Source organism: Hyperolius riggenbachi, chromosome 5 (genome assembly GCF_040937935.1).
Source record: "Hyperolius riggenbachi isolate aHypRig1 chromosome 5, aHypRig1.pri, whole genome shotgun sequence".
Classification (NCBI taxonomy): Eukaryota; Metazoa; Chordata; class Amphibia; order Anura; family Hyperoliidae; genus Hyperolius; species Hyperolius riggenbachi.
Genome location: NC_090650.1, coordinates 152,394,355 through 152,538,533, shown reverse-complemented (window position 1 = coordinate 152,538,533; position 144,179 = coordinate 152,394,355). Strand labels below are relative to the sequence as shown.

The 144,179-nt window shown below is 45.5% G+C and overlaps 1 long non-coding RNA gene across 1 annotated transcript; it reads right to left on the bottom strand.

Moving 5' to 3' along the window:
* Positions 1-44,426: 44,426 nt before the first annotated feature.
* On the bottom strand, positions 44,427-142,941 carry LOC137517531 (uncharacterized). The gene is made up of 3 exons (XR_011020558.1): positions 142,846-142,941; positions 66,119-66,177; positions 44,427-44,819 (listed from the first exon to the last, which is right to left on the bottom strand). It is a non-coding gene; the product is annotated as an uncharacterized lncRNA (long non-coding RNA).
* Positions 142,942-144,179: the final 1,238 nt, after the last annotated feature.

The window sequence follows — 144,179 nt, the reverse complement described above, 5'->3', positions numbered from 1 at the left end:
ATAGGAATTCCCTCCTCCTGAGGGGCTCAGGAGATCGAAGGAACAATGGAAAAAGTAACTTGACTCTCACTTTTGACTTTACCCCGATGTCAACTAAGTTGGCCCAGATAATAAAGAAAAATTGGGGGATAGTGATGAGAGATCCAGCCCTTCAGAAGGTGTTTCCGAGCCCCCCCAATGTAGTCTTTAGGAGGGCCCCCACCCTGGGGGACACATTAACTCGAAGTGAGTACCGTTCACCCCCCATTTGGAATTGGCTATCGGGCAACCGCCCAAAGGGTAACCATAAGTGTGGCCATTGTGATTTTTGTACCAACATGTGGGAGGGTACCAATTACCGTCTGGGAGGCTTACAGTGGGAGGTGAGAGCTTTTATCACATGTCAAACCAGGTTTGTCTCCTATGTAGTGTTTTGCCCTTGCCTCTTTTACTACGTTGGGAAAACAACCCGCCCCCTCAAAGAGAGAGTGGGGGAGCATTTTAACTCGATTAAGTCAGGAAAAGGTAGCCCTAGATTGATTGAACATGTAAGGGAGGTTCATGGTGGGAGGGCAAGGTGTCTAAGATTTGCAGGTCTCCTACATGTTGCCCCATCAAGGCGAGGGGGTGACCGTGACCGAGAATTAACGAGACGAGAGTCAAGGGTCATCTTGCGCTCGGAGGCTATGGGGCCCCTGGGCCTAAATGATAGATTGGAATTGGCCTGTTTTCTTGAACCCTAGGACTCCTGGTGCCCCCCCTTCTCTTCCTGGTGGTGTATCCCGAATTCCCCTTTTTAACCCTCCTGGAAATTGTGTCTTTCTCCTGTTCTTTTTCTTTCCCTTTTGGCCGCCCTTGGAGGTGGCGTTTGAACGATCTCTTGCTGGTGGTGGGCAGGGGTCAATGCCCAGTAGGGATTGTCGGGCTGTCCGCACGGGCAGTACATGGGCACTAAACAATCATTTGGGAATAATAAAAATGAATGGCCAAAGCGATTAATTTAGTAATGCATTAAAAGGTCCCCAAAGGTGGACGATTTTTTGGACCCAGTAGGGCCCTATCAAACACAAAATGGATTTTGAACATAATGTCCTGCGGTGTAAGTGCCAGGCGGTGCCCTGTGCGGACAGCAGACAATGAAGGTGAGCCTATTCACTTCACAGTAGGTTCCTGGAGGGATTGGGTCCTATAACACCCCCTAAACCCAAAGACCAATGGTGAACATCTGTACCGGTGCACATTAGGTGGTGTAGGTTGGGGATAGGGCCCCCCCGGAGGTTGAGACGGGAGGTACCACTCCTTCGTCTTTCCCCCTCCCTCCTTCCCTCCTCTGCTCCCACCCCGCTCAACGTATAGTTTGCATTGCGTAGAGATTAGTCTATGGGAAAAAAACTCTCTATAGCAGAAATGAGATGTATGAACTCGTCCATTACTAAATTACATGGGTAACATCTCCGTAATGCAAACATACATCCGTCTCCCCTCTGCCCCTTTTTCTCCTTCCCCTCCTTCCTGTTCAGGGGGGCATGGCAGGGATAGGGTTAAATATAACCCACATAGCTTATGTACGAGTAAAGAGGTTATCAGAGTCCCGCCCAGCTCCCCCAGTTTTTTAACGGGGTTTCCTTTTTTAGGTTTAGGTTTGGGGGTCCCCAAATTTTTGGGATGTTTTTATTGGATGTTATAAAAATAAATGAAATTAATAATTTTATGATCCAAAGAGAGGATAGTTTAGCTCGATGCTACGTATATGGGTTTAAGTGCAAACAGATGATTCTGCACAGAGCACGGAGATATATCCCTTGATTTGCACAAATCACCATAGGTTAACAGAGCAATGATGTTTGTTTTCTTTATTTATTTGTATGATGTATTTCATGATTAGGAATGACACGAGCACAGCACACTTTGGTCTGGGCGTTCCGCCCCTTCTAGTTGCACTGCACAGCGACACCAAGATATCTAGCATATACCTAGATTCTTCCGTATAACGGCGGAATCCCGCCCATTCACCCCCGACCTTCCCCCGTCATAACTTCACACCAATGAGATGGCGCCGGAGGCGGAGTTAGGAGGTCCTATACAGGAAGCTCTCCGGCGCCACCAGTACACGGACACGCATGTGAGCAAGCGCCCGAGCGGCGAGAAACGGCTGTAGTGCCGTCCGAATCTTCCCCTGGTCACCTCTCCCTTCTACACCGCTGCAATACCGACACACACAGGTTTGGCACTTCTCTTTGATGTATGTCAAGGCTGACCATATATGTATGAGGAATGGAATAAATTTTTGGGACTGTTCATGATACAGGTGCACAGTATTTTTCTTCATATGTACTGTACATGTATTGGCGCTCTGCGCAGAACCACTTGCTGCACAGTTCATAACTCTCTCTGCATGTCCATTTGAAGTTGTCGGAGAAACATTTAAAGGTGTAGGTGTTACAAGCTGCAAGTAAAGTAAAGCATCCCTCAGAGCAAGGCCTGTAGCCCTCAAGTTGAAGCACAAGAGTGCCAGATCGTCAATTTTCTGCTATATTCTACATTGTATTATTATACCAGTCAGTGCATACCTTTCACTGATCCAACGCACATTGTATTATTCCTGGCAGTCAGTGCATACCTTTCACTTGAATGGATGGCTGACTTGCCCTCCATAACAGATTGTCATTAAAAGCAAGTGGTGTCATCTCTGGCACTCAGCGTTGGGTGAAGGGTCCATCTGACCACAGATGCCTGGTCTGCAAAGCATGGTCAGGGCCGGTACATTACTTATACAGCACATTGGGTCCTTCCTTGGATGTGTGGTGGTAGCCGTTTCTCAGGCTCCCACTCTGGACTGGAATCGAACCCTGATTCCCCGGCCATTACCCGTGGTCACCATGGTGCAGATTTAAAGTTTATTTGTCTAATATACAGCAGGGCCTCGAAAGAGTCCTCTTGTATTGTTATTTTTCGTCACTACCTCCCTGAGTCGGGACTTGCGTGCCGTGCCTGCTGCCTTCCTTGGAAGTGTGGTGGTAGCCTGCTCCTTTGCCCACAGCAGCAGCCAGGCAAGGAAATCTTTGAGCGGAAGAAGACAATGTCTGCCAGTCACCTCCTTGCCCGGCGTCTGACAGCTGGCTTGGAGGAACTGTTGGCTGGTGGTGGACCAGATGGTGCATTCTAAGGCCTTACGAAAATGTGTGGCCATTGGGACACAGCAGTAGAAGATACCAGGCCGCAATTATTTTTCTAAAAAGGTGATACCCAAACTGTACTGTGATGTTGAAAGGCAAGTGGTGTCATCTCTGGCACACAGCGTTGGATCAAGGGTCCATCTGACCATGGATGTCTGGTCTGCAAAGCACGGTCAGGGCAGGTACATTACTTATATGGCACATTTGGGTCCTTCCTTGGATGTGTGGTGGTAGCCATTTTCCAGGCTCCCACTCCGGACCAGAATCGAACCCTGATTCCCCGGCCATTACCCGTGGTCACCATGGTACTGAGAAAGTAATATGAAAAGTTTATCAGTCACACAATTAAATTAATGGCAGACTTGCCCTCCATAACAGATTCTCGTTAAAGGTACTGAACAGCCAGCAGAAAAGGTAATTTAAAAACAAATAAGCTTTAACAATGGTAGAGAAAGAACCATCGAAAGTTGATAAGGCAGTCAGACATTACCTGACATCACTGTGGAAGAGCAATCTCGCCATGGTGCGCAACAGTTCAGCACGGCCATCACTACACAAACAGCTGTTTGTGGTGCGTTACACAGTGAGTTTGGTCTGTCCGTGTGAAGCAGTACACTAATTACACTACCTGATTGATGTATATACATACAATATGTTTTAAAGCACTTTAGGCCTTAGCCTAAAATGTGTGGTGTGCGTAAAATATAGATTTGTCCTCTGGACTTTTGGCATGTATCCCACTCCGCCATGCCCCCCTCCAGGTGTTAGACCCCTTGAAACATCTCTTCCATTTACTTTTGTGGCCAGCATAAATGTTTGTAATTTTCAAAGTTCGCCTGCCCATTGAAGTCTATTGTGGTTCACGAAGTTCGCACGAACCCAAACTTCTTTGGAAGTTCGCGTTCGAGGTTCGCGAACCTAAAATCGGAGGTTTGAGCCATCTCTATTTACTATATTAGGCATGCAGTAAGCTGTGTTGATATATGTGTATGCATATGGAACCTCAGCTTACTACTTGTTTTTGGTGTAAACACCTTTATACTTAATGGGTTGGTGATTAATTTTCTTACATTATCATGTGTGTGCAACAGACACTTGCTGCAAATGCTAAACCATATAAAGGTTATTTCACAATGCCACGTTTTTGCCATTACTGTCTACATAATGTAACATTTTAGCAAAAATGCTATTCTCTCACAAATTTCCACAAAAGTGTGGTGGATATGCATGCAAAAACTTAAACAGTTTTTCTTATAGGCTCACAAAAATATGGGCATGCAAAACTAAAAACTGTGAGTGAAGGCTGCTGTGGGTTGTTACTAAAGGGAAATAGCCAACTTCATTACATAGCAAATTTACACTTTAGAGCAGGCTTTCTCAACCAGGGTTCCTGGAACTCCAGGGTTCCTTGAGGACTCTGCAGGGGTTCCTTGGCATTTTACCCCATCGTGGGGGAAGTATAATAGAGCACACTATAATAGGTGGTACTGTAACAAGAAGCACTAAATTGGGGGGTCAGGAGACAGTATAATGAGTGGCAGTGTAATAGGAGATAGTGAAATTAGCAGCCTAACCTACTTAAAGACCACGCCTCCTGAAAAATAAATGTAGGGGTTCCTTGAGACCAAAAAATTGTTTGCAGGGGTTCCTTGAGAACGAAAAGTTATTTACAGGGTTCCTTCAAGGTAAAAAGGTTGAGAAAGGCTGCTTTAGAGGATATCTGCAGTGAGGCTGCCATATTTATTTCCTTTTAAAGGGATCCTTAAGCCAGTAAAAAAACAAAACATTTTTACTCACCTGAGGCCTCTACCAGCCCCCTGCAGCTGTCCCGTGCTCTCGCAGTAACTCCCAGATCCTCCTGTCCCACGCCCCCAGCTAGTTTTGTTTTCGGCCAAAACAGGCTCACTGCGCCTGCACAGGCCTGGACACGTGATTTATTTTGCATTCCTGTCTGCAATAGCACTATTGCAGATGGGAATGCGAAGAAGACTACGCATTGCCAGACCTGTTGGGACTGTTGCGCATCGAAACTAGCTGACGGGCCGGGAGGTAGGTGGGCGTGCGTGTGCCGATGGGCGTGCACGTGGCAGAAATGTGCGTGCACAGCGGGCACATGCGCAGAGAAAGACCTAGCCCATTTTTAAACGGACTTAGGTCCACTTAGGTCCAATAGTCTTATCTATAAAACACCCAACTAGTAAAAAAAAGTGCTAAAAACAAAAGTCAATCAGAAACAACTTATTTTAAGTGATTTTCTTTTTTTTTTTTTTTTTTTGTACTTTTATTTATTTTTCCTTGAAAAGTGCTGAAAAGTTTAGATTTATAGCTTTGTACCAATCCTGTAAATTCCATTCCTTTTTTAAGCATTTTCCCACTCCAGCATGTATTGCAATTTATATTATTTTTGTTAGCTTTTTATACAAGCGTGAGATTCTCTTAATCTTAGTTGGTATCTTAGACAGAACTTTCTAAATCTTTTTTAGTAGGAGGAAAAAAGGGCGCTCATGGCTAGTGGACGAAAAGTGCGCCGCCATAGACTCTAAGGCATTTATCATTAATACGGTGCCCAAAGCAGAAAAAGGGCGCCCGATAAATATCATTAACAACATTAACATTTTTGAAATATGATATAATTTTAGAAACTTGCAACATTATAGTTTTTGTCAAATTATTTTGTTTGTATGTACAGATTATACGTTATCAAAGATATTATCGTTTCTATGTGTTTAAGGGTGTTTGTGCAAGAGGAGTGGTTAGGGTTAGGCACTGTAACGATTGTGGGATATCTCCGTGTTCAGCACACAAAGATGTGCGCTGACACTGCGGAGGTCCTCCACAAGCGTGTCAAGATGCTAGAACCCAGCTTTTGGTGCAAGCACCAGTAGAGGGAAATTCCTGTCGGCAGAGGGCGCTGGGGAGCGCAGAGGAACCAATCCCCTGCACCTCCACAAATGCCAGACAGGAATTGCACGAAGCGCAGAACGCATTCGCAAGAGAAGCGATTGCGAATGAGAACGAGCAAAGGGACAGGTTGTATGTGTGTGCGCCAATCTAGTCGCCACCCCGCGACCGCGCACACACAACAGCAGGTGCGAAACAGAAACCCAACCGCCAAGAATGGCGATTGCCAGAAGTGACACAAGGCAGATCAGAACAGAATACGAGGATAGCAAAGGCACAGTAAATCATACAATGAGAAGATACGGAAAATAATAAACGCTAGCTAACCGCGAACACCGCACTCATTCGCAACAGTGCACGCGGTTATGCGCGGTCTCCACGTGATAAGCACAATAGAGACAAGCACGCCTAACTAACCATCAACAGACAAACACGAAACAAAGAACGTGAACGCTTGCTTAACGGTTACCTCATCGAGCCTACAGCAAGCGCCCGTATCAGACAAGACAGACAAACGAGAAACAGGAACTAGGCAGAAAGGATCCACCGTGGGGGTTAGGGTTAGGCACCACCGGGGGGTTGGTTAGGGTTAGGCAACACTGGGGGGAGTGGTTAGGGCTAGGCACCACCAGGAAAGGGTTCTGTGTGCGAGTAGTTAGATTAACCTATTTTGGTTCCTGGATGTAGTTTCTACGTCCAGGAACCATGCGCGCTACCGCGCGCCCCCGCGCCCGATCGTGCGCGTGCACGCGCACTCTCGGCCGCGGATTCTGTAGCCAAGGAATCAATGTATCGGGCTATGAAGCCCGATCATTGATTCCTCTCCCCCGCTGAAAAAGCGACAGCTTCTCTCGGAAGCTGAGCTTTTTCTGGCCGTCTCCTTCCCGATGTGTCACTCTAAGCGCGTGCTACGCTTAGAGTGACGTCATGTAAACAAACTTATGGCCGCCATCTTGTGGCCAAAAAGTAATACTACACCTGAAAAAAAAAAACAAAAAGAATTAACACACATTTACATTATAAATCTATTGTTTACCTCCCACCCTCTCAAAAGTACCCAAATAAAATGTTTAGTATAAAAAAAAAAAAAAAACCATTACAATAAAAAAAAAAACCATGTAAATATTTACCTAAGGGTCTAAACTTTTTAAATATCAATGTAAAGATGAAATATTTCTATATTTTTTTTATTTTAAACTTGTAAATAGTGATAGATGCAAAATGGAAAAAATGCACCTTTATTTCCAAATAAAATATTGTCGCCATACATTGTAATAGGGACATAATTTTAACGGTGTAATAACCGGGACATATGGACAAATACAATACGTGAGTTTTAATTATGGAGGCATGTATTATTTTAAAACTATAATGGCTGAAAACTGAGAAATAATGAATTTTTCCATTTTTTTCTTATTCTTCCTGTTAAAATGCATTTACAGTAAAGTGGCTCTTAGCAAAATGTACCCCCCAAAGAAAGCCTAATTGGTGGCGGAAAAAACAAGATATAGATCAGTGCATTGTGATAAGTAGTGATAAAGTGATAGGCTAATGAATGGGAGGTGAACATTTCTCACGTGAAAACGACGGAACCTGAATGGGTTAAGCTGTATTGTTGAACTATGTAACAATTTTTAAAGTTAATATCTTTTCTTTTTCATCTCCTGTCTGTTTTAATCATATTCTCTGTGTCTTTTCTCTTAAGAGGCTATCGCCCCTGTGGTAAAGCAAGGTGTAAAAAAAATAAAGTACACCTAGCAGATGGATGGAAGATGGTTCAGATGGATTCAGTTCAAACTCTTAACCCTAACCTACAAAGCTCTCCACAATCTCTCTCCCCTGTACATCTCCTCACTAGTCTCCAGATACCAACCCAACCGCAATCTCAGATCTGCACACGAGCTTCTTCTATCCTCTTCTACAATTACCTCCTCACATTCACGTGTACAAGACTTCTCACGTGCCTCACCCCTCCTCTGGAATGCCCTTCCACAACACATCCGCCACTCTTCCACCTTCGAAATCTTTAAACGCTCCCTCAAAACCCACCTTTTCCGACAAGCATATTCTCTAGCTTAGGCCATGCACCCACTAAATAACCTAATTACGCACTGCCTGTACATATACTGTATACTTCCCCCACCTCCTGTTTCCACCCCATTCCTTTAGATTGTAAGCTCGCAAGGGCAGGGCTCTCACCCTTTTGTGTCATGGAATGTTATTAATTCAATTGCTTGCACACTGTTAGAAATGTATACATCTTAGTCATCATGTTAAATCAAGTTGTAATCAGCAGTGCTGTATCTTGTATCGGTGTTCATATTTCATGTATATCATTGTCTGTATCATTATGTATCCCTTGTTTGTTTTCTTACATTGTACAGCGCCACGGAATATGTTGGCGCTTTATAAATAAATAAATAATAATAATAATAATAATAATAGATCCATCAACCTCTGGGTTTTGGGCCCAGCACGCCACTCTGCAGTCTGCTTACATTTGAGTACAATCTTTAAGTTTAAGAAGGGCACATTAGTTGAAATAGTTACACTACAATCTATGTTACAGCAAGGCCCTAATGACACTTTCTCTTAAGGGGCTATAGCAGACAAGACAGATACACGAAAACAGGAATAAGTGAGAGATACGATCCACTGCTCTTTCTGCCAGAGCGAGTGCGATACAAGTAAGACAACAGAGCTAGCAGGATCCACTGCTCTTTCCGCCAGAGCTAGTGTGATCCAGGTATAGCAAGAGAGCTTAGCAGGATCCACTGCTCTTTCCGCCAGAGTGAGTGTGATCCAAGTATAGAAACAGAGCAAGCTGGATCCACTGCTCTTTCCGCCAGAGCAAGTGTGATCCAGGTATAGCAAGAGAGCTTAGCAGGATCCACTGCTCTTTCAGCCAGAGTGAGTGTGATCCAAGTATAGAAACAGAGCAAGCTGGATCCACTGCTCTTTCCGCCAGAGCAAGTGCAATCCAAGTACAGCAAGAGGGTAGTAGATCAAAAGGATCCACAGCCGCTACCGCTATAGGCTAGTGCGATCCAAGCACGACAGACAGATGAACAGAAGGGCTACCAGTAACAACCGCTGCTCTGGTTAGCACCCACAGACAGAAAGAACAGGCAATACAAATAATACAATCCTGACTGCTCTAGAAAGGATGCCTAGTGCAGTCCCAGGAATTACTCTAAGCTAATCTTTAAACAATAAGCATGGCTGACACTCCAGGAGTGTTACACAGGACAAACCCTTATGACCAACGAAGTACTGTGGAATCACATGGTATTTATAGAGCAGGCCTACAAAGGATGTGGCTAGGCAATTTGCATGACAAACGTATGCAAATTCCTCAGCAGCAGCAAGCTGCAAAACTGACAAAAGGTCTCTTTTCCAGAGACCTGCAGAATGCAGACCTGAACAGTGGTCAAAAAGCTGCCTGCCTGCGCAGGCAGCTGAGCGGATCATTACAATCTCCTTATGGGGGATTCTCAGGGCTTTTGTTTTATTTTCAAAGGCACTTCCTGAATGACAGTTGCTCAGTCCAACTACCAACGTAGTATGCAAGCAAATAGGGAGGCTGGCATCTTTGTTTAGATATTTCCAGGGATTGCTTTTCTAAAGAATAATGGAAATACTGAAAATCTCCCATGAGGAGATGGACTAGTCCAAAACCTGTCAGAGCTCTCAGATTCTCTCAGCTCTCTACGGTAATTTATAGTGCATTTGTACTTCTTATATACAATACATGTATTTCAAATTTTACAATTTTTTTTGTAATAGTGACCCTTTAAATATACAAACCATGTGTAACTCAATCAATCTCAACTCAATCAATCAATCAATCAATCAATCAATCAATCAATCAATCCCTTATCGATTGCACTTCCAGCAACACAACAACAGCAATAAAAACTGCCAAACTAAATGGAGCTTTTAAGTTGTCCAAAAATGTTGCAGTGATTTTGGAATTAAGCCAAGCTACTCAGTTTCTCAGCAGGTCTGAACAAATCATACCATTCAGCATGCAGCCAGGCAATTCATGCATACTACTTGAAATTTACAAATCTCAGTCACAAGAAGCGCCACCTCCCGATAAGAACTGTAGTTGGGGATGAAGATTTACTCCCTAAAGGAAGAAGCACAGAGACAACGGGAGTCCAAACAGTGCATCACAATAGATTGGAGATGGGTAGTTAGCAATAGGATAATACTCACAAAGGTGGGTTGCAGAAGGGCAACCGATCACAATAAGCAGGTGGAGATGCACAACCCCAACACCACTCGGGTTACCAAATGACCTGGAGGTGCTCTCTCTCTTGTAAAAGGCACACACACTCTGATAACCTATGCAGTGGTTGGAACCACTAAGGGTCGGGTGTAGATGACACCCCTCGCAGAAGCCTCTTCCCCTTCATCCAACCTTCCGATAAGCAACAGCAATCCAATCCTCAATTAGAAAGAACGAAGGGCACATTTAAGGTGCTATTCTAGGTTTATTTAGTACAAAAGTGGCAGTTAAAGTAAAACACTTACATTGGATGAGGGATAAAAACTGGAGCACCTGGTGCTCAATAATTATAAAAAACAGTGATAAAGATCAATGTGATCAAACCAGCGAAGTCCCACAGAATGTCTCTTTCAAAAAACGTATATGGCAGCAATACTTCTTAACCACAATTTCAGTGGGAGCTGATCGCTCGTACTATAAAATTATCTAAGCACAGTACCTCTATGGGATGTCTACAGATAACTCCCAGATATAAGTGATGTCCTCTGCAATAGTGTCCGGTATCCTGGAATGAAGAGCAGTCCTTCAGAGGGTAGAGGAATCAAGGCTCGCACAGAGACATGTTCCCGATCCGGATTTCGGCCCACAGCCTTCATCAGGCTCATCCCCTGATGAAGGCTGTGAGCCTAATTCCGGATCGGGAACAGGATTCCGGATCGGGAATGTTTTATGATATGCAATAAACACAAGAATGTGTCCGTAAGTATGACTTTATGTGCAGTTCGTCAATGCTGGGCGCAGTCTGCACAATTGTGGTGTCCCCTCTGTGTTTCCATACCCAGGAACTAGCCGATAAACACCTGGAACGCACTTGGAGCGCAGGCGGTGACGCCACTACCGGCGGATGTGGAAGGAGACGGACTCAGCGTCTCCACGCAAGCCTTGATTCCTCTACCCACTGAAGGACTGCTCTTCATTCCGGGATCGACCGGACACTATTGCAGAGGACATTACTTATATCTGGGACTCGAGGTATATTTATACATCCCATAGAGGTACTGTGCTTAGATAATTTTATAGTACGAGTGATCAGTTCCCACTGAAATTGTGATTAAAAAACGACCGCCTAACGCCGATAGGCGGTGGCTGGTCGCTAGTGGTTTTACATGGAACCGGCCGCTCGCATGAGCGGCCGTTCCATGTCAGTTCACGGAGGGAGTCTCCGTGAACAGTCTGCGAGCTGCCAATCGCGGCTCGCAGGCTAAATGTAAACACGCGGGGAAGAAATCCCTGCTGTTTACATCATACGGCGCTGCTGCGCAGCAGCGCCTTTAAGGAGATCCGCGATCCTCGGCCTCTGATTGGCCGGGGATCGTCGGCATCTGATAGGCTGAAGCCTATCCTAGATGGCGCAGGACGGATGTCCGTCCTGCGCAGCCCATAGCCTGCGGGAGAAGCAGGTAAGGGCAGAGAGAGCGGAAATCGATGTGGAGGGGGGCTTTGAGGAGCCCCCCGCAAATCACAGGCAACCGGCAATGATCAGACCCCCCCAGCAGGACATCCCCCTAGTGGGGAAAAAAGGGGGAAAGTCTGATCGCCATGCTGCAAACCTTATCTGTGCTGTGGGCTGAAGAGCCCACGCTGCACAGATCAGGCAAAAAGAGCTTGGTCCTTAAGTGGTTAAGAAGCATTGCTGCCGTATACGTTTTTTGAAAGAGACATTCTGTGGGACTTCGCTGGTTTGATCACATTGATCTTTATCACTGTATTTTATAGTTATTGAGCGCCAGGTGCTCCAGCTTTTATTCCTGATTTCTTTTTAGGTGCTTGAGGACTGGCCCTGAGTTCACCCGGGCTGCATATACTGTCCATCAGTGCGCAGTGCTACTGCTTTGCTTTGTTGTACATTGAATGAGGGAGGTCACCAGTGCAGAGAGGACCTCTCTGCTTTGGCGACTTGCCTTATGCAATGCGAGTGTTTTATTGCCACTTTTGTACTAAATAAACCTGGAACAGAAACTTGAACATGCCCTCAGCTTTTTCTAATTGAGGATTCAACTTGAAATTTAGACTGGCAGTAACTGGGGTTCTTAACATTTAAATAAAGAGAACACACACATATGCATTCAACTAGCCATTCAAGGAGCTTCAAACTCTCACCCACACCACAAAATAATGGACTGTAGTAATAAGGATAAGAGAGCTAAAACGTAAAGGACAACTGAAGTGAGAAGAATATGGAGGCTGCCATATTTATTTCTTTTTAAACAATACCAGTTGCCTGGCAGCCCTGCTGGCCTTTTTGGCTGCAGTAGTGTCTAGATCACACCAGAAACAAGCATGTGGCTAATCCAGTCAGACCTGACAATAATGTCAGAAACATCTGATCTGCTGCATGCTTGCAAATCAATATTAACGCTTGCACTCAAAGCTTTCCCTTGCAGTAACACAACACACAACAATAAAAACTGGCAAACAACAATTACGGATTTTAGTTCTCCAAAAATACTGCAGGTCATTAAAATTGCTGTGAACATGCAGTGCACAGTAATTTGACTGATACTTATGCCAGTTATGAAGCCCACATTGTGCAATTAGGGCAAGTCTTGATATGTCGGTAATGTACACGTTGCTAGTGTACCATATGTTGCGTTATTTGCCTAATGCATGCATGGTACGCTAGCAATGTGTGCAGTACCTAGTTAATGCAAGATGTTATTTGGGCTGTGCCGGTTATGTACCAATCTTTCACAAATACACCCAATGGAGTGATGCATGAGTCAATAAGTAAGGTGAGATAACTCGTGAGATGTTTTGTAAATTACCCCCATACAGCCTTACCATTCTGTAAGCCTGTAATACTGTTGGATTTGTATAACAAATGTGCTGAGTGCTGCAGACCCATTGGCTAAATCCACAGTACTTATGTTGATATGCAGCTCTGTGGATAGGTATATAAATAAGGTATCCCAAGATTTAGTGCATGCCCTATGAGCAGTAAGCAAACATTAGTTCATGCGTGGTAAATAAAGTTCAGCTGTAGATTACAAGATAGTTGCAGAAATTGGAGATCCTGCTTTAAGAGCTGTTTTGAAAATTAATATTCAGGTTTTAATTTTTCATGGCATGCCTCTGTAACCATGTGCTAATAAATAATTCATTGGATTCTAAGGTGCAACATGTATTTTTAAAGAAATTTTCCCACACATATCTGCAGTTAACTAGAAGTATAATTTGGTTGTTTATATGACTGGGCAATTTCTCACTCTCCACTGGACCAGATTAATTAAGATGTATATTTTAGCAGAGAAAAGAAGGAGGAAACAACACTAAATGTGTCAGATGCTTCCCATAACTAGAAAAACACCCTGTGACTATCATCTTCTTCTTGATAACCCATAAATCTAACCTGTCCTCATTCAGCAAGACAAGTCCCAAAGCTCATTTCTGGAATTTAAATGAGCTGTACACTGATCCTTGAAACCCTGCTACATTGAAAACTTGACCAATATGAACTATAGCTATTTATCAGCTCCCTTCAAAAAGTGTATTTGCTCCATTTAATGCTTTGAGTTTGTGATGATTTATCAAGCAGAGTTGAAAGACAATTGTGTACATAGTCATCCTCTGGGGGCTTCTTTAGTTAAGCCATAGTACGATATTGAAGGAAAAACGATATAGTGTTATTTATTCAACTGAGTACACTACTAATCATTCAGAAACTGTTAGATGTTTTTGTTGTGTACACATATTCATAATGGCTTATACTATGAGCAGTTTAGGTTTCAGTATTTAAAAAGCGCTAAATATGATTTACATGGATGACCAGATGCTGCCCTCCTTTTTCTTAAAATTATGTGAAAAGCTTTTAATGACTGGGACTCAAATACAAATCCAATTTATTATTACAAAAATAGCATTTCACAGGATGCCAGTGTGCAATTTGCCCTGTTTACTACTTATTATCACCAAATAGTTATGCATTAAGTTGACCAAAAAGAATCCTTAGCATTACCGTATATACTCGCATACAAGCCAAATTTTTGACCCCCAAAAAGGGGGTCAAAAGTTGGGGGGTCGGCTTGTATGCGAGTCTTTCCTGGTGGTCCGCGGCCCCCGCTCCCCCCTCCCCGCTTCCCCCGCGGCCACCGCCGCTGCTATTACTTGTTTAGGCAGCGGCTTCCTCTTCCCCGGCGCTTCCTCTTCCTTGCTCTCATGAGCGTATGAAGTGCTCACAGCAGCGCGCCCGGCGCTGCTGCTGTGATGATGCAGGGGGCAGGAAAGAGCGCGGCTCCCTGTAGCGGCGATCTGTATCGCCATTTCCAGGGGAACCACTCTTTCCTGCCCCCTGCATCGTCACAGCAGCAGCGTCGGGCGCGCTGCTGTGATCACTTCATACGCGCATGAGAGCAGGGAAGAGGAAGTGCCGGGGAAGAGGAAGCCGCTGCCTAAACAAGTAATAGCAGCGGCGACGGCCGAGGGGAGCGGGGGCCGCGGACCACGGGCCCCTAAAGTAGACTAGCACCGCGTGGGGAGCGGGGAGCTATACTGGTCACTACCTACCTATACTGGGCACTATTCTGGCCACTACCTACCTATACTGGGCACTATACTAGCTATACTGGGCACTATACTAGCTAAACTGGGCACTTTACTAGCTATACTGGGGCACTATACTATCTATACTGGGCACTATACTAGCTATACTGGGCACTATACTAGCTATACTGGGGCACTATACTAGCTATACTGGGCACTATACTAGCTATACTGGGCACTATACTGGCTATACTTGGCACTATACTAGCTAAACTGGGCACTTTACTAGCTATACTGGGGCACTATACTAGCTATACTGGACACTATACTAGCTATACTGGGGCACTATACTAGCTATACTGGGGCACTATACTAGCTATACTGGGGCACTATACTAGCTATACTGGGGCACTATACTAGCTATACTGGGGCACTATACTAGCTATACTGGGGAACTATACTAGCTATACTGGGGCACTTTATAGCTATACTGGGCACTATACTAGCTATACTGGGGCACTACCTACCTATACTGGGCACTTTATTAGCTATACTGGGCACTATACTAGCTATACTGGACAATACCTACCTAAACTGGGCACTATACTGGCTATACTGGGCACTATACTGGCTATACTGGGCACTATACTGGGCACTATACTAGCTAAACTGGGCACTATACTAGCTGTACTGGGGCACTACCTACCCATACTGGGCACTATACTAGCTATACTGGGACACACTGGGGGGATCACACGGCCTGCACCAATCCAGCATTTCCTACCCCCGGCTTATATGGGGGTCAATTATTTTTCCCTGGTTTTTCAGGTAAAAGTTGGGGGGTCGGCTTATATGCGGGTCGGCTTATATGCGAGTATATACGGTAGTCCCGTAATTAGGACTAATAGAGCAACCCTGCTTTCAGGTTATCACCATAATTCACCTATTACCCCTGGGGTCTAGATCTTTGGGTTTGAGAACAGGCTGGGGGGGGGGGATTCCAATTTCTTGACATCAGGGCAGTTTCTAGGCTAAATTGCACTCAGAATGAAGTGTAAAATTTGCGTCCCCTTACCCTCACCCCTGTGGACTCGCGAACGCTTACTCTTTAGGGACTGTTACACAGCCACAGGTTAAAAGTAGTTCTGCCTACTTACTAGTGACCAGCCGCTCATCCAGGAGGAAGCAGAGACCAGGAAAACACACAGGCGAAGAGAGCCTACACAGCCGACTCCTCCATGGGCGCCGTGCACTGACACCCTGCGGTACCACTACAGGACATCAGGTATCATCATGCGGTGGTAACGTGATGATGGCTTGACGTCGGATGCAGGCAGCCCAGGAGGAGTATAGGAAGGTGATCATGCTGGTAATCTTCTTTCTTCTACCATTTGGCTGCACTGCGCATTACCAGCTCCCTGGCGGTAATGCCCTTCTGCCTGCACCCTCTTCTTCTACTTGACGGTCTGCGCCCAGGGTGGTTGCCCTGCTTGCACTGCCCAAGAAACAGCCCTCCTTGACATGTAAAAGTGTGCAGGCGGAGAAAAAGATGAGAAATGCCGGCACTGCTGTAAACTGCTTTTTTATTCATAACACATGGTACAACAACGTGGATTCAAATTTCATGCATATTGAGAGCTAACATACCGGTTTGCTGGTGAAGCTGTGCGGTGGGTGCTGGGGGATGAGAGCCTTACGGTCGTTTCGCTCAGATGCGCTCCTACGGAGATAGCCTTGGTAGAAGCGCATCTGCACGAAACGGCCGTAAGGCTCTCATCCCCCAGCACCCACCGCTCAGCTTCACCAGCAAACTGGTATGTAAGCTCTAAATATGCATGACATTTGAATCCACGTTGTTGTACCATGTGTTATGAATAAACAAGCAGTTTACAGCAGTGCCGGCATTTCTGATCTTTTTCTCCGCCTGCATATGATGTCTAGCTGAGCCTGAGCATGCTGATCTATCTGCATTGCACTGGATACCTGGTCTGCACCCCTGCAACCCTCTCTGCACCCTTAGCTGCAGTGCCAGCACCTTTCTATCCTACCTTTCACATGTAAAAGTGTATTGCAAGCTGGGGAAAGATTTATTTCTCCTCCCTTTATGAACGTGCCTTTCTCAGATAAACAACTTTGATAGCAAACTTTTTGTTGTGTTGTCTCCATCACTTCCTATAGTGTGTATCAGCCTTTGTTTACATTAACTGATACCTCCCATTTAAATTCACTAATCGGATCAAGAGAAAAGAGAATGGAAATGATGTCATTTAAGCAACCTTTTTTATATGGCTGGGTGAGATAACTAATAGTAATAGGCTAGCTAAGCTTTGCTAAAAAGTAATTTGAATGCATTAAGACAATCAGTAGCTAATAATTGTTGGAATTTAATCAGACCCTTGCTGTCCTTTAAGGGAGCCATACATCTAGCGATTCTGATTCACGCGACAAAGTGATCGACTTTATTAAGGAATCAACTTCAGTATGGTTGATCGAAAGTCGACCGACTAGTGACCCACACACTTCAAATGATATCCTATGCAATTCACCTTCACATTTGATCTGACTGATGTTGTATCTCCATGCTCTGAATACAAAAATCAATTCAGAGTTGATCAAATTACATGTGAACAGTAGCTGATTCCTGTGCAATTGACCGATATCTTGCATCCTGCTCGAACAACTTAGCTGGTCGATTCGACATGAAATCAGACACTTTTCATTGATTGGAAATACTGGAGCAAACTCGATTCTTTCTCAATAAAATTATTTTATTTATAAAATTACCGAATCGAATGGCCAAATGGCTAGATGTATGCAGCCCCAGGCCACCCATGAGCTAATAGCTGGAGGGGGTAGCAGCCAGGAATGGGGTGCAGTAGGCACAGCAGTGGGGAGAGGGGTAAGACCCCCCTCCCTCACCTGGAGCATCCCCGCCCCTGCTCTCCCTCTAGCCATCCCCCCTCCAGGCTACCTACCGGGGGGGGGGAGGGGGGCATCCTCACAAGTTTGCCTCAAAAAGTCTAAAATCAGACCTCTGCCATCTTCTCCAAATAATCGAGCATGAACTGGGAGGAATCCCAGTCAAACCCTGCTGGGCACATGTGTCAGCAAACAAAGATGGCCGCTGTACCATAGAAAGCATACAGGAAGAGGGCTAGAAAGGTCCGTTTTTATAGGCAGTGTGTCGTCAACTTCCGTTTTCCGTTTGTTCCTATTGAGCTGAAAAATAGGGTCTTCAGTATTTTTCCGGACCGGCTGTCGGAACGTGAAAACCGGAAGGAAACGGATCCGGTGGGATGGACGGATGTGTACGGACCCATAGGTTATCATTGGATCCAATCTCGTCCGTTCCGTTTGTACAGTATACGTTGCGGATCCGGTCCGGAAAAAAACGCAAGTGTGAACCGGGCCTAAAGCTGTTAATCTCCAGCGGGCCACTTCCTGGTCATTGGAGAGCAGTGGAAAATGATGTCAGAAGGGTGTGGCACAAGAGAGGGGAGTTTCAAGTCCACCAAATAAACCCATCCTGGGTGTTGGGTGAACCAGCTACAATTATCCCAATCCTCCGCACCAAGCACACCTTGGGCTTGATTCACAAAATAGTGCTAACTGTTAGCACGGCCGTTTTCGCGCGAATTTTCGCATTGCGCGCGCTCGCAAATTTTCGCGTGAAACGAGAACGGTTTCGCGCACAAACGAGAATTTTCGCGCGAAAACGTTATCGATTTCGCAGTAAAATTCGCGATTGCGCACAAAAACGTTATCGTTTCGCGCGAAAATTCACGAGCGCGCGCAATGCGAAACTTCGCGTGAAAACGGCTGTGCTAACAGTTAGCACTCTTTTGTGAATCAAGCCCCTAATGTACTCACATTCAAACTAGATTTGATCAATGAAGTGAAAATAATTCCTCTGCCTAACACTAACCTCCCCTCTCCTCTGCCTAACACTAACCTCCCCTCTCCGACTACTATGCATCACACTAAAACCCGTCTCCTCTGCTTAACAGTATCCTCCCCAGCTACATGTTGAATCAGGTGGTAAATCTGCAGTTAGCTTGATGATATAACATGTAAGTACCATCATCTGTTAGGCCTAGTGCACACCAGAGCGTTTCCGCTGCGGTTTGCGATCCTCCTGCGGGTGCGGATCCGCTAGGGTAATGTATTTCAATGGGCTGGTGCACACCAGAGCGGGAGGCGTTTTGCAGAAACGCATACTCCCGGGCTGCAGCAGATTTTGGATTGCGGATGCGTTTCTGCCTCAATGTTAAGTATAGGAAAAACGCAAACCGCTCTGAAAAACGGCACTTCAGAGCGGTTTGCCAGGCGTTTTTTGTTACAGTAGCTGTTCAGTAACAGCTTTACTGTAACAATACAGGAAATCTACTACACCAAAACCGCTACACAAAACCGCAAAACGCTAGCTGAAACGCTACAGAAAAAGAAGAAAAAGCGTTTCAAAATCTGCTAGCATTTTGCGGATCTGCTAGCGGTTTTTGGTGTGCACCAGGCCTCTGAGCAGCGGATCTTTGATTAAACATTTTTACAACATGCCGGTGCCCAACAGGCACCAACTGTCCAGGAAAATTGCTTTCTCTACTTACTGGTACCTCAACAGTAAATAATATGCCAATATCCTTGCAATTTAATATTTAAACAAAATCATTAACCATTTCTGCCGCCCGGACGTGAAGCTCACGTCCGGGCGCCTGCTCTGCTGCGGTGCCGTGCTTCGGTGAGCTCCTGCACGCGCGCCCCCACGCTGTCCCGCGGTAGCCCTGGGTTCAATGAACGGGAACATGGTTCCCGATCACCGATCCATGTCTCCAGCAGAAAAACCAAATCGTTCTTACAAGACGCTTCAGTCTTTCTGCACGTAAAATTTTCTGCATCCCCCTTGTGCTTCCGGTTAGCGAGAAGCACAGGGAGGAAAAAAAAAACTCAAGGTGGTCATCTTGTGGCCAAATAGTAAAACTACATCTACATATTTTTTACATTACAATTTACACATATAATAACATTAAAAATTAACTGTTTATTTCCCACACCAAAATATTACCCAAATCAAATTTTTAATGGAAAAAAAAATTAGAATAAAAAAAAAGACATAAATAGTTACCTAAGGGTCTGAACTTTTTAAATATGCATTTGAAGGGAGTATACTACGAACATTTTTGAAATTATAAGCTTGTAAATAGTGATGGGCACAAAACGGAAACAATGCACCTTTATTTCCAAATAAAATATTGGCGCCATATATTGTGATAGGGACAAAATTTAAATGGTGTCATAACCGAGACAAACAGGCAAATAAAATACATAGGTTTTAATTATGGTAGCGTGGATTATTTTAAAGCTGTAATGGCTGAAAACTGAGAAATAATGATTTTTTTCCATTTTTTCTTATTAATCCTGTTAAAATGCACTTAAAAAAAATAATTCTTAGCAAAATGTACCAAATAGCTGGAAGTTAGCAATTGTGTTTGTTTGCAGTTGGCATTCAGTTTAGAGGTGGTGGGGTGAGTTCCCTGGAGGTGAGAGTTCCAGGGCTTGCCCACACTTCCCTCTAGGTGTCGCATGGTGGTTTGGGGGCCCCAGTGAGTGAGAGAGACCTGGGGCCCCTGGGCTGTCATGTGGACCAGTGTTTGTGGACCAGTGCCTCTATCTGGCCAGCAGACGCCAGTCAGCCAATCAGGTGTACTGTCATACACCCTTTGCCTGCTGTACCAAATCTAGCAGGAATTACATAAATTAGCATTCAGGTGGGAGGCTTCGGTTGGATGTAATCACGAATGAAAATGTACCACCCAAAGAAACCCTAATTAGTGGCGGAAAAAAACAAGATATAGATCAATAAATTGTGTTAAGTAGTGATAAAGTTATTAGCGAATGAATGGGAGATGAAAATTGCTCTGATGTATAAGGTGAAAAATCCCAGCGGGCTGAAATGGTTAAACAAAGTTACAGTTCTCAGTTTTCTCTGTGTATAGCTGAAATATAAGCAAGATTTACATCCTCACTTATTGAGAGGCCTTCCTGTGTAGAGTGTAAAAACCTTGTTATTCAGAGTAATACGACACCTTGAAACCATCAGGGTCTGGTAACCTATTAATTTACCTTAGTTTATCTAACTCATTCTAAAATTTGGGCTTCATTATATCCTGGATTAAAGCATTCTTGAAGTCTAAAGAGCAACGGCAGTAACTAACCTAATGCAATGAAGAGGCATGGGATGCCTATAACATGTTTAACCACTTCAGCCTTCAGTCATTTTCACTTTATGCATCCAAGCAATTATCACCTCCCATTCATTAGCCTATTACTTTATCACTACTTATCACAATGAAGTGATCTATATCTTGTTTTTCCGCCACCAATTAGGCTTTCTTTGGGTGGTACATTTTGCTAAGAGCCACTTTACTGTAAATGCATTTTAACAGAAAGAATAAGAAAAAACGGAAACAAATCATTATTTCTCAGTTTTCGGCCATTATAGTTTTAAAATAATACATGCCTGCATAATTAAAACCCACATATTGTATTTGCCTAATAGTCCCGGGTATTAGACCATTTAAATTATGTCCCTAACACAATGTATGGAGACAATATTTTATTTGGAAATAAAAGTGCATTTTTTTCCGTTTTGCATCCATCACTATTCCATCACGTAACATGTACGCTTAGAGGGACGTAGGGGGACATAAGAGGCAGAAAAAGTGAGAGGAGAGGAATCAATCAACAGGCACCATGTCCCGATGAATTGATTCCTGGGCTAACGATCCGCGGCCGGGAGCGTGCGATCGGCCGCAGGAGCGTACATGGCCTTCTGGACGTAGCTTCTACGTCCAGAAAGCTTAAATGGTTAAGAAACATTCTATCGAAAAAAAAGCAAAAATGTGTTAAGTGGAAGGGCAATTTAGTTGCTTTGAGGGTAACATGGCAAATATGCAAATCCTTTAATTTACAGCTTTCTGAGGTCCATTAATCCTGCTCATACTGCTTTGGAATCACAAATGCTATATGGCCACACACTATACACACACACACACACACACACACACACACACACACACACACACACACACACACACACACACACACACACACACACACACACACACACACACACACACACACACACACACACACACACACACACACACACACACACACACACACACACACACACACACACACACTTTGTAAGGAAATGTCAGTTAAATGTAAAAAAGAGTATTTTTGGCCTATAAGACACATTTTTTATTCCCCCAAAAGTAGGGAGAAAAAGTCCCTGCATCTTATAGACCAAATACAGGGATTCCCTGACTAAAGGTCTCTCAACGATGTGAACCCCCGACCTGCCACAATTTTAGGCACTCCCTATACTGTTTTTAGTGTCCTCCTGCACTGCTCCTGTGTAAAGTAAATACCAGCGGCAGCCCCCTTTGTGTCCTACTACATATTCCCTAGTGTCCTCCTGCATTCCCCGGTATCCTCCTTTGTTTTTCCTGTGGTATGTAATTAGCAGCAGCAGCCACATGTATTTCTCACCTGATCCTGGGAGCCCTAGCACTAGGGGGAAGGGTGAGTGGGTAGAGAGCACTAGGGGGAAGGGTGAGTGAGTAGAGTTAGCTCGAACCTCCAATTTTCGGTTCACGAACCCCGAACTTCCGAAAAAGTTTGCGAACCTGCAAACTTTTCGAACCGCAATAGACTTCAATGGGCAGGCGAACTTGAAAAACTACAAACACTGTTTCTGGCCACAAAAATGATGGAAAAGATGTTTCAAGGGGTCTAACACCTGAAGGGGGGCATGGTGGAGTTGGATACACGCCAAAAGTCCCGGGGAAAATTACGGATTTGCCGCACAGCAGTGTTATAATCCCTAAAAGGCAGAAATCACATTGCATTGCTAAATTGGAGGTCTAAAGTACTTGAAACATCTTGCATGTGTAAACATGGATCAGCAGTTAGTGTAAGTAATGTACTGCTTCACACTGATAGACCAAACTCACTGTGTAATGCACCGCAAACAGCTGTTTGTGTAGTGATGGCCGTGCTGGACTGGTGCGCACGATGGCAAAAGTGCAGGCAATGATGGTTTTCAAGCCCATATGGTCGGGCTGAGGTAGCTCAATGACAGAACAACTGTCGACAATGAAGCAACAACCTTATTATCTTGGGTCAGGTGTGCCCCCCAACACACTCATATAGCCGGTCATTGCTTTATTATGATACGAAAGCCCCTTCACCGCGGCAAGGTAATGATCACGAAGGGGAATTGACACATGTATATGGCTTTGGTTTTGTTGTTGCAGCCGCAGTGCAGACAGAAAAATTAGGCAGGCATGTACACGTACCAGAAAAAATGATTATTGTTTTTGTTAACATTCTAAAAATTCAGGAATCCACCTGGAGTCCTGGTCTGGACCCTGTTGGTGGTGGCGGAGAAGCCAGTCAAGTGGCCTGCAGGCAAAGATGCTGTGTGGGGACTGACTTAGCCTCGGGGCAGGCAGCAGCTGCCGGCAGGCAGAGACAGTGGCATAGAAATAGGGGGTGCAGAGGTAGCGACCGCATCAAGGCCCTTGGGCCAGAGGGGCCCCGAAGGGTCTACCCTCTATCACCATATTAGCTCTCTATTGGTCCTGTGCTAATAATAAACACTTCTATAGATGCTTTGAATAGTAGTAATCCTTAACACATTGTTCCCCATCCCCTTCTTGCACCTCTGACACTGTGGTTGTCCTTGGCAGGTTTTGGTGCGCCGTATCAATTGTTATGTACAGAGTGTTGGGGGGGGGGGGCATGTAAAACTTGCACTGGGGCCCAGGGCTCCTTTGCTACGCCACTGGGCAGAGATGCTGTGTGGGGACTGACTTAGTCTTGGGGCAGGCAGTCACACAGCGTGTAACTCCGCATGGATCCATGCCTCATTTATTTTGATAAAAGTGAGGTACTGAACACTTTTTTGACCTGACTGCTGGTGGTATAATACAAAGTGCAGTCACACAGAGGCAGTGAAAGGTATGCACTGAATGTGCTGGACAGGGCCGTATATGCAGTGTCAGTGGCACACACACACACACACACACACACACACACACACACACACACACACACACACACACACACACACACACACACACACACACACACACACAAAACACATCAGAAGAACATTAGCCCTCAAAAGAGCAGTTTTGGGGTACTGTTCATCAACAAATATCACCAAGGAGCAACCTAACGAACGTCCTAACTTTCGCTTTCCCTATCTCTCCAATGTCTCTCCCTTCTCTCACTAATACAGCAGCACACAGAGTGAGAACATTGCTGACGCTGCTGCCTTTTATACTCCAGGAGGGAGTGCAGCCTTATTTGCTACCATGTGTCTGCTGACTGTGATGTAGAGGGTCAAAGTTTAGCCCAATGATGTAGTATAGGGGGCGGGTTGAACTCGCTAAGTGTTCGTGGTTCACCGCAAACTCGAACCAGCTAAGTTCGCGCGAACAAGTTCTCAGGCGAACCGTTCAGGCCATCTCTATGAATGAGAGGAGAAGCAGCTGATTGCCTCAGGCTCCTATGATCAGATAAGAGATACATAGCTTCCACTGCTAATTACACACCACAGGGGGAGCAGAGGAGGGCACAGGGGTGTGCAGGGGGACAGGAGGAGGAAACAAATGGAGATGGTTGGAGGAGGACCCAAAGGGGAACAGGAGGAGGAAGCAAGGGGGCTAGGAGCAGGGCACCAAGGAGGACAGGAGGAGGACTCAAAGGGGGACAGAAGGAGAAAACAATTGGGGACAGGAGAAGGACACAAAGGGGGGCAAGAGGAGGACTCAAGATGGACAGGAGAAGGAAACAAGGGGGCCAGGAGGAAAACACCAAGGAGGACAGAAGGAGGGGACAAAGTAGGACAGGAGGAGGACACAAAGGAGGGCAGGAAGAGAACACAATTGGGGACAGGAGGAGGACACAAAGGGGGACAAGAGGAGGATGCATGTGGGACAGGAGGAGGACACAAGAGGCACAGGTGGAGGACATAAAGGGGGACAGGAGGAGAACAAAAGGATGACAAGAGGAAGACACAAAGGGGGGCAGGGGGGGCACAAGGGGGCAGGAGGAGGATACAATAAATTGGAGGAGAAAATCTACAAGATGCCCCTGGACCAACGACACAACAGGTTTAGTAAATGTATTCCCTGTTTTTTTCCCCCCAAATCTATACGCGTCTTATAGTCTAGACCATTTTAAAGAGAAACCGTATCCGAAAATTGAACTTCATCCCAATCAGTAGTTGATACCCCCTTTCCCCTGAGAAATATTTTCCTTTTCACAAACTGATGATCAGGGGCGTCTGTATGGCTTGTGACACGGCTGTTCCCCTGGGAGACAAGATAGTGATCGGCTGTCATAGGTTGAAGCCTAGGACAGCTAATCACGCTGATTGGCTGGCTGGGGGAGGAAGAGACAGATACAAAATAAATAGATAAATTTATTTTAAAAATAATGTAATAGATATTTATAAAAAACAAACAAATATTGGGGGAGCAATCAGACCCCAATCATGTCATTAATGTGTTATTTTGCTCTGTTTTCTCCCCTAGGTACTGATGCCATGTCATCGAATGGTGGGTGGTGGAGAGAGGGAACCTTTGTATCCCTGGGGCAGTGAGTCTCTTATTTGAGTAATTAGCTGGTTGTTGATCTGTATATGCATTTCATATATGTTTTTGAATGCAAATGTTGCTTACGCTTATGTTTACTTAGGTGTTTACAGTTATTTGGTAGACATCTCTGTATGTAGTGCCCAATAAGATGTGTCCCTTAGGGGTTAATGTTTTTGGCCTCACTATCACTGGTCAGCTGACCAAATGGGTGGGGTTCCTGTTGTGGGTGTGGTGCACTATGCTTCATAAGTGGTTGTACTGTTGAGGTTGCTTGTACACTTGATAAAGGGGGAAACCCCAAAACATGTTGTGTTAACCACCTGTAGAATAAACTACTGTTTATACGCCTTTTGAGTGCCTCCTTCTAATCGCATTGGATTTATTCTGGAGTGGAGGTGGTGATCCACTGAAGGACTGAGCACCGGAGGGCCAGGCTGTGAGTCCTGACTGCTCTAGCACCTGCCTCACTACATTGTCTCACCAGCTTGAGCAGACCTCTGGTCTCAATGGATAACGGTACGGACATTGGAGACAACATTGATGTTCAGCCAGCTGATCCACTCAATTTTGCAGTGACATTTGCCTATAATGATGAGGACATCACCCGGATACTGAGTCAGGTGGAGTGTGCACCATTTGATACTGCGGCTGGAGCCCTAGAAATAGGAGCCCAGAATGAGCTCTTTGAGCTGAAAAAGCAGAGTTTGAGCTACACTCTACATCAGTCATTTCTGGTGGACTATATAAAGAATAAGCACATACCGAGAGGCTATCGGATTAGCCTGAGATCCACCCTGCTGAGAGACGACCCCATCTTTGTGACCAGGTTCTTTGAAATTTTAAAGAAAGAAAGCCTGGATGTAATGGTACTTACTGTTGAAAGGCTCCACGTCCGATCGGGTCTGTTAAGCAGGCAGATCAGTGACTTGGAGGATAAAATTAAAGCTGCACTGTCCGAGGAGGAGTTTGAGGAGCTGTGCCAGGACCAGGGGGAGGCCTTAGAGGAAGCGCGGAGCGTTATCCTGCAAAGGAAGCAGGGGAAGATTGTACGCAACGCAGAGGATTACTGTCTTAACAGGGTTTACACCTGGAAAGCTGAGTGGCGCAGTCAGCGCCGACCTCAGAGGCCACAGGAGGGAGGCGGAGGAACAGGAATTGCGACAGGAGGTGGCGCGGGCGAGCACAGACCGCGTCATCGGAAGCCACGTCAGTGGAGGAAGCCCAGAGGAAAGGGGCCTGTGCAAAGCGGAACTCCATCCACTGGAAGCGGAGGGGGTACAGGTGGCTACAGCAGCTCGACGTAAGAGGGAGCTGACCAGCAGCACCAGGATTTTCAGGACAACCGAGCTCCCGCAGACACAGGAGGGATAAGTGGCAGAGGAGGGGCAGGAAAAGGAGCAGATCCAGCTCATCCTCGCTGCAACCTACGGGCATTAGTACCAAGAGACAAGTACCCCTACAGGAACAGGATACCAAAGGGGCAGAGGTAAGCTCCCTGGTGGTAAATATTTCCACCTATTCATTAACTGCCGCTGAACGTTCAGTACTAGAGAATGGGCTAGGATTTGTACCTGTGTTTGACCAGGATTTCTTTGATTGGGAGATAGAATTTGATAAGTTTATTAGGAATCTCCAACTAAAAATGTGTTTCAAGGACACTGCTGCAATGTCGGGGGCACCAGTGCTGCGAAAGAAAAGCACATGGTTACCAGACATGATGACCCCGGCTTTGCAAACGTTTAAGAAATTGGTCTATTCTGAGGTACAGAAAGAGTGGGACAGTCAGAAACACACAGTTAGCCCTAATTTAACTTATGCTGAAAGGAGGCCATGGACATCTCTGAAACAGAATGAAACAATTCTGGTGATGAAGGCAGACAAGGGGGTGCCACAGTGGTTATTTACAAACAGCAATATGTGGAGGAAGCCCACAGACAATTACAGGTAGAGGGCCACTATGAGAGATGCTGGAGTGACCCCACATGGGTGATTAAATCTAAGGTGGATTATTTGATTAATGAAGCTCTTTTAAAGGGAATGATAGACAAGAAGACAGCAGAGTACTTGGATGTAGCACATCCCCAGGTGCCGTTATTGTATTTACTCCCCAAGATACATATACAGTATATAAGAATCTAACTAATCCTCCGGGACGCCCGATAGTGTCGGCCGTTGGGTCAATACTATATCCCCTTTCCAAATACGTAGACTTATTTTTACAAGAATTGGTGAAGAGCATCCCCACATGTTTGAAAGACACTACGGACCCAGTGGCGTACCTGGGGTGTTTGGCACCCGGTGCTAATTATCCACAGTCATCCCCCCTAATTGGGGCTACGTTGCGCGAAAAATGTGTGTGGTCATTGACCAAAATGTGGGTGTGGTCACGGGTGGAGACAAGTTTACATGAACTTAGCAATGGTGGGACATTAGATTAGGACAGTGGTGGCGAAAAGTCACTTATCGCAAAGTGCCAACAGCAATTTAACCACTTTACCCCCGGCGGTACGAATTTCTCCGTCCCTTTTTTCCCTCCTAAAAAACCAGGGACGGAGAAATCCGTACCTTCCGCGCTCCCGCCGCTGTCCGCGCTACCGCCGCTCGTGCGCGCGCACCCGCCGCTCGTGCACGCCGCCGCCCGCTTGCCCGGAGATAAATGAACGGGAAAATCCATTCCCGTTCGTTGATCTAAGCCCCCGCAATGATCTGCTGCTTCTTTCAGAAACAGCGCGATCATTGTGAGTCTCCCAGCCTCCTACTGCTTCCTGTAAGCCTCCTTCCGGTCGCTTACAGGTCGCATGTAAACATACTCACTGTGGCCATCTTGTGTCCAAATAGTAAACTACACCCTAATGCATTTTACACATACAAATAAATTGTTTTACATAATAAATTAACTCATTACCTCCCACACTCCCCAATTTTTTTTTTTTTGTAATTTAAAAAAAAAAATATATACAATTAAAAAAAAACATAAATAGTTACCTTAGGGACTGAACTTTTTAAATATTTATGTCAAGAGGGTATAACACTGTTACTTTATAAACTACGGGCTTGTAATTAGGGATGGACGCAAAACTGATAAAAATGCACCTTTATTTCCAAATAAAATATTGGGGCCAAACATTGTGATAGGGACATATATTAAACGGTTTTATAATCGGGAATAATGGGCAAATAAATTTCATGGGTTTTAATTACAGTAGCATGCATTATTTAAAAACTATAATGGCCGAAAACTGAAAATAAAAAATTTTTCACACATTTTTTCCTATTTTCCCCATTAAAACACATTTAGAATAAAATAATTCTTGGCATAATGTCCCACTTAAAGAAAGCCTAATTGGTGGCGGAAAAAACAAGATATAGTTCATTTCATTGCGATAAGTAATAATAAAGTTATAGACGAGTGAATGGACGGAGCGCTGAAGGGTGAAAATTGCTCTGGTGGTCAGGGGGTAAAACCCCTCAGTGGTGAAGTGGTTAAACTAAATACAAACATTTTAACTCATACATGAACATTATGGAAAATCCAAGTTGAAAATAAACTGTGAAGATAAACAATTTCATCCATCCTACTCCTGAAAAATGTATTTTTTTTTAGAACCCCCCAGTTTTATTTTCTGTTTTAAAAAGCTAAAAAAAAAGGTAGGTTTAATGCTATTGTCTCATATGATGATGGTGATTCAGCTTTTCCCATAGTCTCGCAGTTAGCAATCATGAGGCCCCCAACAAGACAAATTCAGCAATCTTGAGGCCCCCAACAAATCATGAGGCTCCCAACAAGACAAATTCAGCAATCTTGAGGCCCCCAACAAGTCAAATTCAGCAATCATGAGGCCACCAAGAAGATAAATTCAGCAATCTTGAGGCCCCCAACAAATCATGAGGCCCCCAACAAGACAAATTCAGCAATCTTGGGCCCCCCAACAAATCATGAGGCCCCCAACAAGACAAATTCAGCAATCTTGAGGCCCCCAACAAATCATGAGGCCCCCAACAAGACAAATTCAGCAATCATGAGGCCCCCAGCAAGACAAATTCAGCAATCTTGAGGCCCCCAACAAGACAAATTCAGCAATCATGAGGCCCCCAACAAGACAAATTCAGCAGTCATGAGGCACATAAATAGACAGCATTTCACATAAATGGGCAGATTGCCCCCTTAATATGGTAGACACCTCTCACCTGGCTTCTGAATTCTCCTCTACTGGCTGCTGTGCCTGGCTGGCAATACTATTTTTGTCTGGATTGGGGATGATGTGTGGGCTGAAAGGCTTGGCAGTGATGCTGTGGCCTGACTGGCGGTGATGCTGTGGCTGGGCTGGCTGGCGGTGATGCTGTGGCTGGGCTGGCTGGTGGTGATGCTGTGGCCTGACTGGCGGTGATGCTGTGGCCTGACTGGCGGTGATGCTGTGGCTGGGCTGACTGGCAGTGATGCTGTGGCTGGGCTGGCGGTGATGCTGTGGCCTGACTGGCGGTGATGCTGTGGCCTGACTGGCGGTGATGCTGTGGCTGGGTTGGCTGGCAGTGATGCTGGGCTGGGCTGGCTGGTTGAAGTAAATGTTGGCCAGACTGGTGGTGATGCTGTGGCCTTTTTGCCAGTGATTCTGGGCTGGTTGGCTGGTGGTTATGTTGGGCTGGCTGGCCTAGATAGTTTAGGTAGTGAGAGGTGTCCCCCAGTTTAGGTAGTGCCAGGAGCCCCCCAGTTTAGGTAGTTACAGGAGCCCCCCATCTCAATTAGTGACTGGAGCCCCCCAGTTCAGTTAGTGACAGGTACCCCCCAGTTTAGGTAGTGACAGGAGCCCCCAGTGTATGTAGTGACTGGTGCCCCCCAGTTTAGGTAGTGACAGAAGCCCCCCAGTTTAGGTAGTGACAGTCGCCCCCCAGATCAGGTAGTGACAGGAGCTCCCAGTTCAGTTAGTGACTGGCGACCCCTCAGTGTGTGTAGTGACAGGAACCCCCAGTTTAGATAGTGACAGGGACCCCCCGGTTAGATAGTGACAGGGACCCCCAGGTTAGATAGTGACAGGGACCCTCAGGTTAGATAGTGACAAGGACCCCCCGATTAGATAGTGACAGCGACCCCCCAGGTTAGTGACAGGGACGCCCCAGGTTAGATAGTGACAGCGACCCCCCAGGTTAGATAGTGACAGCGACCTAGATAGTGACAGTGACCCCCCAGGTTAGATAGTGGCAGGGACCCCCAGGTTAGATAGTGACAGGGACCCCCAGGTTAGATAGTGACAGCGACCCCCCAGGTTAGATAGTGACAGCGACCCCCCAGGTTAGATAGCGACAGGGACCCCCCAGGTTAGATAGTGACAGGGACCCCCCAGGTTAGATAGTGACAGGGACCCCCCAGGTTAGATAGTGACAGCGACCCCCAGGTTAGATAGTGACAGTGACCCCCAGGTTAGATAGTGACAGCGACCCCCAGGTTAGATAGTGACAGCGACCCCCCAGGTTAGATAGTGACAGCGACCCCCCAGGTTAGATAGTGACAGCGACCCCCAGGTTAGATAGTGACAGCGACCCCCCAGGTTAGATAGTGACAGGGACCCCCCAGGTTAGATAGTGACAGGGACCCCCCAGGTTAGATAGTGACAGGGACCCACCAGGTTAGATAGTGACAGCGACCCCCAGGTTAGATAGTAACAGGGACCCCCCAGGTTAGATAGTGACAGGGACCCCCCAGGTTAAATAGTGACAGGGACCCCCCAGGTTAGATAGTGACAGGGACCCCCCAGGTTAGATAGTGACAGGGACCCCCAGGTTAGATAGTGACAGGGACCCCTCAGGTTAGATAGTGACAGGGACCCCCGGTTAGATAGTGACAGGGACCCCCGGTTAGATAGTGACAAGGACCCCCGGTTAGATAGCGACAGGTGCCCTTCACTCGCCAGCAGCCCAGCTTCAGACCTCAGTATCAGCCGGCGACCAGTTACAGCGGGCGCACCGATCTCGGTGAACACCACGCCGTATATGCGGAAGTGATGGCTTTTCCGCATATCAGTGCGGTGTCCGCTAGGTCCTAGCGCCCGCATAGTGGTCGCCGGCTGGTCGGAGGGGTGGGGGACGGATGGGGGTACGGGCGGGAGGGTGTCAGCGGGGATGGCCACGTGGGGCGGGGGATCTGGGGGAAGGTGGGACGGTTGCAGCGGGCGGCGGTTGCAAAATCCCCAATTCGCACAACGTGCAGCGGCAGGGGCGGAAACACAGGACTCCGGGTGTCACCCCCCTACCATGAAGACACACGGTGTGGGCCGCCCCTGCCGCTTGACGGTAGGTACGCCACTGTACGGACCTACTCCTGCATTTATCAGGGGTTACGGTGAGGGCCTGATATTAGCGACATTAGATGTGCAGAGCTTGTTTACTTCTATCCCGCATGAGGAAGGAATGGGATATATTGAGGAGTTCCTTCTGGAGACAACACTGTCGCAACATCAGATTTATTTCCTGCTTGATTGCCTTGAGATGGTTCTCAGAAATAACTATTTCAAGTTTGAAAATGACTGTTACTTACAGACACAAGGCACAAGCATGGGATCGCCAGTAGCTCCCTTGTTCGCCAACCTGTTTATGCTTAAACTTGAACAGAAAATGTTTATTAATAATGCAAAGTATTGTGATAAGATGTTGAGATATTTCAGGTTTGTGGATGAAGTCCTGATACTATGGCAGGGCGAGTTAGATGAGCTTCAACTAATGGTGGATGAAGCCAATTCGGCTCACCCGACCATTAAGTTCACTATGGAGCACTCGGATAGGGTTATCCACTATCTGGACGTGGCGATTTCAGTCACTCCGGATGGGTTGCAAACTGATTTGTACACCAAGCCGACAGACCGGAACAACATTCTAAAAGTGGATAGTTTTCACAATAGAAACTTAGTCAAAGCTATACCCAAAAGTCAACTGATGAGAGCTAGAAGGATAGCCTCCACGGAAGAAGGATATCACAAGGCAGCAAGTATGCTCACTGATAAGTTTGTATGCAAGGGGTAAGATCCAACCACCCTAGCGAGGGCTAGAACAGAAGTAGAGCGGATCGATAGATCTTTGAACTTATTGGGGGGTGAACCTAAAAAGAACAGACAAATTGGTAAGATACCCTTCGTGCAAACTTTTTGTAAACAGTCTGGCTTGGTGAGAAACATGATTAACAAGTATTGGCAAGTCCTTCAACAAGACCCAACATATGGGGAATTGTGCAAAGAGCCTCCACTGTATTCGTATAAAAGGGGTTAGACCATAAAGAATATGGTCAGCAAAGTCAACCTGTCCACACAGTGCATTGAAATGAGTAAATTAACAAGCAAGAGAGGGACATTTCCTTGCATGAGTTGCAATTGATGCGGGGCCATAATGAAAGGCGAGTACGTGAACCATCTGCATATGGGGAAAAAAAAATCAGATTCGGTCGATGTATACGTGCGACAGCATATTTGTGGTTTATGCTTTGAAATGTCCCTGTGGCCTGATGTACGTGGGTAAGACGACCAGAGATGTTAAGACCAGGATTCAGGAGCAGAAAAGCTCTATCCGAGGATTCAATCCCACTAAACCCAACACTCACACCCCAGTGGGCAAACACTTTCATGCCCTAGGTCAAGGGGTGTCACAGTTGAAATGGGTGGTATTGGATCATGTTCCACCACTCAGCAGAGGGGGAGATGGGGACAAAGTTTTGCTTCAAAGAGAAGCTAGATGGATGAGGAAATTATATTCCATCTCCTCTAGAGGGTTAAACGACATGTTTAGCTTGAAATGCTTTTTCTGAAATGTCATTAATGTGTTATTTTGCTCTGTTTTCTCCCCTAGGTACTGATGCCATGTCATCGAATGGTGGGTGATGGAGAGAGGGAACCTTTGTATCCCTGGGGCAGTGAGTCTCTTATTTAAGTAATTAGCTGGTTGTTGATCTGTATATGCATTTCATATATGTTTTTAAATGCAAATGTTGCTTACGCTTATGTTTACTTAGGTGTTTACAGTTATTTGGTAGACATCTCTGTATGTAGTGCCCAATAAGATGTGTCCCTTAGGGGTTAATGTTTTTGGCCTCACTATCACTGGGCAGCTGACCAAATGGGTGGGGTCCCTGTTGTGGGTGTGGTGCACTATGCTTCATAAGTGGTTGTACTGTTTAGGTTGCTTGTACACTTGATAAAGGGGGAGACCCCGAAACATGTTATGTTAGCCACCTGTGGAATAAACTACTGTTTATACGCCTTTTGAGTGCCTCCTTCTAATCGCATTCGAGCAATCAGACCCCACCAACAAAAAGCTCTGTTGGTGGGGAGAAAGGGGGGCTGTATACTGTGTTGTGCGGCCCTGCAGCGAGGCCTTAAAGCTACAGTGGCCCTTTTTAAGAAAAAATGCCTGGTCTTTAGGGGGGTTTAACACTGCGGTCCTCAAGTGGTTAAAGAAGTTACAGTTCTGTACGTCCTCCTGTGGCCTTTGGCAAGTCATGACAAGTTCTGTCTTCTGTGGCTCCAAATAGCAAAACTGACATTTTCTATGTATTTTCTCTACTATGTGGTTGAGATTTTTTACAGATCTTTGTTGGCTGATAGTATCTTGTTGCAACAACCCCCATAGAATATGTTCAAGCTTCTGATTGTGAAGACTCATCTTTTAATCAGTTGTCAGTTGCTTTAAAAGAGACATTTAAAGTGTCAGTATAGTTGACAATGTATGTACTACTGTCTGGGAGGTCCACAGAGGCTTCTGATCACCCCATGCGCCATGGAAACATCAAATAGCACTTTACTGGTAGCATGAGCTGTACAGCAATGAGATTCTTCTAAAGACATGGCTGCAGAGGAATATGACTTCTTCTAGACTTCTTGTTTCTAAACAACACAGAAGTGCAGCTATGCTAAAATATTTCTAAAAGGGGACAAAATCAACAATGCAGTACCTTATATTTTTATTACTGATAAGGCTGTATTTAAAGAACGATTTAACATAACAGTTATATCAAAAGATTTATATTCAAAAAATATCTGAATATGATGCAATTTAGCTGGAAAAAAAGTAAAAACAATACGTTTCAATCAGGAAATGTATTATTTGTTCAGAGCAGACCAAGCAAAAAACAGAAAAATTCATAAATAAACACTGAATTGTAGTGAGTTGTAACACTGGCAAGTCAACAGAAAATGGAATGTGAGAATATGCAGAAATGTTGTACATTAATTTAGGCCATGTTCTTATGATTATGAGATAATTAAATACACTTGCTGCATTGACATTCTTGTTACTGACTTTCCACTTTGTTCCCAAGAGGAATGAATCTGCTGAAAGCAAAGTTAAAAAAAGCAATTTTGAAGGCGGGCAAGAGATCAAAGGAACATTAAGTAGATAACATTATGAAATATTAAAGAAAAAAATAGCAAAGCTCACAATTTCCCTCTCTTAGAACCCAGCTTGTCTTTTGTCATTCTCTTCCTTTTTGCTTTAAGTGGTCTCTTTAGACAAATGACTATGCCACTTTTCTAAGTGCAACACATACACACTACAACATTATTGTGATGTCACTTGGACCAGCTCTATAGTCTATTAAAGCTAATCTGAAGTCAATATGCATAGCTTTTATTATAAGCTTATTATGTTTTTTGTTTTGAAATGTTTGAACAGAGGCGCCTAAGTAGGATAAAAACGTCTAAAAAACATTTAAAAGGGGAAATTGGTGGACTTACCTCCCTCAATAACATACAGACAGGAATTCGTTATTTTATATAAAAAATATCATTTATTAAATATTCCACTTTGCGACGCGTTTCGCGGGTATCGGTTGAAAAGGGCGCCCGAGCTGCCTGTATGAAAAGGGCGCCGCCATAGACATCAATGTTATTTCTGGAAATATGGGCTACAAGGAGTAGAAAAGGGCGCCCGAGTTTTGATATAGGCTACAAGCGGGCTCCCCTTTGTAGCCCATATTTTTTCGGCTACAAGGTTTTCGGCTACAGTTGTAGCCCATATTATTGCCTTTTTTTGTAGCCTATGTTTTTATATGGGCTACAAGTGCTGGAAGCCGAATTATTTCATTCCCCCACTATCCATGGCGGCCTGGAGGGGGAATAGTAATTTACACATCCCGCAGTTTTTTTGTAGCCGAAGTTTTGATATGGGCTACAAGCACTGTGAGCCAAATTATTTCATTCCCCCACTATCCATGGCGCCCTGGAGGGGGAATAGTAATTTACACATCCCAGAGTTTTTTTGTAGCTGAAGTTTTTATATGGGCTACACCAGGCGCCTTTTTTTGTAGCCGAAGTTTTTATATGGGCTACACCAGGTGCCTTTTTTGTAGCCGAAGTTTATATAGGCTACACCAGGCGCCTTTTTTGTAGCCGAAGTTGGTATATATATGGGCTCCACCAGGCGCCCTTTTTTACCGGCGCCCTTTTCATGTAGACCCGTTTCGCGGGCACAGTCCCGCTTCATCAGGCAATTATTGGAGAAACTCAAAAAAGGCTGTAGCGTGGCCACTTCCCCCTTTTAAATGGTTTTTAGACGTTTTTATCCTACTTTGGGGCCTCTGTTCAGAAATGTCAAAACATTGTCTAGTCCACCCTTGGTGGAGGGGCGTTACCCCCTTTTCTACATATGTACTGAGAGCGACTTCTTAAACCTGAGTGGGGTCAGGTAATAATTCTCCCCACCTGAAATTACAGTGGTTGCCTGTGTGGTAACCTGTGTTTGTGAGAGTATTTTCACTTTCTATGTTTAACATATTGTGTTTATCTCAAAAGTAATATACTCTGTACATGCTTACTGTTTAGACAGTCTTGGCCAACTCATCCCTATGGGTCTGGTATAGTGGAATAGGGAAAGGTATAGTGGATTTTACATTTTAATAAGTCCTTCTCTCTTCTTGTTTTTAAATTGAATCCATTGGGCCCATGTTTTTTTTTACTTTTCTGTCGAACCATGCACCATGAGGGAGAGGTCTTCCATCTTCATTATTTCCTCTGTTTCCTGAATCCAATCACCTATTTTTAGGGGGTTAACTGTCATCCATCTTCTAGTAATTAATATCTTAGATGCATTAAGAAAATGCGTGTGGAGCATATTTTTATACCTCTTAATACCCCATGAATTAACGTGCATCAAATAGAAAGCAGGGTCATCTGGGTAGTCCTCTTCCACTATCCTACTCATGTAATCCCTCACGCCCCCAAAAGTCCCTCAGCCCTTCACACTCCCAGAATATATGGAGAATTGTCCCCCTTGCCCTATTGCACCACCAGCACAGTGGCGAGCACAAATATTTTTTGACATATCTGCATGCTTACCAAGTCTACAGTTTATATTACTTAAAAAACAATAACAATTAGACTTTTTGGGGGGCACAAGAAGAGGTGGCAGAGGGAAACATTATTTTAACTTTCATAATAAGAAATGTTTATCAAATAAATGGAAAATGCCCATGCCGACTTGGGGTCCATTCACACTATAACTGGCCACCAAACCTGCTTGCTCATTTATTTGCATGTTGCAGCAAGCTGGTATAGCTCCCCCTCCTCACTCTACCCTCCAACTTTAGTGTCTTCTGATTCCCCCTGATGCTGCCACCACCATCATTCAGCCTTGTTCTGGGTTCCACTCTCTGCCTCTATCATGCAACATTACTGCAGATACCATGAGGAGAATTTATAAACTGACAAGTCTGTGGTTGGATCAAGGAGAGTTAGCTACACTTATACCCTCCAGCACACTCCATGTGGGCACCTTGCACTATGGCAGATCCGTTTTGGAGAGACTGGCTTTAGAGCAGGGCCGGTTCTAGACAGGTACATATGAGGGGCAGTCAGATATGTGAAAGGGGCATCATGTTTGAGCAAATTTTTTCTAGACACGGGTGAAAAAATGGGTGTGGTCATGACATCATGTGAGCAGGGCTAACTGTAATGTAGTTATATCAGCTAATGTAGTTACATTAAAAAAAATGAAATAAATGCACATAATGACAGACAGCCTTTCACCAGTAAATGCATGCAATGAGAGACAGTGTTTCACCAGTAAATGCACATAAGTGTCAGCATTTCACCAGTAAATGCACGTAATGAGGACAGCATTTTTACCAGTAAATGCACATAATGGCAGACAGACTTTCACTAGTAAATGGATGTAATGAGAGACAGCCTTTCACCAGTAAATGCATGTAATGAGAGACAGCGTTTCACCAGTAAATGCACATAAGAGACAGCGTTTCACCAGTAAATGCACATAATGACAGACAGCCTTTCACCAGTACATGCATGTAATGAGAGACAGCGTTTCACCCGTAAATGCACATAAGAGACAGCATTTCACCAGTAAATGCACATAATGACAGACAGCCTTTCACCAGTACATGCATGTAATGAGAGACAGTGTTTCACCAGTAAATGCACATAAGAGACAGAGTTTCAGCAGTAAATGCACATAAGAGACAGCAATTCACCAGTAAATGCATGTAATGAGAGGCAGCATTTCACCAGTAAATGCACATAATGACAGACAGCATTTCACCAGTAAATGCACATAATGACAGACAGCTGGTGTCCCCAGTATAAGTAGCCATGTCTATAGGTGTGCCCAGTATATGTAGCCAGGTGTATAGCTGTCCACAGTAAATGTAGCCAGGTCTATAGGTGTCCCCAGTATATATAGCCAGGTGTATAGCTGTCCCCAGTGTATGTAGCTAGGTCTATAGGTGTCCCCAGTATATAGCCAGGTGTATAGCTCTCCCCAGTATATGTAGCCAGTTGTATAGCTGCCCCAGTATATGTAGCCAGGTGTATAGCTGTCCCCAGTATATGTAGCCAGGTGTATAGCTGTCCCCAGTATATGTAGCCAGGTGTATAGCTGTCCCCAGTATAGACAAACAAAAATGACAGCGCTCACAGGCTGCAACTAGCTTATAAACCATCAAGGGGCGTGTACAGACCCCCAGGGGCTAAATACACGCCTTGAATCCAAATCAGATGCAAAATTATGCAAATGTAAGTGCTAATTTATGTGCTAGTCCCTAATCTAAAATTTGAATGCAGATTGGATGCAGGCTACCACAAGTATACTTCGAACATTTTACATAGAGAAAAGGGTGTAGGCAGCGCTTCCAAATACAGAAGGCTGCACCTGAATTGATTAAGCTGCAGAGAAGTGCAGAGCTCCAATGGACCATATTACACAACATGCATTCAAACAGGTACAGCAATGGAGGGCGTTAGCTTCAGCAAATAATATGTGCACAAATCATTTCCTACTAGACTTCCCCCCAGCGTTGACGTGCCCCCTCGGGGAAGACCTACCACTAACCTGACATTAAAAGCATAACTTACCTGGTGCGACTTATCATACAATGGTATACACATCTCTTCAAGACAGACAAACAAAAATGACAGCGCTCACAGGCTGCAACTAGCTTATAAACCATCAAGGGGCGTGTGCAGACCCCCAGGGGCTAAATACACGCCTTGAATCCAAATCAGATGCAAAATTATGCAAATGTAAGTGCTAATTTATGTGCTAGTCCCTAATCTAAAATTTGAATGCAGATTGGATGCAGGCTACCACAAGTATACTTCGAACATTTTACATAGAGAAAAGGGTGTAGGCAGCGCTTCCAAATACAGAAGGCTGCACCTGAATTGATTAAGCTGCAGAGAAGTGCAGAGCTCCAATGGACCATATTACACAACATGCATTCAAACAGGTACAGCAATGGAGGGCGTTAGCTTCAGCAAATAATATGTGCACAAATCATTTCCTACTAGACTTCCCCCCGGCGTTGACGTGCCCCCTCGGGGAAGACCTACCACTAACCTGACATTAAAAGCATAACTTACCTGGTACGACTTATCATACAATGGTATACACATCTCTTCAAGACAGACAAACAAAAATGACAGCGCTCACAGGCTGCAACTAGCTTATAAACCATCAAGGGGCGTGTACAGACCCCCAGGGGCTAAATACACGCCTTGAATCCAAATCAGATGCAAAATTATGCAAATGTAAGTGCTAATTTATGTGCTAGTCCCTAATCTAAAATTTGAATGCAGATTGGATGCAGGCTACCACAAGTATACTTCGAACATTTTACATAGAGAAAAGGGTGTAGGCAGCGCTTCCAAATACAGAAGGCTGCACCTGAATTGATTAAGCTGCAGAGAAGTGCAGAGCTCCAATGGACCATATTACACAACATGCATTCAAACAGGTACAGCAATGGAGGGCGTTAGCTTCAGCAAATAATATGTGCACAAATCATTTCCTACTAGACTTCCCCCCGGCGTTGACGTGCCCCCTCGGGGAAGACCTACCACTAACCTGACATTAAAAGCATAACTTACCTGGTGCGACTTATCATACAATGGTATACACATCTCTTCAAGACAGACAAACAAAAATGACAGGTCTTCCCCGAGGGGGCACGTCAACGCCGGGGGGAAGTCTATTAGGAAATGATTTGTGCACATATTATTTGCTGAAGCTAACGCCCTTCATTGCTGTACCTGTTTGAATGCATGTTGTGTAATATGGTCCATTGGAGCTCTGCACTTCTCTGCAGCTTAATCAATTCAGGTGCAGCCTTCTGTATTTGGAAGCGCTGCCTACACCCTTTTCTCTATGTAAAATGTTCTAAGTATACTTGTGGTAGCCTGCATCCAATCTGCATTCAAATTTTAGATTAGGGACTAGCACATAAATTAGCACTTACATTTGCATAATTTTGCATCTGATTTGGATTCAAGGCGTGTATTTAGCCCCTGGGGGTCTGTACACGCCCCTTGATGGTTTATAAGCTAGTTGCAGCCTGTGAGCGCTGTCATTTTTGTTTGTCTGTCTTGAAGAGATGTGTATACCATTGTATGATAAGTCGTACCAGGTAAGTTATGCTTTTAATGTCAGGTTAGTGGTAGGTCTTCCCCGAGGGGGCACGTCAACGCCGGGGGGAAGTCTAGTAGGAAATGATTTGTGCACATATTATTTGCTGAAGCTAACGCCCTCCATTGCTGTACCTGTTTGAATGCATGTTGTGTAATATGGTCCATTGGAGCTCTGCACTTCTCTGCAGCTTAATCAATTCAGGTGCAGCCTTCTGTATTTGGAAGCGCTGCCTACACCCTTTTCTCTATGTAAAATGTTCGAAGTATACTTGTGGTAGCCTGCATCCAATCTGCATTCAAATTTTAGATTAGGGACTAGCACATAAATTAGCACTGACATTTGCATAATTTTGCATCTGATTTGGATTCAAGGCGTTTATTTAGCCCCTGGGGGTCTGTACACGCCCCTTGATGGTTTATAAGCTAGTTGCAGCCTGTGAGCGCTGTCATTTTTGTTTGTCTGTCTTGAAGAGATGTGTATACCATTGTATGATAAGTCGCACCAGGTAAGTTATGCTTTTAATGTCAGGTTAGTGGTAGGTCTTCCCCGAGGGGGCACGTCAACGCCGGGGGGAAGTCTAGTAGGAAATGATTTGTGCACATATTATTTGCTGAAGCTAACGCCCTCCATTGCTGTACCTGTTTGAATGCATGTTGTGTAATATGGTCCATTGGAGCTCTGCACTTCTCTGCAGCTTAATCAATTCAGGTGCAGCCTTCTGTATTTGGAAGCGCTGCCTAAACCCTTTTCTCTATGTAAAATGTTCGAAGTATACTTGTGGTAGCCTGCATCCAATCTGCATTCAAATTTTAGATTAGGGACTAGCACATAAATTAGCACTTACATTTGCATAATTTTGCATCTGATTTGGATTCAAGGCGTGTATTTAGCCCCTGGGGGTCTGTACACACCCCTTGATGGTTTATAAGCTAGTTGCAGCCTGTGAGCGCTGTCATTTTTGTTTGTCTGTCTTGAAGAGATGTGTATACCATTGTATGATAAGTCGCACCAGGTAAGTTATGCTTTTAATGTCAGGTTAGTGGTAGGTCTTCCCCGAGGGGGCACGTCAACGCCGGGGGGAAGTCTAGTAGGAAATGATTTGTGCACATATTATTTGCTGAAGCTAACTCCCTCCATTGCTGTACCTGTTTGAATGCATGTTGTGTAATATGGTCCATTGGAGCTCTGCACTTCTCTGCAGCTTAATCAATTCAGGTGCAGCCTTCTGTATTTGGAAGCACTGCCTACACCCTTTTCTCTATGTAAAATGTCCCCAGTATAGGTAGCAAGGTCTATAGATGTCCCCAGTATAGGTAGCCAGGATTTAGCGCGTCCCCAGTATAGCCAGGTGTATAGTTGTCCCCAGGAGGGGTGGCAGCGCAGAGAAGAGGGAGTGGTGGGCACAGCGGTGGGTAAGGGGGGACGTCTCCCCCCCTTTCCTCACCTGGGGCTCCCCCTTCCTCGCTCCCTTCTCTAGATTTGAGCAGTTGGCAGTGGGCGGTGGCAGAACATTTTCTATTCCCGGCACGAAGGTTATCTGTGTGCCACTAGTCTGGTCTAATCAGTGACATCACTGATTAGACCAGAGTAGCGGTGCACAGATCTCCTTAGCGACAGGAATAGGAAGTGTTCTGCTGCCGCCCGCTGCCAGCTGCTCAAATCTGGAGGGGGGAGCAAGGAAGGGGGATCCCCAGGTGAGGGAAGGGGGGAGACGTCCACCCCTCCTGCTTGAGGGGGCAAGACATTTGTTTGAGGGTCCGCACCCTCTCGCCCGACACTAGAGCCTGCCCCGTTTCATGTTTCATACCCTAGTGGTTTACTTCTTTTTGTAAGCCAATGTATCTTATCCCTATATTGCTAAAATCAATTGAGCTTCCTTTTTTCTGGTTGGTCTAGGAAATCGGGATCACTATAAGTCTTCTTTCTCAAAGAAATGTAGTGGCAATAGTACATGACATAGACCTATAAATGTGGAGCTCCCACCAAACAAATTTCACTAGTTTAGGTTATGTGACATTATGACCAAAATCATATCAAATTAAGTTAACATGTCTTCAATTAAACAGAGACGTTTAAAGTATGTCAACCAAAATGGCAATAATAGTAAAACCTTCTTTAACTATATTGCTATCTGCACTGCAGTTGGCAGGAGTGATGACCAAGGTAATACTTTTCTGGCCTTTTAGTTTGAAGTACCTGTTTATTTGAAGAGATGATTACTTTTAAACAGGGATGGTCGTAGTCAGCCAACTTTGCTACGCCGGAAATACGCATAGTTTTACGCAATTACACTTCGCCAAACTACGGCTTCGAAATCAAATATTTGCTTCATATGCATTTCATAGACTACGCATTAAAATACTCAATTACGCATAGTGCGGAGCGTAGTGTATGCGGAAGCTTATGCCCACATGCAGAAAATTTTACACATGAATTCCTCTGTAAATGCTTATGTCGAGAACTTTTCTATGCGTACATTCCCCTTCCCAATGCATACATTTGTAAGCATACAATCGCACGCGGAAAATTAGAAGCGAGTAACGCATTTGTAGCCTGCACCCTTACATATCTCAGTTTATCTGCAGTTTATCCAGAGGAAAATGAAAAGCCCTTACAAGGTTTGGACCAAACAGCCCTAAAAGGGGGGAAAAAATCTCCCCAACTCCAGTTGGCAAGCAGTTAAAATCCCTACATCAACACCACCTGGAATTACTTTGTAATTATAGCTATGGATGTCCTTCAATGCAAGGAAATGCAAGGAAAGCATCCAAGCCCCCTTTATTTACATATATAGAATTTGCCACAGCTACCTTCCGTGGTAATATACAGTATATTATATATATTCCACATTTTAACCATGATATATAATATATGCCACATTCTGAATATAGCCTGATATTTGCATGGTGTGATTTTACTGGTGGGTGCACTTATTTTCATGTTTGTGTCATGTTGTTGCCACTCCATTTTTATTCATTCCCAAATCCCTGTCCTCTTGGTCCAATTCTCTTCCATCAAATTCTTCACCCTTCTTCGTCTGTCTTTCCTGCCTTATCATTTTTTAAAAGTAATTTCCCCCTCCAAATTTAAGCAAACCCTAATAACAAAAATATTCAAAAAGCTTTCTACAGGCTCTACTACTTTCATTAACCACTGGTCAGTCTACTGTCTTCCCTTCTCCTTTAACCACTTTACCCCCGCCCGTACGAATTTCTCCGTCCCTTTTTCCATCCTTTCACCCCCAGGGACGGAGAAATCCATACTTTCCGCGCTCCCGCCACTTCCCGCGCTGCCGCTCGCTCTAGCTCGCACTCCCGCTCGTAAATACGCCGCCGGCCGCTCGCCCGGAGTTCAATGAACGGTAAAATCCATTCCCGTTTGTTGATGTAAGCCCCGCAATGATCTGCTGCTTCTCCGATAAGCAGCGCGATCATTGTGAGAAAAAAAAAACTTTCCCAGCCTCCTAGTACTTCCTCCAAGTGTCCGGAAGGACGCTTGGAGGTCGCATTAAACAAAAAGTTACTGTTGCCATCTTGTGGCCAAATAGTAAAACTACACCCTAAAGCATTTTTCACATACAAATAGATTACTTATACACAAAAAATTAACTCATTACCCCCCACACTCCCCATTTATTTATTTTTTTTGTAATTAAATTTTTTTTTTTAAATTTACAATTAAAAAAAATACATAAATAGTTACCTTAGGGGCTGAACTTTTTAAATATTTATGTCAGGAGGGTACAACACTGTTACTTTATAAACTATGGGCTTGTAATTAGGGATAGACGCAAAACTGAAAAAAATGCACCTTTATTTCCAAATAAAATATTGGTGCCAAACATTGTGCTAGGGACATAATTTAAATGGTTTTATAACCGGGACAAATGGGCAAATACATTTCATGGGTTTTAATTACAGTAGCATGCATTATTTAAAAACTATAATGGTTTAAAACTTGAAAAATAATGAATTTGTTCCCACATTTTTCCTATTTTCCCATTAAAACATATTTAGAATGAAATAATTCTTGGCATAATGTCCCACTTAAAGAAAGCCTAATTGGTGGCAGAAAAAACAAGATATAGTTCATTTAATTGTGATAAGTAATGATAAAGTTATAGATGAATGAATGGAAGGAGCGCTGAAAGGTGAAAATTGCTCTGGTGCTCAAGGGGTAAAACTCCTCAGTGGTGAAGTGGGTACACTGCTCAGGTGTCAAATTTAGAAGTGTAGGTATTTAAATTTTGGTTCTCCTTTTATTCAGCTTATAAATGGCTGTTCGAATTTGGACCTTGCCAACCCCAAAACATAAAATTCAATGGCAAAAATGTGGGGAAGTTGCATTGAAGAATATCGCCGACTTCAACGGTTAAAAGCAAAGCCAACATGCATGCTAGGTTCCTAAATTGAAATGATCTTGTAGTTTCTGAAAAAAAAATAAATGTTAAAGTTATGATAATAAATATTGGCTTTCAAATACAGTTAAATGACAGATAAATGTATCCACCCATCGGTAGTAAAAATGTACATATATCCCCAGAAACAGCTCTAGATTTTACTGACACGCAGGCAACCCAGGGGCAAAGAAGCAACACTTTTGCTGAGGAACATTGTACAGCCACAATATGGCTGTATAAATATCTCTGGTAAGCATACCTATCATTTGAATTAATAAAAATGAATTAAAAAATTACATGGGTGGGGTCCCTCCTCCCAAGCCTCTGTAACCCTTTTTTCACCCATGCAGGCTGGTATCTCCAGAATGCAGAGCCTGGACCACATGGAGCTTCCTACCCAGTGCTATACCAGCCTGCATGGTCTATGATATAGGGGGATCTGGACAGGGGGCTCTTCCCCCACTTCTTCTGGTGTCATGGAGGAGGTCTAAGCCATGGGCAGATTTATGGTGGCATCTAGAGATTCCCTTTAACAAGTGGATGTCTAGATGTCTGCAAAGAGGAAATGAGTATGGGGTACTGAAGTCCCCCTTACCTATTTCAACAAAGAGTAAATAGTGAAAGATAAATGCAATCGTGAAAAAAAAGTGTTTTAATGATCTAAATGAATCATAAATACTTACCTTTAAGTAATATATCCTCAGAATCTGAAATAATCCCACAACAATATCCTTGATTGAAGATCCATGATACACAACACATCACTCCATGCCATTGGCACTTGCTATTTTAGTATACTATATATATATACTGTAAGTATAGTAAGCCCAGAAAAACATATTTAAATGTGCTGCTGGGGCTCCTCATCGGTCCTTTAATAGACCAATGGGAATTTTTCAGACCAAAAGGGATTTTTACCCTTGTTCTCAATTTTCTCCTTAACATACTTAGCAATTCTAGCATGTATGAGGGCTTTGCTATTAACTTCTAAAATCGGCAAAATTTATGTCAACCTACAGTAATTTGGGGAAAAAAATGTATTCAGATTTGGCAACCTGAGGAATTAGGACCTACAGTTGTGTTCAAAAGTATTGGTGTGTAGTAGTTCTAATTTTATTTCATCAGTCCACAGAACACTATCACAAAACTTTTGTGGTAGTGTTCTGTGGACTGATGAAACAAAATTAGAACTGTTTGGGCCCATGGATCAACACTATGTTTGTAGGAGGATGAACATGGCCTAAAGAACACCTTGCCTACTGTGAAGCATGGCGGGGGGTCAATCATGCTTTGGGGCTGTTTTGCTTCTGCAGGTACAGGGAAGCTTCAGCGTGTGCAAGGTACCATGAATTCTCTTCAGTATCAGGAAATATTGGAAGAAAATGTGATGCAGTCCGTCACAAACCTGAGGCTTGGGAGATGTTAGATCTTTCAACAGGACAATGATCGCAAGCATACCTCCAAGTCCACTAGAGCATGGTTGCAGATTAAAGGCTGGAACATTTTGGAGTGGCCATCGCAGTCACCAGACTTAAATCCAATTGAGAACATCTGGTGGGACTTAAAGAAAGCAGTTGCTGCTCGCATGCCTAAGAATGTGACTGAACTGGAGGCTTTTGCCCATGAAGAATGGGCTAAGATACCCGTAGATCACTGCAAGACACTTATGTCAAGCTATGCTTTATGTTTAAAAGCTGTTATAACTGGAAAAGGATGTTGTACTAAGTACTAAGAATGAAGGTCACTTGGGGGTTAAATAAAACTGATAATGATGTGAGCACAGAAAATTAATTTGTGGTTATTTCATTATAAATGTTATGTTATATTTGTCTGACTTAAAAGTGCCTCTTTGATTTAATTGTAAACAAGATGACTGAAATGATCAAAATCAATGTCAAACTGGCCAAAACGATCAATTTCAGTGGGGGTTGAATAATTTTGAACACAACTGTATTTCTCCAGATAAGCTAATAATATAACTCCTTCTACAGTATATCATCCTTATCATAGTCTAATGCTGGGTACACAATATGAGATTTTCTGGCCGATTTACTGTCAGATTATTTCCAACATGTTCGATTTGTTTTCTAATCAATTTCCGAGAATTTTCCGATCGACTTCCTATTAAAGTGAACGGAAATCGATCGGAAAATGCTTGGGAATCAATCAGAAAGCAAATTGGACATGTTGGAAATACTGTTGGATCTGACAGTAATTTGGCCAGGAAAATCTCATAGTGTGTACCCAGCATAATGCCTACTACACACCATACAATTTTCTGTTAGATTTTTCTGTTAGATTTTTCTATTAGATTTTCTGTTAAGTACTTGTAGAGACTGATCATTATCTCTGGTACATTGTCTTCTGGTTATCTCCTGCTGAGTAGAACAATGCCTAATTTCTAGGCAGATAGATGGTTAGATAGATAATTTCCGTGTTGGAAATTATCTATCTGGCAGGTAAATCTAATGCTGGGAATACACGGTGCATTTTTGCGGCTCGATTCTGCTGCCCAATCGATTCCCCGCTCAATTCCACGGGCGATTCTCTTTTCTTCCGCTCGTTTTCCTTATCTTTTTCCCTCATGCAGAATCGAGCGCAGAAACGATCGGGCGGGATATCAGATGTGTCGTAAATTATCGATCGAGCCATCTACATGGCTCTAAATCGAGCCGTGTATTCCCAGCATAACAGAAAATCTAACAGAAAATTGTATGGGGTGTACCTAGCATTAGGTCAGTCCTGGGTGAAACAATTTCACTTTTTAGTTTGGTTTTCAGATGTGAGTGGAAACTGGAGTGCCCGACATAAACACAAAAATAACTTAGAAAGTTATCTAACTGTGTTTTGGGAGGATCCAGTGCACACTGTCAACTTTTAATTTACTTTATATAGTTTATAACAATATAAAAAATGCATTCTACAAAATTTTATGATTCAAATATATATTATGTGCATATTATACATTCAACTGTATGTCATGCACTTTATTGTGTTTCATTATATGTTTGAACACCTCCCCTCTTTCCCCTGCCTGTCCATGGGAAGATGGTTTTGTATTAAGGTGATCCCTTGTGCTAGAAATATTGGAGACTGCTGGTTTACAGTCAATACAACAATAGAAACATGCTAAAAACTGTATACATGTAGGTGTCCTAAAGTAAGAACTGCACAACTAAAATGTCAGACGCTCCAGAAATTGTAGCACAGAAGCCTGTTTAAAGGATATAGCAATATATACAGTACTATACAGTGGGTTGCAAAAGTATTCGACCCCCTTGAAGTTTTCCACCTTTTGTCACATTACTGCCACAAACATGCATCAATTTTATTGGAATTCCACGTGAAAGACCAATACAAAGTGGTGTACATGTGAGAAGTGGATCGAAAATCATACATCACATTACAAATAAATAACTGCAAAATGGAGTGTGTGTACTTATTCGGCCCCCTGAGTCAATACTTTGTAGAACCACCTTTTGCTGCAATTACAGCTGCCAGTCTTTTAGGGCATGTCTCTACCAGCTTTGCACATCATGAGACTGAAATCCTTGCCCATTCTTCTTTGCAAAACAGCTCCAGCTCAGTCAGATTAGATGGACAGTGTTTGTGAACAGCAGTTTTCAGATCTTGCCACAGATTCTCGATTGGATTTAGATCTGGACTTTGACTGGGTCATTCTAACACATAGATATGTTTTGTTTTAAACCATTCCATTGTTGCCCTAGCTTTATGTTTAGGGTCATTGTCCTGCTGGAAGGTGAACCTCAGCCCCAGTCTCAAGTCTTTTGCAGTCTCCAAGAGGTTTTCTTCCAAGTTTGCCCTGTATTTGGCTCCATCCATCTTCCCATCAACTCTGACCAGCTTCCCTGTTCCTGCTGAAGAGAACCACCCCCAGAGCATGATGCTGCCACCACCATATTTGACAGTGGGGATGGTGTGTTCAGAGTGATGTGCAGTATTAGTTTTCTGCCACACATAGCGTTTTGCATTGTGGCCAAAAAGTTACATTTTGGTCTCATCTGACCAGAGCACCTTCTTCCACATGGCTGCTGTGTCCCCCACATGGCTTGTGGCAAACTGCAAACGGGTCTTCTTATGCTTTCTGTTAACAATGCCTTTCTTCTTGCCACTCTTCTATAAAGGCCAACTTTGTACAGTACATGACTAATAGTTGTCCTATGGACAGAGTCTCCCACCTGAGCTGTAGATCTCTGCAGCTCATCCAGAGTCACCATGGGCCTCTTGACTGCATTTCTGATCAGCGCTCTCCTTGTTCGGCCTGTGAGTTTAGGTGGATGGCCTTGTCTTGGTAGGTTTACAGTTGTGCCATACTCCTTCCATTTCTGAATGATCGCTTGAACAGTGCTCAGTGGGATGTTCAAGGCTTTGGAAATCTTTTTGTAGTCTAAGCCTGCTTTAAATTTCTCAATAACTTTATCCCTGACCTGTCTGGTGTGTTCTTTGGACTTCATGGTGTTGTTGCTCCCAATATTCTCTTAGACAACCCCTGAGGCCCTCACAGTGCAGCTGTATTTGTTATGACATTAGATTACACACAGGTGCACACTGTTTAGTCAGTAGCACTCATCAGGCAATGTCTATAGGCAACTGACTGCACTCAGTTCAAAGGGGGCCGAATAATTATGCACACACACCACTCTGCAGTTATTTATTTGTAAAAAATGTTTGGAATCATGTATGATTTTCGTTCCACTTCTCATGAGTACACCAGTTTGTGTTGGTCTTTCATGTGGAATTCCAATACAATTGATTCATGTTTGTGGCAGTAATATGACAAAATGAGGAAAACTTCAAGGGGGCTGAATACTTTTGCAACCCACTGTAGCTACATACAGATTAATAGCTATCTGTCACATGTCCGGTGACACGAAAAGTGCAATATGTGGATGTTATAAATTTGATCACAGCAATCAAACGAGTTCAAATCATTCTAAACATGAATATCTATATTGCATCTTTGAGTTAACAAACATAAATATCTTGGCACTCCACAATTGTGGAATTAGATATTCTGTTGACCTGGATGTGTTGTTTTTGGCAACAATACAGATTCTCATGCCCCTTTGACTTAAAAGTATTTTATAAGAAAATGCAATCTACTGTTTCATCAAAATTCTCATCTTACTGGCACAGTGAAAATGGATTGATTCACTTCTCATATTTAAAGTTGGGGAAATGGCATCGACGGCTATCTCACAGAGCCTAAGTACATCAAATATACAAATACACAGCTGAATTATCAGATGGGGAACAGGGAACATAACAATCATCACCTCAAACAAAGATCCTTCTTTATTGTGTGGTATTTTCTTAAAGATGTGCTTTGAATCTGTTCAGTACCTCTGGGAATCACCAATTAAAGCTGTGGATGATTTTCAAGGCAAGGAAGGCATCCAAGCCTTCTTTCAATGCAGATATAGAATTTGCCATAACTACTTTCTGTGATAATATATTATGCATTTTAATTACTTACTGCAAAGAACCCCTTTGTTAATAGATGGCAAACATTTTGTACCACCATTTGCACAATGCACATGATGTTCCCTAGTCCTTTCTATAAGCATAGGGATAAAACGTTCACCTGCCAAGCTTTTATATTGCCCTTTGATGTGTTTATACATGTTAATCAGATCACCTCACATTTGTCTTTTTTTCCAAGTCCAGTTTGTCCAGCCTTTCTTGGTATAATAATACCTTTTTTTTTGGTATAACACTTTTCTCCTGTCAGACTCAAAGCACTTGCGAGGCAGTCACTAGAGCGCACTCAGTAGGCAGTAGCAGCGTTAGGGAGTCTTGCCCAAAGATCTACTTACTGAACAGGAAAAGCTGAGATTTGAACCCAGGTCTCCTGTGTCAGAGGCAGAGCCCTTAACCAGTACACCATCCAGCCACTGTATGTGGTATGTATGGTATGTATGTGTTTGTACCTGTTCCAGGATGTCAATATCCTTCCTAAAGTGTGGTGCCCAAAACTGTATTCCATTCTGTAGGTGAGGTCTCATACATGTCTTAGACAGATGCAGAGCGTACTGTATAATACTAGTGTAACGATAGGATGCTGCAACTCAGACGTCTGATTATTTGTGATTTGCAGACCTGCATTAGGGTCTGTCAAACGGTTAACTGTTTGAATTAGCTGGTCAATCTGGGTCTGCTGCATGTTAACCGTTTTAATGAGTTCATTAACATTGGTAGCCAGCAGATCCACCCGATTGCACAGTGTCTCCATATTATTTCTGGTCTGCTGTTCTGTAACGATAGGATGCTGCAACTCAGACGTCTGATTATTTGTGATCTGCAGAATCACCAATAATACAGACGCTATACCTGATTATGTGGTGATCTGCAATATCACCAACAATACCAGTATAGCTAGCAGTGAGTAAGGTGTGGTGTTTGGTGCAACAGTATACACTTCTCCAGAGGAGCTGGAGGGTCTATCAACACAAGTAACAATAGGTCTTTACTAGAGGAGCTGGCAAAGTACTAACAATGAGAGAATAAAGAAGTTTGGCTAAACCTTACCAGAGGAGCTGGTAAGGTACTAACAGTTCAAATGACTGAATAGTTTAACTAGACCTTGCCAGAGGGGCTGGCAAGATACTATCAGTCACTACAGCTATATAAATAGGTCGTAACCTCACCAGAGGGGCTGGTAGGTTCTAATAGCTAAGAGCACCTCACCAGTGGCTAGGGCCCACTGGTGAGTAGAGTAGTCAGATAGGCTAGGTTCGATAACAGGCAGGCAGAGATAGTACCAAATCGGCAGGCAAGTGAGTAGTTAATATCAGGCAGAGGTTCAGCAACTAAGTCAGAAAGGCAGAGATACAGAATCGTATAGAAATAGCAAGGTCAGAGAGTAGCCAGAATCATACACAGGTTATCAGAATACAATGTAATAATAACTAACTATAGATAGATGTATATTGCAAACACTGCATATACATCTATCATCAACAGGAACCTCACTAGGTCTGAGCGCTAACACGAGTGTATTCGCAACAGCAGACGAGTTGCCAATGATCTGTGAAGGCTTAAAAAGCCGAGGAGAGCCCAGTGCCACGCCCCTTAGCAATCAGTCAATCCGAGCGGCGCGAGTCACTCCTGACGTCAGCTGACTGGCAGGTCAGCTGACGCGCCTTCTTCCAACATAAAGGTCCTGTCTCTGCCCGCGTGATACAGAGACCCTATGAGCAAGAGACAATGCCATTCCCGGCGTGCTGGACACTGCCGGGACGGTTAAGGCCTGTGATCAGGGAACAAAGGTGGCTGTGGGTATAGCCTGCATATCCGCAGCCGCCATAGCTTCAGGTGTTACAGTACCCCCCCCTCTACGCGTGGACTCCGAACACGATCCACCTGGCCTATCAGGATGCAACCTATGAAACTCCTCCGAGTTCTTCTGTGGTACCCAAGATCTCTCCTCTGCACAATACCCTCTCCAATGGACTAGGTACTCTATGGAGTTACACACCACCCGAGAATCCAAGATCTGCTCTATCTCGTACTCTGCTTCTCCATCAATCACCACAGGGGGGGGGGGGGGGGGGAGAGGAATCCACATGCACAGCAGGTTTCAAGAGGGATACATGAAACGTTCTACCACCCCTGAAGCTGGGTGGGAGCGAGACAACATAGGTAACATTGTTGACCCTTTTGGACACAGGGTATGGCCCTATGAATTTGGGACCCAATTTAGCAGAGGGTTGCGTTAGGGCCAAGTGTCGAGTAGAAACCCACACTAAATCTCCTGGGAGAAAATTCCACTCCACAAAACGTTTCCTATCCGCCTGTTTTTTCTGGGTAGAAAAAGCCTTTTTCAAATTCTCTTTGACTTTTCCCCAGATCTCCTTTAATGTCCCTTGCCACTCCTCCAAGGCTGGGAAAGGTGATGACACCACCGGCAGAGGAGAGAAGTTCGGTCATTTCTCCGTTACCACTTGAAAAGGGGAGAATCCCGAGGAGGCACATTTCAAAGTATTATGAGCAAATTCTGCAAAAGGCAAGAATTTGACCCAATTCATCTGAGCATCGGCCACGTAACATCTAAGGAACTGCTCCAAAGTAGTGTTGGGCGAACAGTGTTCGCCACTGTTCGGGTTCTGCAGAACATCACCCTGTTCGGGTGATGTTCGAGTTCGGCCGAACACCTAATGGTGTTCGGCCTTTTAAGTTCGGGTTCGCCCCGAACTACTAAATGGCCGCGAACAGGGCCGAACAGGGCCCCTGTTCGGCCGAACAGTGCCCTGTTCGGCCGAATACTGCCCCCCTATGGGGTCGCAGGCATAAGGGGGGAGCATGCCCCAATCGCGGGGGGGGTCGGAAATTCCCCCCACCCCCTCCGCTAGCGCTCCCCCCTCTGCCCGCTACCCCATACAAAAGTTTAATGAAGTAAAACAGTACCGGTCTGGTGGTAGTGGGTGGCTGGCAGTGGGCGGCACTGTTTAGTGAGTGACTGAGGAGGAGGAGTCCGGAGAGTGACCGTTGAGGGAGGCCGGGCAGCGGGCGGTTCAGCAGTAGTACCGTACTACTGCTGAACCGCCCGCTGCCCGGCCTCCCTCAACGCGTCACTCTCCGGACTCCTCCTCCTCAGTCACTCACTAAACAGTGCCGCCCACTGCCAGCCACCTACTACCACCAGACCGGTACTGTTTTACTTCATTAAACTTTTGTATGGGGAAGCGGGCAGAGGGGGGAGCGCTAGCGGAGGGGGTGGGGGGAATTTCCGACCCCCCCGCGATCGGGGCATGCTCCCCCCTTATGCCTGCGACCCCATAGGGCCCCCAAAAGCGGGATGTTCGGGGAGTTCGGGGTTCGGCCCGAACATGCCGAACATCGCGGCCATGTTCGGCGAACTTTCCCGAACCCGAACATCCAGGTGTTCGCCCAACACTACTCCAAAGATTGGTTGACCCTTTCAGTCTGCCCGTTAGTCTGTGGGTGGTAGCCGGAGGAAAACGATAGATTCATTCCCATATGATGACAGAAGGCCTTCCAAAACCTGGACACGAACTGGACTCCCCTATCTGACACCACATTTTCCGGAATTCCATGCAGTCTGAAAATGTGACGGATGAAGAGCCCTGCCAACTCTTGTGCAGTGGGGAGTCCGTCCAAGTGAATAAAGTGGGCCATCTTACTGAACCTATCGACTACCACCCATATGACTGTTTTACCCTCTGATCTAGGCAGTTCGCCCACAAAGTCCATGGACACATGGGTCCAGGGCTACTCAGGCACTGGAAGTGACTGTAAGGTACCCACAGGAGCCCGTCTAGACGACTTACTCCTGGCACAAACGGAGCAATTATTGACAAATTCCTTACAATCTGACACTATGGAAGGCCACCAGACGCAATGGTCTAACAACTCCTCTGTGCGAGCTATCCCTGGATGACCAGCATTTTTATGGGTATGGAATGCATGAAGAATTTTAAATCTGAACTGCAATGGAATGAATAGAAACCCATCTGGTTTCCCTTCAGGGACGCCCTGTTGGAATGGGCTTAACGTAGGTACCCAATCCACCCAGGAATCTATCTCAGGGGGTTCAGAGGATGACTCAGAAGTCTCCTCCACTTGAATTTCAGTAGCGGCTAAAGTAACATTCTCCAGACAATGATGATGACAATATGGGGACCTGCTCAACAACTGTCTGGAACTCCAGTCAATCCAAGGAGAATGTTTTTTAAGCCACGGCATACCCAGAATGACGGTGGAGGTGGACATTTTGAGTACCAGAAACTGTATTTGTTCCTTATGCATGACTCCTAACTGACACAACAACACAGGAGTCTGGGTGATGGACTGTTTAATTGGTAATGGGGAGTCATCCACTGCAGTAATCTGTACCTGACGTCCCACAAGAGTTAAAGGAAACCCAAATTTGACAGCAAAATCATAAGCCATGACATTTACAGTCAAACCCGAGTCTATAAACGCCTGAGTGGATGGAACCTGCTCCCTCCAGGTGATAGAGCACGGGAGTAATAAACGTTTATTGCTTAGAGGTAAGCCTGGATCGCCTAGGGTAGTACCTCCAACTACTCCTAGGCGATAGAGTTTTCCGCCTTCTTGGGACAAGCAGCCACTATATGCCCTTTTTCAGCGCAATAAAGACATAATTTTTTATTGCGTCTCCTGTTTTTCTCGACCTCTGTGAGCTTGGTTTGCCCAATCTGCATTGGCTCATCACGAGGTGGAGAGGAAGACACTGAAGCAGAAAAGGTACCGGAAGCATATCTCCCTGGTACTTTACTTTGAGCTTGCCTCTGATAGAGAACTCGCCGATCAATTTTGACAGCCAGTGAGATGGCTTCATCCAAAGATTTTGGTTCGGGGTGCCCCAACATCAAGTCGGCAACTGCATCAGATAACCCTGACAAAAAACAATCTAAGAGTGCGTACTGCCCCCATCTGGCTGAGACTGCCCATCTCCTAAACTCAGCTGCATAAGTTTCAACAGGATTATGCCCCTGCCTGTGTGTCTTCAATTTCCTTTCTGACGTTATGGCTAAATCGGGATCATTGTATATAACTGCCATTGCCTTAAAAAGAGTGTCAACTGAGGCCAGAGCCTCATTCTCCTGAGGGAGACTATAGGCCCAGGACTGCGAATCACCAGATAATAACGTCTTAATTAATGTAATTCTCTGGCGTTCTGTACCTGACGATACTGGCCGTAGTTCAAAATAAGATAAACACCTGTGTTTGACATTTCGAAAATCAGAGGGATGCCCCGAGAATTTTTCAGGAGGGGGCACCCTGGGTTCTATGACATGAGGGGAGGGCACTTGTGCATTAGGGCCTTTCAAACGGTTAACTGTTTGAATTAGCTGGTCAATCTGGGTCTGCTGCATGTTAACCATTTTAATGAGTTCATTAACATTGGTAGCCAGCAGATCCACCCGATTGCACAGTGTCTCCATATTATTTCTGGTCTGCTGTTCTGTAACGATAGGATGCTGCAACTCAGACGTCTGATTATTTGTGATCTGCAGAATCACCAATAATACAGACGCTATACTTGATTATGTGGTGATCTGCAATATCACCAACAATACCAGTATAGCTAGCAGTGAGTAAGGTGTGGTGTTTGGTGCAACAGTATAGACTTCTCCAGAGGAGCTGGAGGGTCTATCAACACAAGTAACAATAGGTCTCTACCAGAGGAGCTGGCAAAGTACTAACAATGAGAGAATAAAGAAGTTTGGTTAAACCTTACCACAGGAGCTGGTAAGGTACTAACAGCACAAATGACTGAATAGTTTAACTAGAACTTGCCAGAGGGGCTGACAAGATACGATCAGTCACTAGAGCTATATAAATAGGTCGTAACCTCACCAGAGGGGCTGGTAGGTTCTAATAGCTAAGAGCACCTCACCAGTGGCTAGGGCCCACTGGTGAGTAGAGTAGTCAGGCAGGCTAGGTTCGATAACAGGCAGGCAGAGATAGTACCAAATCGGCAGGTAAGAGAGTAGTTAATATCAGGCAGAGGTTCAGCAACTAAGTCAGAAAGGCAGAGATACAGAATCGTATAGAAATAACAAGGTCAGAGAGTAGCCAGAATCATGCACAGGTTATCAAAATACAATGTAATAATAACTAACTATAGATAGATGTATATTGCAAACACTGCATATACATCTATCATCAACAGGAACCTTACTAGGTCTGAGCGCTAACACGAGTGTATTTGCAACAGCAGACGAGTTGTCAATTATTGATGATTGTCTGTCCTCCTCTCCTTCCCCCAACAATACCTTTTGCAGTGGCTGTGGGTATAGCCTGCATATCCGCAGCCGCCATAGCTTCAGGTGTTACAACTACAATCCAATGACTTTATTTCCTGTTTTATGCATTCCAGAATTGTATCTGCTTTAGCTGCTGCTGCTTGACATTGAACATGGTTGCTTAATCTAATATGAACCTGTGTTTCCAAGTCCTTTGTTCACAGCTCTATGCCATATATTTCATATGGGCCTCTATCATTGTCACTTCCAAGGTGCGTGAGCTTACATTTATCAATATTAACATTACATTTAATGTACTATGTACAGCACTAAAGAAGATGTTCGCAAACCGCAAATGCGAACCTCCGCAAAAGTTCGGGAACGTGCAAACTTTCGCAAACCGCAATTGACTTCAATGGGGAGACGAACTTTTAAAACTGGAAACATTTATGCTGGCCACAAAAGTGATGGAAAAGATGTTTGAAGGGGTCTAACATCTGAGTTTTTGCATGACAGAGTGGGATACATGCCAAAAGACCCAGGGAAAAATCTGGATTTGACACAAAGCAGAGTTTTAAGGGCAGAAATCACATTGCATGCTAAATTGTTTGCCTAAAGTGCTTTAAAACATCTTGTATGTGTATACATCAATCAGGGAGTGTAATTAGTGTACTGCTTCACAATGACAGGCCAAACTCACTGTGTAACGCACTGCACACAGCTGTTTGTGTAGTGACGGCCGTGCTGGAATACTGCGCACCATGGCGAGATTGCTCTTCCTCACTCAGTGATGTCAGGTAATGTCTGACTGCCTTATCAACTTTCGATGGTTCTTTCTCTACCATAGTTAAAGCTTACATCTCTTTTTTTAAATTACTTTTTCTGCTGGCTGTTCAGTACCTGTAACACAAATCTGTTATAGAGGGCAAGTCTGCCATTCATTCAACTGTGTGAAGCCTTCGATGGTACTTTCTCCTTACCATGGTGACCGTGGGTAATGGCAGGGGAATCAGGGTTCGATCCCGGTCCGGAATTTGAGCCTGAGATATGGCTACCACCACACATCCAATGAAGGCAGCAGGCATGGCATACTAGTCCCGAGGTAGTGACACAAAATAACAATACAGGAGGACTTTCAAGGCCCTGCTGTATATGAGACGAATCAACTTTAAATCCTTTAACGACAATCTGTTATGGAGGGCAAGTCTGTCATCCATACATTCAAGTGAAAGGTATGCACTGACTGACAGGTATAATGCAATGTGCAGTCACAGATGCAGTGAAAGGTATGCAGTGACTGCAAACAGCTTTTTGTGTAGTGACGGCCGTGCTGGACTGGTGCGCACCATGACGAGAGTGCAGGTGTTGGCGACTTTCCAGCCCATATGATCGGGCTGAGGTAGCTCAATGACAGAACAACAGTGACTGTCCAGCTGATCGAATTTGGTCTGTCCACAATGAAGCAACAAACGTATTATCTTGGGTGCCCCCCTCCCGAGACACAAGGGGCTTGCAGGCAGAGATGCTGTGTGGGGAGCGACTTAGTCTTGGGGCAGGCAGCCATTCAGTCACACAGCGTGCAGGCAGAGATGCTGTGTGTGGGGACTGACTTAGTCTTCGGGCGGGCAGTAGCCCTCCGGGATCCATGCCTCATTCATTTTGATAAAGGTGAGGTACTGAACACTTTTGTGACTTAGGCGACTTCTCTTTTCAGTGATAATGCCTCCAGCTGCACTGAAGGTCCTTTCTGACAGGACGCTTGAGGCAGGGCAAGACAGAAGTTGGATGGCAAATTGTGACAGCTCTGGCCACAGGTCAAGCCAGTAGTCCAAGGGTTCATCGCTGCTCACAGTGTCTACATTCACACTTAAGGCCAGGTAGTCGGCTACCTGCCGATCCAGGCGTTGGTGGAGGGTGGATCCGGAAGAGCTAAGGTGAGGCTTTGGACTAACGAATGTCCGACATCACCATGAGATCGCTGGAGCACCCTGTCCTTGCCTGCGTGGACATGGGAGGAGGATTACTGGCAATGGTACCTTTACTCCGTTGTGCTGTGACATCACCCTTAAATGCACTGTAAAGCATAGTTGCCAGCTTGTTCTGCATGTGTTGCATCCTTTCTGCCTTCAGGTGAGTTGGAAACATCTCCGCCACTTTGTGCCTATACCGAGGGTCTAGTAGCATGGCCACCCAGTACAGCTCATTCCCCTTAAATTTTTTTATACAGGGGTCCCTCAACAGGCTGGACAGCATGAAAGACGCCATCTGCACAAATTGGGATCCAGACATATTATCCATCTACTCTCCCTCTTCCTCAGTGATGTCAGGTAAGTTCTCCTCCTTCCCCCAGCCACAAACAATACCATGGGAACGTTGAGCAGCACAAGCCCCCTGTGACGCCTGCTGCGGTTGTTCTTCTGTCGCCTCCTCCTCCAAAAGAACACCTTCCTCATCTTCCCCACACGACTCTTCCTCCTCCTCCCCCCTCAGTGCTGCCGCAGGTGTTTAGGAAACATCTAGTTCTGATGAGAATTGATCCCACAACTCTTCCTCCTGTTCCTGTTCCTGTTCACACTTGTCCACGGCTTGATCCATCACTCTACACATGGCAATCTCCAGGGAAAAAGCATACGGGATAAAATTGCTGATGGCGCCTTCACTGCGACTCACCATTTTTGTCACCTCCTCAAACGGCCGCACGAGCCTGCAGGCATTTCGCATGAGACTCCAGTACTTCGGCCAGAACATCCCCATCTCCCCAGACTGTGTCCTTCTACTGTAGTTGTAGAGATACTGGGTGACGGCTTTCTCCTGTTGTAGCAGGCGGCCGAACATAACCAGGGTCGAAATTCCAGCGAGTCAGGCTATCGCAAATCAAGCGTTTCACCGGCAAGTTGTTTCTCCGCTGAATGTCGGCGAAGCGTGCCATGACCGTTTAAGATGGCCTGAAATGCCCACACAACTTCCTGGCCTGCTTCAGGACATCCTCTAAGCCTGGGAACTTAGACACAAATCTTGGAATAATAAGATTCAGCACATGTGCCATGCAGGGAACATGTGTCAACTTTCCAAAATTCAGAACTGAAATTAGATTGCTGCCATTGTCACACACTACATTGCCGATGTCCAGTTGGTGCGGGGTCAGCCACTGATCCACCTGTTTGTTAAGAGCAGCCAGGAGAGCTGCTCCAGTGTGACTCTCTGCTTTGAGGCAAGACATGTCTAAGATGGCGTGACACCGTCGTACCTGGCATGCAGCATAGGCCCTGGGGAGCTGGGGCTGTATAGCTGGAGAGGAGATCGCAGCACCAGTAGAGTTGAACTGCCACTCAGCCAAGGAGGAGAAGGAGGACGACAACAAAGAGGATGTAGCAGGAGGAGAGGAGGTGGCAGCAGACCTGCCTGCAAGCCGTGGAGGTGTCACAAGTTCTGCTGCACAGCCATGTAGTCCCTGCATGCCAGCGGTCACCAGGTTGACCCAATGGGCTGTGTAAGTAATGTAGCGGCCCTGACCGTGATTGGCAGACCAGGCATCCATGGTCAGGTGGACCCTTGACCCAACGATGTGTGCCAGAGATGACACCACTTGCCTCTCAACTTCATGGTACCGTTTGGGTATTTTTTCTAGAGAAATAATTGCGGCCTGGTATCTTTCACTGCGGTGTCCCAATGACCACAAATTTACTGAAGGCCTCAGAGTCCTCCAGCTGGTATGGTAACAGCTGGCAAGCTAACAGTTCCGCCAAGCCAGCTGTCAAACGCCGGGCAAGGGGGTGACTGGCAGACATTGGATTCTTCCACTCAAAGATTTCCCTCATGGACACCTGGCTGCTGCTGTGGGCAGAGGAGCAGGAACCGATCAAGGTGAGAGGCGGAGTGGAGGAGGGTGGCTGTGAAGGTGCAAGGGAGAAAGCGGGTGAAGATGATGCACCTGAAGGAGGAAGAGGAGAAGGAGGGTGGCTTTGCTTTTGTGTGCTGCTTTTCTTCTGGTGCTCTTCCCATTGCAGTTTGTGCCTTTTCTGCATATGCCTTCATAAGGCACTTTTCCCTACGTGGGTGTTGGCCTTTCCACGGCTCAATTTTTGGAGGCAGATGGCAGTTGGCAGATGCAACAGATGGCATTGCTCTGATTTACAGCAGACATACTAAAACATTTCCAAACCGCTGAGCCCCCTGAGGTGTGGGCACTATGGTGGCCTCAGCAGCTGACGTTGAAGGGCATGTTGGCTGGCTGTCCATAGGTGCCGATACATGGCGCCGGACACTGCCACCATCTGTTTCTGATGACGAGCTCCCCCTGCTTCTTTCAGCAACTCTTCTCCTCCTATTCCTCTCTGGCTCCCCCTCGGAACTGTCCCCTTGGTCATCTTGTCTCTTAGGATCCGTATCTTCAAAATTTTCATAATCATCCTCCCCAGCTTTGCTTGCCTCAGACACCTCATAAACTGCACCAACAGCAGGTACTTCATCATCATCCTCCTTCTTACATGTTACGTCCATAGTGTCACCTAACTCAGACATATGAGGTGGTGTAACTTGCTTAGCGCCTTCATCTTGTTGTAACAATAATGGCTGTGCATCAGTGATTTCCCCACCAAATAACTCCTGTCAAGTGCTAAATGCAGCGGATGTGGTGCTTGTAGTAGCGCTGGTGGCTGCGGAAGATGAGGTGTTTTGTGTTAACTTGTCAACCACGTGCTGACAATGTTGGGAGTTAATGGGACGTGCCTTCTCCTGAGCACTGTACTTTGGGCCAGGGCCGCACAAAATCACGTCAGCACGACCTCGAACAGACCTGCTGGGTGGCCTGCCTCTGGGTCTGCCCCTGCCTCTACCTGTTTTGTCCATTTCGGGCGGGATGAAGTGAAAGGTATGCACTGACTTGACTAATACAATGTGCAGTCACACAGGTGCAGTGAAAGGTATGCAGTAAATGGTATTACAATACAATGTGCAGCTGTCACACAGGTGCAGTTAACAGGTATGCTCGGAGTGGTATATTACACAGCGTGTGGTCACACAGGTACTGTGAACAATTATGCAGTGGTGGATATTACAAATGTGCAGCTGTCACACACACATAGTTACCGGACAGGCACAGTGACACTGTGTGCGCTCACGTAGGTAGGTGGGTGCACTGAACAGTGAACAGGTACAGTGATTGGGATTACAAATGTGCAGCTGCCTGTCACACACACAGGTAGTCACTGAATTTGCTGGGCCTGACAGTGGCTCAGTAGCAATTACCACCAAGGGGCCAAAGGCCAGCTGCTACTGACTGACAGGGCTGTATATAATGCAAGTGGGCCACACACACACACAAAAAAAAAATAGATCACAAGAACAAGATTAGCTCTCAAAAGAGCTGTTGAGGGGTGCTTTCTTAGCAATAAGAATCAGCAAGGAACAAGCTAACAAGCCTACAAGAGCCTAACTAACCTTTCCCTATAGCTCTCTCTGCAGCAGCTCTCCCTTCTCTAATTACTGCAGGCACACGAGTGAGTCCAATGCCTGATGCTGCCTGCCTTTTATATTTATGAAAATCAGCACAGATCACAGTACATCAAATAATGCAAAATACAGTCTATTGAAGCTTCGCCATGGTGGTAATTAGGCTGTTGTACATTCTTGTGGTCTCCATCACCAAAAGATGAAAAGGGGCTTACCAGCTGCCAACAGCCCACGTTATAAGGTTGTATATATCGCATTCATCAATCCAAAACCCAGTTCAGCATGTGTAAAGGTCCAAAGGCTATCCAATCCCTCATTCAGAAGGTTCCAAACCAAGATACGGGGTATGAATGCAAAAAGAGAATCGTTGTAGCTCTAAGTGTAACACTTTAAAACAACCATACATAGAAGGATAAAAGGAATAAGGCTTATATACGGGGCACAGACCATGGGAACCCCAATAAAAGTTTGTGCATGTGTGCTGATCATCAGCCATTTGAACATATAAAAGAAAGAAGGTGACGCCTGTCTCCTTCCCAATTGGTTTCGCAATATTGCATCATCAGGGGATCAAGAGTTCAGGCGGCTGGCACCAAATTTATAGAGTACAGACTGTGGAAAAGGGGGCGGGTCCAAGTAATCACTCCCAGACCCAACTAGATAATTGCACATAAATGGATAAAAGGAAAGAGCAAACAAACTCCGAAAGTGTATTGTATACAAATATAGTGAAATTTCATCTTGGTTTTTATCATATAATCGTGTTTATCCACAGCTTAATCCTTACTAGGTCTATGTATAGAGGGAGAGAAACATTTTTCAAAAACTATCTCCAATAGAGAACCCACACCGAATTGATAGTGATAGCCAATAAAAATAAACATCAATTATGAATGGGTCAAACAAAAATCATACGGGGGATTCTGAGGCTGCAAAACCTCCTGAGCGGAGTAACGCTCAGGAGGTTAAAGATGCTTATGGTCAGTGGCGTACCTAGGGCATTTGACACCCGGTGCTGGGTATTATAAGACCCCCCCCCCCCCCCCCCCGAAAAATAAAAATAAAAAATGGAAAGGAAAGGGATGAGTGCGGCGAACTATGCCAGGGCAGGTAATGCCACGTATAGGTGTAATTAAGTTGCCCACAGTATAGATAGCTAGTATAGTTGCCCGCAGTATAGGTAGCTATTATAGTTGCTCCCAGTATAGGTAATATAGTTATACAATACAATAATACAATACAATAACATTTGTAAAGCGCTTTTCTCCCTTAGGACTCAAAGCGCATAGCTGTGTCTCAGATTAATACGGGGTTGCAGGCTGAGTTGTGTTACAGAGGAGATAGTCAGATGTTCATGAATGCCAGACTAAAGAGGTAGGTTTTCAGTTTAGACTTAAATGCTTCCAGGGATGGAGCTGTCCTGATTGGGTGTGGCAGGGAGTTCCAAAGTGTAGGGGCAGCATGACAAAAGGCTCTGTCTCCAAAGGTTTTGAGGTTGACTCTGGGGGTGACCAAGGTGTTACATCCTTTTCATCTAAGATTGTGGGGGGTGTGATGTAGTTTCAACAAGTCCTTCAGGTATCCAAGGCCCAGATTGTGCAATGATTTGAATGTCAGTAAGCCAATCTTAAACAGAGTTCTCCATTTTATCGGTAGCCAGTGGAGTGAGCTCAGGGTTGGTGTTATGTGGCAATGGTGGGGTTGGCTCATTAACAGCCTTGCAGCAGCATTCTGTACTAATTGCAGGCGGCGTAAGTCTTTCTTATGCAGGCCTGTGTAGAGGACGTTGCAGTAGTCTAACCTTGATGTGACGAAGGCATGAACTAGGGTTGGAAGATCCTCTGAAGGAATTAGGTGTTTAATCCTTGCAATATTCCTTAGGTGAAAGAAGGAATGTTGCACACAGTCTGAGTTGTTCAGGTCTGAGCTCCCTATCCTTAGCGGTGTTGGTTGAGACTTGGGCTGCTTTGCTGTTGAGCCCTGGCCCTCGATAACAAGAACCTCAGTTTTGTCAGCATTAAGTTTTAGCCAATTATTATTCATCCACTCCTGAAGCTCAGCTAAGCATGCGTTTGTTTGTGGAGTAGGGTCTGTGACGTCAGGTTTGAATGACAAATATAGCTGGGTGTCATCAGCATAGCAATGATATGTCAGGCCATGTTTTTGTAGGATTTCTCCAAGTGGCAGCATGTATATGGTGAACAGTAAAGGGGATAATATTGCGCCCTGAGGTACACCGTATTTTAGTGGTACAGGGTTGGAGAGGAAGGGCCCTAAGGCTACCCTTTGTGTTCTGCCAGCCAGGAAGGAGTTGAACCACCGGAGAACAATGCCATCTATGCCACAGTACTCTTGTAGCCTGTTGTCCACAGTATAATGGCCCCAGTATAGGTAGCTATTATAGGTGCCCATCGTATCTCTAACATAGTTGCCCCAGTATAGATAGTATAGTTGCCCCCAGTGTAGCTAGTATAGTTGCCCCAGTATAGATAGTATAGCTTCCCCCAGTGTAGCTAGCATAGTTACCCCAGTGTAGCTAGCATAGTTGCCCCCAGTGTAGCTAGCATAGATGCCCCCAGTGTAGCTAGCATAGATGCCCCCAGTGTAGCTAGCATAGATGCCCCCAGTGTAGCTAGCATAGATGCCCCCAGTGTAGGTAGTATAGTTGCCCCCAGTGTAGCTAGCAGCATAGTTGCCCCCAGTGTAGCTAGTATAGCTGCCCCCAGTGTAGCTAGCATAGTTGCCCCCCGTGTAGCTAGCATAGTTGCCCCCAGTGTAGCTAGTATAGCTGCCTCCAGTGTAGCTAGTATAGCTGTCCCCAGTGTAGCTAGTATAGCTGCCCCCAGTGTAGCTAGTATAGCTGCCCCAGTGTAGCTAGCATAGTTGCCCCCAGTGTAGCTAGGATAGTTGCCCCCAGTGTAGCTAGTATAGCTGCCTCCAGTGTAGCTAGTATAGCTGTCCCCGGTGTAGCTAGTATAGCTTCCTCCAGTGTAGCTAGCATAGTTGCCCCCAGTGTAACTAGCATAGTTGCCCCCAGTGTAGCTAGCATAGTTGCCCCCAGTGTAGCTAGTATAGCTGCCCCCAGTGTAGCTAGCATAGTTGCCCCCAGTGTAGCTAGCATAGTTGCCCTCAGTGTAGATAGCATAAATGCCACCAGTGTAGCTAGCAGCATAGTTGCCCCCAGTGTAGCTAGTATAGCTGCCCCCCAGTGTAGCTAGCATAGTTGCCCCCAGTGTAGCTAGCATAGTTGCCCTCAGTGTAGATAGCATAAATGCCACCAGAGTAGCTAGCAGCATAGTTGCCCCCAGTGTAGCTAGTATAGCTGCCCCCAGTATAGCTAGCATAGTTGCCCCCAGTGTAGCTAGTATAGCTGCCCCCCAGTGTAGCTAGCATAGTTGCCCCCAGTCTAGGCAGTATAGCTGCATCAGGAAGGAGGGGAAGCAGCGCTGGAAGGAGTGGCAGCGTGGACAGCGGCGGGAGGGGGCCAGAACCCGCTGCGCCTGCTGAGCCTTCTTGACGCCGGTATTCTGGAGGGGGACTGAGCAGAAGGCGGGGACCCAGGTGAGGGAGGGGGGGGTTTGGCCCCTCTCCACGCCGCTGTCCCGCTGCCCCTCCTTCTAGCGCTGCTTCCCCTCCTTCCTGCTCCTCACTGTTGGAGCCGGGGGGGGGGGAGTGGAGCCGGGGGGTGCCTGTTCATCACCCGGTGTGCCACGCCCCCTGTGCCCAATGATAGGAACTCCACTGCTTATGGTCTTACGGTCTGGAGCATTTTATCTGATACAGTAGGTTTATAGTTGGAGTAGTGTAAAATATAGAGAATAATAGGGGAATAAAAACAAAAATAAAATATAATTCATAATGTAGTCTCTTTAAGACAAAGCATTATATAATATGAGTGTATAATGGAGATATCCAATATAAAATGGATATGTGCAATTGCAAATAAAATCAATTACATATGCTATACAGGGTACAAAAATCACTCATATTATTTATACAATGTTATGTTTTAAATGTGTTGGATACTTGTATTGTATGTACCTATGGTAATTGTTCCCTTTTATGGTTCTATCAATTGTTATGTATCAATATTGCATATCGTGTTTAAAACTATCTCTTACCTTATTGTTTTTATGCCTCCCAGTTACTTCTTTATACTGCCTGATGAAGGGTGTCACACCTGCAAAACAAATTGTATTGTGGAGAGTACAATTACATTTTTTACTTGAATCAGACAATTTGAGTAATCAATTAGGAGGTAAATCCACCACTGCCTCAGATTTTTAATCTGTTCTTTTTTGTAAATTATTCTTCTTGGTGCCTCTGTTTTGCCATTATACTCCCCCCCCCCCCCCGAATTATTTCAATTTATTTCACATTGTAAAAAGAAAAGCAGGGGATAAAAAAAAAATCTCACGCGAATTTCACGCATTATTCTAACAAAAAGTGTTACTGTAAAGAAAAAACATAAATTACATTTGGCTATTTATCCTATTTATTATAAAATATAATTATGTTGCTGCTACTATGTATAGTGATGATATTCGATTTTGAAATATAAGCACATTTTTCAGGGGTCTAGACCTAGAAAAAGAGGTGAGTGGACTCACCCGGAAAACCCCTGCGCTTCGCGTAGCGTGGCGTGCCAAAAATGGGCGTGGTCAAGCATAACATGGGCATGGGCATGGGTGGGGCCAAATATACATGACCTTAGCAGTGATGTAAAAGGTCCGCCGGGGAAGTTTGAGCTTTGCCGTAGTGTATCCCACAAAAATAAATGTAATCTGACAGCATTTCACCAAAAAGACACGTAATCTGGTAGAAATTCTTACAAAAAACAGATAATATGGCAGTGGTTCCCCCAAAATAGACAATGTGGCAGCAGCAGTTTCCCCAACATACACATAATCTGGAAGCAGTTCCCCAAAATATGCGAAACCCGGCAGCGGATCACCCAAAATACACGTTACACCCAAAATACGTGTAATCTGGCAGCAGTGGTCCCCCAAACATACACAATCTGGCAGCAGTTCCCCAAAATATGCGTAATCTGGCAGCAGCCGTTCCCCTAACATATACATAATCTGGCAGCGGTTCCCCAAAATACACTTAGGGCTTGATTCACAAAGTCGTGTTAACTGTTTAGCACGGGTGTGCTAAACAGTTAGCACGTGAAGTGCCGTTCGCGGACTTTTGCGCGCACTAAGTGCCACAATCACGCGAATCGTGACACTTTGTGCGCGCAAAAGTCCGCGAACGGCACTTCACGTGCTAACTGTTTAGCACACCCGTGCTAAACAGTTTGCACGGCTTTGTGAATCAAGCCCTTAATCTGTTAACAGCAGCTCCCCAAAAATGCAGATAATCTGACAGCAGTTCCCCCAAAATAGGTACCCCCAGCATAGGTAGCCAGGTCTATAGGTGTCCCCAGTATAAGAAGCCATGAGTATAGTTGTCCCCAGAATAGGTAGCCAGGTGTATAATGTCCCCAGAATAGGTAGCCAGGTGTATAGATGTTCCCAGAGAAGGTGGCCAGGTCCCATAGGTAGCCATGTGTATTTATGTCCATAGAATAGGTGGCCAGGCGTATATGTTCCATAAGTAGCCAGGTGTATAGTAGTCGCCAGTGTATGTAGCCAGGTGTATAGCTGTCCCCAGTATATGTAGGCAGGGGTATATGTCCCCAGTATATGTAGGCAGCGGTATATGTCCCCAGCGTATGTAGTCAGGGGTATATGTCCCCAGTATATATAGCCAGGGGTATATGTCCCCAGTATATATAGTCAGGGGTATATTTTCCCAGTATATGTAGGCAGGGGTATATGTAGGCAGGGGTATATGTCCCCAGAATAGGTAGCCAGGTGTCCCCCAGCAGGCAGGGACCAGCGCAGAGGAGAGCTGTGGGATCAGCAGTGGGGATTGGGGAAGGGGGGACTTCTACCCCTTCTTCCCTCACCTTGGGGCTCCCCCTTCCTCGCTCTCCCCTCCAGAACTAAGTGTTGTGCGGTTGGCTGGCAGCGGGCAGAACTTACCTCTGTCTCGTTGCAGGCGCGGGATGGTCTAATGAATTTGCCACTAGTCTAGTCTGGTCCAGAGCAGCGGCACCAGAACTTCCGGCGCTTGTATTTTGGGGAACCGCTGCCAGATTATGCGTATTGGAGGTAAGTTCGGCCCACTGCCAAACACCGCACAAGACTTAGTTCTGGAGGGGAGAGCGAGGGAGGGGGAGCCCCAAGGTAAGGGAAGGAGGGGGGAGACATCCCCCCTTCCCCGCTGTCCCCACAGCTCTCCTTCTCTGCGCTGCTCCCCTCCACACATGCCAGGGTGGACAACGTCCACCCTCTGAAAAAACTCGACCCCTGACATTTTTCTACATTATGTACTTTTTTTTGCAGATATAGTGGTTCAGTTTCTAACTTATTGTATTCCCTTGTGGTCTAGTGCCCCCCTTTCCCTTACAGCTCTCCTTGGTAGTCTAATGATAACCCCTTCCCCTTATCTTATAGCTTGCACTGGTGATCTAGTAGTCCTCCTACTCCTGTTGTGGAGTGTACAATAAAGTTTTTCATCAATTGGGAGGTAAGTCCACCACAACCTCCCATTTTTAAATTGTTTTTAAGTGTATATTATCCTTCATGGCAACTCTGTTTCACCATTATCTGTATTGATCTTCCACCCTTGATGGAGGGGTGTTACCTCTTTTTTCCTATCTACAGAGAGTAATTTCTTATTCCAAGTGGTCTAAACTCCCCACCAGCCTATACAGCGATTACCTTAGCAGTAATCCACCTTTGTGAGTATAATTTAATGAAAAGCATTTCACACCGGTCAGATCATAGCATATTACACTATTGCGGGCTCTCAATTTCCCCTTTTGTATTTTCAGAAGTACTGGGAGGAAAAGAACCTGAAGAAAGTCAAGTTGATCCTCAAAAAATAATGTATATGTCACTTAAGTAGTGATAAAGTTATTGCTAATAAATAGGGATATAGCTAAAACGCCAAACCTGTTCTAGTCCATAAGCAAAAAATATGTATGAATATGTACAACGTGGTTAATTTATGTTATTGATATTTCTGTCTATATCAGAATCCTATATATTTAACTACTTGGACAGTCTTTGCAAACACTATGGTAAGTAGTATATGAAAGAAATTTAAATTGGTTTATAGAAAGTGGTATGGTGACTAGAAAGATTATAGTCATAACTAAAATATTGATATACTAGGTAGAAGTAAGTCTGGGTTCACATTATGTAATGAGACGGAAATTAACTTTTCTACATATTGGATGCAGGATCTTGGTTATAACAGGAAATAATGTTGCACAATGGAACTAATTACTTAAATCTGAATATTAAAAGCACCCTCCTTACCAATTAACTCTACTCTCTAAACTGAAGTAACATCATCCACTTCAGTCTTGTGTAAATATCTAAGCCTCCAGTATTATTTACATTATTTTGCACATTTAAAAATATGACATAAAAACTATGATCAGTGGTTTAACTCAGTTATACCTTATAACAATCATACTCTTAACATAGCAGTTTATGGTTTCTAACAGAGTAAACATAACTACATTTTATTGTAATGTTCTACCACCTGTATTTATTTGACCTAAGAACTGCACTAATGGGACTAATAATGTTGTCTACATCTGTGTCTTGTGAAGAATATTTGAAAATAACACAGGGTTTAACCTTTATCTTTATAAAAGATCCAAAGCTTGTATTTTGGACTTGTCTCTTCTCCTTCATGTTCCTAATTAGCCAGTTTTTAACACTTCCACCCTTCACATTTACATCTTATTAATTTTACCAGACAAGGAGCAGATTTTATAAGAAGTGGGAGCTTGAGGTCGGTAACCTTCACAATGCGTCAGAAATGTTGGCAAGAGTCTTTTCTCTCTCACTTGCTTCCTTTACAACACGTAGTAACTTTTATAGAGTTTTGCTAAGAAATGTAATTCCGAGTCAGGATATCGGTGGCCAGTTGGCAAATAATCAGTACATTAACTTTTGATTTTTACAGTCTGTTTGGAAGAAGTCAACAATTATTTCCCTTGGGGTGGGTCTTTTCTTTCCTTCTGAATTTGAAAAGCAATAGTTATGAAAGTTTTGTCTAGAATTAATTGCCAATGATAATGAAAAATACCATAAAGATTAAACTTTTAGTGGTGAAAAAAAGAAGACCTAGTATTTAAGAGTTAATTTAAAAACAGACCCCAACAATACAGCAATTTTGCACTTGACATCTAGAAAATTCAAAGTAGCCCCACTATACATACAATGTGCATTACAGATTGTTCTTTGACCACACTTGAAGCATGGCCTGGAAAACAAATTTCAGAGGGACATTAAAAAGTAGAGACAATTCAAAACAGGTTACTAAATTAGTATATACACTTAAATAGAATCTGTATCAAGAGAGCCTGTGTTATAAATAGTATGGTGCAGTTCTCAGCAACTTTCTTTCAACATGCTGTCATGGAGCAACATATTATTTACTGTTTATCCATAACATTGCAAAGATAAATTACTATAGTTGCTCTAACTGCAATCACCAGGATTGGATGTACTCCAGTCAAAACACTGCCCATGAGTCAATTAGAAAGTAAACCTGTTGTGCCTATTATCTGCAAGCTTAACCACTTGACCACTGAGGGTTTTTACCCCTTTAGGACCAGAGCAATTTTCACCCGTCAGCACTCCTCCCATTCTTTCGCCAATAACTTAATCACAACTAATCACAACGTTCTGATCTATATCTAGTTTTTTTCGCCACCAATTCGTCTTTCTTTGGGAGGTACCTTATGCTAAGGATTATTTTATTCTAAACACATTTTAATGGGAATAATGAGAAAAAATGGGAAAAAATCATTATTTCTCAGTTTTCAGCCATTATAGTGTTTAAATAAAACATTTTACTGTGCATAAAACCCACACATTTTATTTGCACATTTGTCTCAGTTATTGCAACATTCAAAATATTTCCCTAGTACAATGTATGGTGCCAATATTTTATAGTCCACCACTAATTATAAGCCCGCAAATTAAAAAAAATCACGGTTATATACCCTCTTCACGTAGCTATTAAAAAGTTCAGTCCCTAAGGCAACTATTTATGTATTTCTTATGTAATTATATATATATATATATATATATATATATATATATATATATATATATATATATATATATATGTATATGTATATATGTATATATATATATATATATATATGTATATATGTATATATATATATATATATATATATATATATATATATATATATATACATGCATACATACAGTATATATATACATACATACAGTATATATATACCACTACCTACCACCTTCAGACCACTTCTCTAGAGCTGTTTCAACTCTGGAACTTCCTACCTTCCCCCATTAAGGCCGCACCAACCTTCAACATCTTTAAGAAGGCCCTCAAAACACACCTTTTTACACTGGCCTACCCCCACCCCCCTCACTGGTGCTCTAAACCCGCAGCTTAACGCTGAACTCTGATCCCCTACCTTTTGTATCCCTACCTTTTTCTTTAGATTGTAAGCCTTCATCAGGGGGTTCTCCTCCTTTTGTCTCCTACTGCCTGATCCCTGATCACGGACCTCCATCAACATACACCCATCCTATGGATCTGAGTGAACTCAACTTGTCTAATCTTCATGCACTCATCCAGTGACTAAGCATTTCCTGTACTCACACTGTGCTGTGTGATCTGGTTTGCATGTATTCCTGTATAGTCTCATTGCTGTATGTCACCCTAAATATTGTCTGTAACCATAAATGATGTCCAGTGCTCCGTAATATGTTAGTGCTTTATAAATACAATAAATAATAATAATAAGGGTGCCGACAATTAGGAGTGAGAAAAAATTGAACTTACATTGGGTCAATTTGCAGCTGAAACATAAAAGAAACATCTCTTATCAGCAGCGTAAGTGGTTTGTCATGCATATTATTTTGTTTACTGTTTTTAGACATGAGTGTGTATTCTGCTTCTCACTCTCTCTTCCTAACCCTTAAATCAATGCAGGCAAAGCTCATCTTTCTTAATTTCTCCCTTCTGTCTGGACAGCAGCATGTGAGACTTGTATATTGGCATTGAAAGAATGCTGGGAATGCAGGCGAACAGTGGCAGAGCAGTTGTGTTACAGAAAAGTAGCCAGGAGAAGTTGAGTTTTCAGTGTCTTTAACTGTGTTTAAAAGAAAAGTGGCATGCATTTACCTGCTAAATTGTAGTTTCCTAATTAAAGAAATCACCTTATGTGTAGCACTGATACATAAGCCAGTTTGCAATCTGTTATGAAATAAGTAAATAAAAATACCTCTTCAATTCAGTCTGCAGCCAGCTATAATTTCTAGGCATGGCACATAGTTCAAATTATGCTTCATTACAGCCATGACATTCTCTCAAATCCTGGGATCTTTGCTTGTGTGATTGTGCCAGGAAACAAGAAGTAAAAATTCAGCTACAACTTTGTTTTCTGAAATGAATCTACAGAAATCAAAAGTCCTATTTAGAAATCAGTCTATACATAAAATTGTTATCCTATTCCTATCAGTGTATTTTTATTTTAGGTTTATTTCAAATTGATCATGTATCATACCTGACAAAATAGTGCTTATTTAATTTACTCTTCCTCCTAAGTTTTCACCTAGATGATATTTATACACCTTATCAATAAAATATCTTTTAAACCACTAGCAAGCAAGAAATACACGTTTCACCTACTTTTTGCTACCTTTGCAAATTTTTGCAATTGCATAGTGCTAAAAAGTTATTTTAAAGAAACTCTAAAGCCTCCGAAAATGACCCTTTTTTTTAGCCAGTTTTGTTAAGCACTAATGTATTAGCTGAACCGCAGCTATCCCGCGGCAAAACGAGGCTTTAATCACCCCCAAAATCCTGGGGCAAATTGCGGGGCTCCTTCCTGTTGGAGGCAGAGCTTTCAGCTGCAGCTCTGCCTCCATTCACGTCTATCTCCCACAGATCTCTGCCTCCTCCCGCCCCTCTCAGTCTTCCTTCACTGAGATAGACGCAAATGGAGTGGGGTTGAGCAGAATCTACGCCTATGAGAATCTACGCGTCGTAGTTGATGCATACGCATCGTAGTTGTATTTCAAATGATGAAAACTACGCGTAGTAAAATACGCGTAGTCATTTGCCGCCATTCGTAGCTAGGTTTGTTATGCGTGGTTTGTATGTATTTTGCGTAGCTTCACTCACGTAGTTTCGGTTGGGAAGTAACGCGTAACCACATGCCGCTAAGCGTAAACTACGCATACTTCGCATATTACGTTCTTAAGCGTAGTTCAGTGGGCAGGCGTAGTTTTGCACAATAGGCATAGATTACGATTATGCGTAGCTTCGTATGCATAGTTTCACAAACAGACCATTTATCACCACTTACAATTTTGACTGGCCAATCAGGTAAAACTTTTGGTTGCTGCTACACCCTTAGCAACCAATAGAAATCTAGCCCACCCCTCAGTATAAAAGCTTGCAGCCAAGCTCTGGTTTCACTTTCTGGGTGGTTATTGTGCTGTGTGCTGTGCTTTGTGAGCAGAAGCAGCATACACAGCTGCAGCCAGTGACATTATACACATCCACATTTCTTGCATTCTTTTGTTATTTTCCTTATATTATTTACTGTTGATCTATGTGTTAGCTATTACTACTTTCTGTAAGGATTTCTGTGATTTAGTGATAGGCAGCTACAGAAGATAGGACTGTGTGCAAGCTAGATAGTTCCATGCTGTAATCTGTAGTGGAGAGTGGATGTAGTTACAGAAAGAAAACATACATAGTCCTCTCATCCTTTTCATTTTTTTTCTTGATTTTAATTTCACTGTATTATTCTATTCGTTCCTTTCCTTTATTCATTCTTTTATCTCACTTTATTCTGCAAAATTGATTTGCCATTGTTCCCCTTCCACTGTAAATCCTTTTCATTTTTTTTTCTTGATTTTAATTTCACTGTATTATTGAATTCATTCCTTTCCTTTATTCATTCTTTTATCTCACTTTATTCTGCAAAATTGATTTGGCATTGTTCCCCTTCCACTGTACTTCTATTACAAATTTGAGACAAATAAACAATGTCCGGCAGAGGTGGAGCTCTCCGTGGTCGAGGCAGTGCAGGCTCCGTTAATAAAACCCTGTTCGGTCCCTTGTCAGACAAGGGTCCACCAGCAAAGTCAGCAGCTGGCAGGGGAAACTGCACCAGGCAGGGGTCAGTCCACAGCAGTACGGAGACAGACTTCGGCAGGCAGAAGCCAATTAGCAGCAAGTACTAGCCACTCAGCCACAGGTAGTGGATAGGATAAAATATAAAGTCGGACAGCTGCAAAAACTGCATTTTTATGATCTTAAAATGCAAAAATATGCAGCAGAGTTTGAGAGGGAGACCATTTTAGGCTTGAAAAACAGCAACATTTTAATTTAGTCTGTCTAATCTTCATCATGAATCAGTGAGAGGGGCCTTGTAATTATCACTGATCCATGACTCGTTCATTTAATGAACGTTAGTATGTCCACATTGTCTGTGGACAGACAGGTCCATTGGTCAATGACCACCCCACCTGCAGCACTAAATACTCGCTCAGAAAGAACACTGGCGGCGGGGCATGCAAGAACCTACAGTGCATACTGAGCGAGTTCAGGCCAGGTATCCAGTTGTTTTGTCCAATACTCCATAGGGTCATCATTATTCTCCATATTGTCTGGAGCACTGGCTGACCCCAAGTAATCATTCACCATATGGGCCAGCTGGTGGCGGTGACTACTTTGCCCGCTGGTGGTGCTGCTGCTAGAAGGAGTATCTAGCATTGGCTGATAAAATTCCTTCAACATACTCTGCAGGTTCACAGATTGGCTATTGGTGCTGCTGCTGGGAGTGGGACCACCAGACCTTTGGTGAGTGTGATGAGACTTGGTAGCTTGGGCCCGGGATACAAGTACAGGAAACACATCTTCTACTCAGCGAAGAAGGGCATCCCGGATGTGGCTCATCCTGGGGTCTGCTTGGGAGGGGGGTATGAACTGCCACATTTTCCCCTTGCACCGGGGATCTAAGATGGTGGCCACCCACATGTCAAGCCTTGATTTTAGAGTTTTAATCCAGGGGTCCTTACGTAGGCACTGGCGCATATGCGCATCCATAGGGAAGAGATGTCTGCCATTAATCACCTCTTCCTGGCTGTCAGAACTATTGTCATGCTCCAGCTCCACATCGTCACAATCTTCTTCCCACCACCGGACAATGGGCTTTTCCACTTTCACAAGCTCTGCCTCTTCATCCAGGACTTGAGCATGCTCACTCACTCCCCCCCTTCACTGACCACTGTTCAGTAGGGCTTCCTTCCCCTGTCTGAGCACTTTGTCAAGAGCCTTGTCCAGCATGAAGACAATAGGGAGCACTTCTGATATGTTGCAGTGCTCCTCACTGACCAATTTTGTTGCCTGCTTAAACGGCTCCAAGACTTTACACACCTGTCCCATCAGCTGCCACTGGTCCCCAGTAATGTAGTCCAGTGGCCCTTTTCTGGAGGAAGATGTCTGAGACAGGTATAGTCTGACCGCCATTCACTGCTCCCACAACCTCTCCAGCATGTGGAGGGTGGAGTTCCACTGCGTCGGACAATCAGAAATAAGCCTGTGCTGCGGCAGGCTATGGCGGCGCTGTAGCAGTTTCAAGGCTGTGGTGGTGGTTGCGGAGTGACGGATGTGGGCTGACACTTTTTGTGCTGAGGCCACAGCGTCCTTCAACCCATCAACAGTTTGTCAAAATGTCTGGACTACAAGGTTTAAGACGTGGCCCAAGCAAGGTAAGTGAGTGTAGCCACCTTCAGAAATGGCGGCCAGCATGTTGGCACCATTATCAGACACCACTACACCTGTCTCCAGTTTTCGGGGGAAAAGCCACTGCCGAATCTGATCCTGTAAGGCTGCAAGGATTACAGGTCCGGTTTGCATGTTCTTGTCCATGGATTCGAGTTTCAGCACTGCTTGGCATCGATGGGGCTGCAGACCAGTGTAGGAGCGGGACCACTTGCTGGGAGGCTCAGCAATGGCGGACTGGCCTTGGACAGAACAGGTAGCAGAGGGAAGTAGAACAGGCCTCCACTTCAACCCACGTGGCGGTTCCACCAGCTGAGATGCCCCAGATCTTGCACCCTCCTCAGCAGCACCATGGAGGGTGACCCAATGGGCAGTAAAAGTTAGATACTGTCCCTGCCCATGCCTGCTGCTCCAGCCATCCATAGTGAAGTACACCTTGCTACTGACAGCGTGATCCATAGACCGGCCGACACACTCCACAATGTGCTGGTGAAGGTGAAGAGCACGGATAGCATTCCTGGCAAAATAATGGCGGCTGGGGATCCGCCATTGTGGAGCAACACTGTTCATCAGTCTGCAGAAGGGGGCACAGTCCACAAACTGGTAGGGCAGCAGTTGTTGGCCCAATAGCCTTGCCAGGAGCGCATTCTTTTTGACAACAAAAGGATCACTTGCAGAGAGCATCTGTTTCCTCTGCAACATTTCTGGCATAGAGGGGGCCTGACGATGGAACACTGGGGATTCAGAGGAAACCAACAAGGGTGATGACAAGGTGCTTGCCGAGGTCTGGAGCCCTCTTCCAGCCTAGCATGCAGAGGGATTTGAAGTAGAATGGGATGCAGGTTGGATAGGGAGAGGACGACTAGAAAAAGAAGAGGAGGGGCCAGTTGCTGCTGCTTTTCCTCCACCCATCTTATTGTAATTCTTTACATATTCGAACTCCCATCTGTGGTGGTTGCGCAGATGGCTTATCAGCCCTGAAGTGCCGAACCCACTACCCGATTTGCCTCTGCTCACCGATTTACGACACACAGGACAGACTGCCCTGGATTCATCCTCTTCCAGAACAGTAAAATAATTCCATGCAGGGGACATGCATGCACGTGGAGCAGTGGTGCAACCTGTTCTAGCACGTCGATGCTCAGCATTGGACTGGTGGGTACTGACAGACGAGAAAGCACTTGCAGGCTGCTGGCCAACCATCTGCTCTGTTTCTCCATGCTGCTCACGCCTGCTAGTGCCTAACCCACCAGATGGCGACCACGTTGGATCAGCCGCCTCATCATCCAAAACATCATACAGTTCAACCAAAGCACTAGAACCCATAAGTGACTGTTCTGGACCCTCCACCTGGCCATGAAACACCTCTGTAGCTGACTGGTGATGTTGATTGGTGGTGGTGACACAAGCTCCCAGTTGTGATGGATTACTGGATGAATAAAACACAGGGGCCATTTCTGTTACCACAGAACCCACCACTTCTTGGGACCTTGGTCCCATGGTTTCCTCCAATGCCTCATCCCAATCCTTCTGCACATCTCTCTCATTGAAATAGGTGTGCTTTAATTCTGGAGGAGAGTACTGGGAGGAAGCAACCGCGTCAAGAGAAGCAGCTGTGGTCAGGTTCTGATCATGAGGAACCTGGCCACTACTGGTGCTGCTACCACTAGCTTCAAGTTCCTCACACTGGGTAGAGGGTTCCTGATCGAAATAATCAACTACTCTGTCCGCCTGATGCTCTGTCAAAATTTTCCTGTGTGCAAACACAGGAAAGACATCTCTGATCAGGGTGGAACGCTTCCTGCTGCTTCTGCCACCCTAAACCTGATCACGTACTTGACGTGATCCACCAACACCACCATCACTCCGTTTCCTTTTAGGAGTGGTAGGAAATTGCTGCTGCTCTCGCTCCATTGTTTTGGGGCCAAAAACTTTATTGGGGAAGGGGTATGAGCGGCAGAACCAAACTAAAATAAATACACCTAACTTGAACTAAAAAACAAATAAGGGGGTGAAATAAAAAAAATAAATCAAATACAAAATAAAGAAAACAAAAAAAAATGAACTTAGAAAAAAAAAACTTTCACTACACTTAACTAATCAATCACCTAACTCTCTCACACTGTCAAACACTAAGCCTGCAGCCTGGCTGGCTCTGTCTAACCCTCTCCACACAGCAACTACTAGTACACTACACTACAATCTATCACTCAAACTAACAATCTACTGTCACTCTCTCACAAATACACCTAGCTACTACTAATAATAGCTCACACTCAATCTAATTCTCTCTCCCAGTCTTTAAAAATACTTTTGTTTTATATACCGTCTTTAAAAAGACTATTGTTTTATGTTGAAACAACTTATATGGGTCTGTCTCTCCTCTTTCCAACACCAGACTGAAACCCACAAGCTTCGTGACTGTCACACCTCTCTTATATACAAAATGGGTGGGATAGGTAGCTAGGAGCTGGTTGCTAACGTAGGATTGGTTGTTTTTTGTTAAGACTCTAATTGGTGTAGAAATTCCGTTTTTAATGCAGAAATCAGCATGTTTTAAGCTTCTGTGATGGGTCTATCCCTTCCGATCCTTCTGATTGGCTAATGCAGCTCTTACACGCTTCTGATTAAAATCCGACGGAATTCTGCTTACAAATTCCGCTATTACCAATTACTGCTATGGCTTTTCCGTTCCGGCCAACCGGAACGAAATTGCCAATTTCCGACTGGAATTGCGGAAATCTCCATTCTGTGGAATCCAACGAGCAACCCTATAAGGCAGACGTAATTTTGGATTAACTCCTTCTGTTACTCAGTACTGTGTGGAGAGGTTGTGTTGGAGAAATCAATTTATGATTGATTTGTGCTAATTTGAGACTAAAGGTCCGTACACACGCCGGACTGGAGGCAACGACGGGTCCGTCGTCACCTCCCGCTGGGTAGGCGTTCCAGCGACAGTCCGGTGTGTGTACAGTCTGTCTGCAAACTGATATGGCTGTTTCTGAGCGATCCGCCCGGCGGATCGCTCAGACACAGCCGTATCAGTCCACCGACAGTGCGTACACACGCCGGACTGTCGTTGGAATGCCCACCCAGCGGGAGGTGACGACGGACCCGTCGTTGCCTCCAGTCCGGCGTGTGTACGGACCTTTATTGTACCTGCAATTGTTAGCTTTGGATTCAGTTAGAGAGATAGCTTACTAATTGTTTTCTTTGTGATTAAGTTTGATAGTTAGCTTAGTGCCCCAGTGTAGTGATGTGATAGTTTAGAGATAGGGAGTTCATACATTTAGCAGTGGTAGTAGCTAGGGTCCAGGGATAGGCAAGGGACTTAGTTTGTGACTGAGTTAACTTAGTTAATAGTCTGTAAAGTTAGGGTTCAGGGACTTATTTGGTTTTGAGCTATCAGCAGCAAGTTATTCAGTACTAGTGTACTTAGTATTAGTTTAATCTTCCAAGTATAGTTCAGGACTTCCAACCTAATTTTCAACCTAATGTCATTTAATCGACAAAAGCCCCCCAAAATATGGACACCCAACATTTTGGACCTATGGGAGGTGGAGTCAGAAGTACACTTCCAGAGGTGTGCTGGGGGGAGCTAAATTATAGTCACACATTTTGCATTTTTACATTACAATGGATTCAACAGGCCTTTTCACACCCCTCGTTTGGCAGAAGCCCCAATTGACAATTGCAGTCACTGTGTGATTCCAATAGACAAAATCAATCATTGCGTGCCCCCAATAGACAAATACCACCATTGTGTGCACCCAAAAAAGCAGGCGGTGATGATGATAGCCATAGCAGCATCCCACCCATTGCCCACGGGACACATGTGAGGAAGGGCAGGTGGCAGGCAGTTCATCTCAATCTGCAAGTGTCTTGTGAGATGTTGCAACAGTAGAGATCCTGGATCCAGAGGAGGAAGTGGGTGATCAAGGTGCTGACCTTGTTTTTGTTCAAAATGTGTCTGATGTGAGCTTGGATGAGGCAGAGAAACAAATATGGCAGAGAGTAGAGTAGTGTATTATGGAGTCAATGGGCAGAGCCTCCAGTGGATGTGAATAGTGATGGCTCAAACCTCAGATTTTGGGTTAGCGAACCTCGAACGCAAATTTTCGTAAATGACATAGTAGAAACACCACATTTGCATGGGAATTTTAAGAAGAACAGTGACTGCAAGAGGAAAAACATGTTTCCAAAAAGACCTTATAGTATTTGAGAAAATCAATTTTAAAGATCTCGTACTGAGTGTGGGAAATGTTTCAACGGCTGCCGATTTTAGCGGTTAATAGCAAAGCCTCCATAAACACCAACTTTACATGGGAATGTTAAGAAGAACAGTGGGAATAATAGGATTTTTTTTTTCAAAAAGACCTTATACTTTTTGAGAAAATCGATTTTTAAATTTCTAAGGGAAATAGTATACATTTAAATGCCTAAATGACAGTTCTTAGGGAAACAATTCCCAACGACTTTAGCAGTTAATAGCAAAACCCCTTACATCCTAGCAACACCAAATTTGCAGGATATGTTAAAAAGATAGCGGGAAACAATATTTAAAAAAAATAATAATTTGTTTAATGTGCTGCATGTGGGAAATAAAAAAAAAAATTATGTGTGGTTCCCCTCCCGAGCCTCTTTAACCCCTTGTCACCCATGCAGGCTGGGATAGCCGACTGGGGCTTCGCACCCTGAGCTATACCAGCCCGCATGGTCCATGGTATAGGGGGGCTCCGGGAGAGAGGGGCGAACAAGCCTTCCCCTCTCCCCCCGAGCCCTTGTCCAATCCATGGACAAGGGGCTCTTCCCCACCTCCGGTGCCCCAGGAGGAGGTGGGGACGACGACTCCCGGGGGGGTTCATGGTGGCATCTGGGAGTCTCCTTTAAGAATGGGACCCCAGATGCCCACCCCCCCCTCCCAGAAGAAATGAGTATAGGGGTACAAAGTACCCCTTACCCATTTCCATAAAGGGTTAAGTGAATAAAAAAAAAAACAACTACGAGAAAAGTCCTTTAATGTTCTTAATTAACTTACCTGTACCTTTAAAAATTTTCCCATGCCAATATCCTCAGAAAAGGTCTATCTTCTTAAGTTGATTGAAGATCTCCGCCGAGAAACTTGTAAATAACTCATGAAAGAATAAAGTTACGTTAAAACCAAGCGCACCATTGTTTTTCTTGTGAAATACCCAATAAGTTTGATGTGTCACATGACCCTCTTCCTATTGAAAAAACAAAAGTTGGATTCAAAATGGCCAACTTCAAAATGGCCTCCATGGTCACCACCCATCTTGAAAAGTTTCCACCCTCACATATAGTGTTGAGCCGAAATTTTCGAAATTTCGCGTTACTATAATTACGCATGCGAAATTTGCTATTACAATGCGAAATTATGGTAGCTTAATTGCCATTAAAATCGTAATTGAAAATACCGTGAGCGTAATTTTCAACGCATAATTTCGCGTTTCGTTCATAACGTAATTTCGCGTTAAACCATTACGTAATTTCGCATTTCTTCGGAATTTCGCGAATTTCGTAATTACTTGTTAGCAGGGTTGCTCGCAAATTTTTGCCAAAGGCATTTTCATCTGCATGGTGAATTTTGATGCGAAATATCACTACATGGCGAATTTTATATGCAAAATAGCATTCCGTAACACGAAAACGACGCGAAAATTAACGCTTACAGTAATATGAACTATCGCGAAATTACGTTATGTAACTACGCTTACAAACGGTTGCATGCAAGGCAAATGTAATTTCGCGATACCCACTGTAATGTGAAAATTACGCGAAAATTATGCTTACGCGGAATTTCGCGAAATCCTTCTTCTATACGATTATGTACTTACGGCCATAATCGTAATTACACTAATTACGCGAAATTTTGCGAAATCGTAATTAAGTCATTACGCTCATCTCTACTCACATATACTAATGTGCCACAAACAGGAAGTTAATATCACCAACCATTCCCATTTTATTAAGGTGTATCCATATAAATGGCCCACTCTGTATACTATTTTCCTTTGAAATTTTAAAATAGTATAAGGTCTTTTTGAAAAAAAAAATGTCCTATTGTTCCCACTGTTCTTAACATTCCCATGCAAATTTGGTGTTTCTGGCATTTAAGGGGGCTTTGCTATTAACCGCTAAAGTCGGCGGCGGTTGAAACATTTCCTACACTCAGTATGAGATCTTTAAAATTGATTTTCTCAAAAACTATAAGGTCTTTTTGAATTTTTTTCCTCTTGTAGTCACTGTCTCCCTCCGCGTACCCTGAAAATTTGGTGTTTCTACTATGTAAAGGGGCTTTGCTATTAATCGCTAAAGTCAGCGGTGGTTGAAACATTTCCCACACTCAGTACGAGATCTTTAAAATTGATTTTCTCAAAAACTATAAGGTCTTTGTGAAAAAAATGTTTCCTCTTATACCCACTGTCCCTATTTACATACCCTGCAAATGTGGTGTTTATAGCATGTAAGGGTGCTTAGCTATTAACCGTTAAAGAGAACCAGAGATGAAGCACTCTCATGTATTTTATTACATTTATCAGTGGGAACATGACAGTAAACACCTACCCTGCTTTTAGTTTAATTGTTATCTGCTTAATTAGTCTATTAACAACTGTGATAAGAATCCACTGACTATTCAGTCGAGGTTTGACCTGGAATCATTATAGCTGAGTCACTCTTCTGTGGAGTCCTTTCAAGCCCAAGCCTTCCCCCTCCTGGCTTAGATCTTCTGCTTTGCATACTGAGAGCTGTGATGACTGAGAGGGGCTGCTGCTCCTGAGAGAGAAGCTCTGTGGCTGTAATATGATCCCTGTGTGCTCTGTGTGCACTAGATTCTCATAGGAATGAAACTGCAGTTATTATCAGTGACACTTCCTACAGGCAGATCATACCAATATGAAAGCACATAGATGAAAGGCTGCATTTAGCCTAGATAGCAGCCTAGTCTCATATAGCCTAGACAGCACATCCAGAACAACTCATATAACCCGGAAGGAGAAGGGATATGAGCCGGTGGCCATATTTGATTTTTCCTGGAGCAATAATGGATAAAAACACTAAAAAAGGCACACCAGAGCGGCAAAATTATCAGGTAGAGCATTTATTCTTTACAAGCTATCAACTGATATGTTTATTTTGTGTGAAACGTTCATCTCTGGTTCCCTTTAAAGTCGCCACCATTAAAGTCTATGGGAAAAATGCGAACGCTAACTTTTTTTGAAAAAACGTAGCGTTTTGCCGCAGACGCAAACAGCTGAAGTTCGCGCTAACTGCTTGCCGGGCAAACTGTTCGGGCCATCTCTAGATGTGAACATCCTGCTGCTAAAACCACCCACTCCCAAACCACAGTGACTGCTGCACCCCCTTCAAGCCATAATGGGTTGTTTATCGCACCCGTGTGGCAGTATTTTGACCACTCTGCCACTGATGTTTGCATCGCTATATGCAAGTTATGCAGCTTCAAGGTGCAAAGAGGGAAAGGGTCTTTAAACCTGGGAACTAGAGGTCCCCATTCCCACTTGAACAACCACCACTAGAGGAAGTTTAAGGGGTATAGGCCACAGCAGACTGATCAGAGCAGCAGGACCACCATGTGTCTAGCAGTAGTAGCAGCTAGAAGGAAATGCAGCAAATTCTCTATAAGTCCCCCATAGTTCCCTCTGAAATGAAGACTGGTGACGCCAGCCAGTCCTCAGAAGCCTCTTTAGCACCCTCCTCAGCACTCTCCACAGCTTCCAATTTTGTTTACTGAAAGCACTTGATATGCAAGACCTTTTCTGTGACCAAGGTTCAGCCTCCCACCAACAGGCTCATCTACAAGATGAACAGGATGCCGGCCCGTGCAATATTCCCTTGTGGAGGAGGGGACCAATGTGTGGGAGCTGCTGGAGTATGGGATTCCTGAGTGGCAGATCCCCAGCTGCCACTACTTTTCTAGGGTGGCTACATGCTTGTTCAGTGGCTGTAGCTAAAAGTATTAGAGGCAGAGGATCAGCAGGACAGCCAGACAACTGCTATTGTGTAAAAGGACAGCCTCCACATCCCTCTCACTTCAGGTTTCCTTTAATGCTGGTGTTCCATGGGCCACCACCTGGTTCCATGGCCTATTCTTCTACCATGTGATCAAAACAGTGGCGTATTTAGAGATGTGCAGGCATGGATAGTGTCATGGGCACCAACGCACCATGGGCGCCATGCCTGCCGCCATGTGACTGCTGTTTGCTGTACTGCCTTGCCGGCTCTCGGTGTCACCCCCTGCCGCCACTACCAGAGCACCGCTCTCCTCTGTCACAATACTACCAGACTGATCAGCGGCATAGCATAACAGAGGCGTGCATGCTACTCGCGCCTGGTGTACTATAATTGCGGAAGTGATGTCATTGGTCACTTCTGCATTCGTAGTATACCATGCGCGAGTAGCATGCACGCCGCTGATCGGTCTGGTAGTATTGTGACAGAGGAAAGCGGGGCTCTGGTAGCCGAAGTGACACAAGGAGCACAGTGCTGATGAGGAGGACCAGGCCATCGCCAATCTGAGGTCAGTAATGATGGCATCCTGACCCACCCTGTGTATCCTGACCCACTAATGTGCACCCTGGCCCACCCTGTGCAATTTGACCTACCAACTGCACCTTGACCTACCAATGTGCACCCTGACCCACCCTGTTCACCCTGACCCACCCTGTTTACCCTGAACCACCCTGCACCCTGGTCCTCCCTGTGCACCCTGACCCACCATGTGCACCCTAAATCACCCTGTACACCCTGAATCAGCCTTCACCCTGTTCACCCTGACTCACCCTGTGCACCCTCACCCACCAATGTGCACCCTGACCCACCCTGTGCAACCTGACCCACCAATGTGCACCCTGATCCAGCCTGCACCCTCTTCACTCTGACCCACCCTGCACCCTGGCCCACCCTGTGCACCCTGACCCACCCTGTGTACCCTGAACCAGCCTGAACCCTGTTCACCCTGACCCACCCTGTGCACCCTGGCCCATCAATGTGCACCCTGTTTACCCTGACCCACCCTGAGCCACCCTGAACTAGCCTGCACCTTGGCTTACCCTGTGCACCCTGAACCAGCCTGCACTTGAACAACCCTGTGCACCCTGACCCACCCTGCACCCTGACTCACCCAGCATCTTGACCCACCCTGTGCACCCTGACCCAGCCAGTACCCTGGACCTTCACAAAGCCAGCACCCTGCATTCTGACCCACCCTGCACCCTGACCCACCCAGCACCCTGCAGCCTGACCCAGCTAGCACCCAGCACCCTAACCCAGCCAGAACCCTGCCCCACCCTGCATCCTGACCCAGCTATCACCCAGTACCCTGACTTAGGCAGCACCCTGACCAACTAGCACCCTGATCCACCAAGCACCATGCAGCCAGACCCAGCTGCACCCTGCACCCTGACCCAGTTGGCACCCTAACCCAGCTGGCAGAGTGACCAAGCCAGCAACCTGTACCCTGACCAGGCCAGCAACCTTCACCCTGATCCACCCTGCTCTCTGACCCAGCCAGCACCCTGCATCCTCACCCATCCTGCACCCTCACCCATCCTGCACACTGACCCAGCCAGCCCTCTGCACCCTGACACAGCCAGCACCCTGCAACCTGACCCAGCCAGCAATCTACACCCTAATCCAGCCAGCATCCTGTACCATGACCTAGCCTGCACCCTGACTCAGTCAGCACACCCTGACTCACCCAGGTCCCTGCAGCCTGACCCAGCTACGACCATGCACTCTGATCCAGCCAGCACCCTGCTCTCAGCCAGCACCCCCTGGCCAAAACACACAGACAAAGGAAACAAATATATATGAGAAGGGATGCTGTTTTTATGGGGGGGGGGGGGGGTGCAATTTCAGTGTTTGCCATAGGCACTGTATTGCCCAAGTATGCCTCTGGATCAAGAAGTGGGTACCCTGAGCAACTTGTCTTGGGGGCTCCTGCCAATGTTAAATGCCAAAGAGAAGAAGGGGAAGAGTTTGTCCTGGTCAAGAAGCTGTGCACTCCTGTCAACATTACATGCCAAAGAGAAAAAGAAGAGTTCCCCACGATCAAGAAGTGGGTGTGCTCCTGTCAACGTTACATTCCAAAGAGAAGAACAAGAGTTAATTGTGATCAAGAAGCATGTGTGCTCCTGCCAATATTACATGCTATAACGAAGAACTAGAAGAGTTGGTTGAGATCAAAAAGTGGGTGCACTTCTGCCAACATTACATGCCAAGGGGAAGAAGAAAAAACATTTGTTATGATCAAAAAGCAGGTGTACTCCTCCAACGTTACAAGCCAAAGACAAGAAGAAGAGTTTGTCACAATCAAGAAACGGGTGCACTCCTGCCAATGTTACATGTCAAAGAGAAGAAGAAGAAAACAGAAGAAGAGGAGTTTGTCATGATCAAGAAATGGGTGCCCTGAACAACTTGGGGGGCTCCTGCCAACTTAAAAGATATGAATGTGCAGTACACAAATATTTCAAGACATCCATACATATTACGTGAATATGTATAGATTATGGTAATACAAAAAAAAAATAATACAAAAAAAAAAAAAAAAAAATATATATATATATATATATATATATATATAAATATATATATATATATATATATATACAGTGGTGTGAAAAAGTATTTGCCCCCTTCCTGATTTCTTATTCTTATGCATGTTTGTCACACTAAAAATGTTTCTGCTCATCAAAAACCGTTAACTACTAAACTACTAGTCAAAGATAACATAATTGAACACAAAATGCAGTTTTAACCTCTTGCCGACCGCGTCACGCCGGCAGGCGTGGCCGCAGCGGCAGCCCCAGGACCGCCTAACGCCAATTGGCGTAAAGTCCTGGGGCTCTGTTTTGCAGGAGATCGCGCGCAGGCTGCGCGCGCATCTCCTGCTTGGGGGGCGGAGCTCCGCCCCGCCTTCAGTCTCCGAGCGGCTATTGCCGCTCGGGAGACTGTTAGATGGCGTGATCGCTGTCTATTTACTCTGTGCAGCGCTGCGATCAGCAGCAGCGCTGCACTGGGGACAGCCGTGTGACACGGCTGTCCCCCTGGGGGACAAGAGAGCAATCGGCTCTCATAGGCAGAAGCCTATGACAGCCGATCGCCGTAATTGGCCGGCTGTGGGGAGGGAGGGAGCGAGGGAGGGAAGGGATTTAAAGGAAGAGGGTTGTTTTTTTTTAAAAAACGTCAACACAAATATTTATTAAAAAAAAAAATAAACATGGGGGAGCGATCAGACCCCACCAACAGAGAGCTCTGTTGGTGGGGAGAAAAGGGGGGGGGGAATCACTCGTGTGCTATGTTGTGCGGTCCTGCAGCTTGGCCTTAAAGCTGCAGTGGCCTTTTAAACTAAAAATTGCCTGGTCACTAGGGGGGTTTAGCCCTGCAGTCCTCAAGAGGTTAAATGATGGTTTTTATTATTTAGTGAGAAAAAAAACTCAAAACCTACATGGCCCTGTGTGAAAAAGTGATTGCCCCTCTTGTTAAAAAATAACTTAACTGTGGTTTATCACACCTGAGTTCAATTTCTGTAGTCACCCCCAGGCCTGATTACTGCCACACCTGTTTCAATCAAGAAATCACTTAAATAGGAGCTATCTGACACAGAGAAGTAGACCAAAAGCACCTCAAAAGCTAGATATCATGCCAAGATCCAAAGAAATTCAGGAACAAATGAGAACAAAAGTACTGTAATTGAGATCTATCAGTCTGGTAAAGGTTATAAAGCCATTTCTAAAGCTTTGGGACTCCAGCGAACCACAGTGAGAGCCATTATCCACAAAAAAAAAAAAAAAACATGGAACAGTGATGAACCTTCCCAGGAGTGGCCGGCCGACCAAAATTACCCCAAGAGCGCAGAGAAAACTCATCCGAGAGGCCACAAAAGACCCCAGGACAACATCTAAAGAACTGCAGGCCTCACTTGCCTCAATTAAGGTTAGTGTTCACGACTCCACCATAAGAAAGAGGCTGGGCAAAAACGGCCTGCATGGCAGATATCCAAGGCGCAAACCACTTTTAAGCAAAAAGAACATTAAAGCTCGTCTCAATTTTGCTAAAAAAACTTCTCAATGATTGCCAAGACTTTTGGGAAAATACCTTGTGGACCGACGAGACAAAAGTTGAACTTTTTGGAAGGTGCGTGTCCCGTTACATCTGGCGTAGAAGTAACACAGCATTTCAGCAAAAGAACATCATACCAACAGTAAAATATGGTGGTGGTAGTGTGATGGTCTGGGGTTGTTTTGCTGCTTCAGGACCTGGAAGGCTTGCTGTGATAGATGGAACCATGAATTCTACTGTCTACCAAAAAATCCTGAAGGAGGATGTCCGGCCATCTGTTTGTCAACTCAAGCTGAAGCGATCTTGAGTGCTGCAGCAGGACAATGACCCAAAACACACCAGCAAATCCACCTCTGAATGGCTGAAGAAAAACAAAATGAAGACTGAAGTGGCCTAGTCAAAGTCCTGACCTGAATCCTATTGAGATGTTGTGGCATGACCTTAAAAAGGCGGTTCATGCTAGAAAACCCTCAAATAAAGCTGAATTACAACAATTCTGCAAAGATGAGTGGGCCAAAATCCCTCCAGAGCGCTGTAAAAGACTCGTTGCACGTTATCACAAACGCTTGATTGCAGTTATTGCTGCTAAGGGTGGCCCAACCAGCTATTAGGCTCAGGGGGCAATTTCTTTTTCACACAGGGCCATGTAGGTTTTGAGTTTTTTTTCTCACTAAATAATAAAAACCATCATTTAAAACTGCATTTTGTGTTCAATTATGTTATATTTGACTAATAGTTAACGGTTTTTGATGAGCAGAAACATTTAAGTGTGACAAACATGCAAAAAAATAAGAAATCAGGAAGGGGGCAAATAGTTTTTCACACCACTGTATATAATATATATATATATATATATATATATATATATATATATATATATATATATATATATATATATATATATATATATATATAAATATATATATATATATATATATATATATATATATATACAGTATACATACATTTACAGTGCTTCCCATAATTATTCATACACCTGGCAAATATTGACTTAAAGTCACTTTTATTCAACTAGCAAGTAATTTTTTGATGGGATATGACATAGGTGTTTCCCAAAAGAGAATAAGACAATGTACAAGAGGCATTATTGTGGAAGAAAAATTTCTCAGCTTTTATTAACATTTGATCAAAAAGTATCCAGTCCAAAATTATTCATACCCTTCTCAAACTGTCAGTCTGTGGGAAAATCCAAATTTCTATACCATTCCAAAAAGTCCAAGCTGTTCTAAAGCATCCTAATTACCCTGATTCAGCGGGAACAGTGTAACAAATGCTGGAGAGGTGGCCGTGGTGAACAGCGCTACCACCACAGCTGCCTCCAGCTCCCTGTTTAGCAATGTATCCGTGCCTCATCTAGCACGCTGAGGACGGGTCTGTCAGTTGCACATAGGGTTGCTTTGTCGCGTGCGCGCGAGCACAGACAGGACCTTTATGCGGGGAGGAGGCGCGTCAGCTGACCGGCTGGTCGGCTGACGTCAGAGGAGACGCTCACCGCTCGTCATTGGTTGATAGGAGGGGGGCATGCCTGAAGGGTCCCCTCTGCTTCAAAAGCTTAGCTGAATCACTCACAACTTGTCGGCTGTTGCGAATACTCTGTGTTAGTGCTCAGACCCTTAGATAGTTCCGGTGTGCTTTGATCCGGGAGGAAACCGGGAATTTCACACAAGATAGGAATTGTTTGATAGCCTTAAAGATTTACATTACTGTGTTATTATTTGTGCATGACTCTGGCTCATTCTGACTACTCTTCTGCTCAGTGACTTTGTACCTCTGCTCATCTGATCTTGCTGCAGACTCTGCCTGCTTAAACCTTTCTGTCTCTGCCTCCTGATTTTGTACTGCCTCTGCCTGTCTGTTGCCAAACCCAATTTGTCTGACTACTCTACTCTCACCAGAGGGCCCTTGACTCTGGTGAGGGGCACTGTACAATTAGTACCCACCAGCTCCTCTGGTGAGGTGTTGCCATCGCTATTAGTACTACTGTTGCCAAACCCGATCTGTCTGACCACTCTACTCTCACCAGAGGGCCCTTGACTCTGGTGAGGGATACTGTACTGTTAGTACCCACCAGCTCCTCTGGTGAGGTATTTCCAAAGCTATCAGTACTACTGTTGCACCAATCACTCATTGCTATTTGTTGTCACATCAGCTTCTTATATACCAGTATTATACAAACACACTTGTCAATACGACATACCCTATAGGTACTAAACACGTGTTATATACCAGCTGATTATTTATTAAAAAATTATATTTTATATTAAGACAGCAACATGGTATAAGTGTTACTGATGCAGTAAAGTCCAACAATTGGGCAAAGGGGTGGAATACTGTGGGGGTCCTGGCTGATCCCCTTCCACTCTATTGTACTTTATAAGTGGGGTGTAGCTATCCCACAGATAAACCACCGTGTTTACTGCTAAGGGTGGTAAGGACCTGAGCGTGGTCGCATATTGTGATGTAAATCACCTCAGCTAACCCCTCACTGGTACTGGTCCTCTACACACCCTAATAAGAGGGGGGCTATTTACTTTTTTTTAATGAGATCACATTTCACCACAAAAGCTTCTTCAGAAGGTGCTATACATATATTACAATAGTGCTATACATCATACACATCACCACAGAGTTAAAATCACAAATTGCCCCCCATATGTAACAGCCCAAGTCAGAGCTATCTGTGCCGCGTTCGGCGACCATATTTATAAGGAGGCAGGAAGAGGCGGAAACTACCCCCAAAAGGTCACGCCCATCACTCACAATGATACTAGCATCCCGTATAAGTCCTAATATATTAATGTAGCCAACGGAGAATGTTATCCCCATAAGCGCTCACCTTACGCCATTCTGATTCCCAATTGGTGGGTCAAGGCGAGTCCCCAATAGTCGTATCTGCACGGTGGACGCTGTCTGCGTTCCACTCGTGCAACAAGGGGTGAAGTCTGCGTTCCAGGGGGCCTCGTACATCACTTCCGCGGCCAGAGCTTACACATGCAATATGGACGTGCGCGTCAAAGACAGCGCCGCCCCTTCGCGGCCAGATCTATGCGTGTGATGCGAATAGAAGCGTCATAGACGGTGCCGCCCATCCATGCTCCACAGAGCACTCCCCCTAAAGGGGGTGACGACGAATCAGAGGCTTCCCATTCAGAGTGTACACACCCCCATAACCATAACAATACGTGTAAACATCCCACAATAGAGACGTAGTAATTATATCTGGTAATACAGCATAATCTTAGAATCAGAGACAAGAAGGGGAAGGCAATTCATAGCGTGTAACTAAATTCAGGGTGATGATGATGACAGATGTGTAATTATACACATACATAGGATAATGGGTACAAAAATATACAAATGCATAAACATAATCGAGGTATAATGGATACTGACATCCTGAGCATATGGAAGCAGTAATCCACAAATACCAACTACATAGTTATAAATCCTGTGATATATCGAAGGAGCCTATCAATATATAGGGGAAGATGGTACTTGCTAAACTCATAATCTATAGGGGAGGAAAGATCTTGTTGACAATATAAAGATATACAAATACTATAGTTGAATGCATGGAGACCCATTGGTCACCAACAGTTAATGCCAGGCACATACAGAGCTACAAAAAGCAGGCCAGATTAAAATCTTCATTTAAACCATTCGGTGAAATCGTATCCAGACGGTATATCCACTGAGATTCTATCTGTGTTAGTTTCTGGTCAAAATTGCCCCCTCTAAAATCCCTTTTCCATTGCTGTATGCCCCAGAATTGTATATCAAAACGTTTGGGAAGATGAAATTCATTCATGTGTCTGGCAATCGGTGTCTCACGTCTGTGTTTAATGTCCCCAGTATGTTCCAAAACGCGATCTTTCAGTTGTCTGGTGGTCTTGCCCACGTACCACAAATTGCATGGGCATTTTGCCCCATATATTACCCCCTTACTCTCACAGTTGATAAAAGATTGTATAGAGAAAGTTCTACCACTAATGGGGGCTGTAAACCTTTTCAAGGACGGCATGTAAATACCCCCCCTCTTATTAGGGTGTGTAGAGGACCAGTACCAGTGAGGGGTTAGCTGAGGTGATTTACAACATCACAATATGCGACCACGCTCAGGTCCTTACCACCCTTAGCAGTAAACACGGTGGTTTATCTGTGGGATAGCTACACCCCACTTATAAAGTACAATAGAGTGGAGGGGGATCAGCCAGGACCCCCACAGTATTCCACCCCTTTGCCCAATTGTTGGACTTTACTGCATCAGTAACACTTATACCATGTTGCTGTCTTAATATAAAATATAATTTTTTAATAAATAATCAGCTGGTATATAACACGTGTTTAGTACCTATAGGGTATGTCATATTGACAAGTGTGTTTGTATTTCCTTTTCCCTGGTACCTCCTTCTCGGTTTGTGTTATACCAGTATTATAGGTGATTCTGCAGATCACCATATAATCAGGTATATATCTGCATTATAGGTGATACTGCAGATCACCTAATAATCAGAATTCTGATCTTTGCTGACAGAAATCGTTACAAACAGCTGTTTTAATCAACTCAACGGGTTAAAAGCAACAACTCTCAGTTGGTTTGTGGACAGTCATGGCTAAGACAAAAGAGGTCAGTGAAGACCTGTGGCTGTGCATTGTGGCTGCTCACAAGTCAGGAAAGGGTTATAAGGCCATTTCTAAAAGTTTTCAAGTTCCAGTGGCTACAGTGCAAAGTATTATTAAAAAATACAAGATGTTCCGCACTGTGAAAAATCTCAAAGGATGTGGTCGGAAGCCAAAAGTGACACCTGTACTGGCCAGGAGGATAGTGAGAGAGGTGAAAAAGAATCCAAGGATCACCACCAAGGCCATCCTGGTGAATCTGGGCTCTGCTGGTGGCAATGTCTCACGGCAGACAATCCAACTGACACTGCACACTGCTGGGTTCTTGGCTGGGTTCCTGGGTTCCACAGATGCAGACCAAGGAGGACTCCACTTCTCCAGATAAGGCACACAAAAGCTCACTTGGCCTTTGCAAATGCTCATCTGTACAAAGAAGAAGACTTCTGGTCTTCTGTGTTATGGTCAGATGAAACAAAAATTTAATTGTTTGGTCACAATGATGTTTCCTTCATTTGGAGTGAAAAAGGAGTAGCCTTCAACCCAAAGAACACGATTCCCACTGGCACACATGGTGGTGGGAACCTGATGCATTGGAGGTGTTTTTCAGCCAATGGACCAGGGCACCTAATCACAGTAAATGGCACCAAAAAAAAGAGCATTACATGAGAATTCTCAATGACAACATCAGGCAGTTTGCAGAGAAACTTGACCTTGGGCACCAGTGGACATTTCAGCATGACAATGACTCAAAACACACAGCAAAAGTGGTGAAGAAAGGGTTAGCAGACAACAACATTAACGTTTTGAAGTGGCCTAACTTGGAGTCCTAACTTGAATCCAATTGAGAATCTGAGAAGGGAGCTAAAGATCAGGGTGATAGCAAGAAGACCCTCCAACCTGAAAGATTTGGAGCTCATTGCTAACATACTTCATTGCAAACATACCTGTGGAGACAAGCAAAAAGCTGGTCTGCAATTATAGGAAGCATTTGATTGCTGTAATAGTGAAAACAAGCCTTTATATTGATTATTGAGGAGGGTATGAATAATTTTGGACTGTAAGCTTTTTGCTCAAATGTAAATAAAAGCTGAAAATTTTTTTTTGTTTGTTTGTTTGTTTTCCACAATAATGCCTCTTGTACGTCATCATATTATCTTTTGGGAGGCACTAGTGTTGGGCGAACATCTAGATGTTCGGGTTCGGGCCGAACAGGCCGAACATGGCCGCGATGTTCGGGTGTTCGACCCGAACTCCGAACATAATGGAAGTCAATGGGGACCCGAACTTTTGTGGTTTGTAAAGCCTCCTTGCATGCTACATACCCCAAATTTACAGGGTATGTGCACCTTGGGAGTGGGTACAAGAGGAAAAAAAAATTAGCAAAAAGAGCTTATAGTTTTTGAGAAAATCGATTTTAAAGTTTCAAAGGGAAAACTGTCTTTTAAATGCGGGAAATGTCTGTTTTCTTTGCACAGGTAACATGTTTTTTGTCGGCATGCAGTCATAAATGTAATACATATAAGAGGTTCCAGGAAAAGGGACCGGTAACGCTAACCCAGCAGCAGCACACGTGATGGAACAGGAGGAGGGTGGCGCAGGAGGAGAAGAAGGCCACGCTTTGTGAGACACAACAACCCCGGCCTTGCATGAGGGCAAGAAGCGTGCGGATAGCAGGCTTTGTACCGCCATGCAGTCATAAATGTAATAAAGATAAGTGGTTCAATAAACAGGGACCACGCGGCAACGCTAACCCAGCAGCAGCAGACGTGATGGAACAGGAGCAGGCGCAGGAGGAGAAGGCCACGCTTTGTGAGACACAACAACCCAGGCCTTGCATGAGGGCAAGAAGCGTGCGGATAGCATGCTTTGTACCGCCATGCAGTCATAAATGTAATAAAGATAAGTGGTTCAATAAACAGGGACCACGCGGCAACGCTAACCCAGCAGCAGCAGACGTGATGGAACAGGAGGAGGCGCAGGAGGAGAAGGCCACGCTTTGTGAGACACAACAACCCCGGCCTTGCATGAGGGCAAGAAGCGTGCGGATAGCATGCTTTGTACCGCCATGCAGTCATAAATGTAATAAAGATAAGTGGTTCAATAAACAGGGACCACGCGGCAACGCTAACCCAGCAGCAGCAGACGTGATGGAACAGGAGCAGGCGCAGGAGGAGAAGGCCACGCTTTGTGAGACACAACAACCCAGGCCTTGCATGAGGGCAAGAAGCGTGCGGATAGCATGCTTTGTACCGCCATGCAGTCATAAATGTAATAAAGATAAGTGGTTCAATAAACAGGGACCACGCGGCAACGCTAACCCAGCAGCAGCAGACGTGATGGAACAGGAGGAGGCGCAGGAGGAGAAGGCCACGCTTTGTGAGACACAACAACCCAGGCCTTGCATGAGGGCAAGAAGCGTGCGGATAGCATGCTTTGTACCGCCATGCAGTCATAAATGTAATAAAGATAAGTGGTTCAATAAACAGGGACCACGCGGCAACGCTAACCCAGCAGCAGCAGACGTGATGGAACAGGAGCAGGCGCAGGAGGAGAAGGCCACGCTTTGTGAGACACAACAACCCAGGCCTTGCATGAGGGCAAGAAGCGTGCGGATAGCATGCTTTGTACCGCCATGCAGTCATAAATGTAATAAAGATAAGTGGTTCAATAAACAGGGACCACGCGGCAACGCTAACCCAGCAGCAGCAGACGTGATGGAACAGGAGCAGGCGCAGGAGGAGAAGGCCACGCTTTGTGAGACACAACAACCCAGGCCTTGCATGTGGACAAAAAGCGTGCGGATATAGCAGCAATGCTTTTTGCCGCCATGCAGTCATAAATGTAATACAGATGAGAGGTTCAATAAACAGGGCCCGGAAACGCAACACCATCCCAGATGTTCATTGGTCATGTTACTTGGTTGGGGTCCTGGAGTGTTGCGTAGTCATTTCCAATCCAGGATTGATTCATTTTAATTTGAGTCAGACGGTCTGCATTTTCTGTAGAGAGGCGGATACGCCGATCTGTGACGATGCCTCCGGCAGCACTGAAACAGCGTTCCGACATAACGCTGGCTGCCGGGCAAGCCAGCACCTCTATTGCGTACATTGCCAGTTCGTGCCAGGTGTCTAGCTTCGATACCCAATAGTTGAAGGGTGCAGATGGATGGTTCGACACAGCTACGCCATCTGACATGTAGTCCTTGACCATCTTCTCCAGGCGATCGGTGTTGGAGGTGGATCTGCACGCTTGCTGTTCAGTGGGCTGCGGCTGCATGGGTGTCAGAAAATTTTCCCACTCCAAGGACACTGCCGATACCATTCCCTTTTGGGTACTAGCTGCGGCTTGCGTTGTTTGCTGCCCTCCTGGTCGTCCTGGGTTTGCGGAAGTCAGTCTGTCTGCGTACAACTGGCTAGAAGAGGGGGAGGATGTCAATCTCCTCTCTAAAGTCTCCACAAGGGCCTGCTGGTATTCTTCCATTTTGACCTGTCTGACTCTTTCTTCAAGCAGTTTTGGAACATTGTGTTTGTACCGTGGATCCAGAAGGGTATAAACCCAGTAATTGGTGTTGTCCAGAATGCGCACAATGCGTGGGTCACGTTCAATGCAGTCTAGCATGAATTGAGCCATGTGTGCCAGAGTCCTACCAGAATCCTCATCATCCTCTTGTGAGCGTTGTGATAGTTGTTGTGATGCATCATAGTCGTCACCTTCCTCCTGGTCTGCTTCTGCTGACCATTCGCGTTGAATTGTGGAAGTCCAACGTGCACCGCTCTGGCCCTCGTCAGTGGTGGCATGAAATTCCTGCTCCAACTCCAGCTGTTCCTCCTCCTCTTCTTCGTCATAGCTGCTGGGGCCAGCGTTCCCTGAGGCGGATGGCCTGATGTTGGTACCATCACGCTGATCGTTTTCTCCTTCAGATTCCCCCAGTTGCATCATGACAGCTGTTTCCTTGATTTTTAACATCGACCTCTTCAGTAAACACAGCAGTGGTATGGTAATGCTGACTGAAGAGTTGTCACTGCTCACAAGCAACGTGGATTGCTCAAAATTTTGGAGGACTTGGCAGAGGTCCAACATGTTGGCCCAATCGGATCCACAGAAGCTTGGCAGCTGGCCGGATGCGCCTCGGTACTGCGCCGTCATGTACTGGACCACTGCACTCTTCTGCTCGCAAAAGCGGGCTAGCATGTGCAGCGTAGAATTCCAGCGCGTAGGGACATCACACAGCAAGCGATGGTGGGGGAGATTGAAGCGCTCCTGCATCTTGGCGAGTGCCCCCGAAGCAGTACTGGAATTTCTACAATGTTTGGACACTCGACGCACCTTCAACAGCAGATCGGGCACGCCTGGGTATGTCCTCAGGAACCGCTGAACTACTAGGTTCATCACGTGCGCCAGGCAAGGGATGTGTGTCAGCTTAGCCAACCTTAAAGCGCGAATGAGATTACTCCCATTATCACACACAACCATGCCCGGTTTCAGGTCCAGCGGTGCCAGCCACAAATCCGTCTGTTCCTTTATTCCCCTCCAAATTTCCTCCCCTGTGTGCTGCTTATCCCCAAGGCAGATTAGCTTCAGCAACGCTTGCTGACGCATGCCAACAGCTGTGCTGCACTGCTTCCACGATCCTACTGCTGCTGGGTTAGCGTTTCCGGATGAGGTACAGCTTTGAGATGCGTTGGAGGAGAAGGAGTCAGAGAGGTAGGTGCTGCTGTTATCCAGTGGGAGGGACGGCGGTGCAGCTGTTTGTGGCGTGGGCAACACCCGTGCCGTAGCAGGTGAGGAATCGCTGCCAGGCTCCACAAGGTTCACCCAGTGCGCGGTAAGGGAGATGTATCGACCCTGGCCGAACGCACTCGTCCAGGTGTCAGTGGTGAGGTGAACCTTGCAGGCAACGGCATTCTTCAAGCTTCGGGTTATTTTGCTGACCACGTGCTCATGCAACTCAGGCACTGCAGAGCGTGCAAAGTGGTAGCGGCTGGGAACCACGTAACGTGGGATGGCCACTGACATCATGCCCTTGAAGCTGTTTGTCTCCACCAATCGATATGGCAGCATTTCGCAGGCCAGAAGCTTGGCTATGCTGGCTGTTACTGCCACGGCCCGGGGGTCATTTGCTGGCAATTTCCTCTTGCGCTCAAACATCTCCGACACAGACAACTGAACCGTAGCGCTGCACACGGAAGGGCTGTTGGTTGTTGTGTTTGATGAACACTGGGAGACCTCAAGAGCACTACTCCGGAAAGTGACAGTGTCAGCGTCGTCTGATGTTTGTGAATGTTGTGAACCACGCAATGGCTGGGCTACTGCTGCTGCTGAGGCGGGTCTGGTGGTGAGTCTGGTGAACCCAAGGGAGGCAGTGTTGTTTCTGGTACCCTGTCCTGACGCGTTTGCCCAAAGAGTGGGATGTTTGGATAGCATGTGACGGCTCATGCTGGTGGTGGAGAGGTTGTTAATATTTTTCCCCCTGCTCAGGCGGGTCTTGCACACCTTGCAAATCGCCATGGTAACATCCTCAGTGCAGTCTTCAAAGAAAGCCCAGACTTTGGAGCACCTGCCTCCTTGCTGGCGATTTCTGTTTGCTCCTCTTTTGCCTCTCACTTGAACTTCCACGCTTGTGGTGCCTGAAATTGCGCGCCGCCTACCTTGTGGCACAAGGCGAACTCGTGCAGCAGTGTGTTCTTCAACAGACTCATCTGTGCTGCTGCTACGACGGCGATGTTCTCGTTCACAAACAAAATCTGGGTCTCTGTCCACATTGTCCATACCCTCCTCTTCCATCTCCTCAAACTCGTCATATGTCATTGTGGGCCACCGCCGTGGAGTAGAGCTCCCCACAACAACCTCTGCGCAGCACACTCCAACGTCGTCTTCCAGATCTTGTCGGCCGACCTCCTGCAATTGCAACCCCTCCTGCCCAAATTGCTCTGGGATTTGGGTTTCCGAGTCCTCTTCGGACTCGCCTTGTATTTCAGTGCGCGGTGCATTTCCCACAGTTAACGGTTGTGAATCCAGGCACAACATTTCTGGCTGTTCCTCCATTGACCTTTGAAAGGTGGAAGTTTGTTGGGCTGGGAATAGCTCCTGCGAATACCCCATTGTGTCCTGAGGTAATTCATCGGACTGGTTATCTGGCAGTTGTGTGCGTGGTGTCGCTGCCGGTTGTGTCAGCTTTGTGCCCACTGGCTCCTTGTAACTGGCTGAGGACTCGGACCTCGTGCGTGATGTGCTGGTGCTGCTTAACCCACTGCTGGACGCTTGAGAGGTCATCCAAGTAATTATCTGGTCCTGTTCTTTTGGATTTGTGAGGGTTGTTGTCCTGGACAACATGGGCGGTATTGAGTGGGTTTTCTTGGGTGCTCCCCTGTGGCCTGTACGTGAACCGTCAGGGGAAACACCTCTTCCCTTGCCCCTCCCTCTTTCACCGGATTTCTTCCTCATTTCACTTATCCTTACAGTACACGCTGACTGGCAGCAGTACAGTGGCAGTACAGAAATGCTATACAGTACCACTATTCCCAGCAGCGACACAGAGCACAATGCTATACAGTGACGGGTGAGCGGTGTACCACTATTCCCAGCAGCGACACAGAGCACAATGCTATACAGTGACGGGTGAGCGGTGTACCACTATTCCCAGCAGCGACACAGAGCACAATGCTATACAGTGGCGAACGAGCGGTGTACCACTATTCCCAGCAGACACAGAACAGTACACAGAATGCTATATAGTGTGGCTGAATGAGCGGTGTACCACTATTCCCAGCAGACACAGAACAGTACACAGAATGCTATATAGTGTGGCTGAACGAGCGGTGTACTACTGTTCCCAGCAGACACAGAACAGTACACAGAATGCTATATAGTGTGGCTGAACGAGCGGTGTACTACTGTTCCCAGCAGACACAGAACAGTACACAGAATGCTATATAGTGTGGCTGAACGAGCGGTGTACTACTGTTCCCAGCAGACACAGAACAGTACACAGAATGCTATATAGTGTGGCTGAACGAGCGGTGTACCACTGTTCCCAGCAGACACAGAACAGTACACAGAATGCTATATAGTGTGGCTGAACGAGTGGTGTACCACTGTTCCCAGCAGACACAGAACAGTACACAGAATGCTATATAGTGTGGCTGAACGAGCGGTGTACCACTATTCCCAGCAGACACAGAACAGTACACAGAATGCTATATAGTGTGGCTGAACGAGCGGTGTACTACTGTTCCCAGCAGACACAGAACAGTACACAGAATGCTATATAGTGTGGCTGAACGAGCGGTGTACTACTGTTCCCAGCAGACACAGAACAGTACACAGAATGCTATATAGTGTGGCTGAACGAGCGGTGTACCACTATTCCCAGCAGACACAGAACAGTACACAGAATGCTATATAGTGTGGCTGAACGAGCGGTGTACTACTGTTCCCAGCAGACACAGAACAGTACACAGAATGCTATATAGTGTGGCTGAACGAGCGGTGTACTACTGTTCCCAGCAGACACAGAACAGTACACAGAATGCTATATAGTGTGGCTGAACGAGCGGTGTACTACTGTTCCCAGCAGACACAGAACAGTACACAGAATGCTATATAGTGTGGCTGAACGAGCGGTGTACTACTGTTCCCAGCAGACACAGAACAGTACACAGAATGCTATATAGTGTGGCTGAACGAGCGGTGTACCACTATTCCCAGCAGACACAGAACAGTACACAGAATGCTATATAGTGTGGCTGAACGAGCGGTGTACTACTGTTCCCAGCAGACACAGAACAGTACACAGAATGCTATATAGTGTGGCTGAACGAGCGGTGTACTACTGTTCCCAGCAGACACAGAACAGTACACAGAATGCTATATAGTGTGGCTGAACGAGCGGTGTACTACTGTTCCCAGCAGACACAGAACAGTACACAGAATGCTATATAGTGTGGCTGAACGAGCGGTGTACCACTGTTCCCAGCAGACACAGAACAGTACACAGAATGCTATATAGTGTGGCTGAACGAGCGGTGTACCACTGTTCCCAGCAGACACAGAACAGTACACAGAATGCTATATAGTGTGGCTGAACGAGCGGTGTACTACTGTTCCCAGCAGTGACACACAATGACTGGGGGGGACCCTGGCTAGCGTGGCTGGAGCGCGAACTACCCTGCCTGCCTACCCAAAGCTAAACCCACAGACAAATGGCGGAGATATGACGTGGTTCGGGTATTTATTTACCCGAACCACGTGACAGTTCGGCCAATCAGAGCGCGTTCGGGTCCGAACCACGTGACCCGTTCGGCCAATCACAGCGCTAGCCGAACGTTCGGGGAACGTTCGGCCATGCGCTCTTAGTTCGGCCATATGGCCGAACGGTTTGGCCGAGCACCGTCAGGTGTTCGGCCGAACTCGAACATCACCCGAACAGGGTGATGTTCTGCAGAACCCGAACAGTGGCGAACACTGTTCGCCCAACACTAGGAGGCACATAAGTCATTTCCCATCACAAAATTACTTGCTGGTTTAAAAAAGTAACTTTAAGTCAACATTTTTCAGGGGTATGAATAATTATGGGCAGCACGGTGAATATATATCATGTAAGTGCACATAAAATCTTTAGTGAATACTCTGGGGTATGTTTTAGGAATAGTGTGTGCACTATAAAAAATAGCCAATAAATCCTGGGAACTATGTGTTGTAGTAGTTTTTCAGCCTTACTGTTTCCATGGCCAGCAAAGGTGATGGTGTGAAAACCAAATTTTGCTTTCACACCTACAGGTGGTCTCAACTTCCTATTAAAGAACTGCAGAGTGAGTTCGAAACTGCTAACATACGTACTTTAATTTTAGCTACCTCAGCTTGTATATTCCTGTGAACAGAGACAGACAAACAGAATATATTTTAAGTTATGACAACTAACTAAAAATGTATGTAGGAAGATTGTCAAGATGAAGCAGCAAAGGTCAGGTTGTTCCAGGTGGGTTCTCTTTTACATCTTAACTTCCCTATTTAAACTAAACTTACCTTATCAATCTCTGAATTAATGTTGGTAGTTCTGATTTTCCTGTTCTGGGAATTTTTTAAAGACATTTGGATAGTTTCTTATTCAGAGGTCAGACATGTAAATATGATATACCCCTTGCAAGACAATGTTTAAAATACAATAAATGCTCCGGAAAGAAGTTGAATTGCCAATACACACATTACAAAGTCTCCGAATAATTCAACTTGACAGTCCTGTCTTTACATTGGCTCAGAAGCCATTACTTGTGCAGTAGATAAACTTTTAAAGCCAGTTTTCACATAGTAGAAGGAGTAAAGGTAGAAGTGCATAGTAGACCAAGAAATATTAACTTAAGTATCCAACCAAGTTAATAAAATAATCTGCAAATTTTTCTTTGTTACTTAATGTATCTAAATGAATAGACAAGTAGATGTTCTTCTTAAAGGGAAGGTTCAAGCAAAATAAAAAAAATTAGTTTCACTTACCTGGGGCTTCTACCAGCCCCATGCAGCCATCCTGTGCCCTCGTAGTCACTCACTGCTGCTCCAGTCCCCCGCTGGCAGCTTGCCGACCTCGGAGGTCGGCTGGACGCATTGCGTACATTTTTACGCTTTCCCGCTAGCGCAGGAACATTAACACATACATTTTTACACGTTACTGGTTCAATGCATACATTTGTGCGCATTGAACCATTAATGCGTAAAAATATATGTGTTAATGTTCCTGCACTGGCGGGAATGCGTAAAAATGTACGCAATGCGTCCCGCCGACCTCCGTGGTCGGCAAGCTGCCAGCAGGGGACTGGAGCAGCAGTGAGTGACTACGAGGGCACAGGATGGCTGCATGGGGCTGGTAGAAGCCCCAGGTAAGTGAGACTAATTTTTTTATTTTGCTTGGACATTCCCTTTAAGCCTAGTCACATGTATGTGATTTATATGGTTTACTACTTCTAATAAAAAATAAGCCATTTCCTTCACAATCATGAAAACAGAGGAATATTTAATAAAAATGTTGACACACATTCCACTTCGAGGAGAGAGAGAGAGAGAGACAGAGAGAGAGACAGGGCGAGAGATAGAATTTTTTTTCCGACGGTATCTGGAATTCCGTGGAAATTCGTACAAATCCGGCGGACTTTTCATAGCGACGGAATTTAACACTGACGGAATCCGTGATTTCCGGCGGAACGGAATTTGCTGGTTCCGATCATCCCTAGTTGTTATTCCTATGGATATTGAACAGTTGCCTGCGTAGTGGTAGCTATATGATGACGGATACATAAGCCATTATTTAGTCATTATACAAATAAATAGTTACTTTTAATGCTGAGTACCCGATGGGGATGGAGTCTTTTTGTAGAACTAGACTCTCCTAGCTGTTATATGATGTTTATGATGGTTAAGATTACTGATTGAAAATAAAGACTTTATTTTATTGTACACTGTTGTTAATCAAGACGGGAGGGTCCCTTCTTTTATTATACACAGGACCGTTTAGAGTTTAGACAAAACACCGGGCACCTATAGATGTGGAGTTTCTAGATGTGGATGTTGCAGCTTTATACAAAATGGAATAAAAAAATATCCAACATCCAGAAGGCTCTGTTATCCATTTAAAACAATTTATCAATTGTTGCACAGAATTTGTAATCTACTTATTGAATTTAGAACCATTTAATAACTAAACATCCTTTCCCCTTGTGCAATAGGGGTTAGTCTCCTTATTTATTTATTTATTTATTGTATTTATAAAGCGCCAACATATTACGCAGCGCTGGACAATAAATAGGGACCTTACGGGTTTCTCATTAATTCAAGAGTTCCCTGTCTTTCCTATAGGGATTATATAATAGATTATATAATAAATAATAAAAAAAAATGTCAGGTGTAATTCACACCATTTTTTATATACTAGTAATCATTATGGTAGTTTATATGTGATAAAATTTGCAAATATATATATGCAACTCTATGGACCATCGATCTGCTGCCAGTAGCAGATCGACCTAGATCTTCCATCCTGTCAGATAGATCAAATCCATCGAAATCGATTGAAATCGGCTACAAATCAATCGATCGATAGATTTTAAAGAATTTCTGATCGATCGAACGATTTCTGATCGATCAATCGATCGATTCTATAGAATTGATCGAATGATGGCTGAAATCGACTAGTGTATGGGCCCCTTTACATGTTCTATAAACACAATCTGTACACTGTACAAACACTTAAGGTGGCCATACACTGGCCCGATTCGCCGCCGATTCGACAGCAAATTCGATCACTGGGATCGAATCTGCTGCCAATCGTTCGCGCTACACGGCGAATTTCGATCCTTTTCGTCCGATCCCGTCGATCGCTCCCTGCGGAAAATTAGCGTCGATCGCCCGCGGGTAGGGAGCGCGTCGCTAGCGGCGTCCGAGTACCCGACGACCGACGCAATTGAGCCGCATACATTACCTGCTCCGCCGGCACGACTACCCCCGGTCACCGCTGCTCCGTGTCCGCGCTGGTCTCCGGCATGCTTCAGTTCCTCCTGTCCAGCAGGAAGTTTAAACAGTAGAGGGCGCCGGAGACCAGAGCGGAGATGGAGCAGCGGTGACCTGGGGACTGGAGTCGCGCCGGCGGAGCAGGTAATGTTTGCGGGCATGCGGGCGGGGGGAGCGGCGGCAGCACCACCACCACCACAACAGATTGTGAATGGTTTCAGGCTGAAATCGGTTCACAATCTGTTTGCAGTAAAGGTAGCCATACGATTTCTCTCTGATCAGATTCGATCAGATAGGGATCTGTCTATTTAAAGCTACCTTTAAATAGAACGCATGTGCACACACATACACACACAGAGAAAGGGTACACATTGCACTCATAGCACTGTATTCATGTTGTACACAAACACATGCACACACTGTAAAAGCACACATAGACACAGATAACCCATTGTATGCGCACACATGCTGTACTTGTACTGTACACTTGCTTTACATACGCACACTGTACAAACATTGTACATGTACTCTTTATACATACACAATGTATACAAACACACGCACACACACACACACACACACACACACACACACACACACACACACACACACACACACACACACACACACACACACACACACACACACGGCTCATGCTGTACACACCCACACACAGTATACATGTTGCAGTCATACACACATAAACACACACATACGCACATATCCACTATACTCATACTGTACACACAAACACACACACATACTGTACACACACACACACACATTGTACACACATACACACTCTCACATGGGGGGGGGGGGGGGGGGCTAGGTAGGAATACAGAGACTGGAGGTGGAAGAGGTAGACTGCATAGGACGGTGAGTGACAGCACATTGTGTTCTGTAGACTGCTGCTGTTCTTATTGTAAGTGTAGTGTCAGGCGCTTTACACTAGAGGGCACTACAAACCTTTGCCTAGATTGCCTGTGTATACAAAAGTTCCTTCCATGAGTCAGATAGTAGCAGCAGTGACTCAGTCCCCATCACAAGATTTTGGATCTGACTATAATACCCTCCACAGCCACACATACCAAGAGATTGAAATACTTTCTTTGGCTATGCTTTAATTCATTGTAGTATACCTCAATGCATGTCGCATAAGACCCATAGCCTACTTTCGCTTCATTGATGATATTTTAATCATCTGGTCCGCAAGTGAGAATGATCTTCTCCAGTTCCGCAGGAACTTCAATACCTTCCATCCTACAATCAAATTGAAACTTACCTACTCTCACACAGAGATTAACTTTCTGGACACCACCATATACATCAGAGATAACAACCTACAAACCTCTGTGTATCGCAAACCTACAGACTGTCCCACATACCTAAGATATGACAGTTTTCATCCCAAGCACATTAAGAACTCTATAATTTACAGCCAAGCTATAAAGGTACAACCAGATTTGTTCTGACAGGATGGACAGAGACAAGCACCTGGATTGCCTTAAGAACACTTTCATTAAACAAGGTTACAGACAGTCCTCCCATGGCTGAAGCCCAAATCAGGAAAGCCAACATCATCCCCAGGACTGAACTCCTGAAATATAAGCAAAACCAAAAAGAGGACCGGGTCCCTTTGGTTGTCACCTACAACCCACACCTGGAAATCTTAAGGAGGATTGCTAAGGAACTTAATCCCATATTAAACAAGGATCATGTAATGAATAGTGATATGTCAGCTGCGGTGGATAGCAGTACCACCGCAGCTGCTTCTGGTTCTCTGCCTGCCAGTCTCCCTGCGCCTCGGGCGTCTAGCACGCCGAGGACGGGTGTGGGGAGTAATCGCATGTCGGCTGCGGTGGACGGTGGGTCCACCGCGGTCATTGCTGGGTCCCTGCCTGCTGGTTTTTCTGCGTCCCAGGCGTCTAGTACGCCAAGGACGGGGGTCTCTGCTGTGCTCAGGGGCACATAAGCGCGTGCGCGTGCTCACCGTCAGGATCTTTATGCCAGGAGGAGGCGCGTCAGCTGACCGGCTGGACGCCTGACGTCAGAGGGCACGCTCGCCGCTCCTGATTGATTGAGGCTGGTGGGCGTGCCTTGGGGGTCTCCTCCGCTTCTTAAGCCTCTTGGCTTCACTTGCAAGTTGACTGCTGTCGTGAATACTTCATGTTAGCGCTCAGACCTTAGTCAGTTCCCTAGTGTGTTAGAACCAGCAGGAGCTGGGAATTCACACTAAGTTAGAATCGACTTGATAGCTTAATATTGTTAATTACTGTTATTATCTGTGTATGACTCTGGCTAGTTCTGACCAATCTTACTCTCAGTGATTCTGTACCTTTGCCTATCTGATCCTGTTGCCAAACTTTGCCTGATACTTGTTTCTGCCTCTGTCTGTCGATTCTGTACCTGACCTGTCTGTCTGTTGCCGATCTGATCTGTCTGACCATTCTACTCACACCTGTCTCTGGTGAGAGGTACAGTACGGGCGGGGTAGGGCCCACCAGCTCCTCTGGTGAGGTAGTGCAAATACTGCCAGTACTACTGTTACACCAATCACCACACTTAGTGCATTAAAGTGTGATTAGGTTACGTCACTTCTTCGTGGTATATTAGCATTGTGTAGCTAACACATCAGTATCTATATATCTGTGTTATTGGTGATTCTGTAGATCATGATATAATCAGGTATATATCTGTATTATAGGTGATACTGATCACCTGATAATCAGAAACATTGTTCTTGCTAACACCAATCGTTACAGATCACAGACTGAGAAAGATATTCCCTAAACCTCTCCTCTTGTCATATCGGCAACAACACAATCTAAAACAGAAGACTGAGTTCTTTAAATAGGCCTCAACAAAAGGGAACATCACGCTGCCAACAAAAAAGGTGTGGGACCTGCAGACACATTTACTCCACTGACAGGTTAACGATACCAGGTTCACAACAGGAGAACAGAGTACAAGGCACATTTTCCTGTGGTTCCACCAATCTGGTATATCTGATCATGTGTGCTAAATGCCCCAATGTTATGTACGTGGGAGAAACTGGACAAACTCTGCGCAAACGTATGAATGGATACAGGCATACTATTAACAATACCAAATGTGAACTCCCAGTTGCTATACACTTTCATTCCAACGGACACAGCATGTATGATCTTTGTGTCACTGCCCTGAAGGGTGGCTTCAAAACGTCAAATGATCAATTAATAGCAGAAACAAAATTTATAAATTGGTTCAAAGCAGTGGACAAGGGCTTGAATAAAGACAAAAACTTTTTATATTGGTATGAGGCTGATGATATTTAAACTCTTTCTCAGCCTATATAGCTAAACTTGTGAACTCAGAATTTACGATACCTTTGTGTCAGTCCAACTCCCAGGTCTGTGAGCATGGTATAAACAAGGATTCTTATTTCAGCTAACAACCTCTCACCCCATTTAGATGTTCTGTTTCACTTAAGGCATCTTAATGACATGTATTTATGCTTGAAAAAAATCTTTTGATGTTGCATGTATAAAGCTGTCTGTACTATCATCCTGCAAGCAAACAGGATTTAAGCCCGACGAAGGCTGCAAGGCTGAAAGCTTGCTTATTCTTATTCTTTTTAGTTAGTAAATAAATGGTAACATCCTGATTTTAAAAGTCTCGCTTTAATTCATTATAAGACAGAAATTTTGTCTGAAACTGGAATGGCAGTTAGACCCCAAACCCTGTGATATGGACTGGGTTTATATATTGTAAAAAAAGAAAAACTGTAGATAAAATGTAAATATATTTTAGTACATGTATTGTTAGATGCAATAAAAAATGAAGGTTAATCAAGCGTTCAATATTTAACCACTTGAGGACCTAGGGCTTTACCCCCCTTAAGGACCGGCCACTTTTTTTCCATTCAGACCACTGCAGCTTTCACGGTTTATTGCTCAGTCATACAACCTACCACCTAAATGAATTTTGGCTCCTTTTCTTGTCACTAATAAAGCTTTCTTTTGGTGCTATCTGATGGCTCCTGCAATTTTTACTTTTTATTATATTCATCAAAAAAGACATGAATTTTGGCAAAAAAATGATTTTTTTAACTTTCTGTGCTGACATTTTTCAAATAAAGTAAAATTTCTGTATACATGCAGCGCGAAAAATGTAGACAAACATGTTTTTGATAAAAAAAACCCATTCAGTGTATATTTATTGGTTTGGGTAAAAGTTATAGCGTTTACAAACTATGGTGCAAAAAGTGAATTTTCCCATTTTCAAGCATCTATGACTTTTCTGACCACCTGACATGTTTCATGAGGGGCTAGAATTCCAGGATAGTATAAATACCCCCCAAATGACCCCATTTTGGAAAGAAGACATCCCAAAGTATTCACTGAGAGGCATAGTGAGTTCATAGAATATATAGGTTTCTGTCACAAGTAAGCGGAAAATGACACTTTGTGACAAAAAAAAAAAAAAGTTTCCATTTCTTCTAACTTGCGACAAAAAAAATGAAATCTGCCACGGACTCACCATGCCCCTCTCTGAATACCTTGAAGTGTCTATTTTCCAAAATGGGGTCATTTGTGGGGTGTGTTTACTGTCCTGACATTTTGGGGGGTGCTAAATTGTAAGCACCCCTGTAAAGCCTAAAGGTGCTCATTGAACTTTGGACCCCTTAGCGCAGTTAGGCTGCAAAAAAGTGCCACACATGTGGTATTGCCGTACTCAGGAGAAGTAGTATAATGTGTTTTGGGGTGTATTTTTACACATACCGATGCTGGGTGGGAGAAATATCTCTGTAAATGACAATTTTTTAATTTTTTTTAGACACAATTGTCCATTTACAGAGATCTTTCTCCCACTCAGCATGGGTATGTGTAAAAATACACCCCAAAACACATTATACTACTTCTCCCGAGTATGGCGATACCACATGTGTGGCACTTTTTTGCACCCTAACTGCGCTAAGGGGCCCAAAGTCCAATGAGTACCTTTAGGATTTCACAGGTCATTTTGAGAAATTTCGTTTCAAGACTACTCCTCACGGTTTAGGGCCCCTAAAATGCCAGGACAGTATAGGAACCCCACAAATTACCCCATTTTAGAAAGAAGACACCCCAAGGTATTCCGTTAGCAGTACGGTGAGTTCATAGAAGATTTTATTTTTTGTCACAAGTTAGCGGAAAATGACACTTTGTGAAAAAAAAACAATAAAAATCAATTTCCGCTAACTTGTGACAAAAAAATAAAATCTTCTATGAACTCACCGTACTACTAACAGAATACCTTGGGGTGTCTTCTTTCTAAAATGGAGTCATCTGTGGGGTTCCTATACTGTCCTGGCATTTTAGGGGCCCTAAACCGTGAGGAGTAGTCTTGAAACAACATTTCTCAAAATGACCTGTGAAATCCTAAAGGTACTCATTGGACTTTGGGCCCCTTAGCTTAGTTAGGGTGCAAAAAAGTGCCACACATGTGGTATCCCCATACTCGGGAGAAGTAGTATAATGTGTTTTGGGGTGTAATTTTACACATACCCATGCTGGGTGGGAGAAATAACTCTGTAAATGGACAATTGTGTGTAAAAAAATCAAAAGATTGTCATTTACAGAGGTATTTCTCCCACCCAGCATGGGTATGTGTAAAAATACACCCCAAAACACATTATACTACTTCTCCCGAGTACGGCGATACCACGTGATTGGCACTTTTTTGCAGCCTAACTGCGCTAAGGGGCCCAAAGTCCAATGAGTACCTTTAGGATTTCACAGGTCATTTTTGTTTCAAGACTACTTCTAACGGTTTAGGGCCCCTAAAATGCCAGGGCAGTATAGGAACCCCACTAATGACCCCATTTTAGAAAGAAGACACCCCAAGGTATTCCTTTAGGAGTATGGTGAGTTCATAGAAGTTTTTATTTTTTTGTCACAATTTAGCGGAAATTGATTTTAATTGTTTTTTTTTCACAAAGTGTCATTTTCCGCTAACTTGTGACAAAAAATAAAATCTTCTATGAACTCACCATACTCCTAACGGAATACCTTTGGGTGTCTTCTTTCTAGAATGGGGTCATTTGTGGGGTTCCTATACTGCCCTGGCATTTTAGGGGCCCTAAACCGTGAGGAGTAGTCTTGAAACCAACAATGTCGCAAAATGACCTGTGAAATCCTAAAGGTACTCATTGGACTTTGGGCCCCTTAGCGTACTTAGGGTGTAAAAAAGTGCCACATATGTGGTACCGCCGTACTCAGGAGAAGTAGTATAATGTGTTTTGGGGTGTATTTTTACACATACCCATGCTGGGTGGGAGAAATATCTCTGTAAATGACAATTGTTTGATTTTTTTTACACACAATTGTCCATTTACAGAGAGATTTCTCCCACCCAGCATGGGTATGTGTAAAAATACACCCCAAAACACATTATACTACTTCTCCTGAGTACGGCGATACCACATGTGTGACACTTTTTTGCAGCCTAGGTGCGCTAAGGGGCCCAACGTCCTAATCACAGGTCATTTTGAGGCATTTGTTTTCTAGACTACTCCTCACGGTTTAGGGCCCCTAAAATGCCAGGGCAGTATAGGAACCCCACAAGTGACCTCATTTTAGAAAGAAGACACCCCAAGGTATTCCTTTAGGTGTATGGTGAGTTCATAGAAGATTTTATTTTTTGTCACAAGTTAGTGAAAAATGACACTTTGTGAAAAAAAAAAAATCAATTTCCGCTAACTTTTGACAAAAAATAAAATCTTCTATGAACTCGTCATATACCTAACAGAATACATTGGGGTGTCTTTTTTCTAAAATGGGGTCAGTTTGTGGGGTTCCTATACCGCCCCGGCATTTTACAGGCCCAAAACCGTGAGTAGTCTGGAAACCAAATGTCTCAAAATGACTGTTCAGGGGTATAAGCATCTGAAAATTTTGATGACAGGTGGTCTATGAGGGGGCGAATTTTGTGGAACCGGTCATAAGCAGGGTGGCCTTTTAGATGACAGGTTGTATTGGGCCTGATCTGATGGATAGGAGTGCTAGGGGGTGACAGGAGGTGATTGATGGGTGTCTCAGGGGGTGGTTAGAGGGGAAAATAGATGCAATCAATACACTGGGGAGGTGATCGGAAGGGGGTCTGAGGGGGATCTGAGGGTTTGACCGAGTGATCAGGAGCCCACATGGGGCAAATTAGGGCCTGATCTGATGGGTAGGTGTGCTAGGGGGTGACAGGAGGTGATTGATGGGTGTCTCAAGGTGTGATTAGAGGGGGGAATAGATGCAAGCAATGCACTGGCGAGGTGATCAGGGCTGGGGTCTGAGGGCATTCTGAGGGTATGGGCGGGTGATTGAGTGCCCTAGGGGCAGATAGGGGTCTAATCTGATGGGTAGCAGACTAGCAGTGACAGGGGGTGATTGATGGGTGTCTCAAGGTGTGATTAGAGGGGGGAATAGATGCAAGCAATGCACTGGCGAGGTGATCAGGGCTGGGGTCTGAGGGCGTTCTGAGGGTATGGGCGGGTGATTGAGTGCCCTAGGGGCAGATAGGGGTCTAATCTGTTGGGTAGCAGACTAGCAGTGACAGGGGGTGATTGATGGGTAATTAGTGGGTGTTTGGAGGAGAGAACAGATGTAAACACTGCACTTGGGAGGTGATCTGATGTCGGATCTGCGGGCGATCTATTGGTGTGGGTGGGTGATCAGATTGCCTGCAAGGGGCAGGTTAGGGGCTGATTGATGGGTGGCAGTGACAGGGGGTGATTGATGGGTGGCAGTGACAGGGGGTGATTGATGGGTGATTGACAGGTGATTGACAGGTGATCAGTGGGTTATTACAGGGAAGCACAGATGTAAATATTGCACTGGCGAATTGATAAGGGGGGGTCTGAGGGCAATCTGAGCGTGTAGGCGGGTGATTGGGTTCCCGTAAAGGGGCAGATTAGGGTCTGATCTGATGGGTAACAGTGACAGGTGGTGATAGGGGGTGATTGATGGGTAATTAGTGGGTGTTTAGAGGAGACAATAGATGTAAACACTGCAGTTGGGTGGTGATCTGATGTCGGATCTGTGGGCGATCTATTGGTGTGGGTGGGTAATCAGATTGCCCGCAAGGGGCAGATTAGGGGCTGATTGATGGGTGGCAGTGACAGGGGGTGATTGATGGGTGGCAGTGACAGGGGGTGATTGATGGGTGATTGACAGGTGATTGACAGGTGATTGACAGGTGATCAGTGGGTTATTACAGGGAAGGACAGATGTAAATAATGCCCTGGCGAATTGATAAGGGGGGGTCTGAGGGCAATCTGAGCGTGTAGGCGGGTGATTGGGTGCCCGCAAGGGGCAGATTAGGGTCTGATCTGATGGGTAATAGTGACAGGTGGTGATAGGGGGTGATTGATGGGTGATTGATGGGTAATTAGTGGGTGTTTAGAGGAGAGAATAGATGTAAACACTGCGCTTGGGTGGTGATCTGATGTCGGATCTGCTGGCGATCTATCGGTGTGGGTGGGTGATCAGATTGCCCGCAAGGGGCAGGTTAGGGGCTGATTGATGGGTGGCAGTGACAGGGGGTGATTGATGGGTGATTGAAAGGTGATTGACAGGTGATCGACAGGTGATTGACAGGTGATCAGGGGGGACAGATGCATACAGTACACGGGGGGGGGGGGGGTCTGGGGAGAATATGAGGGGTGGGGGGGGGGTGATCAGGAGGGGGCAGGGGGCAGGGGAGGGGGAGGTAAAAAAAATTAGCGTTGACAGATAGTGGCAGGGAGTGATTGATGGGTGATTAGGGGGGTGATTGGGTGTAAACATGGGTCTGAGGGGTGGGCAGGGGGGGTCCTGAGGGGTGCTGCGGGCGATCTGGGGTGGGGGGGGAGAAATCAGTGTGCTTGGGTGCAGACTAGGGTGGCTGCAGCCTGCCCTGGTGGTCCCTCGGACACTGGGACCACCAGGGCAGGAGGCAGCCTGTATAATACACTTTGTAAACATTACAAAGTGTATTATACACTTTGTATGCGGCGATCGTCGGGTGAACATCCCGCCGGCGCTTCCGTATGGCCGGCGGGATGTTGCGGCGGGTGAGCGGCGACAGGCGGAGGCGGAGGATCGCGTCAAGGATGACGCGAACGCTCCGCCCATGCCCCTACAAGGACCACCGCCATTTGTCTATACGACGGTCCTTGCGGGGTCCACTTCCCGGCCGCCATTTGTCAATACGGCGGTCGGGAAGTGGTTAAAGATTTCCATATGCAACAGTTTTAAAAGTGTAGAATTTGACCATGTTCATCGTTTGTTGCCATTTCAAAGAATTTGTTTAAAAGCATTTTCCATAGCACAGATTTAAAGAAACACTGAGCCAGTTTAAAAACGGCTTTTTACCTTTTATTTATGTGAGGCATGTTTGCTCCTGCTAAAACGCCGCTATCTCATGGCAGAACGAGGTGCCCTTACCCCCCAAATCCCCCCTGCAAAATCCACGACTTTCTTGGTCGTGGATTTTGCTGCTCATGGAGGCAGAGCTTTCGGCTGCAGCTCTGCCTCCATGCCCGTCTATCACCCGTGGATCTTCGCCTCTCCCCCGCCCCTCTCAGTGAAGGAAGACTGAGAGGGGGGGGGGGGGCGGGGGTGGAGATATGCGCTGATAGAGGCGTGTAGAGGCAGAGCTGCAGCTGAAAGCTCTGCCTCTCACTGAAGCGCTCCCCGCAGTGTGCCCCGGGGGATTTGGGGGGTAAAGACCCCTTGTTCTGCCGCGGGATAGCGGCGTTTTAGCAGGGGCAAACATACTTCATATAAATAAAAGGTAAAAAGACGTTTTTAAATTTGTCTTCAGTGTCTCTTTAAGAATGAAGAACACTGCAGCTGAAACGTGTAAATATGCCTGAGCTTGTCTCAAAAGGAACATGGGATGTTTTTATTAGTCATATCATGTGGGTGAAATTGTTGCTGGCCATTTGTTACTTTACATACTACAGCAATTAAATGTAAGGTTCTGCTTAATGCCAGAAACCATATACAGCAACCATATACAGCAAAGCCACTTGACCAGACTTTTAGGGGTTAAAAATGTGATTGAGTGGCCTTGCTGTAAGTAGGTTGTCAATAAAGGTGCTGTGTCCTCCATACCTGGCAGACTCCCCCAGTACCAAGCTATGTGATGCCTGGATCTCCACATATATTTGTTGTTCTAGAAACTGTAATATCTGAGGGTCTCAGTTCGTTAACGTATTTGTGTCTTCATTTCTGCAACACATCAATGTTACAGATGCTGAAAAGTGGAAAGAAGTGGATACAAATGTGTGTGTGTTTAGGCCCTTAGGGCTAGTTTCTATTGCAATACAGGTGGCCGTGCGTCAAGGTGGCTCTGCGTTGCATCACGTGATTCCCTAAGGCGGCACTTACAATCCCATTCATTATAGTTAATTGAATTGCTGGTGCAATTGTTCAGTCGTGAATTGCAGTGCAAGTATGGAAACATCAGACAGTGCAGTCTATGCACTCTCTGATGTCTTTACGATCACAGGAGATGGCTTGAACCTCCAAATTTCAGTTTGCGAACTGGGTTCACGAACTTCCGCAAAAGTTCGGTTTGCGCAAACTTTCGCAAACCGCAATAGACTTCAATGGGGAGGCGAACTTTAAAAACTAGGAACACTTGTGCTGACCACAAAAGTGATGGCAAAGAGGTTTCAAGGGGTCTAACACCTGGAGGGGGGCATGGCAGAGTGGGATACATGCCAAAAGTCCCCGGGAAAAATCTGGATTGGACGTAAAGCAGCATTTTAAGGTCAGAAATCACATTGAACGCTAAATTGCAGACCTAAAGTGCCTTAAAACATCTTGCATGTGTACACATCAATCAGTGTAATTAGAGTACTGCTTCACACACCAAACTCACTGTGTAATGCACCGCAAACAGCTGTTTGTGTAGTGACGGCCGTGCTGGACTGGTGTGCACCATGGCCAGAGTGCAGGCCGTGGCGATTTTCAAGCCCATATGGTCGCCGGGCTGTGGTAGCTCAATGATAGAACAACAGTGACTGTCCAGCTGATCAAATTTGGTGTGTCCACAATGAAGCAACGACCTTATTATCTTTGGTGTGCCTCCCCCCGAGACGCTCATATAGCCGGCGGTCATTGCTTCATTGTGATACGCAAGCCCCTTCACCGCGGCAAGGTAATGATCACAAAGGGGAATTGACAAATGTACATGCCTTTTGTTTTGTTGTTGCAGCTGCAGGGCAGCCAGAAAAATTAGGCAGGCATGTACACGCACCAGAAAAATTATTATAGCGGCCACTGCTAGCAGCGGCCTTAAAAATTCAGGAATCTGCCTGGAGTCCTGGACCCTGTTGGTGGTGGCGGAGAAAGCAAGCTGCCTGCCGGCAGAGATGCTGTGTGGGGAGCGACTTAGTCTTTGGGCAGGCAGCCAGTCACATGGCGTGCAGGCAGAGATGCTGTGTGCGGGGACTGACTTAGTCTTGGGGTGGGCAGTAGCCCTCCGTGATCCATGCCTACTTAATTTTGATAAAGATGAGGTACTGAACACTTTTGTGACTTAGGCGACTTCTCTTCTCAGTGACAATGCCTCCAGCTGCAATGAAGGTCCTTTCTGACAGGACGCTTGAGGCAGGGCAAGACAGAAGTTGGATGGCAAATTGGGACAGCTCTGGCCACAGGTCAAACCTGCGCACCCAGTAGTCCAAGGGTTCATCGCTGCTCACAGTGTCTACATCCACACTTAAGGCCAGGTAGTCGGCTACCTGCCGGTCCAGGCATTGGTGGAGGGTGGATCCGGAAGCGCTAAGGCGAGGCGTTGGACTAAAGAATGTCCGCATGTACGACATCACCATGAGATCGCTGGAGCATCCTGTCCTTGCCTGCGTGGACATGGGAGAAGGATTACTGGCAGTGGTAACTTTATTGCGTTGTGCTGTGACATCACCCTTAAACCAATTGTAAAGCATAGTTGCCAGCTTGTTCTGCATGTGTTGCATCCTTTCTGCTTTCTGCTGAGTTGGTAACACGTCCGGCACTTTGTGCCTATACCGAGGGTTTAGTAGCGTGGCCACCCAGTACAGCTCATTCCCCTTGAGTTTTTTTATACGGGGGTCCTTCAACAGGCTGGACAGCATGAAAGACAACATCTGCACAAAGTTGGAGGCAGACGTACTATCCATCTCCTCTTGCTCTTCCTCAGTGACGTCAGGTAAGTCCTCCTCCTCCTACCCCCAGCCACGAACAATACCACGGAAGTGTCGAGCAACACAAGCCCCCTGCGATGCCTGCTGCAGTTGTTTTTCTGCCGCCGCCTCCTCCTCCTCCAAAGAAACACCTTACTCAGCATCTGAGTCTGACTCCTCTTCCCCACATGACTCTTCCTCCTCCTTCCCCCTCTGTGCTGCCGCAGGTGTTGAGTTAACATCTAATTCTGATGTAAATTGCCCCCACAACTGTTCCTGCCGTAACAGTTCCTCTTCACGCTCCTCCACAGCTTGATCCACCACTCTACGCACGGCATGCTCCACGAAGTAAGCGTATGGGATCAAGTCGCTGATGGTGCAGTATTGTTTGTGCAGTATCACACAACTTCCTGGCCTGCTTCAGGACGTCCTCTAAGCCTGGGTACTTTGACACAAATCTTTGAATGACGACTAGATTCAGCACATGTGCCATGCAGGGTACATGTGTCAGCTTTCCCAAATTCAACGCAGAAATGAGATTGCTGCCGTTGTCACACACCACGTTGCTCATCTCCAGCTGGTGCGGGGTCAGCCACTGATCCACCTGTTTGTTAAGAGCAGCCAGGAGAGCTGGTCCAGTGTGACTCTCCGCTTTGAGGCAAGACATATCTAATATGGCATGACACCGTCATACCTGGCATGCAGCATAGGCCCTGGGGAGATGGGGCTGTGTAGCTGGAGAGGAGATTGCAGCACCAGTAGAGTTGAAGTGACACTCAGCCAAGGAGGAGGAGGATGACAACAGCGAAGAGGGTGTAGCAGGAGGAGAGGAGGTGGCAGGAGGCTTACCTGCAAGCCATGGAGGTGTCACAAGTTGGTTCGCTGCACAGCCACGTACTCCCTCCTTGCCATCGGTCACCAGGTTGACCCAATGGGCTGTGTAAGTTATGTACCTTCCCTGACCATGCTTGGCAGACCAGACATCCGTGGTCAGGTGGACCCTTGACCCAACGCTGTGTGCCAGAGATGACACCACTTGCCTCTCAACTTCACGGTACAGTTTGAGTATTGCCTTTTTAGAAAAATAATTGCAGCCTGGTATCTTCCACTGTGGTGTCCCAATGGCCACAAATTACGGAAGGCCTCAGAGTCCACCAGCTTGTATGGTAACAGCTGGCGAGCTAACAGTTCCGCCATACCAGCTGTCAGACGCTGGACAAGGGGGTGACTGGCAGAAATTGGCTTCTTCTGCTCAAAGATTTCATTCACAGACACCTGGCTGCTGTGGGCAGAGGAGCAGGAACCGCTAAAGGGCAGAGGCGGAGGGTGGCTGTGAAGGTGCAAGGGAGAAAGCGGCTGAAGATGCTGCACCTGAAGGAGGAAGAGGAGAAGGAGGGTGGCTTTACTTTTGTGTGCAGCTTTTGCTCTGGTGCTCTTCCCATTGCAGTTTGTGCCTTTTCTACATGTGCCTTCGTAAGGCACTTGTCCCTACATGAGTGTTGGCCTTTCCACGGCTCAATTTTTGGAGGCAGAGAGAACAGAACAGATGGCATTGCTCCGATCTGAGGCAGACACATTAAAAAATTTCCAAACGGCTGAGCCCCCCTGGGGTGATGGCACTATGGGGGCATCAGCAGCTGACGTTGAAGGGCATGTTGGCTGGCTGTACATAGGTGGCGATACATGGCGCCGGACACTGCCACCAGATGTTTCTGATGACAAGCTCCCCCTGCTTCTTTCAGGAACTCATCTCCTCCTACTCCTCTCTGACTCCCCCTCTGAACTGTCCCCTTGGTCATCTTGTCTATTAGGAACCCATGTGGGATCCGTAACATCATAATTATCATAGTCATCCTGCCCAGCTTCGCTTGCCTCAGACACCTCCAAAACTGCACCAACAGCAGGTACTTCATCATCCTCCTCCTCTCACCTTACATCCATAGTGTCGCCGCCTAACTCAGACATATGAGGTGGTGTAACTTGCTTAGCGCCTTCATCTGGTTGTAACAGTAATGGCTGTGAATCAGTTAATTCCCCACCAATTAACTCCTGCAAAGTGTCAAATGCAATGGATGTGGTGCTTGTAGTAGTGCTGGGGGCTGCGGAAGATGAGGTGTTCTGTGTTAAATAGTCAACAACGTCCTGACAATCTTGGGAGTTGATGGGATGTGCCTTCTTCTAAGCACTGTACTTTGGGCCAGGGCCGCACGAAATCACACCAACACAACCTCGCACAGACCTGCCGGGTGGCCTTCCTCTGGATCTGCCGCTACCTCTGCCTGTTTTGTCTGTTGTGTCCATATCGGGGGGATGAAGGGAAAGGTATGCACTGACTTGACTAATACAATGTGCAGTCACACAGGTGCAGTTAACAGGTATGCACAGAGTGGTATATCACACTGCGTGCACTCACGTAGGTAGGTGGGTGCACTGAACACAACAGGTAGGTATATGCAGTGATGAGGTGGGTGCACTGAACACAACAGGTAGGTATATGCAGTGATGGGTATTACAATGTGCACCTGTCACACACAGACAGGTACCGGACAGGCACAGTGACACTGTGTGTGCTCAACTCACGTAGGTAGGTGGGTGGGTACACTGTGAACAACAGGTAGGTAGGTATATGCAATGATGGGTATTACAATGTGCACCTGTCACACAGAGACAGGTAGCGGACAAGCACAGTGACACTGGGTGCACTCAACTCATGTAGGTAGGTGGGTGCACTGTGAACAACAGGTAGGTAGGTATATGCAGTAATGGGTATCACAATGTGCACCTGTCACACACAGACAGGTAGCAGACAGGCACAGTGACACTGCGTGCGCTCAAATCACGTAGGTAGGTGGGTGCACTGTGAACAACAGGTAGGTAGGTATATGCAGTAATGGGTATTACAATGTGCACCTGTTACACACACAGGTAGTCACTGAATGTGCTGGCCCTGGCAGTGGCACACACACAGTATGAATTATCAAGGCTGTCTATGCAACACAAGTGTCAGTGGGACACACAGAAAAAAAAAATGATCACAAGAACTAAATTAGCTCTCAAAAGAGCTGTTGTGGGGTGCTATTTTAGCAATAAGAATCAGCAAGGAGCAAGCTAACAAGCCTACAAGAGCCTAACTTATCTTGCCCTAGAAGAGAGTCTGCAGCAGTCTCTATTTACTGCAGGCACACGAGTGAGTAAAATGGCCAGCGATGCCTGCCTTTTATAAGGGGGGGAGTGGCTCCAGGAGGGAGTGTAGCCTGATTTTCTACAATGTGCCTGCTGACTGTGATGTAGAGCAGGGGTCCCCAACCACCAGGCCGCGGCCCACTGCCGCTTCGTTGGCAGTTTCCAGCTGGGCCGTGGCGGGTCTGTCACCCCCCGCCCCCGCGGCCGCCGCTCATGTTACCTTATGAGCTGGCGGCCGCTTGTTCTATTAGATTCCCCCAGGCGCCGCTCTCCTCTTTGCAGCATCTCCTATTACAGCAGTCAGCAGCACATCTTGCGGCTGCTGTAAGGAGGGAATAAGGCAGGGCAGTGGTTCCTATGGTAACGGCGATACAGGAAGCCGCTGCCCTGCCTCCTTCCATCCTTACAGCAGACGCAAGATGCTCTGCTGACTGCTGTAATAGGAGATGTCGCGAAAAGGAGAGCGGCGCATGGGGGAATCTAATTGAACCAGCGGCCGCCATCTCATAAGGTAAAATGAGCCGCGGGGGGGGGGGGGGGGATAGGGGGGCACTACCTACCCATACTATACTAACTATACTGGGCACTTTACTAGCTATACTGGGACACTACCTACCCATACTGGGCACTATACTAGCTATACTGGGCACTTTACTAGCTATACTGGGGCAACACCTACCCATACTGGGCACTATACTAGCTATACTGGGGCACTACCTACCCATACTGGGCACTATACTAGCTATACTGGGCACTATACTATTATACTGGGGCACTACCTACCATACTGGGCACTATACTAGCTATACTGGGGCACAACCTACCCGAACGGGGCACTATACTGGGCACTGTACTAGCTATACTGGGGCACTACCTACCCATACTGGGCACTATACTAACTATACTGGGCACTATACTAGCTATACTGAGGCACTACCTACCCATACTGGGCACTATACTAGCTATACTGGGGCACTACCTACCCATACTGGGCACTATACTGGGCACTATACTAGCTATACTGGGGCACTACCTACCCATACTGGGCACTATACTAGCTATACTGGGCACTATACTAGCTATACTGGGGCACTACCTACCCATACTGGGCACTATATTAGCTATACTGGGGCACTACCTACACATACTGGGAGAAAACTACTTTCTGAGAAAACTAAGGAGCGCTAACCTCCCACAGAAGCTGCTGGTTAATTTCTACAGATGCACTATAGAAAGCGTTCTGACCAATTGCATGACGGCCTGGTACAACAGCTGCACGAAGGCTACTAGAGAATCCCTGCAGCCAGTTGTTAAAACAGCAGAAGCCATAATTGGCACTGAACTACCATCACTGGAACTTTTGTATAATACTCGCAGTGTGAGAAGGGCCAAAAACATTATCAAGGACAACACTCACCCTGGAAATGCCCTGTTTGAGCTCCTTCCATCAGGTAAACGTTTTAGATCAATCCGCACACACACAAACAGACTGAAAGACAGCTTTTTCCCATCCGCCATAAACTTGATGAACTCTGAATCCTCTCTGAAATAATTAACACTGTGTACAAATTGTTTAAACATCTGTAATACCTGGCATACTTGTATAATTTCTTCTCTTCCTTGTTACTATCACTATGTTCCCTATATGCACCGTGGGGTTGTCATGAAAAGTAATTTCGTTGTGTTACACAATGACAATAAAGTGAATTGAATTGAATACTAGCTATACTGGTCACTATACTAGCTATACTGGGGCACTATGCTAGCTATACTGGGGTAACTATACTAGCCATGCTGGGGCAACTGGGGCAGCTAAACTCCCTATACTGGGTCAACTATGCTAGCTATGCCGCTGCACCACTGTCCACTAGGTTGGGCACCCAACACACCCTCCGACCCCAACCCCCCCCGTCCCCGGAGAAAAATTTGGTCAGAAAGTGGTCCCCGGGCCAGAAATGGTTGGGAACCCATGATGTAGAGGGTCAAAGTTGACCCTAATGGTGCATTATGGGGGCGAACCGAACTTTCGCAAAAGTTTGCGGTTCTCCACGATCGTGAACCCCCCGGAAGTTCGCCGGGAACCGGTCGGGCCATCTCTAATGATCACATTTCCATAAGTGCAGCTAAAAACACGCATATGGAAATAATTTCTGACAATAGTTACTGTGCACTAGCTTTCATCATTAAACATATATCAATGCTTGACACTGAATTGTAGCTCTTTACCTTTGCAGTGTACGTAGGCACATCAGTAAGGGCCTGAGCACACTAATGCGCTTTCAGTAAAAGTGTATAAGTCTGTAGCATTGATGTGTTGCTAAAAAGTGGACAGAAGGAGGCTCAGAACTTAAAGCTAAAGCTGGAGGAATATCTGTAGTTACTACAAAACTCTGCTGTATGACATCTGTGTGACATCGCCCTAATGCTGCTGAAACTCTGCTTAACAGTGCTCTCTGACACTACAGTTGTTTTATCACTGACTGCTCTATTCCTGATCATTTCAGCAACGGCACACTAACACATCTATGACATTTGAGTTATGCAGTGTGTAGTGTGATGCTGTACGGAAAGCAGTAAAAGCCAATGTACACTGAGGTTAAAAAATGTAAAAATAATAACAGACTGGATTTTCTAAAATCTAATATCTGTACAGAGCGACTAAACAAAAAACTAGTCACAAAAGAACCAAATCAGTTTTGAACATCTACAATCTATACCCTAAATATAATACGCGGAAAAAAAGTGGCATAACAAGGGCCTACGCATAAGGGTCATTCCACCAGTGGCCGTGTGCAATGCAGCAGAAGGAAGCTGAGGGCTGGGCGGAGGATGCTGCATTTTAGAGAAAGGTCTAGCCAGAGTATGTTGGCTGCATATTGCTGTTTGTGACTGCTCTGTGTCACAATGCCAGTTAACCACAATGCATGCCCTGAGCCATTCTTCAGCAGTGACAGTTGGGGGCAGTGAGTGAGCAGCAGAAAAGCTCACAATCATGTGAATGAATGAACCCTGGAAAATTCATGACTTTAAAAGAAACTAATCAGCAATGGAATTTTCAAAAGTCAGAGTGCCGATTTAAAACCTTTGCGGTGAGTAATCAGCATGTAATCTGCCCTGATAGATTTCCACATAACCTAACAACACTGAAGATATACTTTCTTTAATCCTATATTGTTCCATGTATTTTCTTTAATCCTAGTAGTATAGCTGCAGAATCTTACAATATGTGACATTTGCTACAACTCAGTTAAAAGAAAAAAAAATCTTTCTGAGTTTTCTGTCCAGTTGTTTTTTTTTTTGTTTTGTTTAGTTTTTCCAGTAGGCTCTGCCATCTTTAATGCAGCTGTAGCCTCACAAGGGGAGCCAACTTGAAAACTGCTGTAATCCTCAGCTCCAGACACCTCCAACGCCTGCTGTTATTTATTTTCCCAAAAGCTTTTCAGCTGTGTGGCTGAAAAAGTATTTACACACAAAGAAAGAAAGCAAAAAAGCAAGAAAGAAAGAAGGAAAGAATGTTAAAATAGAAAAACATATCAATTTATCTGAATGCATTCAGGAGATGTTTTCTCTCTCTGGATTTTGTATGCTGGGAAAAATAATATTATTTCTTTTCCTAGGCTGTCGACTTAAGCTTCTGTTCACTTTCTGCTACAGTACATGTGATAGTGTTGACTTCCTGCCCATCTTGTCTTTTACCACAAGAGAGCCAACATAGTCTGGACAGGAGGAAGCAAAGGCATCAATAAGGCAAATGACAGTGTTGTGCAACAATTTCAAATTTTCCCAAGACTTATATTTTGGGAGGAGACCGTTTTATGAATGGATGTGAGGCTGACACATGAAACGCGTGGGATCTGTCTGAGTACTTTGTCTGGGTCAGCTGTGACATCTGGCTCTTATGAATCTAGCATATTGTGACTCATTAGAGTACAAATAGTAATCCTAAACAGGATCTTCTTATGATTTCCCCTTATCCAAAATGATGGCAAGCTCCTGTAAACTGTTGCTACTCTGTGAAAATGCATGCACTAGAGACACAGGACCTACTGTGTCATCAGAGTATCTTGGTGAATGTTGCCTGAAAGCAGACAAAGCAAAGGATGCCTCATGTTATTGTAAACAAACTCTGTAACAACTGTCTATGTTTTCAGAATGCTTACGTCACTAAACTGAAGGAAAGTTCTGATGTGGTCTGGGGGAGGAGACTGTGGTGGACTCCTTTTACTTCTTCTAGAATGGTTAGCAGTCATTTGAAATGCATCTTTAAATACGTGTCTGTGGGCAAAATGAGCCATTTTATGTGTTACTTGTATCAGTTATGACATATTCACTGCGTGAGTTTTGTGAGTGGTCTTGATCTAAGAGTCAGATGAATCGCTTAAACGTCACAAGCAAGGCTGGTAAAAGGTCACAAAAGGTTCCCCCTGTTTAATGACAAATGCTTGTTAACTGTCAGGAATCACCAGAAAGAACTTCCTGACTCATTCTGGTAAGGCAAGACCTATGATATCAGTGTGAACATGCAGTTGTGTTATACCTTTACAACATGAAAGAACAAGCCTTTTCTTTAACTGGAATGTGGTAATAATTAACCATTTTCTTATCTTAAAAATGAATGAATCATACTAGGTTTACATTAATTAATTTACATCTACACTCACATGTAACAGATAAATGCAAAAGTTTAGTGACAATGACATTTCTTTTGTAAGAATATTGCACAGCTACTCGGAAGAAAAGCACACTAGAGTCATCCCACAATTGTTAATATAAAACTATTTGTTGCTCACATTATTTTTATGCTTGCATAGTAATTGTGGTGTTGTACTTTTTCAAGCAAAAGATAATGTAGTGGCAAAAACAGAGATACACCTTGCATTAAAACCACAAGAATTAGCCGTTAATGTTCTACTTAACCATTTACCGCCATCCTAACGTATTAAAACGTCATGCTTACCGCTATTAACAGCAACATGACGTTTTAATACGTCGCGCATTCCCGCCGCTGCTACCGCCGTGTGTCCGCCGCTACCGCCGCCATTACCATCGGGATCCCGTGCTGGGCGATTGGGGAAGAGGACTGAACAGTCCTCTACCCAATCGCAGTGCCTGGAGTGAATGGACGTGACCGCGAACAGCGGCTACGTCCATTCACATAAACAGGAAATGTAACAGTTTAATAAAGTGTGTAAAAAAAAAAAAAAAAAAGTGAACACGTCCTATGAGTGTTCACCAGCGCCATCTTGTGGCCAAAAAGTATATTACACCTACAAAATACATACATTTTCAAGTATATACACATCATTAATAAAATTACACTTCCAACCCTCCCCCCCAAAAAAAACACTTGTAAAAAAAAAAAATCAGCTTAAAAAAAAAAAAAAAATAGTTGCCTTAGGGACTCAGCTTTTTTTATTCTATATTTTATGGGGGAAAATTAATTTTAATTTATTACATAGGGGCTTGTAATTATGGCCAGAACAAACAGAAAAATAACCACTTATATTTCAAAATAATATACTGTCGCCATACATTGTGGTAGGGACATAATCTAAACGGTTTAATTATCGGGACCACTGGGCAAATAAAACGTGTTTGTTTTATCCACAGGAGAATGTTTAATTTTAAAACTATAAAGGAGGGGGGCGCATGCGCGGCGCCAACGGAAGTAGATGTACTCCGTGTGAGCTCCGTGCCTGAGCGGCAATAAAGGACGATATAACGCCATCTAAAGGGCCCCACCAGCCGCCACTTCACTGAGGACCACTTACTAATATGTCCAGGAGAGGAAAGAAGACGGGGGAATCCGCTGCCCAACCATCTATAGCCGAGCTCCTAACTAAGAAGCAACGGAAGGAGAAAAACAAGATGGCCGCGTCACCCACCTCCAGCCAGGCCTCAGATCGCAGCTCTCCAGCACCACGTGAGTCGCCCACAGCCCCATCACAGCAAGGGTCGCCACTAACCTCCAGCCCTGCAAGGAGGTCTCCCCCCGCTCATCAAGCGGAGCGGCAGCCTCTACCGGCCTCCACGCCGGACCGTAACCTAGGGCCTGTATCATCATCCGCAAGCGGTCCTCCGCTGTCCCCACCGACATCTCAGGAATCTGTAGCACCCCCAGGCCAACTTCAGGAGCCTATGGCAGCACATCTAGCCGTGCGGGGATCTAATGCAGAGCTCCTTGCAGAATTCCAAATAATGCTGCGCAACGAACTAGCAACAGCAATAGCTGGAGTCTCTGCCCAGATGCACGAAATTGGGGGCCGTGTAAATGACCTGGAGCAAAGGGTGGATGCCTGTGCTGATGCTTTGAAATCTGACAATACCAGGCTAGACAACCAGGATGCCAAAATAGCCCTCCTAGAAGCGCGCCTTGAAGATTACGAAAATAGGGCGAGGCGCTCAAATATCCGTATCCGAGGCCTGCCTGAGAGCGTTGTGGACATTAAAGAAGCAGCTTTAAACCTCTTTGCGACCCTCCTTCCGCAAACTGATCCCGCTGACTTTCGCCTAGACAGAATCCACAGGGCGCTTGGAAGACCGCGCAATCCTGACCTCCCCAGGGATATCGTTTTGAAATTCCATTATTATGACACTAAGGAGAGAATTATGACTGCAGCACGGAACCTCACTAGCCTACCAGGTGTTCCACAGTCAGTGCGCCTCTATGCTGACCTGTCCCCGCTTACGTTACAAAAGCGAAGATCCATGCGACAGATCGTTCAGTCCCTCATCAGAGAGAATATCAAGTACAGATGGACTTTTCCTTTTGGACTGCAGTTCCAAATGAACGGCATCTCCCATCATGTAAAATCTCTGGAAGAGGGAAGGCTCATACTGGAAGAAGCAGATATTAGGATTGAAGCCCCTGACCCTCTACTGCAACAATATGCCCAACCACCACCACAGGGGCTCACAAGACCAGAGAGGGAATGGCACACAGTAAATAGAAGAAGACCCGGGGGAGCGGGCCCCTCATCCTCCCAGGACTCGTCTGTTCGCAGTCCGTGAGTTAACTAAAACGTTCTGCACTACGGTTTTCCCCGTCCGAGCCCCAGTTTGCAAGTAAGGCCCAGTTAGAGGCCGCTGACCCATGCCAATGTGCCATCTAAATGTCTCACATCCACCTATAAACCCTGCTTGTCCTTTTTCCACTTACTAACAGTGACTGACCATCAGAACAATCCTGTTTTTCCTTTTTGTTTTTTACTCCTATACTTGTTCCCTGGTAAGCACAGCCCCTTTGAGTATTGGGCTATCAAACTGTGCCGCACTTTAAGACTCAATAATGCCTTTAATATTGTTAGCATACGTTCAATTTTTCTATGGTACTTCAAGGCTATGCTGATGTAAGGAAGTTCGCCTCTTCCCCGTGTGGACCCTGGACCTGGTGGTGGAGGCCGGGGGGGCGGGCGTGGGCACTCCCACCCTTGACCCTAGTTGGTGGATGGGGTGCCCATGTGCGTCCTTCGGCCGAAGGGGCTTGTCTGGTGCCGACACGGGGGAGATGAGATGTTACATTGTCTCTCATTGGGAATAGAGTCTGAAGCAGAAATCTGCATAAATATTGCATCTGGACACCAGGTATATCGCCTATAGGCCCCGAGGATACGTATATTAGTTATTTTTAATCACTTTACAAAACACCCTGTTATCAATGCCCTGGGGCGGTTCTCCTCTCTGGCTTGGTACCCTGGGCTTGGGGTGGAGGCCGGGGGGGCCCGCCCGGGCTGCTCTCTCTCTCCTCTCTCTGGTTGGGGGGGTGGCCCGGGCGTGCTCCTCGAGCCGAGGAGACCTGCCTGGGGACCTCCTGGAGATGTGGCTTGTCCCCCATGTATACTTACACGGAGGAACTGAATCTTTAACCGCCAATATTTTTTTTTTTTTTTTTTTTTGATGTTCAGTTTGATGTTTATTTTTGATGTTTAACCTGTTCTCTCACATTGGTGGTCTAAGGAACTAATTTACGGGGCAAGGACGGTAAAACCTCGAGTCATAAGGAAATATTTTTGAGACTCCTCATTGATCCTTAAGTCCCACAAATATAGCCGCCCTATGTAAAGCAATAAGAACCAACCCTTTGCCGTTCAGGGTTCTCTTGCTGCACCCACACATTGTGGTATGCTAGAGGAAGGCACTAATAAGCCTTCACTCTTCCATCCCCACTACGATAGGATTGTATTTTCAATCCTAGAGATTACGTTCTCATACCCCAACCTCACCTCACGGCCGACCCCGCTACCCACAACCATTATAGCACGTATCATAGATTTAGCAATATTCCCATACCATGTTGATACCTTCGACTAGCAAAGTTTTCCTAAAGGTATTATCGTTTAATGCACGGGGCCTCAACTCCCCACAAAAGAGGAGGAAGCTATTCCACGACCTGAGCAGACACCACCCTGATATAATATGTATACAGGAGACACACTTTTCCACAACCTCATGCCCCAACTTTCTCCATAAACACTATACTACCAAGTTTGTAGCTAATGCCCCTAAAAAACACAGAGGAGTAATGATACTAGTCCATAAAAATCTTCCCCTAGAAATAGCTAGTACACAAATTGACACCGAGGGTAGGTACATAATTATGACTGGCTCGCTCTACTCCTGGCACCTTCACCTCATTAGCTCTTATGCACCCCCTGACCAAGCTTTTAAGACATTTCAACTCATCCAAAAGAAAATCCCCACTCAACCTAATACAATCTTTATCTGGTGCGGTGATTTTAATCTAACGCTAAATGAAAAGCTGGATAAATCCAAACCATCACCGGACAAATTAACTAAAACACAAAGGAATCGTCTTCAAACCCTTATGGAAAACAACTTCCTTGTTGACGCATGGAGGGAACTCCATGGAGACAAAAAAGGCTATACTCACTTCTCCGCAGCCCATCGCACCTATGCCAAAATTGACCATTTCCTGGTGACTACATCAACAGTCCCTCATCTGGCCTACATCAGACATATACCCACACCCCTCTCTGACCACGATATCCTCTTAGCCTGTTTTGACTTACATGCTGACGTTGCCAAACCTCGCATATGGCGCTTAAATGAATCTCTACTCATTAGTGCTAAGACACGGTCAGAAGTACAATCCTGTCTTCAACAGTACTTCTCAGAAAACGACCAACCTGACATTTCCCCACCCACATTATGGATGGCTCACAAGGCCGTCATACGGGGTAAACTCATCCAAATTGGGGCTCAAAAGAAAAGGAAAAGGTTCGAAGACATAGCCAACCTTTCATACAAACTCCAGCGTCTTAGATCTCTGCACCAAACCGAGCACTCTAACTTCATATTGAAACAAATAAAAGACGTAGAACTACAAATGCATATCCTCCTATCAGATAAAGTTGAAAAAGCCTTAACTTGGACAAAAGCTAACTATTATAAATATGCAAACAAACCAGACAGCTGGCTCGCAGCCAAACTGAGGAACTCCCATAAAACTAACACAATATACAAACTTAGGACCCAACAAGGCCAAGTCACTAGTGACCCAAATAAGATCTTGCGAACCTTCCACCACTTCTACCAATCTTTATACTCCGACACAACCCCACCCCAACACCAAAAAGTCTCCAACTTTCTCCGTCAAATACAATTCCCAAAACTGGCGGAAGCCGCTAAAAACCTATTGAATGCCCCTATAAACTCCGAAGAAATATATACCGCCATCGGAAAACTTAAAAACAGAAAAGCCCCAGGCCCGGATGGCCTAACGGCTCTCTATTATAAAAAATTTCAAGGTTTACTCTGCCCGCACCTTCAAGCCTTTTTAAACACCCTGCGGAAATCCGAGCTTACTCACCCAGAATTTCTGGACGCTTTTATCACCTTAATCCCGAAGCCCAACAGAGACCCCCTACAACCTAAGAACTACAGGCCAATCTCCCTTCTTAATATAGACTATAAAATCTTTACCGCTATTTTGGCCCGCAGAATAAATAATATTCTTCCCTCTGTTGTCAAAAATGACCAAGTTGGCTTCATCCCTTTCCGACAAGCCACAGACAACATTAGGAAAAATACCACCATAATCGCCCATGCAAACAGAACCAAAAGACCACTTATGACACTGACACTAGACATTGAAAAAGCCTTCGATACGATCTCTTGGCCCTACATGTTTGATGTCCTATCATATTTAGGCTTGCCAGACTCTTACGTACATTGGCTCGCTCAAATATACTCTTCTCCACACGCAACTCTTAAGCTACCCGGATCCCCTAACACTCCTATTACTATACAAAGAGGGACTAGGCAAGGGTGCCCGCTATCCCCAGCTATATTCGCAATTATTATAGAACCGCTGGCATCTTATCTTAGGCAAAATACTTCAATCCAGGGCTATAAGATTTCAGGTGAAGAATTTAAACTTAGTTTATTCGCCGACGACATACTCCTTACAATCACTAACCCTCACATATCAATCCCCAACCTAATGAAAGCCCTGAAATTTTTTGAAGGACTCTCTGGTCTAAAGCTTAATTATGAAAAATCAGAGGCAATGTATTGTAACTACACAAGGACCCAGGCCCAAGCCATTTCACACCAATTCAATTTCCAACACCGCGAACACTACACGCAATACCTAGGAATTAAACTTACCAATGACTATACCCAACTATATACCAAGAACTATATACCCCTGTATAGGGAACTGGTCGCTCTGCTCAGGTCGTGGAACAAGTTTAGTATCTCATGGGCAGGAAGGATCGCGAGTGTGAAAATGACCCTCCTTCCTAAAATCCTATACTACTTTAGGGTACTCCCAACCCCAGTCAAAAAATCTGATTTACTGCCACTTCAAAAAGAAATAATTAAATTCATATGGGCTGACAAAAAACCCCGAATATCCTGTAAAATACTGTGTTGGCATAAAAAGGAAGGAGGCCTATCTGTTCCTAACCTATACTTGTACTATAAAGCAGCTCAACTCGCGATCCTTCCAACCATTTACAGTGAAGACCACAATCCCAGATGGGTTTCCCTCGAAAATCTTCTCATATCCCCCCTCACATGGAAGGGTATATTATGGTCTTATACTAAAGATATAAGCTCAGTGCGAGCTAACTCCATTATAACTTACAACACATTGAAGTTGTGGAGGTCAACTAGAGCCCTGATCTCTCTCCAATTTACCCCCTCTATACTAACGGAAATCAAGTCCAACCCGGACTTCCCCGAGGGTCTTCAGGCTCAGTCATTCTCTTGGTGGTCTACAGAAACGAATCCCACAATAAAGACCTACCTAACCAGAGGAATGATCCCCACTTGGAGCCAATTAATAGACATTACAAAACCCCGGGCCTCAGCTTGGCTCAACGTACGACAACTATATCATTTCCTCTCAAAGTTAGCCAAGCCGGGTACATTTATCCAACCTACGCGCTTTGAAAGCATATGCTCACATGACCCCATGCAGAAGGGTGTACTTTCATACCTTTATGCCATGCTTAATGCCCCACCACCCAACTATACACACCAGTATCAAAAACAATGGGAGTCTGATCTCCGTACCAAACTTGACGATGATGAGTGGTCCCAGTGCCTGGAGACCCTATCTAGAGGAAGCTTGCAAACCACTAATATGGAAGTGTCCCTACGCCTGTTGCATCGTACGTACCTAGTCCCCCTAAGAATACACCAAATAGACCCGACAAAGAGTTCTCTCTGTTTCAGAGGTTGCAATGTTATAGGCACTATGTACCATACATGGTTTTCATGCCCAAGGGTCTCCCGCCTCTGGGGAAGGATTCGTCTCCTAATCAATAAACTAATCCCTAAACCTATTACTCTCGACCCGAAAATTTTGCTTTTAGGCTATAGACCAAAAACAATGTTGCATGCCCAACATAAACTTGTCCAATTCATAACTTCCGCAACAAAGACGCACATTGCTGCAAACTGGAACTCCCCCCACCTTGCATATCTGCAAGTCCTTGAGAGAATAAACCTTATTATGACTTGCGAACGTATTAACGCTATACTCAATGACAGACTACCTCATTTCCAGAAGGTCTGGGACCCCTGGGCATCAAACAAATTATCCAAAGGGGTTCAAATGCAACTAGACCTCGTCCCCTATACCTGATTGGGCTCTATCAGTCTACTTTCAACACCCCTCCTCTGTAAACACCTACAATACCTGGAAATCATAAACGCCACATTAGTATATCTCAAAACGCTAGATACGACTACCCATAATTTTCTAGTGGAACAGGCCGTGATGTTCTTATCCCCCTATTCTGTGTTTTTATCTTATATTATCTTGCATACATTTACTGTTAATCTATGAGAGTGTAATTGTTATTTAAACCCCATGTAACCTTAAATGTCTGTAGCCCATGTTGGGCAGACGCAGATTCTCTGTACAATGCCGCTATGTTCTGTTGATTATGCAACCTGGCACGTAAGTGCCCAATAAAAGTTTGTTGAAACTAAAACTATAAAGGCTGAACACTGAGAAATAATGATTTTTTTTCTTTTTTTTTTCTGTTTTTCTCATTAAAATGCATTTAGAATAAAAAAATTCTTATCAAAATGTACTATCCACAGAAAGCCTAATTGGTGGCGAAAAAAACGAGGTATAGATCATTTTCTTGTGATAAGTAGTAATAAAGTTATTAGGGAATAAAAGGGAGGAGCGCTGACAACTGAAAATTGCTCTGGTCCGTTAGGATAAAAACCCTTGGGGGTGAACTGGTTAAAATAATAACAAAAATGCATAAATACTGGTTTATTGCAGCTACAATTGGATTTACATTTACTAATATTAATGTGGATAATGTGAGAAATGCTTAATTGATAAAGAGGAGAATAATTGACTTGCATATAATTTACATCCTGGAGAATATATACAGCAACACATGCAAAGAAAACTGGAACAGAAGTGGTTCTTTGAACCTGTCATGATCAAAGGCTTTTTTAGGGGTAGACAACCAGGTGACTGCCCAAGGTAAAAAGCAAGGTGGGAGGGAGAAGCAGGACTAAATATGCATATGTAATGAACTTAACTGAATATGAATGAACTGAATTTGGCCCATTGTTTTGAAAAGTGAAGTGTACAAGGCATGAAGTTAATGTCAAGTTACATTCAAGTACAAACTCTGCTCACTTGTTTGTGACATCTAGTCACCTGGTGCCTTACGGTGCATACACACCTTTGATGGATGTTGCCTTTCGGGGATCAGGTGACCAGGACCTGATCCCTTTGGTCTACGTTGCTGAAACGGGCAGCACACATGTGTGTCAGCTGTATGGCTTGCGACACACTGTGCTAAATGGGGGGGGGCAGAGAGACGAGAAGCGGAGCGTGAGTGACGTCACACTGTGGGCGGGCTAGCAGCAGGAACAATGGGATCGGCATCACTGGAGGTGAGTTGCTCACGGGTTGGGGTCGGGCCCTGGGGGCTTCTGTACATACACCTGATTATTGGCGGAGGCAGCCATTATTGGCTGCCTCATCTGAGTTAAGTCATCTGAGTTACTATCACAGTCCTATAGAATGACAAACCAACAATTGCACACCCTAATAATGCCAACTTACAGTATCTTACACAGGACCAGATTTCTGGAAAGGCCCCAAAGGCGATGGCCTAGGGCGATAAAACCAGATAAAATCAGAAGGGCGGCAGGACTTGGAGAGAGAAGAAGTCATATGTCAAAGTAAATCATCTTGTGAGAATCCGCTCAGCTGCCTGCGCAGGCAGGCAGCCTTTTGACCATTGTTTAGGTTTGCTTGCTGCAGGACTCTGGAAAGGAGACCTTCTGTCAGTTGTGCAGCTTGTGTTGCTGAGGGATTTGCATACATTAGTCATGCAAATCCGTTACCTGCCTTCTTTTGATGACTGGCACTATAAAAGCATTCTGCTCCCAGAATGCTTTGCTGGACATTTCCCTTCCATGGTCTGTTCCTGATGGACACTGCTGGAGTGTCAGCCATTCTCGTTTGTTGAAGTTATCTTAGTGTAATTCGTGGCGATGCACTAGGCAGTTCCCTAGTGCAGTTAGGATTGCATTATCTGTTTTGCCTGTTCCGTCTGTCTTGTGTTTGGATCGCACAAGCCCTAGCGTTAGCGGCTGTGGATCCTTCTGATTGAGTCTGGAGTGTAGGTTGGAACAGCGGTTGTTTCTGCCTACCTCATCTGTTCTGTCTGCCGTGTGTTTGGATCCTTCTGTTCTGTCTCCTGGGATCGCGCTAGCCACTTTTCGCTAGCGCTGGGGATCCTTCTGTTCTGTCTCCTGGGATCGCGCTAGCTACTTTTCGCTAGCGCTGGGGATCCTTCTGTTCTGTCTCCTGGGATCGCGCTAGCTACTTTTCGCTTGCGCTGGGGATCCTTCTGTTCTGTCTTCTGGGATCGCGCTAGCCACTTTTCGCTAGCGCTGGGGATCCTTCTGTTCTGCTACTCTGTACCTGGATCGCGCTAGCCACTTTTCGCTAGTGCTGTGGATCCTATCTCTCGCTTGTCCCTGTTTTCGTGTGTCTGTCTTGTCTGCTACGCTTGCTGGAGGCTCGGTGAGGTAACCGTTAAGCAAGCGCTCGCGTCCTCTGTTTCATGTTTGTCTGTTAATGGCTAGTTAGGCGTGCTTGTCTCTATTGTGCTTATCACGTGGAGACCGCGCATAACCGCGTGCACTGTTGCGAATGAGTGCGGTGTTCGCGGTTAGCTAGCGTTTGTTATTTTCCGTATCTCCTTATTGTATGATTTGCTGTGCCTTTGCTACCCTTGTGCGCTGTCCTGCTCTGTCTTGTGTCTCTATCGGCAATCGCCAATCTTGTGATTGCATTCCCACTTTGTTTCCGCTGTTGTGTGTTCACTGTCGCTGGGTGGCAGCTAGTTTGGTGCACACACATACATCCTGTCCCTGTGCTCTTTCTCTTTACGGGCTCTTCAGCCCCGTTTATCGGGTTCTGTACAATTCCCATCTGGCATCTGTGGCTGTGCAGCGGCGGTGTTCGCCTGCACTCCACAGCGCCATCTGCCGGTGGGAATTGCCCTCTTCGGGTGCATAGCACCTAGCCTGGGTTTCCCAAAATCATACGCTGGTGGAGGGTTTTCGTTGTGTCAGTGCGCGTCTTGTGCGCTGACCACGAAAACGACCCCGCCACCGTTACACATCTCTTCTGGTCCCGCAGCAAAGCCAACCAGCGCCCTTCTCTGCACTAATAGCTGAATTCCAGAGTTTCCCAATCCCTGCATCTCTCTCTCACACTTCCTGGTGTGTTATGACAATCGGCATCTGCTATCACCTGATGATCCATTCCTCTGTATGATGGACATACGAGTTGATGTGAGAAATACCAGGGATTTACATTACAAAGCAGATAGAACTAAGTTCCGCTGAGTTTAATGCAGGCATTCACAAACAACAGTGAGCTCTGCTAGTTTCTTCACCTTCTCTATTACAGCTGTCACACTGACCCCAGCAGCTGTTAATTACACTTTCTTATCTAAATATAATTTATAACTGTTTCTCTTTTTTTTTTCTTAACCAGCTGAGCGGTCTGGACGAGCTCAGCTCGTCCAACACCGCCAGCGGCTGCCGCTCAGGCCCTGCTGGGCCGATTTTTATGAAATAAAAAGCAGCACACGCAGCCGGCACTTTGCCAGCCGCGTGTGCTGCCTGATCGCCGCCGCTCTGCGGCGATTCGCCGCGAGCAGCGGCGAAAGAGGGTCCCCCCAGCCGCCTGAGCCCAGCGTAGCCGGAACAAAAAGTTCCGGCCAGCGCTAAGGGCTGGATCGGAGGCGGCTGACGTCAGGACGTCGGCTGACGTCGATGACGTCACTCCGCTCGTCGCTATGGCGACGATATAAGCAAAACAAGGAAGGCCGCTCATTGCGGCCTTCCTTGTTTATTCTGGGCGCCGGAGGCGATCGGAAGATCGCCTCCGGAGCGCCCTCTAGTGGGCTTTCATGCAGCCAACTTTCAGTTGGCTGCATGAAATAGTTTTTTTTTTATTTAAAAAAAACCCTCCCGCAGCCACCCTGGCGATTTAATCAGAACGCCAGGGTGGTTAATAGCCAGCAGTGATCTCTTCTCTGCTTCAGTTAACTCTTTCCTGATTCATTTTCTGTCCTTCAGCTCCTACGCTAGAGGACAAGCTGTAGGTCTGCTATTAGTGGCGGCTATCTTTTTGTAGACTGGCAGTACATTCAATCATATCAGAGGAGACCACAGCGCCCCCTGCATTGAGGACACTTTTTAGGAGGCTGCCTTGCTATCACACAACTGACCTGCCCCCTCCTCCCGCGGGTTTTCTGAATGTCAGAATGTAGCCTATGAGCTGCTGTCTGTGCCCCTGTCAGCTGGAGGAGAGCTCTGCGGGCTGCCAGCCTTCTCTGTAATCTGCAGCAGCAGCCAGGAAGAGTAAGTGTGCTGAGTAAGTGTGTCTGGAGCAATGTGTCTGCAATCAATGTTTATATTGCTGAGTGTGTTTGGCCATGTATATACTGTATGTGCTCTTGGACCCCTGGCTTATTAGACCCGGTCTGGAAACTGTTTAATAATTACCTTTTCAATTGTGTGGCTGTATTGTGCCTTTTGAATAAAATTTGCTGATGTCATTAAGCATCCTTATCTTTATATGAACACATACAGTATATATATGTATGGGCATAATTGTTCATGCACCTATGCTTAATGATACTGCTGATGTCTCTGCCTGCGTGAGTCCTGCTGCCTGCCCACTTCTCCTGAATGTCCCTTTCAGAGCCTGGGGCTCTGCTTCAGGTATCAGGACTCGACTGGCTCATGCAACCATTCAAAACAGTGAATAGGCACTGTTAGAAGTGATTATTCACGCTGCTAAGTGGAATCATGCATTTTGTCCAGGGGGGGCACTAGGGAAGCTCAGCCTCTGTTAGTGGTAAACCTTGTCCCGGCCCTGATTGGGGCTATTACTCCAGTGCATGATCTGTCATTGTGTGTCTGAGGGTTGGAACACAGTTTTGGCAGCATTTGCAGCATTTGCTCATCCATGCCCTCATCATCTCCCGCCTTGATTACTGTAACTCACTCCTTTCTGGCCTCCCCCTGAAACGCACTGCCCCCCTTTAATCAGTGATGAACGCGGCTGCAAGACTCATCCATTCTTCGCACCGCTCTGCATCCACATCTCCCCTTTGTGAATCCCTGCACTGGCTCCCTATCCGTCTCAGGATAAGTTTCAAGATTCTATGCCTGGCGTATAAATCTGTGCGCAAAACATGCCCTACCTACATCTCGGAGCTTGTTCACAAGTATACACCAGGTCGCCCCCTCCGTTCCTCCAACGACCTTCGCCTCACCACCCCGCGCATTTCACACTCCCATGCCCGCCTGCAGGATTTCTCAAGAGCTGCCCCCACCCTCTGGAATGCCCTTCCACCACCCATCAGACTTGCTCCCTCTTTCAACACATTCAAGCAAGCCCTCAAAACCCACCTCTTTATGATGGCCTACCCACCTCCTACCACACAGTAACTCTCTAAGGAATATTTAACAGCCCCCCCTAGTGTTTCCACCCCTCCCTTTAGATTGTAAGCCTCTGGCAGGGTCCTCCACTCCCTAGTGTAATCTACAGGATCATGTGCTCCTGTCCTATGACAGCCTGTACTTGTATTACTGGGCCTACCTAACCAGCCCATATTGCATGCTCATGTATTTTGTACAATTTGTATGTATAACTTTGTTCTATGTGTATAACCCTATGTATGTCATCCTTGTATCATTGTATATATTTATTGTCCAGCGCTGCGTAATATGTTGGCGCTTTATAAATACAATAAAAAATAATAATAATAATAATTTTGGGATAGGCAACAATCGCCGGTAATTCCCAAAAATGCTTTGCCAATGAAAATGAGTGGGGGGAACACATTAGTGTGATTGCGATTACCACTAATGCAGGACATGCAGCATTTTGATCATGTTTGCTCTCAGGGTTGCTCGGGTAGTACTTTTTAATACCTGCCCGGATCCGGGTACCCAGATATCTGGATCCGATTCGGGTACCCGGATCTGACCTTGCGGATACCCGAGTGAATTCGGGTATCCGACCAAATTACCCGCGGGTACCCGACCTATTCGGGTATCTGGATAGAAAAACCGGAAGTGCCCTTTAAATAGCTTTAAAAAGGGTTTTTAAGGTAAATGATGCATGTAGAATCATGTTTTTTTTAAAGGGAAACACTAATTTATTATTTGGTGGACATAAAATGAAAAAAAAAAAGATGTCAATTAACATCAGGACTAGGTTCCAGACAGCGGTCGTGCAGCCCACATTGTGTCCAAAGTCCAATTGCACAACTGGGACATGACAGTTTTCAGCCCAGAAACCTCCAAAAAATGACACCGCAATTGTGTTTTGAGTTGAATATAGGTGGTGGTTTCAGCAGCAGTGGCCTGTGGCACCGTGACGGTGGGAGCCAGCGCCAGCTTGCTTCAGCCTCTTGAACTTCTCATGCTCAACAACATGTTTGTTGGCCAGATGGGTGATGAAGCTGGAGGTGCCATACTTGTAGGGGTCACAACCTCTGCTCATCTGTAGTTTGCACACATTGCATATAGCAAACTTGCTGTCCAATGAGGGCAGAGTGAAAAACCGCCAGATTGGGGAGGTGAAGATTCCCCTGCGGCCTGAATGGGATGCTGCGGCTTTTCTCCCTGTGGCGGTTGGGGGTTGAGTGGTGCGGCTGGTGGTAGCGGCTGAAGGATGTGGTAGGTCCCGCATTCCACGGCCACTGTCTGCAATGCTGATCCTCCATGCCAAACCCACCGATGCATCCTCCTCTTCAGAGCTGACATCCCCATCCTGTGGATGGTAGTTACGGTCTTTCATCCCATCATCAACATCATACCCCCCCTCCTCAAAACCCAGAACATCCTCCTCAAACTCCTTGCGGCTAACAGCCCTGAGTTCAATCGTGGTGCCTGGAGAAAAAAAGCTCGCCGACTGAGGGTAGGCTGCCCGCTGGGGTCGACACTGACACGGCAGACCTTCTGAGGGTGGCCGTAATTTTGCTCCCTGTCCTCTTGCCCTTTCTGCCCCTCCCCCGGCTGCCAGTGCCAGCAGACATAGTACAACTTATACGTGATGATGTCACCAGATGATGTGGGGTACTTTTACTTCAATGAAATCGGGGTTGGACTTTAAATCAAATCAGCACGGAGTGACAGACCGCAGAGTAGAGGACAGACAGTGCACACTATCTGTCTAACTGTCACACTGACAATGCTCAGCACAGCAGCACTGCAGTAATCTGTAGTAAGCTAACACAGTACTACTCTCTCTAACAACTAACTGCAGTACTAACTAATTATATAATACAATAACACAGTAATCCTATTCCCTCCCTAACCTATACTGTCCTGCTGGCCTGAACAGCACACACAGACACAGACAGGACCTAACTGAGTGAATGAAATCAAACAATTACACTAGCTAGCTAAAAAAAACAATAGAACAATAGTATAGTGAAGGTGTTTAGCACTCAAAGCTTTAGGTTTATCACTGTATACAAGCAGCATTTGCTAAGCCAGCAGCACTGGAGCAAGTCTGTCAGTGAGCAGCCAGCCAGCCACACAAGCAAGGACGATCTGTCTCATCATGCCAGTCCTTATTACACAGGGGGGCTGGCCAGGGTTCCCTTCTGTGATTGGGTGCCAGGGCTTAGGCTGGGAGGCCTCTGATTGGCTAAATGAGGTCAGGTGGGGCTGGCCAGAGTTCCTCTCTGTGATTGGTTGCTAGGGCTTCTGCTGGGAGCCCTCTGAGTGGCTGGGAGCCCTCTGATTGGCTCAATGACATCATCTCCCTTGTTACAGTACCCAGATCTGGATATCCGTCGGATATCCGCGAGTACCCACGGGTATCCAGATTATGCGGCCAGATACCCGGATAGAGCTATCCAGATATTGGCCCAGGTATCTGGATCTGGATCTGACCCGGATAGCGTAAAAATGGTCGGATACCCGGGTTTACCCGGGTACCCGGATCTGGATGAGCATCCCTGTTTGCTCTTTAATGCAAAGTATATAAGTGCAGCATAAAACACTTATCAAATCGATTATACAGCGCTTTGGGGGGGGGGGGGACAAGCGATTGTGTTTTAAATAAAACTTGAAATACTCGCCCGGTGTCTTGATTTCCTTCTTCCGTCCGTCGCTTTGCCACCTACAGGAAGAGGCTACAGGCACTTCTCTGATTGGTCCTAGAGAAGCACCTATAACCCCTTCCTTCAAGGGGCAGGGCTATGGATGGAAGAAGGACTCCTGGTAAGTATAATAAAGTTTTATAAAAAAAAGAAAAAAAAAAGAATTGCAAATTGAAAGCGCTGTACAGTTTTCTGCTTTCAAGCTTCGGGAAATAACGATCTCAAATGCCCTAGGAATCGCTGCCCACAATCCTGCTCTGATTTTAAAGAACTGCAGCAATTCCTAGTGGATTCCAGACCTGACTGCTTCTTGGACACAGGCATCTTACCACAAGACCTTGGATTATCATTTTTTGAAATGTTGGTTATTTTTTCCAGGTTGTATGCCTTCCTATATGCAAGCAATGTTTCTTTTGTTGCTAGCTGGTAATGCAGTGTCTGTGTCAGTAGCTAAACAGAAGGCACATTCTGCTACTGCTCTTTCTGAGCCACAGAAAGGCCCACCTTCTCCTGCTGCTCCTGCCTTTCAGTACTCCATTGACGCTACTTGTATGTTACAGTGACCAGATTTTTAAGGGCCCAACCCAGGGACGGAACTAGACCAAGTTGCGTCTGGGGCAAGGTCAGGTTTTGGCGCCTAAAGGTCCGGTTTTGGCGCCTAAACTGCCATTCCCCATCCAGTTTTGGTGCCTAATGGTCAGGTTTTGGTGCCTAAAGATCAGGTTTTGTCGCCTAAACTGCCATTCCCCATCCAAATTCTGCCGCCTTTTTATGAATTCAACAAACTGCGCCTGGGGCAAGAGACCCGTCTGCCCCCCCAGATCCGTCCCTGGCCCAACCTGGGACGGGGGTGCAAGTGACGACAGTGCTGCAAAAAACGGGCGTGGCCATGACATCACATGGGCGGAGCTAGCTGTAACAGTGTAACAATAAGGCAGTGGGCCACAATTTCTTCCCAAAACAGTTAGGCAAAGTAAATCTAAGGGTAATTACAGTATTTATCGTTTCCCAAACACATAAGAAAGCAGAGTTTCAGCCATGATGTGGTGAAACAAAAGATTTGCATCATGGATGTGCAGATGATAAATCTGCTGAAATTTTTTGATGCTTTTATTAGCATACCATTTAGAAATCATGCGCCCTCAAAATGCCAAATCCTGCAACAATAACCCCAAAGTAGCAAATGCTAATAAATGTAGAAACCATTACCTCCGACACATTAAATGCAACAATAATTACCTCCAACACATGAAATGCAACAACCATTACCTCCGACGCATGAAATCCAACAACCATTACCTCCGACACATGATATGCAACACCCGTTAATTCCAACAAATGAAATAGAGCAAACGATTCCCCAACACATGCAATGAGGCAAACGTTACTTCCAACACATGAGATGCAAGAACCATTACCTCCGGCACATGAAATGCACGAACCATTACCTCTGACACATAAAATGCAAGAACCATTACATTCCACACATGATATGCAACAACCGTTACTTCCAACAAATGAAATGGAGCAAACGATTCCCCAACACATGCAATGAGGCAAACGTTACATTCAACACATGAAATGCAGCAAATGAGAAATGAGGCAAACATTACCTCCCACACATGTTAAAATTCAGTTAATGTTACCCCACACACGAAATGCAGCCCACTTGTGAAATACACATACATATATGAAAGGCAACAAAAGTTACCTCAGGCATAAGTGCATTAAATGTTCCCACCCACTGTGTGCTGGTGAGATGGAACTGCTGAGTGGAGTGAGAGGGTGACACTGGGTGCCGCTGAGAAGGTGACACTGGGAGGAAGGAGGGTGACACTGGACGGCCGGGAGGGTGACACTGGGTGGAGAGGAGGGCGATACTGACTAGGTACCGCTAAGGGGGGTGACCCTGAACAGTGAGGAGGGTGGCACAAGGTGAGAGGAGGAGGGTGACACTGACTGGGTGAGGAGAAGGGTGACACTAGGTGGGTAAGAGGGTGACACAAGGTGAGGAATAGGGTGACAATGACTAGGTGGGGAGCAGGGCCGGGACAAAGATCCCCAGCAACAGAGGCTTAGCTTCCATAGTGCGCCCCCCCCCCCCCCCCAAAGCAGGTCATTTGGGTGCCACTATAGGTGCCCCCATGTCAAAACTCTAAAAATATTACCCATAGCCTGTAATTTGGGCACTGGGGCAGCGGAATAGCTCTGTAGCAGCGGTAACAGTGAAAAAGCCCTGGTGTATTATAGCAGGTACCTGTAGCTGCTGAAATAGACTTGTTAGTGGTGTTTGCTAATGGCTGTGTTATAGTTAGGTTAGGTGTAGGTAGGGTCTAGGTTAGTGTCAGCGACCTGAGGATTTTTCCAGCCCCCTGTAGGCCGATCTGCTGTGCTCTTGAAGTTTATGATACAGCTGGGTTGTCAACTACTGTACATGCGCTGTTTCTGGGATGTGGACCTCCTCCATCACAGTGCCGTAACTTGGAGCAGTCTGCGGAAGCGTAGTTACAGTCTTAACGAACTGCACATGTGCAGAACGCATCCAGCTATGGGAGCACGATCGGGGGATGGGCACAGCCATGACTGCACAATAGTCTGCGACTCAGCTGAGTCACAGACTTTACAGGGCTGACAGGGACACATGTTGGGGTCCAGGAGGATGGCGAAGGAGGTAATTGACTAATGCAGGATAGAAGAAGCTCTGTGTAGCTATAAATCATTCTGCCTTTATCATGTCAGGTATGCTTTAAATGTAGTATGACCTTCATCCCCCTCAGAAACACACAAATCACATCAACATGGCTAGATGTCTTCTCAGTACTGCAGTGTCCTCAGTCTAATGCTGGATCCACACAATACATTTTTTTGGCAGATTTACCTGCCGAATCGATTATTTCCAGCATGTCCAATCTGAAGATCGATTTTTTGAGCGATTTTCTGACCGATTTTCATTTGTTTCTACGGAAATCAGTCAGAAAGTCGCTCAAAAAAAATCGATCCATCTTCAGATTGGACATGCTGGAAATAATCGATTGGGCAGTTAAATCTGCCAAAAAAATTGTATTGTGTGGCTCCAGCATAACTCCACCCATACTTCACATAGGATGTATGTGAGGGGGAGTTAGACTGAAGACACTGCAGTACTGAGAACACACATCTGGTCACTCACAGTGGCAGCTATATATGTGTGACTCTCAGATGTTTGTCAGCCCTTATCAAACCTCCCTTCCCCCCTCCATACCAGTGTGATTCCAGGCATCCATTAAACAGCTGGTTCCCTGTCCCGTCCTCCAGTCATCTTAAAGGCACGGTGTTCACAGTGAAAGGTCACTGCTTCCTGAATGAGAACAAGGGGGGGATCCCTCCCTTGTCCAGTCCAGCCACAGCTCACGTTTCTCACAGGCATCGCTGCAGGAAGCCACTTCCGTTCTAGCAGAAGCTGGCTTCCTGCTGTTTCCTAGCAACACAATGCTATAGCCGTGCCTGTCATCTCTCTGATGACAGCGCGGCTGTTTGAGTCACAGGGCAGACAGTGCCCTGTGATTAGGAGGATGCCGGCGTAACTGGGGCGATTGCATAATGCAGCCAGTGATAGCGCTGATGAATGCTGCAGGCAGGCGGCCAGGGAGATCACAGAGGTCTACGGCAGGTGGGGATAGCACAGAGGAATGCGCCCCCTGGTGGCTGCACTCAGAGGCTCCGGCCTTCCGAGCCTATGCCTCGGCCCGGCCCTGGTGGGGAGGAGGGTGACAAGGTGGGGAGGAGGGTGACACTAGGTGGGTAGGAGGGTGACACAAAGTGAGGAGGAAGGTGACACTGACTGGGTGGGGAGGAGGGTGACAAGGTGGGTAGGAGGGTGACACAAGGGGAGGAGGAGGGTGAGCCTGACTGGGTGCCACTGGGTGGAGGGAGGGTGACACTGGAAAGGGAGGAGGGTGATAAGGTGAAGAGGAGGGTGACATTGGTGCTGCTGAGAGGGTGACACTGGGTGGAAGGAGGGTGACAAGGTGGGGAGGAGGGTGACACTGACGGGGGGGGGGGTGACATTGACTGGGTGCCTCTGAGAGGGTAACACTGGGCGGAAGGAGGGTGACACTGGACAGGGAGGAGGGTGACAATGACTTGGTGGGGAGGAGGGTGACAAGGTGGGGAGGAGGGTGACATTGACTTGGTGGGGAGGAGGGTGACATTGACTTGGTGGGGAGATGTTGACAGTAGGAGGGGAGGATACACTGAGCGCTCCTCTCTTACCACCTTCTTTTCCTCCTCGTGGCAGCTCCAAGAAAGCTGGGGGGCCATGCAGGCGCTCTGATTGGAGGGTGGTGTGACAATCCAGCCCCGCGATCCCATCGAAATCTGCTCCCGTTAGCGTACGCAGGAAGTACGGGTGCAGGTGGACAACGAAGACCGGTTGCTGGATCGTCAGAGGGATAGAAAGGTTAATGCGACAGAGCGTGCCAATCCCGTCTAATCTGCTCCCGTTAGCATACACAGGAAGTATGGTGAACAGACTGACAATAAGGATTGATCCCGCAGCTGCCGACAATATGTAATGGGACAATTATCCACCAATCC